The sequence below is a fragment of the Synchiropus splendidus genome, chromosome 4 (genome assembly GCF_027744825.2).
Source record: "Synchiropus splendidus isolate RoL2022-P1 chromosome 4, RoL_Sspl_1.0, whole genome shotgun sequence".
NCBI classification, from domain to species: Eukaryota; Metazoa; Chordata; class Actinopteri; order Syngnathiformes; family Callionymidae; genus Synchiropus; species Synchiropus splendidus.
In genome coordinates, this window is record NC_071337.1 from 20,821,776 (window position 1) to 20,965,954 (window position 144,179).

At 43.2% G+C, this 144,179-nt stretch overlaps 3 protein-coding genes across 6 annotated transcripts; 2 read left to right on the forward strand and 1 right to left on the reverse strand.

Annotated features, from left to right (window-relative positions):
• The first annotated feature begins 16,520 nt into the window (after window positions 1-16,520).
• LOC128757639 (microsomal glutathione S-transferase 1-like) lies at window positions 16,521-18,550 on the forward strand. The gene is made up of 4 exons (XM_053863094.1): window positions 16,521-16,561; window positions 17,664-17,796; window positions 18,002-18,099; window positions 18,178-18,550. The coding sequence occupies exons 2-4, from the start codon at window positions 17,680-17,682 to the stop codon at window positions 18,422-18,424; spliced, it is 462 nt and encodes a 153-aa protein (XP_053719069.1). The 5' UTR covers window positions 16,521-16,561; window positions 17,664-17,679; the 3' UTR covers window positions 18,425-18,550.
• A 676-nt stretch (window positions 18,551-19,226) lies between these two features.
• On the forward strand, window positions 19,227-21,697 carry mgst1.1 (microsomal glutathione S-transferase 1.1). Its single transcript, XM_053863286.1, has 4 exons — window positions 19,227-19,282; window positions 19,807-19,951; window positions 20,052-20,143; window positions 21,171-21,697. The coding sequence occupies exons 2-4, from the start codon at window positions 19,844-19,846 to the stop codon at window positions 21,415-21,417; spliced, it is 447 nt and encodes a 148-aa protein (XP_053719261.1). The 5' UTR covers window positions 19,227-19,282; window positions 19,807-19,843; the 3' UTR covers window positions 21,418-21,697.
• Window positions 21,698-49,623: 27,926 nt separating this feature from the next.
• lmo3 (LIM domain only 3) lies at window positions 49,624-97,454 on the reverse strand. 4 transcript variants are annotated; one of them, XM_053863404.1, is made up of 5 exons: window positions 93,523-93,752; window positions 93,114-93,215; window positions 89,210-89,423; window positions 61,860-61,985; window positions 49,624-51,061 (listed from the first exon to the last, which is right to left on the reverse strand). In XM_053863404.1, exons 2-5 carry the CDS (start codon window positions 93,169-93,171, stop codon window positions 50,956-50,958), a joined length of 504 nt encoding a protein of 167 aa, XP_053719379.1. In that variant the 5' UTR covers window positions 93,172-93,215; window positions 93,523-93,752; the 3' UTR covers window positions 49,624-50,955. The 4 variants fall into 4 exon arrangements, with proteins under 4 accessions (XP_053719379.1, XP_053719380.1, XP_053719381.1 ...); XM_053863405.1 differs by lacking the exons at window positions 93,114-93,215; window positions 93,523-93,752 and adding an exon at window positions 96,996-97,454; XM_053863406.1 differs by lacking the exon at window positions 93,114-93,215 and having other exon boundaries at window positions 93,523-93,751.
• Window positions 97,455-144,179: the final 46,725 nt, after the last annotated feature.

A 144,179-nucleotide genomic window follows, 5' to 3' on the forward strand; every position in this document is an offset into this window, starting at 1 on the left:
TTGGGAAGGTGAAGAAGAGAGTGCAGGCGAGGTGGATCAGCGTGAGAACCAAACCCTATCAATGGACATGTGGAACTGCACCATTATCATCTGAGGGACGTTGAATCTCTTCATTCACTTTCTTCGTTCCTTCTTCTTGATGAGACTGAAGTTCTTCCCTCCCCTTCAAGTCCAACGTGAAGAAGGTTCCCAACTGACAGTTACACCCCCCAATGTCCTGCGTGGAGTGTTGAGATGCAGGTTGTTTTGGCTGCACCAGCTCACCAGTCTGGTCGCAATCTTCAAATGCTTGATGGAGTAATGTTTTTACTGCAGCTGTCTTTTAAGGCCCATTTATGGTCCCGTTACGTACAAACCGCACCTGTCTGTCTCAAACAATGATACCAACACTGGTCACATGCTTCCATGTGCTATTTGCATTGCTATAGCTGTTCACCAATATATCCAGCCGAGGATCAAAAGTTTATGACAACAACAAACTCCAAAACAAACATGGTGACTGTGGAAGAAGTAGTGATAATGTAGAGTACAAAAGAGGCAGCATTGTAGGAGGCTATGGACGGTGAGGCCATCAAATGGAATTTCTGCCATTGTTATTTCGTCTTTGTGTCTCATTGGATCTAAATATCAGGGAAGTAACATCAACACTGCCCCCATGGTTTCCAGTGGTACTGCTCCGTTTAGTCTGTATCCATAAGCTTTTTGGAAACATGCAGAAATATGGACAAAATGACTGTCGGGCACAGACAATAGGCTCTGTCTGTGTCTGGATCTGTACATGACGTTGAGAATAAATGGGTCTTAATAAGATCTTGAAAGGCGTTTGTTTCATCCATTCAAGGACACAGAGTCTGTGTGTGACATTAGAGGACCAGTCTGGAGACCCTTGGTGTGAGGGGACAAGAGCAATGGTGAGAGAGCACTGCCTTGAGGGGCGCCGGTGCTGATGGTCTTGGAGTCTGACTGCTGTGTCCCCATCTTGCCATGCTGCTGCGTTACAATGTCTTATGGAAATAAAAGAGTAGTGAGCCATTACAAGATGTGGTGTTGCACACCACATGGCAGAGATGAGGCTTTGGGTTTAACAGACCTGGTATCAAAGTTTAAATGAAGTTTAGTTGTCAGTTCATGATTGTTGTTTTTTATCCCCAGTCTGTTAAAATAAAGGTGAATCGTATATTGATGCCTGGACTTGAATGACTTTGATGTGGAGGTGCACACTAGTTGTTGGACCGTAACATTTTCAGACTATAATTGATCAGGTGTCGTCTTGTTTTGGTCCAGTCATGACAATGGACAATGATCCGTACACTGTTTCCAAACTTGGCCATTCTAATCTATGGCCCTGCACAGACAGTGTTACGTCTCTCGAGAAAACAAACCCAGAGTGAAGTTGGATGATGCAACTTCTGCTGGAGAGTTCACCTGTGCCCATGTTGTTCTAAAATGCAGAATCCACTTCATTATTCAGCCGCGTCTCCGCAGATTGCCCTCTTCCTCCAGGTCATAGCTCCGGCCCGTCTCTTCAGTGTGGGTGGTTACCTAAGGGGGGGGGCGTCAAAGCCTCTTCTTCCAGCTCTTGTTCTGGCCGCGATGTGGTCTTTGCTGGGGAGACTTCACAATACTTCCCCGTGGCAAGACTGCGGCCTTCTTATCTATTTTGGATGATGTTGCCGCACACTGTGAAAGAAATCCCCTCGCAGCCCAGGTGGATGTGGCAGGTGGAAAGGCCGAGAGGAGGAGGGGAAAGGTGGGAGGAGTGTGGTAAAGTTGCACAGCAGTTGCAGACCCAGGCGTCGAACTGCCAAATCGTTTGAACAACAAGTTTCACTCTCAAAACTGAGTTTGTCTTGACATTTAATGATAGGCGCTGCTGAATTGTGGCTGCCCACGATGCCACCAGAGGGCGTCCATGAAGTGATGACGGCCTTGGTGATTCCTTAGGAAGTTGGAGCGGACATCATACGATGTCCACCATAATTTATTGGGAATGGAAATTCTAAAAAAGGAAGTCCAATGTACTTTATTAGATCAGCACAGCTGAAGCCATGCAGGCCTCAACACGGACCGAATATATCAGCGCTTGCACGGGCTCCTTTGGTTTCAAGGATTTTGAAAATATGATTCTGGCAAGTGGATGAAGAAGAAAAAGTGTGGTCCGTATCCCGGTTTTCCGGTGGCCGAGGACACAGGGCCTCACCTGGGCTGGTGCACGAGGGGAGACATTTTGACGCAAACTTGGCCGTGTGAAAAAAAGTATCTCCCCCATTTGAACTCTGCTTTTAAGTAAATCTGCTCTTCAAATCGCTCCTCTGACTGTTTTGACTGAAATCAGCTCTGCGGAGGATAATCAACATTCAGCTCAAGTTTGGGTCAATCGCACAACGGCTGTGAAGCACGAGGCACCGCTGAGACACAGAGGAATCAGATTCACGGCCGGGTAATATAAATCTCCAGAAATCTCTGTCAAAGCGGTGCGGACGGAATAATTGTTTGCAATGGGAAGTCTCAATGGAGTCCTCAGAGCTCATTCGGAGGCTTTTGAAGTGAACACTGACATTGGGAGAACTCAAGGGCGGGCAGGGAATGAGGGGCTCTTTCAAAGATGGAGCCGCCGTTCACCTCAGAAATTATAAGCAGCGGATTCACGTCAAGTTTGCGGCGGCGAGAGGAGAAAAAAAATAAGAGTGAGGAGCTGTGAAGGGGGAGGGAGTCCTGGAGCAAAGGAAGACCTGAATCTTTGCACTTGAGGAGATCATTAAAAATGAAACAAGATGTGTTTGCAAAGCAGGCGAGCGCTGGGCTGAAGTGCACAGATTCAACAGAGGACCCTGTCATTCTCCTCAACCTACGAGTGCAAACACAACTTTTGTCCACTTACATTTGAGGAGTTAAGATACACTTGTTCTTTGGGTAAACTAAGAACATCTTTTGTGACTGTGTTGAAAAACAACCAAACTTTCATGTTAAAAAAAGAAAAAAAACATTTCTCAAATGGTCTCCCCTCGACGCAAGACGTTTCCACCGGTAAAGGTTCCTAAGGGCTTGTTACTGCTTTCATTTATGTGTGTGACAGGTTTCATATGTGTATTTGAGGTTTTAAATACTGTGTGTGTTAGGTTTCATTTAAGTTTTTTTTTTTTTTTATGTGTGTACCAAAGGTTTCATTTGTGTGTGCAAGAGATTTGATGTCTGTGTTTTAGGTTTTGTGTGTGTTTACAAGTTATTTCATGTGTGTCCAAGAGGTTTGGTGAGTGCGTGAGGTTTCAAACACGTGAGAGAAGATTCATTAATAAAGGTTTAATAGGTGCGTTCAAGAGGTTTGACATGTACTGTATATGTGAGAGGTATAAAGTGTGTCAGAGGTTTAATATATGTGACGTCACATGTACAAGAGGTTTGGTTATGTGAGCTTTTGTAAGTCATTTGAGTGTGAGCAAGAAATTTCTCTGCGAGTATGAGACTTAAGGATTTGAGTTTCATATTTCATTTTCGATGAGTATATGCAACACTACAAAAATACAGTACGCAAGAAAAATCGGACTGTGCAGCGATATGAAATACACAGCACTATTTTTTTTTGTAAAAAAGCATCTGAAAAAACAAACAATCCCCCCAAAACAAACAAATTCTCAAATACACAAATATGAATCCATCCTCACATTCCATCACATAAAACAACTTCTACATAGATCTACACAAATTCCTGTTTATTTAGCATGACAGTTCATTTTAAAGAGTTTTTGTTTTCATGGGGCGATATAAGCGAGTGGATAAAAACGCCGCTCCACTTTGCCTCCGCTGGTAAATGGTGCTGATCAAAAGAACATAAGCTTTGATGAATCAATCAATACTTGGTGGTCTGCGTCCTCGGCATCGACCCGTCGGCTGCATGAGGGTCAGCGATGATCCCGACAGCATGTGAAACGCTCGCCGGTGCTCTTCTCCCGTGAAAATCCTCCTCATTGATTCTTTGGAGACGTTTTGGAACATCAGCGTCGTGTTTAGTTTTTCAGTACTCTTTTGCCTGGAGTCGGGAATTTTTAAGCTGCACTGAAAATCTGTGGAAACACCGAGGAAATGGGTTAATATACTGTAAATAATCATCTGGTGTGTGATGCATGAGTTGCAGAGCAAGTCTTACGGAAGCAGCAGCCATTAATCATCAGTCAAAACCATCCAATAACCTCCTTTCGATTCAGGGTTTGGGTGACGTCTTCCTAAAGTTTGCTCTCCCTGAACTTTTCACACTGGAGTCAAACTCTACATGTTGGATTTTTACAAGAAAGGCAAATAGTTAGAGAAGTTCTCCAAGCAGATCTGACTCACCGGTGGCCCCGGGCTAGAACTCTCTCTTGCGGGAGTAACTTCACGAATCCTGTGACGTCTCAGAAGAGGAATCACGGAAGGTGGCACGGAAGACGACAACCGAGCGAAACGCTCACGTTTCAAGTGGCGTAGCTGTGGTGTAGCATTGATGAGGAGAAGAGTGAATCAGACGGCATTTTCCTCAGGTGAAGTACGGCATGAAATGAATTAAAATAGATCAATAAAATGCACTACAAAACATTAACTAATAAAAGTCATTCGAAGAAGATCTAATGCTAGCTACCATGTGTCAATTGTTATGATATTTATGATATTTCACTCCCACAGATTGAAGATTGAAAATGCAGTGCATGTTTCAAACAGTGCTTCATTCTTGCAAAAAACTTTACAATGCTACATGATGTACAACGCTGAATTTGGCCTCCAGTACTTGCCGATTGTTATCGCTCAATGTTTTTGTTAAAGTCGTACTAGTGATACTTAATTTGGAATAACTGTCAATTTTGTTTGCTTTTTTTTCATGTTTTTTTGTGATTTCACAGCCCAGGTGAAGTGATCAACCAGATATACAAAGAAAAAGAAAAAAGGCAAAATTAATAAAAGTTGACTTCATGGTTGAAAAACAAACACTAAAATGTAACTTCATAATATGGGAAAGAAATGATCCTATAGATTAAAAACAAAAAATAAATAAAATAAATACATGAACAGAAATATATGGAATTCAATTTAAATTTGTTCATAATAATAACAACAACAACAACAACAGTAATATAATAATAACAACAACAATAATAATGATAGTAATAATAATTATTATTATTATAAACAGACACCAGGTTCAGATATACAGCACTGGACGAGGTAAATAATTTTTTATGCGAGCAGAAATTCTTAATTTGATTAAAAAATTTGTAATAATATATGACAGTGACACAGTAAAGGGATTAAATATTAATAAAATGAATTAAATACAAATAAAATGTCAACATTGTTAAGTATGATGAGGAGAAGCTTTAAGTTTGAAAATGCGACTCAGATAATGACCTTTATCGCAAAAAAGATGGGAGTCAAAACACCGGACTCGAATGTACAAAACAAACATGATGTCATCCTTTGAGACACAAACAAGAACATGAATCATTTTACTGTAGAAATAGATTTATCTAGATGTCTTGTCCTTTTAAATTGCGACCAGATGACGGTGAGCTATGAAAGAGGGCTGGACAAATATTTGGTGACCTTGAGTCAAGGGTCAAAGGTCGACCCAGAGACGAAGTTCTTCTGTAAATTCAGTTAAATGGCGAATTAAAGGACCACATATTTTAAAAGCCAGTTTTAAGCTCCTCCATCTTCTGCCGCCTCTTCCATCCCTGCAGGGGTGATCACCAGACAGCTCGTCCCACTGATCTTCTCCAAAGTTCCATTTCAAAGAGGCGCCGCCGCTCCCCTCGCCCCTCTCGCTGGCACTGTTGTTTCTCACACGGCCCTGTTCTGCTGCGAAAATGCAAATGAGCCTAATTTCAAATGACAACCAAAGTAAACTTCTTCTCTGAGTGGTGTGCGGCAGGTTCCCTGTGGGGGACAGGAAGCCGAGAGAAACCCTGCTCTAATTCTGTCATTGTCAAACTTTGACATAACTGATTGTTCATTTGCCTTTGTTGAGTGATACCACGAATAACGGGGTCCCAGCTCCTCGCCGTTAATTTTTTAAAAGAAAGCACACGACATGTATTCCTTGAAGAAATGTTTGCCACTGCTTATGCTAAATATTATAACATCCAGGCAGTGATGTCTTTTGTTTTCCAGCTTTCATCTCCTCTTATCCGCAGGAGGCCTTTACCTTTGCCACCCAGCCTCCAAACAGCGGCTCAGAAATAATTTAAGTGGCCCCCTTTATAAAAAACACCAAAAACCCGGCGACAAGTCTGAAGAATTTGGGATTCCAGATCAAAGTGCCATGTTTCGTCGCTGCGAGGACCGAGTTCTGCTTTCCTTCCGCGCCGACACGATGATCAAGTGCACTGTTTTGTTAAAAGGCCTGTCCTGGATTTCCAAGATTTGCCCGCAACACAAATGTCTGCATATTGAGCAGCGCGAGTGTGAGCGCCAAATTAAGTGTCAAGTTGAATGATGTCCTAAGATGACAGCCGCCGCCGTGCAACCCGCCACATTACGTTCCCTAAAAAAAAAGCTGCCGGTTTGTCATGGTGAGTAATGCGAACGCGGCAGCAACAGTGACCATCTGTTAGCTGCAGTCCACGGTAGCTTGACTCGGGACCCGCCGGCCTGCATGTCTTTCGCCTGATCAATATTCAGATCAGGAAAATGCCACTCAAACGAAAATTTGACCCGATTACTTCATTCTTTGAATTGAAACGAATGACAAAAAAAAAAAAAAGTTTCGACAACAACAAAGCAATTGATCCAGTTCACTGCATTTTACTCTACTGGAAGAGTTGAGAATCAAAGCATGTGTGCTGCTGGTTCATAAGCAATGCCATGAGCTCAGCTCTCTTTATGCGTCCATCAAATGATGTGCTACGCTGCTTCCCAAGTGTCACGAGTTGTGCTAAAAATGTGATCGCTGTCGAAAAGTTTCTTTACGCTTATACACACCAGTAAGTATTCAAACAAATAGCAATAATATTTGTGAACTGGAATGAGACGAAATGAATATCAGAGAGAAACCAGTCTGTGTTCTTGACTTACTCCCTGTCGCTAGCTATTTTCTTTATCTGCTTTCTTTTTCGGGTCGAAGAAGATGAGCCCAATTTCTGGAATGTGGATTTCGAAAACGTGTTGTCGTCCATGTTTCCTACTCAAACTTGCGATGATCATTAGCAGTGGCGGAGTTTACCATGTGACAGTGGAAAAGCGGAGCAGTTTCACGTCCCTTACCAGCCAATGTATTTCAAGATGCCGTGTGACTGCCCGGTTTATGCATATTAGTCTGATAAACATTTAGTTGGTGACCTATATCTGTCCACATTTTGGTTTCTTAAATGTATGGATACTGGCATTTAGATGACTATATTGAATATTTCAAATTAATTGAAACATTTTCTACTCCACAAACATCAAACTTGAATATGCTGACTAGACCTTTGAGCCAAATAAATACATAAATAAATCACTTACTCAGATTAATATTTTTATTAGCTGAAGACGAGAAAAAAAAAGTTAGTTAGTTTTAAACCAAAAATCAACGTATCATTCATCTTCTAAAAATTTTCTCTTGATATCTCGCGCTGCATAGTGGCATCTTAACTGATATGAAAGTGCGGAATGTTTGTTACTGAGATTTTCTTTAGGTAACCAATCGGCACCACCTGGAATTTATTTCATATTTTCACATGAATAATCTTTCGTTTAGATTTTTGTGGTGACATTTGACAATAGGATCTTATAATAGTATAAAATATAAGATATATAAATGCAACTTGAGTTTTACAGAAGCACAGCTGATGTTTATGCAACTGTTCTGAGACGAATCTCCACCAGTCCATCGCCAAATGGTCACCGCAAGGAGCTGTTTTGTCAAGAATTGGACTATACAAGGCAGGATAAACACTATTCACACACTCATAAAAACTGGCGCTTTCACACACACACACACACATACACGCACACACGCACAGTTGTACAGCATGTTTGTTGTACATTTCACTGACTTTCATTCTTTCCCCTAACTTAAACTTAACCCGCTCAAACAAATGGCTTAACTTAACCAGGACTCTGAACCAAGCTTAAACCTAAGTATAATGACCTTGTTGTTTTGAAGCCCTTATCCTCAAATTGAGGCTTAACCTTGTGGGTGTCGGCCCAAGAAAACACAATGGCCCCACAAGGCCCAAAATTGGTCCACTAGGACAGACAAGCTTAAACACACCTCCATGCCCGCACACACACACACACACACCAGCAGATAATTTAGAGTCATAAATCAACCTCTATATGCATTCGGTGAGTGGGAGGAAACCAGAGTGCAGAGAGAAAACAACTTTCTGTTTAAGTTCTTTGGTGAAAAGGTGTCTATTATGTTCCTGCTGAAAACATGTAGTGAACACATTTCGATCTGCCTTAAAAAATCCAATTCCACTCCCATGATGCACTATCATGATGCATGTCACTCATAAGCAGCTGCATCATATAATAAGAGCTCGGACTTGTGGCTGTGTTAAACTGTGATGTGAAAAAGATGAATATTTTAAACCAGTGTTTAAGACAAAGACAGCTTTTGCTTCCCAGGTGAATATTAAAAGAACAAGCGAAGCACAAACTCCGGAGACCTGCTGAGAAATGCCACTGTGGCTCCCACAGAAGGATTTATGAAGTCTGCTTGAGACAGAAAAAAAAGTTTCTCTGACTTTTCCTCTGTCGCCGATAAATCTGGGGTGAAAATCTCACAAAGCAGAAGTTCTTTAATTTCAACAGCTCCCCTTGACTGACAAGTATCATTACGGATAAAATTATCCTGGTAATTATCCTGCCTGACGAGATTTATACTCCTTTGTCAGGGCCGAGAGTCTGGGAGTCGCACTCGCAGGACGGGAGAGAGAAGGAGCTTTGTTCAAAACCGGATCACCCAGCGTGCTGCGCTTTTGTTCAGCCTGTTTCTGATGAGAGGAAGAAAACAATCCTGGACCGCAGAGTGCGACGTGACAGCCACACAACATTAGCTACTGTATGTTAACACATCACGCCTCCGGAGAGCTTCATTAGTTCATGAATGCAATATTATCTGTCTGCTAACTTGTGTAAGGCTTCAAAATACGGTGTCATTATTTATTCTTTTCCCCCTGTCCTCGTCCTAGTGTGCGTGAGTGGCGTGAATGAAACCTTGTGGAGCAAAACACTTTGAGGTTGAGGTGCTTTTCTCCTTTGGAATTAACATCTCACCTGTCCTCTGCTAAGCCTTAGGAATGAAACTTTCCATCTCCAAGACTTTCATCAGTTTGCACCAGGGATGGGCAATATGAACCAAAAAAATGATCACAATAACTGTTGTAATTTCGGTGATAACTTTTTCATGCCATGTGTTGGACACATTACAGTCTCTCTTGAAACTGTTTCATGATGAAACTTGTTAGTGGAGTTTGTCTCCAACATCATTATTTGTTTATGTATAAATATAATAGTTAACTAAGTGTAGAGATGAGAAATTCAATATGTCACGTCTCTGGTAGAAGCCGCTTGTGCCTTACAGACTGCTCTGCCAGCTTTATTTAGGGGTTAAATTGAGCCATCTGGACACATTCACTCGATGTTATTGAAGAAATATTAAAAATAATGTGAATAAATGATCATTTAGTCATATTCTATTCTCATTATACAAACTGTCAGTCCTTTGTCTTGTGTGATGAAAAACCTTTTCACAATTCTCTCTCCTGAAATAGTTGTTTTCCATTGCCTTATTGAAGATTTCACTGATACTTTGACCACTTTACAATTTGTTGATGGTCCCTAACTGATGCGGGTTTGTAGCATTAGCGCTGCCTGTGAGAGTGTGAGAAGAGGACGCCGCCGCCAATACCGGAGTGGAGCTCCGTCCAATATCCAACTATTTTCGACACGGTGTTTCGCCGAGGTGCCAGTGCAGCAGGAGACCTGCTTGTGTTGATGTGAACCAAGGCAGACGACCGCGTATAGAAAACCTATGACGGCCACTCCATCTGATAAAATACTCGACCAGTCGAGTCGACCAATGTAATTATCAAAGGTTCCCTGTATAGAAAATAAGTTAAAAACTACAATCGTGAACCAACTGTCATGCACCGGTGACGGCTGTCAAACACCGCAGAGCTGGAGAGGGTGGCGCGTGACATGTCATCAGTGGTGCACCCAAGGGTCTCAAGGAGTTTTTATCACAAGGCACCGAGGCTGAGAGACTGATCAGACTTGGGTGCGTGTCGCACTCGTGGCTCCATGAGAAGCCTTTGCAGTACAGCAAATGTCAGCTCCCTTCTGCGGTAGTTACAAGCTCCTTGACAGCTTTTCAGCTGATCCTTACCTCTCATTCCAACGTTATTCAGTAAAAGTTACGAGGCCTCTGCAGCCCACCTCTAGTTGAACATTGAAACACTTTCCTGCCCCTTTACTTTGCTTCAGCTACCAGGCCTGTCACCTCCCTGAAGTCAACGCATGGGCAGGAGTTGGACCAGGTGCTGCAGTATGAGGTGGATAGATTCCTCTCCTGCTCCTGGCCTGCATTTAGTGGACTTGAGTCTGGAGGTGCTTCTCTATCCTTCTATGCTTCTATGCAGCACGTTGTTGTTGATTATTCTTTTCGTCTAAGCCTCAACAGCTCCTTTCAGCACCTGGTTTTGCCAAGTCAAAGATCTTTTAACTCACTAGCATCTAAAGCTAGACTTGTTTCTACTGTTTACTGTTACAGGGATCATAGAACTATATGCATGTAAGTGCGTCTATGGACTGCTCCCTCTTGGGTTTGCACATGGAACAGTTCAGGAACAAATACAAACAATGTGCAAGCCTTTGGCTGTGTTTAATGGCATATGTTTTATGGATGCAAGCGAGTTATGGATGAGCATGTAGTGCCAGGGACCTCGCCCAACGGTTCACGCCGTTCATGCGGTCAAACATTTCTTACAATTTTTTCCTCATGTTTTCGTAATGGAGCGGATATTTTTGTGTTTATCGGTTCAGATCAGGCTGCGATCTCCTCCCTCATCCATCAGCTCTCCGGCGAGAGACTGGCCGCTCTCACGTCGTCATTAATGCTGAGTGAGGCGCCGCTATTAATGCTGAACTGACTTGACCGACCAGATGGAGACCCGGAGTGAACCACAGATAAGCAAGACTTGATGACACGAGCAGGATTCCTCAAGATGAAAGTCAGGATGAAGCACTGCCTGCATCCGACAGTATCGATACGGCAACCGCTTTCGTGATCAGTTATTTAGACGTCATTCGTAGGCAGGTAGGTGCGGAAAAAATGCTTTTAAATGGAGACCAACTAGCTCCTAGTGTCGTCTCTCACCTGTTGGACTGGGAGGACACCAATGTGCCCGGAGCAAGACCCAGTCAAAAGCAGGTAGAATGCACTCAGAAAAGACCGAGGCTCACTCCAAACCCTCATGCTGGAGTCTAACCAGGGAGCAGTGAGGCTTCAGCACTAATGGCTGCCCACCTTGCAGATTTTGACAGTCCTGAAGTTTCAATCCAAGTTGGTCGTGGTTCCACTCAAATGAAGTATTCCCTCATAAAACGCCACTCGCCCACTCCAACACTCCATCCTCAGCCTGAGGTCCATCTGCTAATGTGTTTGGCAAATGGGCTTCGTCATCATCAACCTCATCAGTGAAAACACGGACATAGCAAAGGTGCTGGACCATGATCAGTCCTGAGTAGGAAGATGAAGCCTGAAGGCCTGACGGGCGGCTGTGCGCCTCATTAAGTATGTACAGCAGCTGCTAGTCCTTAATGAGCTTCTTCATTAGGAAGCGTTTGGACAGGAAAGGTCTGCACACGGTCCCGGTCGGGGGGCGCCGACCCCAGCCCACACAAAACATCAGGAAGTATAATGTTGTGTCTCAAAGATGTAAAGGGGCTTCTCATCAAAAGAGTTCTGGCTGATCGTACCAAGGTCGGACTGCTGGGTTTATTTCTCAAAGACAAGACCTTTCGCTCGGTGGTACCCAAAATGGCAGTCCTTTCCGAAGCGAATTCATGGAAAGTGGAGTTCTGATCCAACACATTAAGTTCTGCTGCTTAAACTGCTCAGCTGAGGGAAATGTGTTCGGAGCCAATGTGTTGAGTATGAACCTGTGCATTCACTTTATTTAAAAGCTCTCCTCTTGTTTTTGCAGGCTACTCATAACAGAGGTCTCTGTGTAGCTGGGTCGAAACCTTGCAAACGTCCAGACTGGACTGCTGTGACCCACTGGTCAGGGCCAGTTTCTCTTTCTATCCTCTGCCAGCCGTGATCCTATTACTGTTATGAGAAAAATGGAGTTTGGATGTTTTGCTCTGTCATCTACTGGAGACTCTTTTCTTGTAAGGACTTAACCCCCAACCACACATAGCTGACTGTAGACCCCAAAAACAGATCAAGGAAGAAGTGAGTTCAGCAGCATCTCTCGTTCAGAGCGGCCATGTTCCAACAAAGCTTCCAAAGAAGACTTCCCAAATGCTGCTTGTGGACCAGTGATTCACTTCCAGTGAGCCAGTGCTAACAACTGACATTGTCACAGTTGGTGCTAATGTGTACTCTAGGTTAGTAGAGCAAGAGGCAGGGGACACCCTGGAAAGTCATCCGACTATAGAGCACATATAGACAAATAATCATTCACACCGGTTGGCTATTTAGTCAGCTTTCAACCTTTGTTTTGCGGCTGTGGGAGGAAACCAGAGTGACTGAGGAATATTCAATCCAATACACAAAATCTCCAACTTAAGAATAGATGAGGTTGATCACACTAGAAGTGATTCAAAGCCCACCATTTTAAATGCCTTTTTATTTTTTTCCAAAGATCCTTGGCCATTATATAATGGACTGACTGGACTTTTAGGACTTTCATTTTCATGTTCCAGGCAAGTAAACTTTGCCCAGTTACTGATATGATTCTGCTCCTTTTGAGGTTATGAGGGAGACATGCATCATCAATAGCGTCTTATCTGGATTCTCCCTGTCGGGTGCTTGTGCCGTTCCTTATTCCCCCTCTGCCCTCGGTCCACACGTCTGATCGAGGTCAAATGGAACCCAATTGGACAAGTTAATCACATAGCCGGTCGCGGTGGGAAACAGTTATCAATTCTTTTGGGCCGGGGTCACCTTTCCAATCCTGATCATGTGCCTCTGGATTTATCGCGACCCCAGCGTAGCTATGCAATCGCACGCGCTCAGCATTCTGCTGTCATTGATTGGCGGCGGCGGGTGACAGTTGTGAAAGTAACGTGGACACTGCGGCCGATCAATAAAAAAATGTATGTGCCTAGAACCTAGGAGGCATTCAGTAATGAAATCAATACCCGTGCTTGGCTTCTGGCATTAAGATCACGGGCCGTGCTGTTATTTAGTCATTGTAGTGCTACACCGATGGCATAACCTGGCTACCCTGAGGAATCAATGGCAGTGTAGCGCGGCCCGCATCCCAATTACTGGCAGGGCCGGCCAGGGATCAATGCAGCTTTGAGCCATTCCACTCCTTGTGGGAAATCACAAGACATTATTTTTCTTGGGAGATCAGCGCCACAAAGGATGACGCCCGTCTGCTGATATTTGAGATACACGCGAGGCGCTGCCAGTCCTTCAGCAGACTGCACACAAAACAAAGAAAAACTAATATTTTGCTGCCAGCAGTCGTTTTGATATGTGATACACCGATCGCTAGCTGAGCCTGATGAGATGGAGGCTAGAAAAACAACAACACTAATACTGTATGTACAAGCAGCGAAATGACACGCGTGTCACTTGTTTGGAGTTTGCTGGAAAGCGTTTCATTTGTTGCCCATATATATCTGGTGGATGCAGGTAAATGCCAGGGCCGTGGTCAGCTGAAGCCTTTCCGGGCTACATTAGGTCAAAGTGCGGAGACTCCTTGCACAGGTCTTTATCACTGAGGGGGGACAAATATGAAGGTAAAGTGGGTGCGAAATTGGATTTGTAGTCACAGAGGAGGTGCCGATAAATTTGACTATGCGTAACCTATAAATTATAAGTCACAAAGAAAAGTATTCTATGAGTTGAGCACATGAAGAATTTAATTTCACATTGTTGACGTTTTTTTGGCTAACATTGCACATACAGCGAGCAGTACGTATATTTACTCCAAAGTAATTTGGTTTTGTAACACCTGGCACTGGGGCGAAGAGGCTGGTTTTGTCAGATTTGTTGCCAGCTCCGGTGCATTCCGAGGCGGTGTAAACGCGAGAACTCTGATTGGCCAGAGTAACCGTCATTTCCGAAGAGACCCCGCCTCACAGACCTGCAAGTGCTCAAGTTGCAGTCAAGTCAAGTAGTTTTGCACCCAATATCTCAGTTCAGGAGGAGCGAAAGTGATGGCGCACAGACACTGTGATTTGTGCACTCGCACCAGTGGATTTGTACACTTGCAAAAAATATATCTGAAAAAATATATCTGAGGACCTGTAGATTTTTTTCAAATTGCAGGAAAAAACTTCAACAATGTGAAATTAAATTCTTCATGTGCTCAGCTCATAGAATGCTTTTCTTTGTGACTTCACCTCTGTGACTACAAATCTATTTTGCACCCATTTTTCCTTCATAGACAAAGGGTTTGCCGAGAGAGGTTTGTCAAACTTTTCACTCCTATCTGTCCTTAACGTCAACTGGATGTACCAGCAAAACCAGACCAAGGTGTCTTTTCGCAAAAGATGTTCAACGTCATGAGAATATTTGCAACTGGTCTCTGGATCGATCCACGCCAGCTGCAGCAGCAGGAAGGACATGAGTAGGTCAAGACTTTTTAGCTTTAAGTCTTGGTAGATTGGTTGGATTGATCGCAAGATGAGAAACCTTGTGGAGAAGTAGATTGGCGTCAGCATGGCTTCACAGATCGATGACCTTAACTATCCATAACCCTGAATTATGGATTGGCTAATGTGGAATAACCAGCATGCGTCTGCAGGTGAAGTTCCATGGCTGGGTTTGGATCATCTACTGTAGTTCAAAAGGAGGCTCACATTTGGTTCCGACAAATGGCTGAAGAAAACTTCTTCGATGTTGTGGAAGACAGTGAATAGTGCACTGTTTTTTTTCATTTTTCCATTGGTAATCCTGTTCGGATCACACCTTTTTATTTTCCAATTATAATGATAATACTTCGGGATTACATTTTTTTTCTTCATGGCCTTATTTTAGTTATTTGAATTATTTTACAAGCAATTTTTTTGTGATTGCTGTGATCTCCCTAGATATTTTGTTGTTGGGACTTTTTATTTTCTTTTTTGTTAAAACCTTTTTTTAAAAATCATATCTTTCTTATTTATGTTATATATATTTTGTTTCTTTGAGATTATGCTTTTTTGTCATCGACTCAATCTCCCCTTCTACTTATATATATATATATATATATATATATATATATATATATATATATATATATATATATATATATATATAATTAGCATAAATAAGTAAGTTGCTAAGAGCAAAATAATTATCTCCAGCAGAAAGAGTGAGAGGAGGAAAAGCATATCCATAAAAGTGTTACGAACCAAAAGATATGTCAAAACCAAGTTCAGTCACGGGTGGAGCCGTCACCGTGAAACAGTGGAAACAGACAGATTTGGGAAAACCACCATCATCTGTGCTCGCGTCACCTGTCGTTAGCGTCACGCTCTCACATGTATCAAACCACAGAAAACATGCCGAGGGCCAAATAGGAACATTATCAGCGCCGCTGCCTTCCTCCGACAGCTGCGTCTCACTCACGACGCCCGGTAACAAGCCTCGACTCCCGTCCCAAACTGGTAAACACCTTCCTAAAGATCACGGCAGCGCTCGGCTCACCAGCGTGTGACAGGTAGAGAGTCTGAGGAACTGGGGGGAATAACAAGTTGGTTCTTTTTATCAGGTGTTCCGCACACTTGGCTCTTTGTTCTGGCGCTTGAAGCACCTGGCTCACCCCCCGAAAAGATCCGCGACAACTTTGATTAAAGAGAAATGACAAGAGACGGAGACAAGAGTGGTTTTGACGATGTACACCTCACGTCCTGTCGCAGTCTGAAGTGTTGACAGAGGCATGATGAGAGAAGAGCAGAGAGCGGCACCACCAAGAGCTGCTTTTGTTTTCAGGAGTACACGTACGTTTACAGCCATATATTCAGCAGGAAGTAGCAACAACTGCCTCACTGACTTTAAAACCACCCTGCAACAGAAAGACCGAACAAAAGATCTGCTCTTATCTGTGACCGATCAACTCCTGTGACAGAGACGTAGATCGAACTGCAAATAGAGAGCTGCGCCTTTTGGCTCAGCTCTTTCTTCACCACCGTCTTTCAGTCTCACACTCCATCCTCACCTTGCTCTTCGTATACTAAAAACATCAATCCTAGTCCTCACATTTCTCTCAACGGTAGCGTTTGTGTTGGCTCATAGGTTCACATCTTAGCAGTGCAACATGTGGGTCAAACTAGGCCAGGTTCCTCCCACCGATTACATAACAGCTGGTTACATTCCAAATGTTCAAGCGAAACAGTTCTTGATCAGCCTGCTTCCAGTCGCTGCTGTGACACACACACGGAGGTAGGTCGCCTCACACTCCTGAATTAAAACAGTACAGATTCTCTGTCCTCATTGATTCGTGTAAATGTAACACTTCTGAGGCCACTTTTCTTGTTCTTGCACTCACTTGCTCTTTAAACTTTGCTCTGTTTTTCCTGCGTTTGGGTGTGTGGTTGTTCAGAGAGGGCTGGGGAAGGTGCGGGAATACAAAATCTGTGAGTGTGGAAAAGTGTTCTCCAGAAACAAAGGCCCGACAGCGATACAGTTTGCACTCGGATAATTTTAGTTGTGGTTAAAAGTCGATCTGCTTCCTCACATAATCATGGTGTTTGAGTTCAGTTTCTCAGCAAAGTATAAACTGTCTGTATTAGTCTCCAATAATAGACTAACTCAACAAGGGTGAAAGGTGACAAAATGTGCTTTTAAAAGGGTTTTTCAAGCGTCTCTGTCATGAAACGTTGATCTTTTTGTCTCGCTTGATCTCTGCCCTACATCACGACCGTTTTTTTTCACAACCTGTATATTAGCAAGCACCTGAAATGGCACGCAAGCGACTCCAAGCCATGACAGATAGTTATGTCAATAGACGGTTTGGAGACTGATGAGTCTAATAAAAAACAGGATTCGTTTGAACAAGCATCCTGTATTTTTGTTTTTTTCTGGGTGCGAGATTGAAAGATAAGTCAGGCTTATGACAACCGTTGACGGCGAACATTTCAAGTCACGTCCTGAAGTCCTGGAGTTGGTTGCGTCATTCTTTGGAGTTATTTATTCGAAAGAATCATAGACATCAACGAGACTCCACAAATTATTGGTGAATGCTCGGCCGTTCTGCAGCTCTTTCATATAAATAAAACTGTTTTCTACTTTACCTATTTCTCCCCAATAGTTAAAGAAAGTCTTGCGTTACTTAATAATTCCACATTTAACCTAAATTATTTATTTATAAATGATTCTTTGATATTTTACTTGTGCAATTGTTTTAAATTTCATTTTTGGGGGGTTGTAATTACAATTATCTTCTTTTTCATGTTGCGTAATTATACCATTTCATTTCATATTGTGTGCATCAACTTCCCCAACCAAACATTATTATAACATATTTACCTTTTTATCTTTGCAGACACAGACCAACAAAGATGGCCGGCCTCTTGGAAGATCAGGTGTTCATGGCGTACACTACCTACGCCGCCATTGTTGTCGTGAAGATGATGCTGATGTCACCACTGACTGCATACTTCCGCATGACCCGAAAGGCGAGTCGTCCCCAAAAATATCAATGCATCTGAGATGCTTAGGATTTTAAGATGTCTCACCAATGATGGGAATGACAGACACAAGGCCAGTACTGAACTGCCTCACGTGTGTGTGGCACTGTGACCTCACAGGTTCTGAGCAGGAGAATGCAAAGACTTGTTTATTGAAAGTTGTGCTAAAGAGCAATCTTTCTCTCTCCTGAAGGCTTTTGCAAATGAGGAAGACGTGGCAATACGTGGCAAGTCTGAGGAGGAGAAGAAGAGGATGTTGAAGCCCAATGCTGATGTCGAGCGTGTGCGAAGGTGAGATAGCGACCTGTGTTGGAAAGCAGTCAAAGCTATCGTCTTGATGGCTGAGCGTCTTCTTCTTTTGTTCTTCAGATGTCACCTGAACGACATGGAGAACATCATTCCCTTCGTGTTAATCGGCTTCTCCTATGCTCTGACCGGGCCGGAACTCTCCACCGCTCTGCTGCACTTCCGTATCTTCGCCGGATCTCGCATCTTCCACACCATCTCGTACGTCGGTGCCTTCCCTCAACCCTGCCGAGGTCTGTCCTTCATTGTGGGGCTGCTGGCCACCTTCTCCATGGCCTACAGAGTCCTGAGCACCATCCTGGTTCTCTAAGACCAATGGTGATCTTGACGCTTCACGCATTCCGGCCAGAGTTCTTTTTGCACTGTCACACCCGATTGTTTAATTTTTACTTTCGTTGACTAGAAACTGGCTTTTCAATAAACCTTTCGACAGAAATGTGTACCTTTTTCTTCTTACTGTTGCAGAGAGCAACCGAACTGATGTTTTCTTCACATTCAATGACTGTTTCTAGAGAAAACTAACACCCTGATCATTGATAGGAATGCACAAGTCCAGGGCTCCCTCACGATAATAACCACCTTCCCAGTACTGGCAGCTCATGTTGGGGGTGTGTCCTTGCAGTACATGGTGCCAGCTAAAAACGGTTCAAGGAAGTGGGTGTTCATTTGACACAGCGTGTCAGAAAGGGAGGGCGAGGTTTTGCAAGAATCGCACAGTATTGACTATTGCACTTGAAAAAACATTTTGAAATCTGAAAAACTTTAACTGAGAACCCAAGTATGGGTTGAAATAGAAAGGTCGGACTCCAAATTTCTACTGCATCCATGATAAGATAGCGTCATGTGAGACAATGAGGTTTTCTTTGCATTAAGTTTCAATTCATTTTGAAGACGGCAACAACTTGTTTTTTTGTTTGTTGAGGTTCAAAAGACGTTTCCTCATTTCCTCTCAGCTCAGCCTGAATGAACCTTCAACCTCTTTGTTAATGAGTTACCAGTGAATCCTGTTATTAAATAAAAAAAAACGTCTCACTATGTAGGTGACAGTTGAAGGATCTAAGTGAGGCCAGTTCCCTCCCTTTAGTTACATAACTGCAGGGACAATTCCAGACAGTGAAGCGGCTGGTTATCAAGGGCTGCAGAAGTGGGAGAAAGGGCAAAGACAAAGGTGAGTGCTGTTTCCTGCTGCTCTTCTGAAACACATTCTCTGACACAAACGTTTGTCTATAACTTTGTGCTGCAGCTTAATCTCTGATACGATTTTGCTTTGTTTTGTAAGTTGCCACTCGCTCTAAGTATCTCTTGCATAAGTGAATGATTCATCTAGTTGGACAGACTTTACTCTTCTAACTCAGTGCTTTATCAGCCCATGTATTTGGGATTAATCTTGTTGCATTTTTGTGGAAAAAGCATGAAAACATTTAAAGTAAACAGCTTTTCTTGAACTTGATTTCTTATGGATCTATGGGGAGCTGCTGGGGGAAGGGATGTGGAGCGACTCAATGACTCCACCGTACAGTTGAGAGCTCGCTATCCTGAAAAATTGAATGAACAAGGCAAACATTAAAAAAGACGTCTTGCCAGTTAAAAAAAAAAAAAAAAAACGTGGTGACCTCACTTCCTTTTGAAGGAGGTGATGTGATGTTTGGCTGACATCTTAAGTGCATCACATGTGTCTCTGTGGTTCTCCAGCGACTCCTCAGCAGCAAGCGTGTCAACACTCAGCGCCATGATGGACAGCGAAATCCTCCGAGCCTTCACCACGTACGCCATCATTGTCATCTTGAAGATGATGCTGATGTCACCCTTGACCTCCTACTTTCGTTTGACAAGGAAGGTGCTGCTTTCACTCACAAATGCCACGACGCCCTGGAATTTTTTTTTAATATACTGACGCCTGGCGTGCAGCTGATCTCCTGTCTCATGTGTCCTCATAGGTCTTCGCAAACTTAGAAGACAGCAAGTTAGTTTCCCCCATCCTCGACAAAGCGCTGGTGCGTGTGGATCCTGCTGTAGAACGTGTGCGCAGGTAAACGTTTTACACCTTCATTTTATTTGGCTCACAAATATTAGATTTATCCACTTATTTCTATTACAGCGTGCACAGTGTAGTGCAGTGAAGTTTATTTCTGAGCTCGTATTTTGTTATTTGAGTGTTAATAACCTTATTGATATCTGTTTGTGGAGTCATTACGGATCATACTTTTGTGTACTTTAGAAGCTGTTTTTCCTGTTGGCTGTTCAAAACAGAATTAGCAAAATTGTAGGAAATAATTAAACACAAACAAGATTAAAAACAGGGCACAATATATATCTAAAAAAATAATGTTATCATAACATTATTTAAGTATATTTAAGTAAAATGTACTACTACTACTACTGCTTGATAGTGATTTGACAAAACTTTAAAAGAACGTATATATATCCAGAAATTGATATATGATGAAAGAAAATTGAAATTCATGAAAATAAATGCATAAAAAGAAATACAAGCATCAATTTTTTTTTTTCAAAATTAGCTCAGAAATACAGTTGATTAATAGCAAAATGATTTTAAAAATACGGATAATAAGAGAGGTTAAGAAAACAGAAGAATGGAAGCCAAGAAATAAATTCCAAGGAAAATGATGAACAACACTAATCTCTCAAATTTAATTTAGATTTTTTAAAAACAGTTTGAAGTGAATAAGATTGAAGCGAACACTCGACCTTCCCTGGTCTTCCACTGCTTGTGTTGAAAAAGTTTTCATGAATTGCGGCAGTTTAGCGGCGCTTTTCTGTGAAACATTCTTCAATTAATTTCAAGAGCAGGTAGGCAAAAAAAAAAAAGAAATCTCTCCTGAGATTCAATAACTCGCTCATACCTGCAGTTTTCTCAACGATTACATCTTCAAGGCCTCTGATATTTCTCAAATTAAATATTTTACAAGGTAAATATCACTCTTCGCTCTGGGCTCTCCCGGCTCATAAAAATTGCACTCAATGATCGGCTGTGTTCTGCCTGCTAAAATGCTCGGCTTTGGATTTGGGCTGTCATGGTACCTTCTTCTGTCCAGGTGTCACCTGAATGACCTGGAGAACGTCATCCCCTTCCTGGCAGTGGGCTTCCTCTATGCTCTGACCGGACCTGAGCTCTCCACCGCTCTGCTTCACTACCGGATCTTTGCTGGCGCTCGCATCTTTCACACCTTCGCCTACATCCTCGCTTTCCCGCAGCCGTGCCGGGCTTTGGGCTTCATGGTTGGCCTGTTGGTCACTGTCCACATGGCCTTCAGGGTCCTGGGCTCTGTGCTCCTCCTCTGAAACCAACTCAGGAGCTTTTGACTGAATATCGTGTGGAACACACAAAATCAAAGTTGCCTTTATTTGAGGAAGACCAGTATGAAAGATATTAGTTCTGTTCCGGCATCAAGTCACTTCCCATAAACACTTGTGAAATTTGTTTCAACCACCAGTTGAGGAATGAAAACAATCCTACCTCTCTTCCCCCCCAAAAAAACTGAAAAAAAGACAATATCATTTTTTTTTTCTTGTATGATGGTGAATTTCTACTCAGAGGACAAATAGCGCAAATAAATGCAATAAATACTAAACAATCACTATTGTTATTATCTAAGATTGTACTAAGACTGTAAGACTGTATATTTAAAAATTAATTCAGGGTATAATAAGATGAAATGAACTCCACACAAAACTTGACCTTATAATCTGGATGGTTTTTTTTTCTCTTTTTTTTCTAGAAGCATCTCTCTTTGCAGAATTGCTGCTTCGAAATAAAATGACAAACAAAAGAACACAAAAAACAAACAGAGAAAGAAAAAGGGAAAAGTTCAAGGCACGTTGAGAGATAACAGAATCAAAAGTTGGTGTTAAATGCTACAATATGAAACGCAAACATTCATATGTCAGGGGTCTCATGCTGATCTGCTGACCAAAAGGTTGTCAGCTGAAACAAACAGCACCAGGCTGATCGACTGACCACAGCCTTCAGATTGGTTAACACCCACTGCTGCCCTTTGGTGGCCAGGTTGACATTCCTGGTGTAAGTCATGACATGCCTCCAAATATATCCACTTTATTTTTACCGGTTTTAGGGTCATCAAATGCATCAGAAATATTTTTGAATAGTTTTTTTTTACCATCTGCTCTTGTAGATGGGGGGTGAAAGTAGTGTCCATTCTACAATAAAGCTCTGCTTGTGACACAGCATGGAATTAGGTTCTAAACAATCACTGTACTGCGAATTTTGAACTGACTATTCACAACAATTGATGATTTTCCCCCCCTCAATTGTAACACACACACACACAACCAGTGAGACTTTGAAACATGAGGGATGAGCAGAAAAAGAACTGAACCTGCCATAAATAAACGCCACCCCTTCGAATGAACTCATAAAACTCCGAAGCGACTCTTTGGTTCTCAGTGATAAAGTCTCGCATTTACGGCACGAATATGTAATTAAGAGTGAATGACAGCAGAACGCTCAGACTTCACATTACTTTCATTTTATCAGCTTTTTTTTCATATCCTTCCACCGATAGAAGCGTAATAAAATATTAGATTAGCGCGACTAATTTGCAATAATGTGCTGCAGAGTGATAAACAGGCGAAAACGGTGCGCGGCTTCATCGCTGAGATACCGGACTCGTCCACTAGAGGGAGACCTTTTCAACCGCAACAGCTCCTGCGCACTCGGCCCCATTTATGGACCAGGTGCAGCTCATAAAAGCGCCGCAGCTCCAGCAATTAACTTCATTAGCTTTGCTGAGAAACATTCCACCGCATGTCCCACTATGCTCCTTTCCTTTCAGTCCCAGGCAAGAGCTGCGCGGTTCAATTCAATCCACACAACGTACGCCGCTTGGATGTGATTGAAGCAATTTGCTTTCCGCTGCAGCGACGTGTGACTCCCACTTGTTCTCTGGAGCAAACTTCCACCGACTTGTTTTGGGTTTGTCAGAGGCTTGATGAATGCCTCTCGCTGCACTATGAAGGTGACTGGCAGAGATCCGCCGCAGTGAAACCCATGGGTGGCCTCTGTAAATGGTGGGGGGGATAACCATGAAGCTGCTTTGGCCGGCTGCTTGTCTGCATTGTGTTGTGTCCCTGTAGGAGTTTTTATGGGAGCTCATTTGTTGGAGGCGCTCGGCCCTCCAGGGTCCTGGTACGGGCCCCGTAATTTCCTCCTGGGTGGAGATGGGAGCATCCCGGTGACGTTAACTAACAACCCTGGACACGCCCAGGAGCGCTCACGAATATCCTGGACCAAACAGCGGGTGAGGATCACGTCGCTGCCTCGATTATAACTGTGTTCCATCACAAAAGACTCAAAGATGTCACCCAAAATTGTTTTCATGAGAATGAAATACAAGCTGAGACATTACAACCCCCTGCTTCAGGAGGCCTCGTGCTTTGCAAAGGATTCTGCTGTAGCTACGTGGAGCTCATTTTCCAAAACTCTTTGTTTCTAAAAACTACTTTGTTGCATGGGCAACAACTTAAATAGGCTTTTGTAGGAGTGAATGTAGAGTGTCTGCTGCAGGTGCGCTGTTCCTCTATGTGTGTGGCCGCTGCATGTGGGAGGGGTTGCCGAGTGAGTGACGTCTCTCCAGAAGTGAAGAGGTGCCCGGTGCGTGTCCAGCTCTGAATGTGCGCTTCTGTGCAGTTTGGCTGTGACAAAGTCATAAACCAAGTAACTTAGCTCTGTCCCAGACTCGCCTCATCCCTGTCCCAGCTCCAGCCCACAACAGGACATCAAACCCTGGAGTGGAGCCTCGGAGGTGTGGAGAGCGAGCACCTCCCCTGTGACACTCTACCACGGTCCAGTGTGGAGACAGGAAAGGTTTCACACCTCAATATGAAGAAGAAACAGTCAGTAAATGTAGCTAACGGGACACGTCTGCATACAGAGGCTGCGTTATACACAATAACAAAGCATGTCGTGGGTCAGCTGATTGGTCCGCGCATGTTATGTTTTTTTCTGGCTTTTTTGGGGGGCGTACGGGTTCTGGATTTTCGTTTGAGATCCAAAGCAAAAAAATCTTGAAATTTTTGTTCAAACTCCAGGACGGTGCCGAAAACCAAGGTGCCACTGTATATGTTTTTTTTACAGGTGGACAAAATGAACCATGCATGAACATCACCTTGTTCAAAGAACAAAACCAACAGTGTGACAGTGTGACTTCTGCTTTGAGAGACCACTTCTGATATGAGTGTCTCCGCCGAAACCCTGAGCCGACTCATCGAACCCCTAGGGTCCGACCAAACACAGGATAAGAACCACTGATTTCAAACTTTGCCAGTAAGTATATAAGTGAAAGTGTTTTTTTCTAGCCCATCCTCACTCCCATGGCGTAATATCTTGTCGATGGTTGCGTCTATGCTGACGACAAAGACAGCGTTGCACGTTGACGCATGAGTTTTTTGGTTCTGCCTTGTGCTGCACAACCATGCTGTGTGCAGTGTGCCATGTAAAAGGTTGCGGTTCGGGAAGCCCTGGGATGGCACTCCTTTCACCATACATGCAACAACCCCCCGTGCGCGATCCACAGCCTCCGTGCATTGAAATGCCTCTGTGTCAACAAAACAACGCTGAAGGCTGCCTTTGTCGTCAATATAGTACTCAAAAGTCCACTTTCCCAATATCAATGTATGATGCCATGGGAGTGAGGATGGGCCAGAAAAAAGGTGTGACAAACACATTTACTCAAGAGGCCTCAAGAGGGCTTTTTAAAGAGTCTAAGTTATGAGTGGCACACAATTCATATTTATTGTACCACCTACGAGTAGTACACTTTTAAGAGGAAATATGAGTCTAGGTGGAAAGTGGTACGAGCCTATTATTTGTACGATTGGAGCTGTCTAAAACAATTTGTTCCCAGGCCACTGTGGTGTTGAAGTTCTCTGCTTCTCATTCACAGTGTTGACACCAGATTGGTTTCTTGTTCCACTATGGAGCTTTTTTTATTTATTTAAAATGAACTAAAGTTTAAACTCATACCCTCAAGTAAACAGATAAACATCGACAACAAAAGAAGCACGATTGACGAAAGAGATCAGATCTACTTGGGCTTCTGCTGGGGTTAGTTAGTTGTTGGGAGCGACGTCCTGTCGATACTGAATCGATGGTGACCCAACTATGGGCCTCTGAGAAACCCCTATTTTAAGATGGGTCTTTATGCCCAACTACAACACTATACTCGCAATCTTGTCAATGCCAACTGAAGCAAAAGCACCAGAAAGTTCTGCCTACCTGTGTAATCTGTCAGTCATATTGAGGTGACGAACTGTGCCTAATGCAGCAGAGAGGTTCGTTGATGCAGCATTGTTTTGGACCTGTTGGTGGGTTAGTTCATCTGCTTACAAGCAGATTTACTCAGAATGGATGAAACTTTACGAACGGTCGTCTGTTCTGTAGTGTCACTTTGGATTCATCACTCACTTGTCTGGCTTGGCAGTAGCGCAACCCAACCGGCTGTATATGGTGTGGACACATCGTAATACTACTGCCACCTTCTGTTTGATTGAGCACATTACGGTCAATCAAATTTAAAATGCTAAAATAGGTCAATATTTGCAGATTTAACAACAAAAAAAAGAGTTTCTTGGTGGAGGTGCATCAATGTTCATGTGTGTCCTACACATATAGATATTTACGATAAGTCCAGGCTTGTCTGAGTGGGTGTTGGCAAAACTGAAGCAAAAGCAACTTCTTGATTCTATCATTGCTTGAGTCACGGTTGCCTGTGTATCTGCTTTGTCAAGAGGAAAACTGAGGCTTTACTAGCCACCATCAATAGACTGTTCCCTCTGGGATGAAGCCACTTCCGGATGAGTGTTATTAATTCCAATATACTTCAGGAACACACACACACACACAGCTCTCAGAGCAGTGTCTGTCCTCGATCCTGATGAGAGTCGCTCCCGTCTCCAGTTGAAGATCTTACCCCTGTGCGTTTGTTCTCTCTGCTTTGTGGCTGTGTTTCATTAGCTGTCATCTCAGGATCGGCCCGCCGCCTCATTGTTCGCCTCTTTAACTGTACAGACGCTTAATTAGGTACAACTTCAAAGTCACACGGCACGCCGGCGCCCAGGTGAATCTGATATTTATATCTTACAACAGCCACTCAAAGCTTTGGGAGAATTTAATGAACAGGTAGAGGAGATGAGATTCATGGCTGCTGGGGAGAAGCCAGAATCAAACGGATGCCACCGGGTGGACATTTTGGGGCCACAGATTCTTTACTTTTTACTTATTTCCTTTCGAAACTCGGCGGGGGGGTTCATTGAAATTACAGTCAAGACAAAAATTTAACTTAAACGTTGTAGGTCCTCATCACCCCACATTTGTTTCCTGGGGAACACGGGATGCTTGGACAGTGAGATCAGCTTCAGATCTCCCACACTTTCTGTCAGTTCTGGTGCAGAACCAGCTGATCTGATCTGTATTTCCACTCTCAACTATGGTCACAGACTTTGTAGGTGAGCAGAATCTCCTTGACCATTTGGTTCCAAAGTCTGGGTTGCATTAACGTTGAAGTTGTGGCTACACTCAGCCGACACTCTGTCCCACCAAGGGTGTTTCAGAGCCGTTCACTGTGGGGCTTTATAGCAACGATCAGGAAAAGGTTATTCGGCCAGTCTCACCCATGTGTCACATGCTTGCCCTCTTTTAATCACCTTTTCAGCACTTTCAGCCCTCGGCTTGTCCTTCCTCGTGTTAGTGCCTTTGTAAGCGGGAATGTTTTGCGTCATACAAAAGGCTGCAACTTTGAACCTCCACGATAAATGTCTTTATGTTTATGGTATCAAAGCAAGTTTGTCTTTCCTTGGACAACATCTACAAATGGCATTTTATTTTTTAAATACTACCAAATCCACTTTGCCTATCAGGGACCGACTGAACAATCTGCTTTACATTGACACTTCTTTTCTCAGTGGCAAGTGTCAAAAATGGAATGACTGTGTGTTTCAGGGGAAGTGGAACTTATTCTCACTCCGAAGGCGTTAAATACCAATATTTTAAGTCACGTCAGCCATCCGCACTGCATGTAGACGCATAGGTTTTCAATGGCCTATATACGCACATGATGCTTCCAGGAAGGAAATATGGCGACCTACTTTCACCCAGCAGGTGGCGATCACGTCCCATCAGGCAGTTGCGATTGGATAAAATAAATTAAAAAATGAGGAGGAAATGTAACATCAAATGAAGAATTCGGTGGCACTTTGTCTATAGCAATGGTGTGAAACTGGTCCTCTCAGGGCCACGGTGGGTGCAGGTTTTTGTTTCAACCAATCCAGTGTCTGATGCCTGTGATCAGTTGATGTCAGTGTGGTGCTGTTTGTTTCCCCTGACACCTGGTTGGTTCACCTATGTGTGCTTGGAGGGTTGGAACAAAAACCCACGCCCACCGCAGCCCATCTGTGGATCAGTTTGAGACTCCGAGTCTGTAGCACCTTATAAGGCACTGTGCTTTAGTCATGGTGCCATCTAGGAGGTGAAAACGCAGCATGATAATTTGAGGTGCCATGCAGACCATGTGACATGGGTGAGGACAGAGAGCAAAGGGAGTGGCTTCCCATGGCTTAACCCTAACCCCTGACACGCTTATGGGACAGGTCTTATTCACCAGTGTTGATGTGATCAGCTGTGGGAAAGATGAACTGTGACGCATTGCAATGCAAGTGGAACCAAGATGGGAGCTCAGCCACGTGAGAAACTAGTAGTACACTCGTTGCTACTCTGCGTCATGGGAAGTCAGTCGAGGTGATCCAACCTAGATGCCGTGTTCTGGACAGGTGAGACGATGAGAATGGACACTAGACTCCAGAAAAGGATTAGCCTCAAAATTGGTAGACAGTCATATCCTTAAAAGGTTTATAGCGATTGTATACTTAAGGACCTTTTAGGAGCCCAACTATCATGTTAATGTTCTTTCCGCTAAAGGGACCTAGAGCTGGCCATTAGCTTCCGGTTGTCAAGAATGACTCCTGGTGCGTTCACACCTCTTGGAGCAACATAAATAAACAACAAAGCCCCAGCCAACAAAAATGTTGTTTTCCAGTCGGGTGAATATGAACAAAAATCCATGTTCATGTGTTTCAATCCGAGCATGACTGGGTCAGCACATTGCTGATCCTGGTGATTGGAACGCCGGCGATTACCATAAGCAATTTAAATGATATTGATTTATCCTCTTGCACCCTGTAATTGAACACGGTGGCGTTTTAGATCCCTTCCCAAAGATTTCCTGGCGCTCCTTTATTGCATTTTCTCGCTTACTCATGACGTTTTGGGTCATTCGGACGCCTGTTCCGCCATTATGTTTTTGTTGTTGCCAAATATAGGCAGGGATCTAGACCGCAGCCGGGCCGGCCGGCTCGCGGTCCTCGGGCAACGGGAAGCGCCGATAGCCCATCAATCGACAGTCTGTCGCGGCAACAATGGAACTGTTCAATTAACAACCAGCAGTGGATAATTTACAGTCTCAGCATCATTACTTTTCCAATGTGTGTGCGCGTGTGTGTGGGGGAGGACGCACACAAAACAGTATGTTTTTTGTATTCATGAGAACAATTTTCTGATAATTCCGCCGCTCAATAGACCGCCATTACTAATCACGGCGCTAAACACAAAAGCCCCATTTCTCACTTAATTACACTTTTGCTGTTTTAGATAACAAGGGCAGTGTGATTGTAAATTACCAAATGAAATTGCCAAAAAAAGAATGATACAGGCGTTCTTTCATTAGAATATTCCCAAATCTGTCTCATATCTTCTTCATTATGCCGAGCCATAATGGCGGAGTAGATTTTGCCCTCAGATCAATTAATAAATGTTGAGAACTCCACCTGCGAGACTCTCTGGTGCTTTCTCCATTTTTCATCACGCGCCGCCATCCCTCACAAGGGATCACGATTCCTTGTTTTAATATTTTAGTGCTCTAACTTAAGCTTCAGAATTCTCTCCAGGTAGCGCACTAGATCATCTTGACATTTCAAAGTACCGAAACCTTTGGAATAAAGTGTTTTTTATTAAAATCTATTAACATAATTTATGCTTGTCAGGCACTCCACACTGGTGGCAGCTGAGTGGGAGCTGTGGAGAAGTTCAGCCGCCAATTTTTCATCCCCTGGTTCCTTTCAGATAAAAAAAAAAAAAAAAAGGCGGGCTACATGTGATGATGATTTTCGCCAGAGACTTATTGTCTAATGTCCAGCCTCATCAGTCACCAGCTATTTCTGAGTTAGAGAGGGATTAATGTGAAGCTCTTAAATTAGCCGCCGCTTCAACAAAGACTGTGTGTCTGACGTGTTCCGTCAGAATATCTGCTGCCGTTGTCGTCGCGCCCCTGGTACCAGATCTATCCTCGGCACCGTGTGCTTCAGGACTATCATTTCCTGAGTCATTTGAGGAGATGGCTGGGACACTGACGCATCAGGGTTGCCACTACGAGTTTGGCATCCTTCACCTCAACCTGTCTTACGCTGGTAGTCTTCCTCTCTTCTTCCTGGTGTCTCCATTTCTCACATTCTTAATCCAACATGGATACCATCTCTCCTCCCCTTGCATCCAAACTCAAACTTGCTGCTACTAATCTTGTCCTTTCCAGCCATGAGTATCTTCTTCTTTGCCACCTCTGTGTCTTGATACTCTGATATTGCAGTCTTGAGCTGTTCCACCCGGCCTGCACTCTCTTCTTCACCTTTAACCAGTGACTACAAAAGTCACTGGATGAAAGACGCTCAAACCTTCCATGTGGCAAGAGGCCACAGAGATAATGTGTATAATACTGCGTATACTGAAGACTTTGTTCATTCACGTGTAACTGATTGTTGCAGTAACTCCTGGCTCCTGGTGGCGTCTCCTTTATTTATATAGGACACATCATCGGCCAACCAGTCAGAGGCTAAGAGCCACATTGTTTTACTGTGTTGCTGAAAAGAGCCACATGCTACAAATATGTAAGGCAGTAAGACGCTCCTGAGCAGCTGGTCACGTGACTTCGTGGCGGTATGGTGGTTAAAGCACATCCCTGTGTGTCACAAGGTTGCTGGTTCGCGTCCGGTCTACGTCTCTGGTGAATGTATTTTTTTAAATCATACATTTTACCTTGATCCTCCTCAAAAATCAAGCGGCGTAAATAGAAATGTGTGCGCCATTTATTTTACTTATATGTTTTTTTTACGTGCCTCGTCGCCCCGGTCTGTGTGTGTGTGTGTGTGTGTGTGTGTGTGTGTGTGTGTGTGTGTGTGTGAGTGACGCTGCAGACTGGACAGTCTCATCTTCACTCCATTGAATTAGAGTTCACCACGATCAACAATGAATAATAGGTGAAACACATGCCATATGTTTAGCTCAGGGAATGACAAAGTGAAACGTGGAACTAAGTCATGTAAATCATGTTGATCATGGATCTGACGACGGTCCAAGTCTTAGGACCGTGACTCACATTGAACGTGCTCCAAACACCCCCCGGTTTATTGTTTATGATTCAAAGTTAACCACAAGTCAACGTTTTTGAACAATATCCAGGCATTTCACTGGAAAAGCTCTTACTTTTTCATCTTATTTCCTGTGTAAACAATCATCTATATAGCAACTTGTCCAAAACCGCAGCCAGTTCAGTGGCTCACTTGGTGAAGAGCCGCGGCTTGGCTAGACCTGTTCTAGAATTACCTAGATTTTGGGGATGATTTCGACACGTTCATAAGTCCATTGAAACAAACCTTCACAGACCTACTGATGAGTCACTGCCTGAGTGATGAGGAAGCTTCACCTTGGTCAATGCCGACGTGCTTAAAGACTATCACTGCCTTCGTGACCAAAGCTCCGGTAGTGATGCTGTCATAGTAATCTTTCAGAGGTAGTGCACAAAACAAAACCACAGCCTTTGACTTTTTAGTTGTCGAGAGCTGTGAAGGACAAACACGGGAGCAAACCTGAAGGATAGACACGGCGGCGACTGGATGGTCTGCTGCTTTACGAAGGCCCTCCAGGCAGCCTCCTCGGACTAAATGAGTTCTGTGGGAGAAAGATCAATATCCTGCAGGGCGGCTAATTAAATTCTAATCAATTAGCCCCATTTTGGTAAGATGTGAACGCTTTCATTATGAGGAACCAAATTAATAATAGATGGATGGGGGAGTTTCTGTCAAGGAAATGGAAGCTTGCTTATCAGCTCTAAGGTCAGAAGTCAGCGGCGAGAATAAGCAGCCTTCAAAATGACATGAATATTACATTAGAATCGCACTTGAACACTTTTATTTTCCCCTGAATTCACAGATGATAATAGATGACGACGTGTGTTGTTGTCAGCAGGAAACTAATTAGGTGTAGAAAGTCTGAAGTTTAAAAGGAGCTATTTTTAGCACGCGGTCTGACTGTGAATCTGGGTAATTATCGAGGCGATCTGAACGCTTCTTCATCAGGTTGTTGGCGACGCACTTCAATTCCCCGTCTGCAGACAAGAAATGAAATCCTCACCGAGCATCATTCAATGCGACTGTATGCAGCGAAGCCTCGCTGATCATGGCACGGTGACACTCTTCAAGTTGTCCCCTCACTGTCCTCATTAACCCCCTCTCTTTCTGGCTGTCTCTCATCTGGCATGTTTATGATCTTGACACTGAGTTGTCTCCTGGCTGCTCTCTGTGGTTACCTGCTCTGCTGAGCAAAAGAAATTTCACGAGATAAATCAGAACACCTGAAGATACCTCATCACATTAATGGGTGCCAGGTGTGGTGTCAAGCGTAGGACTCGCCCAAGCCGCCCTCCGAGTTCTCTGTTTCCATAAAGAATCTCTCTGGCCTCGTATGCAAACTAACCTCTCCAGGGGCCTGTTTCCTTGGTCAGTGATCTTATCGTGCCAGGGGTAGAATAGTTATTCACTTGGATGTCAGCTGTTGTTTAGCACTTCTGGCTCAAGGTTGGTTCATATTTTGTGCAAGGTTTTAGTGCAAAGATTGGAACTAGTTTGTGCTGCCCATCTCCTAAACATGGCTAGCATCTGAAGCTATAGCAGGACACTATGTTGCCACAACCATCCTACATTCAATGTTAATCCTTGTCACCGCCTGATCTGGTCCACCTGCCTCATGTGGTCCTACGGAAATTGCTCATGCTTTACCAAGTGACGTTTACTGGAAAGCACATGCGTACATGGTTATAAAGGTGATAAAGGTGATAAAGTTTTTTTTTTTACTTAAAATAGTGTAGATTTAGAAATTGTATGTTAGTGTCCGATATTCTTTTTTTTTTTTTTAATCCAGCAGGATTGAATCATAAACATTTCAAGCTCCTCCAATACATTTGACCTGCGCAATGTATTGCCTATTGCTATACGTACATACTTTGTTTCACATAGATTTAACAGGAGCAGGAGTGAGCACTTCTGCCCCTGAACGAGGTTTATGTCTACCGTGGTGTGGTGCTTGAGTTTGTTTATGTTGTTGGATTAAAAAAAAAACAACAAAAAAAAAAAGTACAATTTCTAAATCTAGACTATTTTGAGTAAAAGCAAATATTTTAAGAAGTAAAAAAAACGTATGTAACCATGTGCGCATGTGCTCACCAGTAAACGTCAGTTGGTAAAACGTGCACAGTTTCCTGTTCCAACACCAGAATTTCTGGACCAGATCAGGCAGTGACAGCCCTGTCATCCCAGCGCATACATCTACAGTATGTGAGGGGCCTATCGCCCCCTCAGTTTGTGTCTTTACCTCCTCCTAAATGACTCCTGAGATGAATTCCACTTCACCTCCATTTCTTCTGGACCTCGTGGAATTAACCATGACTAACAGCACACTCCGCTTCTTGACAGTCCAGGGAGCTACATGCAGGTTTGAACCCAAGTAGCTCTGGATACAGGAAGGGGCGTCGACCGCCTCTGTGGAAGGGACTAGTTTTCCACTGCTGTGTCTGTCTTTTTGTGCCTGCCCCCCAATGTTTTTCTTTCCTGCTGTTCCCCATCCTGTTTTCCGTGTGATGCATTGTGGTCCTGAAACCAAATTCTGCAAAACAACAGGCAATAGTAATTAGTCACTGAAGAAAAGGTTAACAATGAAAAAAAAATAGTCAGAGACATGGGTTGTAAGTTAGAAATACTTAAAGTGATGCACCGTAGTTCCTTGAGTCAAAATAAAGTTCTCAATGCTCAACTGACGTTGACCTTAACCATTCCAAGAGAGTTATGGGGCCAGGTGTGACGAGCGTGGAGACGCCATGTCGGCGCCTGCACGACAGAAACGCCACAATACGAATTAAATCACTCCAATGAGCACCTGTTGTCTTGTGGGTTAAAAATATATTGTTGTTTTCCTTCCTTTTTCCCCAGTTAATTTATCACCAGCAGACACTTCTCTCCTCAGGACAGCAAACTTTGGTTCGACATAACTGATAGATGATGTCATGACAGCAGGTGTTACGCTGATGCAACTGATTATTATTGCAGCTTTAACGTGTGATCTTTGCCGCATTTCTCCCAGCAGAGGAGGCGTAGACAAATCCTCTCCAGGACTGAGTAGGGAATGATGTCAGTGTGTTAGTTGTGTTGCCAGCCGTCTTGACAGATCAGATTGTGAGAATGGAGTGGGGGGATCTGTCAAGACAACATTGCTCATGCAGCTGTGGGCATGTCAGGGATGCCATAAGGGAGGGACTACCACGCCGCTGCAGGGGGAAACCTCAGCCTGCCATAGGTTTTGACCTGCCGGCGAATTTGGCTAACAAGGGGAAGACAGAAAAACAAATATATGAAGAAGAAAAAAAACTGAATTTGGCTACGGCTGACTTTCCTTGTTCAGCTGAAGCACTTTCTGAAGGAGTTCATCTCTGAAATGTGCGATGGGTTTTGATAGCTAGTTTTTGTAGTTAAATGCAGCCACACCGGATTCATTGTGTGTTTGTCGTGCTTATCCCTCCGTCTGTTGCTTATGAGTTACTGCAGACATGCGAAAATTATGCTATAAACACTGTTGACACCTACATACAAAACCTGCAAAAAACAGGTTTTGCAAACTTGACACAGTTTTCAAGTTTGGAAAAAAAAAAAAAAAAAAAACTCCGTCGCCATCGTGTTTTTTGTTTAGCATGATCGACAAGCAAAAGCAGCCGCACTATTGCAAGTTGCTATCCTGAAGCAAGCTGCAGAAATAATGACAAAAGCGCAGATCCACAATAATAAATAAATAAATGCTTCCTGTCCTGCTTCTGGTCGCAAAATCTCATGTTGGAGATTATATTTAAAAAAAAAAAAAAGGTAACATCCCAGATAGAGGTTTGCTTCTGTCTGGTCATCATTACCCCATGATCGTGTGGAATAATGAGGCCATAATCCTCTCCTCTGGAGATTTAAACAGATTCCAGAGTGCTCGTGTGGATAAAGTTGGAAACATGAAAAGAAATGCTGAGCTGTTAAAGGATGACGGAAAACAGAAAGTGCTGCTTACAGGGATTTATGTGCAGGCCCAAAGCAACGAGCAGGTATTAAGCTAAGGGTTGTCAGATGGGCAGCACTTTTGTTCAAACAGATCTATAAATAGTCTCAATGATGTCAACTCGTACCTGAATCTTTGTGAATGACATGCTAGCAAAAAGGACAAGTGTACGCAAAAGTGCTTTTCTGCCAAATGCAACACAATATTGTGCATGGGAGCTCGCAGCCGCTTCGCAATGTTGATTCAAATATTGACCTCTGTTTGATGTAAATAGGGAGAAATAAAACATGAAAAAAATGTAACAGTGACATCTGGAATTTGTGTTTTGGGCTGGAAGGATGGAAGTGGTTGTCCTTGTTTACAGTGTGTACCTTTTTTACTTGGTTTTCTGATGTCATTCCCTTGTACAACTGAAGAACATGTTATTCACTCTTACTCTCCTACCTTGGTTTTGCTCTGAAATGGAATGCTCCAATCTTCGTATTTGAACCTAGTCAGGTATCAAAAAAGTGGCAATGTTTATGGTCAGCGTATCAGAGGTTGACATTATTTATTCTGCTATGTACTTGTCATGTCCTGAATTCCCACCTCCATGAGCCTCATCTTTTCCTTCACGTTGTCCTGGTCTCAGGCCTCCTAAACTATCTGTCTAAACTTGAGCTCTGATCCTTTTTAACCATCTTTTTTTTCTGCTTAACACCCAAACAAGCCCAGAATCAAACGCTGTGTTTGCACCCAGTGGGCCGGGTCATGTCCGCTTTGCCCCTAGGCCGTTTTATGTCCCCATGGAGTTCGGTTCTCTTTTGAGGGGGCAGGGAGTTTGGTGGTGACCTCACAACATTGAGCTGTTCTTCCACAGCAGTGTTGTGGACAATTGTTACAACCAATAACAAACATCCTCCAGAACCGGAGAAAAGTCTCTTTTGTGCTCTGCTCATGTGAATGTGCATAAGTGAATGTACGACAAGAGGGGTGGCCAATCCCGGCCGGGATGGTTTTTGTTCCAAACCATCAAATACACACAGTTTAACCAATGAGGTTTCAGCTGATGCACGCAACACCAGGCTGACAATCGACTTATCACACCCTTAAGACGCCTGATCGGTGAAAATATGTCCTAGCTATGGACTGGGACGGACACCTGCGCCCACTGTGTGTTCAATTGCTTATCATTCTTTGGTTTCAACATCATATATTTCAATGATTTAATTAGATTTGATGGCTTTTATTAGTCCCACAGTGGGGAAGTGCAACCATCCTGTTGAGTAATAATGATACGTTTAAGGAGCTAAAACTTGCCACTGTGATGTCTGCCTTACTCGTCTTCCTCTCTACCGACTGTGATGCCACCTCACTGTTCGCTCTTAAGTCATGTATTTTTGGTTCTAACTGACACACACGACGCTGGTTGCATGTATCAACAGATTAACCTCCAGGTTTTCATTTTACCTACAGGTGATTTTACTCGCTAACAACAATGACTGCCATCCAAACTGGAGTGAGATTTTGCATTTTGTGTAGTGGGCGTGACATGGACGGCAAGATCTGTTTTGATCCCCTTCGACACCCCACGCAAGGGATAGCAAAAATTACATGTTTTGTATTGGTTATTCCTACTGTGAAAAAAGGGTAGAGAGTTTCATTCTTCCCACAATACTCCACTTCATTCTAATGTCAGTGACAACTCATGTTATACGGTTGATACTGCAGACGTCTGTACTGAGGATGAGAGACACACATACATACATTCTTTTGAGGTATCCAACATATAACGTAGGATTAAAGTATTGGAGCTGTGGCAACCCTTGCTGTGGCAGCGTGCTATACCCAGTAACATTATGCCATGTTCTAAATCTTGTCATTCTGTAGAATAATTTCTAATTCATGTGAAACAATGCTGACATCTCTATTTTGGTAGGTGTTTGACCTGGCTGTGTTCTCCTCGACTGATCACAAACGTTACAAATAAAAACTTGACCTCAGTGACTGAGCAGGAAACCAGAACCATAATTTGCATCATGGTTCTCAGGTATGGTGATTCACATTTGAACACCACCGTCCTGCAGCCACATGCTCACCGTGAGTCGTCTGATGGGAAGCCTCCCGTTGTTTCACCCTACCGCTAAACTTAAACATCTGTAGGCAAAAACACAAGCCTAGCGTGACTTTCCGCGACTTTGAAATGTTCTATCTCGCAAATCTAGAAAGAGCTATTGTCACTCTTCCTTTCACAGCAGTTACAGAGTCTGCCCTCATTGTTTCAGTATTTAACATTCAGACTATGTCCAATTAGGTTTCACAAGTCTTTCTGTGGGAAACAAATAGTCCCTGCAGAGTAACAACACAGTGTTTAGCACAAAGACAAGATTTTAACTCAACTGAGGCTCGGAGAGCAGCACAAATGAGAATCTTCCAGGAAGCTTTGATTTCTCTCCTGTGCAGCAGCTCTGGCAGGAGCGGCAATGATCCACATTCATTTTCCACAGTGTGATCAATAGCGATGCTCCCAATCCCTTCCTCCTGACACGGACACATCTAATTTGTTGTTTACTTTAAACTCACCCACTTTTAAACATTGTTAAATCACCTTTTAGCGCTTTAATTTCACCTTGCACCAAACCCCGGCTCCCCAGAGTCTTCTGCCTTTTGACTCGGTATCTGCTCTGAGCACAGAGGAGGGATGAAGAGAATGAAGAGAGCGCAAGGTGTGTGTGTGTTTGTGTGTGTGAGAGAGAAAGAGAGGAGGCAGGAGGGCAGGGTGGGAAAGAGAAAGGCAAAAGAGAGGGAGATGAAGCCACCCACAGGGTGCTAAAAAGTCTTTCCTCTCCATTATTTTGGTCTCCCCTCCCTCCTCCAAAGCCTAGGTGCGCCTGCATGAAATGCTGATGCGGTTCCCTCCTCCCTCCCCCAGGTCTTTCTTCTCCATCTCTTCCCCGTGGCAATAGATCAGATTTCCTCCAGGGAAATCATTACTTGGCATCATTACCATTCCCAACACTTTTATCTACTACCCCTTGTTTCCTCACTCCATCGCTTGATTAACTTTAGGGAGGGTAGGAAAGAAGGAACACCTTTTAGCGCCAGCCCCAATAAAAAAAAATAAAAAAAAAGGTCTTGAAGGAGCTGCTTTGATGGGGGCACTTTGAGGGCCCCGGCGTGGATGGCGTCTTGTGGGACGAGTCCTTTTCAGTCCAAATTTGATCTAGAACCCTCCGGTGTTTCCAATGAGAGGACGACTGGTGAAGAACAAGTGCGGCAGATGTTCCGGTTCACCCTTTATTAGCAATGGTAATGAATTATGCAGAATGCTGACAAAGCAGAAGTTTGTCGAAAATAAGTAATGAGCAGAGACCGGGCAAAGAACGAGACTGCTCTTAGTGTGTTAGTGCACCTGTTCGCATGGAGGGGAGAAGACGCTCAGTCTCCGTCGATGCTCTGTAACAATGGCGTGTTGGACAGTACCGACTTTTTTACACCCCAGACTCAACCGTCCTCATACATACATGAATTCATGTTGGTGGTAGTCCGAGGAAATGAGCTTAGACATGACTAGAAACAATTTAAAGTAGTGTAGGGGGCGGTCAATATGAGATAATTCATTTTTCGCACGTAAAAAAAGGAAACAAAGTGAGCTAAAAGTTGGCATCTTTCATGTGGGCTAAATAGTACTTACAAGTTCTTACTTTTAGTGCTTTCGTGACAATTTGGGGTGTAGACATCTAATTTCTGAGAGTGCTGTTGGTAGCAAAAAATGCAGTCCCTGTTAAAAAAAAAAAAAAAAAGTCAAAAAAAGTCGGCTGATCTCTAGTTATAAATGCAGGTGATTCCAAAACCGAGGCAACTGTCCTGAACATGCCTGGTGTAAAAATTGAAAAGGATCATGCAGCAGCTGAAGGCTCCTTTATGACTACATTTTATGTATAATTTCGGCTATTTTTTTATGACTCAACCGCCGTTCCTTAATACTGTTTTACAGCTCTCCTAAGTCCTGGAGTTGTAATGGCTGGCTTCATGTGCGTGTGTCTCTCCAAAGTAGCCAAGCCACAAACCAGGGAACCCAGAGTCGAAGACTTGTCTCACACTTTGCTCCGGTTTTAAATTGTATGTGCAAGCTCATCTCCACCTTTAGCACATGGTTATGGATTGCATGCTATTTAGTACACATTGAATGAACCCTTGGTGCATTGAGCGCTTCAGAAAGATGTACATTTATGTAGTTTCAAATCTGAATGGAACTCACTCATGCCTCATTCACAGACTCTACAGTGCAACTGTGTTCGATCCTACCTCAGCCTCATGTTAATGACAGTATAACTAGCGTCTGTTCTCAATTCCATAATTCATGTGTGCTGTTTTCACTTTCTCTGTTGCCCCTGCAGGCGGTCTCAGGTAAGTCCTGGCGCCTCAGTTGTGGTGCGAGGGGCTGAGAGACCCCGGGGTTGAGCCTCCGGCGATGACTTTGGCATAGCTGCTCTCCCGAGACGATCCTGCTCAACTGGCCTCGCTGGCTCTTCAAAGACAAACACATCATCAACAGCTCCTTTTCTCTCCCTATAGCTCATGTTTTTGTTTCACTCCACGCAGAATCAACAGGCCTGTATGTGGGCGTGATCTTCCAAATTTGTGCGAGAGGGGTGAAGGAGTCAACGTTGGAGGCGATCAAAAAGAACCTTTCAAGGTTTTATCTTCGCACACATGGCACCATATGAAGCCTTGTGGAGACTCAAAAGCAAAAGTGCTGATTGGCTTACTTGGGCAACACTCATTTTTAAAGTTGCACGGCACACATTTTGTTCGAACAACTACTGGGCTTAAATCGAAACCTTGCATGTTTATTGTTTGCTTTTGAGGACTTGAGATTTGTCTGTAGTCTGTGGCTTATTGCTGCAGTTAGACCAGGTGACACTGGAAATGTAAACCCATCACATACACAATTTAGATTCTTCTATCAACCTCGGCAGGTTTTTGGAGGTTCCAAGAGGAAACCCACCCAAACACAAGAAACTCGCCACAAAGTGGACGTGAACCTGGATGTCTCAAACTGTAGTATACTAGTAGTATACTAACCACAGAACTGGTTGCCTTTTCCATCAGCACATGATGTATTTGGACCCCAGTGTCTGTGAATGACATGCACTACAGGTTGCTGGGATACATTTTTATACAGAAAAAGACGTGTTTATTATGATTTGCTTGCTTTATTTTGCATGTCGACTATGATTAGAAACTTCCCCTTCAGCCCTCAAGTGGCCCCTGAAGACATTGAAAACTCCACCTCACACGTGACACACTTTGAACCCATCAGGATGTTGACCAGGTAGATTAGAGTGAAATGGTATCAGTGATACAATACAAGCTTAAACGCCACAACTTTTTCTTCCTCAAAGTGAATCACTGTTTCTGGGCGGATTGTGTCTCCAGATTGAACTTCTGTCTGCACCACAACTCCATCTGCCTTCCCCTCGAAACATTAACATTATGTTTGAAAGCCTGTGGCACCGCGGTAGAGAGGCAGATGAGATGCATGTGAGTTGAAGGCTGCAGACCTCTGAGGGCAGTTTACATGAAACGGGCTCATATTTGCAACATTCTTTGGTATAAAAACTACCTCCTCTACCACCACTGAGATGGCCGGTCTAGTCCCAGCCCACGACTTCATGTGGGATTTCAAAAGGAGACACACCAGAAAGTCTGTATCTTCTCACAATCCTCAGACTTTAAATTGTTCCTCCATCCTTTTTTGAAAGATCAGAAGTGAAGCCTCTGCGCGCCACCTTGGCCTTTCAGGTTGGGGTTTGTCGGGGTATTAGGGGTGTCAGCTTCCGTGACTGGACGGTGTGCAGTAATTACAGCGAGGCCTCGGCACCCGTCAAGATCCCTAGTGTCAGTCAGGAGCCGCCGGATTGGCAGGAGGAGCTTCGGCGCGCCGGGTCTCCAGAGGACCCATTAGGACGGAGGCCCAGAGTCCTGATCAAGCCGAACCCTGTGCTCTTCCACTGCACAATTACAGCTTAGGCCGCTCATTTGTGGAGCTCACTGTTGTTGTTAGCGTCACCTCAGTCCACAGCCTCCTTAATAACGCGCTCAGTAGTGTGAGCTCGCAGACCCTCAGTCAGCAGGGGAAGACGTGCGCGGCGAGTCAATGATGGAGGTTTTGGCTTCTGTGATGTTACATGGGACCTGATTGGATGAGTGATTTTGACCTTGCACTGGAACTATGAGCCATTAAAAAAAGGCTGCAGGCTTCTCAGACACTTAATTTCCCCATTATTATATAGTCTTCATTTTATCTACTTCGATGAGACTTTTGACTATCTACATCTACTCCCAGAGCAAGACTCATGGTCAACATATGCAACTTGGAGAAACAAAGACTTTGACTGTGTTATTTTGAAAATGAAAACTTTATTTTCCGTTGGTGCAAATAATACATGCACCATACTGCTTCCACTTTTGATCCCAGAAGACGAGTGAAAACCAATTTCCTCCCGTGATGTTTATTTTTTATTTATTTTTTATTTGAGCACAGCCACCTGCAGATTCAAAATCTCAGTCTTAGACAGTGGCAGAACGAAGGTCGGCGCAAATGGCCGAGCCCTTGACACCGAGAATTTGCCGGTGGACATGGGGTCTGTGATCCACTTTGTAAATTACAACATAATAAAGTTAGCTGAGTGGAAGAAGTCACTCAAGTGGCACAACATATTTTTAACACATCCTCTTGAGTCATGACATGAAGTAGTCTCAGCAAGTAGTGACGCACTATGACTCAGACTGACTGAACCAGGACTATCTATACAATGTATATAATGAGTACATTATATTTATCAGTGAAGAAATAATATAAGCCACCAGTGCACAGTTATTTTGTTGCATTTTTCTACATTGGAAACGAAAAGAAAACCATTTTAGGACCATCCTGCCACGATCCTCCCGATGACGCTGGACTTAAGGCGACAGTTGGCCCAACCCTCTTTCAAGTGCTGCCACCGGTCTTAATGCTGGTGTGTATCATGTTGTTCAACCTGGTCGGCTATGGTGGTGACTCGGGTTGATTGACCTCTGGATAATTCTCATGAAGTACCAGGACTTGTGCGGTAGTAGTAATTGTGGTTGTGACTCACTTCTTGGGAGAAACCTGTTTAATTTACTCTTCAAATTTTCATTTTTGAATTTAGGACTGGTCTGAGAATGATTCTCCACGTTGACCTGTCACCCTGGTAATGTCTGTCCTCTTCATGTTCTCAGTTACTGCATCCATTAAACTCATTTGCTGTCTTCCCATTCTTCTTCCATGCGGTATCTCCATAGCCAACATACCAAACCGTCTGCAGGTACAGTACCTACCTTGACCTCCAAACGTCACCAGAGGCTGTTCCTCTAGTTTGTATCTTGTTCTTTCTGGTGACTTCTACAACATAACCTCATCTCTGAATTCTACGTTGAAACACATACAACAGTAAACGTCTCCTGCCACCTGAGATTCAGATGAATATTCATTCTGTTGAAGACACGTTGAGCGTTATAGTTAAAACATATTCTATACATACGGATTGTGGAAAGTGAGGCAGAATGAGGTATTGGACCATGAGAAGCAGTACTATGATCACTTGTGGCAACACTCCTGTCCAGGTGGTATGTCATATTTCTCAATAGCTCTGGGTTTTGCTCCTCCCGCACAAAGTCAAGATCTGTGTCAGGTTATTCGAAGGATCTTGTTTTTGTCTTCCAGTAAAGAGTACGATTCATAATGCCAGAGGCCCAGTAGTTTTTGACAGGAGTGAAAAAAGGTAACTTCCAGAGAAAAAAAACAATGATTGTGAAAAAAAAAACTGAATCAGAAAAGTCCACTAACCAGCTGAAGTAATGGAGAGGAAGTTGAAAGTATGACACTCGTGTCTCGACACAATTGGAGCGATGACAAGGAGTCGGTGTTGTGGAATTTGAATGCAAAATCAGGATGAAGTGTGCGTGTTGTGTGCAGGCAGGTGGTCGATTGCTGTGTGTTTTTCTAAAACTGCTCCGCGTTTATCGCTGATACACAGTTTTCCTCAGATCTCCCATCTGTCCTGTTTGATTACACTCATCCTCCAGTGAGGGAGAGAGAGAAATGCCTTTGAATACTTTTTCGCGCACAAATAATACATTTTATTGCGCCCCCCCCACACACAGACCAAACTCTCTGGATGATTTGAAGCTGAGAGAAAATTGCCTTTTCAATAATCTCCTTCTTGATTTCCTTTTTTTCTCCTATTCCTGAAAGGTTTTCTGAAGGTTATTGTTGGGGATAATGCAACTTCTGGCCCCCTGCAGATGACAATCATCTTTCCAATTTGTTTGAGATTAGGTCATATGGAAACGGTGCATCGTAAACACGCGGGGTCGCCGGGATTGCCGACGGAGGATCGCGGAGGGGATCGGTGTGGCTCCTCCTGTTCCCGGTGAATCCAGCCCAGATTGCCATGACACTGACAACAGGGGACACCAAAGCAAACAACAAACAGAAATCGGCGGATCGTCGCGAGTAACGGGGAGGAAGAGGGAAGTAGACCTCCCTCTTACTCTTTTCTGAATCAGCATGACCTGACTGCATGTTTGATTTTCAACTGGATCAGTAAACACACCGCCGCTCTGATTCTTTTTGATTCCGCACAGATCATATCGGAGAAAACAAATTACTTTTCCTGGAATACAGAATTGACATCTGTGGTGCAATAGATGTCACCAGCACACGCAAATTCTTAAAGAGCAACGTTGTTACCCTACACACCCCGACCCAAAACTAATAGCTCTACCCCTGTAAAATTGTTTATTAACGTTGAGCATTAACGTAACGTTTATCATGGCTGGCCACGCTCAGGCTACATGATCGCGAGAGGACGGAGAATTTGACAGACGTGAAAGTCAAAAGCCATTTGAAGAGTGAGCCCAGAATTGCTGCCATTTTCACTGCCAGGTTGAGCTTCTAACTCTGGGCATCTGGTTGAAGTTACTCCTGCACACATCAAAAGTGGAATGCCAGACATCCAAGTGGCAACATTCCGACTGGATCCAGCTCCTTCGCAACTATTTGCTCCTCGTTACGCGCCCATGAACGCTAATGGCAGCGGATTCCGCACCTCATGCGTCGTGTGAATAGAACATCAGTTGACGGGGTCACAGTAGCTAGAGAATGCGGCGACACAATCAATGGGCTGCTAATTGTGTGTCTCTGGCATCCCCTGCGAGGTAGAATGCCAATGCTCCACAGCGGATGCTGTTTAACCTCCATGAAGGACTTTCTAATAACGTGAATCTTTTGACAGGAAGTTAAGTGAGCCAGATTTAAAATATATTGGTGGAGAGATTAACAAATGAAAATGATTTTCCCCCCATATAGGTGGGGAATGGCGGTGACATTTTTGGTAGTAGTTTTAATTCACAATGTTCTCACACATTTCCTTCTAGTGAAAAATACATACCACTTCTAAGGCTTTGGACAAGATTCGGGCCTATTACACACACACACCTACAGATATATGTGGGGCACGCAATGAACCTCTGCATGTTTTTGGACTGTGGGAGGAAACCAGAGTGCCCTGAGTAAGCCCAACCAAGCACAACATACAAACACCACACACAACGGACTGAGGTCGCCTCTACCTTCTTGCAGTGAGCAAGAACTAGCAATTCCACCGTGTGCCCTAGCAGAAAATACGCCTTGTAACTAAGCTCCAAGTGACTTGCAACAGCCTTCACTTTCCTCCCAGATGCAGCAGCTGAAGCTAAGAGGACATGATTTCCTTCTCACCAAAAATCTCTTCCTATTCACCACCTCACTAGGGACACCTTCCTGCATCGACATCCAAGGAGACATCCTGAGAGCCACCTCAGCGGATTTCTCTTGATAAAGAGGAGCAGTGCTTCTGCTGTTAGTCTCTCCTGGAAGAATCGGTTTCTCACTCTGAGAGTCCATACGTACTGCAGGAAAAAAAAAAGTTTCCTCAATCACGCCCCAAAGCTCCGGACCAATGGTGAGAGTAGGACCCAGATCTCGAGTGCCTTTCTGTCTCATCTCGATCATCATGACTCAAGACACCGGACTGATCAATCTGTTACCCTCCCCCTACGAAAACGGTAAAATCAAACTTGTGGTGATTCTTGAAAAAACTCTTGATAAGGATGTGATGGACTTTACAACGGGAGTTTTCCCAGACACGACCGCTGATCAGTCCCGCTCCCATCAAAGAACTGACATGGCATTCAGAAGTCTTCCTCTCAAATCAGTCCAAAAATATAACAGTCCCTTATCACAGCAATAAAGAGCTAATGATCCAACAACGCGAGAATATATTTGCCACAGCGCCCATCTCCTTGAAAAGGGCCAAAGGATAAGGAGTCATTAAAGCAGTGTTATCTGGTCCAGATAGCATTGGCATGTCTGTAAAGATCATTATTTTTGCCCCTGGAGCCGTTTGGCAACGGAGAGTAGTACTAACTACACAGCCAGCACTAACTCCGGGGTCAGCTGGAACACAGGGACGAAGACGCTAACGATACGCAGCCTGGCAGCTAATGCTTTTTCTAAATGGTCCTAATGACTGCAGATTTCGATGCAAGAGTTGAGGCGCCCTGATCCTCTTGGTGCACGGTCAGCTCACTCGTAGTCGCCGATGAAACAATTGAGTTGAGCGTTCCTTGTTTGAATTTTCTTCACTCTCAAACAGGAGTTGCCACGACTTCTGAATCTCGTCCTACTTTGAAAGACACGACTGGAGACCTCATTTCTCAGGATGACTGAATTGTCTTCTTCGCACATTGTTTTTACGTCCGCCAAAGAGGTCATGTTTCAGCGGATTTGGTTCGTCTCTCTGTTTGTCTGTCTGAGTTTGAGATGACTTGGATGGATTTAGATGGAATTTCCAGGAAATGTGTGAAATGGGAGAAGGAACAAATTCACTTTCTCTTTTTGGCTCCAGGAATTGTTATATCTCAGTTGGGAGAGTGCTGGACAGAAGGGCTAGGGATGGATCCATCACAGGTTTTGGCAGTCACATGGTATCACTTTCAATTAGTTTCATTTCAGGTGGAAGCCGAATAATAAACCACTTAGCAATTTTTTTTCGCAGTATCTGTTCCTTTCTTTTGACTGTATTCTATTTCTATTCGCTGAATCTTTGGATGTCTCAGAAAAGACTCACTTTGGGGCGAACTGATGGACAGAGATGATGACTAATGGGGTGACAGGAAGCTTAGCCTGAGGAGAAAGTGTCATGATTCTGCTTTTATTTTGGTCACTTGAGTCCCGTTTTGCTTTCTCCCTCCTTTCTTCCTGTTCCTGTGGCACACGGCTGGAGCCAACAGACCCCTAATCTTTCATGCTTAAGAACACCTGGACTCCAGCAACATGTGCCAGATCGTCTCATTTGTTCCGACTGGTAATCTGCTCTGTTCGTTCTTCTCTGCCTGTCGTACATTTATCCGTCGTTTAAATGATCTTCTGTTCAGCTATTTCTAAACCCAGTGCTCTGAGTTTTTGTATTTTGACTCCCGTTGTTCACCTGCTCTGCGAGGGTTCTTGGTTTTCTCTTTGTATCTATTAATCCCTACTTGTGCGTTTGTTTTGATGACCTCAATAGTTCACTTTGTGTTTTATTGCTCATTGTGTGTTTGTTCTCTTGTTACAGACCCTTCTCCTGGTTCGGTGACGCTTTTGTTTGGATTCATTGTGGACTCGTCTGGGTTTCGGTGACCGCACATAACATTGTTTTTATTGTTCCAACCATACATTACAGGAAGTAAAGCAAGTTTACAGGAAGTTGTATAAGCCACTTATTCCAAAGAGGAACTCATCTTAGGCACTCACTGAGATGAGTGGGACGAAAGTGTGAGTCAAGAGGTCAGACTTACCTAGGTCACTACCCTATTCTATTGGGGTAGCTTACCTAAGACTTCTGGGCTGAGGCTGGGGCATCAGATTCAGAGTGCTGTGGAGTGTATTCTAGGTTGGTTCAGTGGTTGTGTCGTCAATTTTGGTCTCTCGCCATTCATGTGTGGTGGTCCCTTTCCATTTTCCTCACTTCCCTTTTATGATTTGTGTATTATTTGTGAGTTTTTAAACATATTGCTTTTAGCTTGAGAACACTGAACTATTCAACAATTGTAACTACGAGTTTGCTTTTTGTTGTACTAGTTATTGCTGAGCATCTGGAATTACAGACTCGAGTATATCAGCTGTTAAAAACTCAGCTTTTTTCACTCTGAGTGACTAAATTCAGTCCTTCCTTCTGAGCGATTATAATTAGAAATAATGTCCGGTTAGGGAAGCTGCGGCTGGTCGTCATCGCGGACTGGTTAAACTCGACAAATGGCCGTCATATTTGTGCGAGATCGCTGTTTCACTGCACATTAACGTCAGGGAAAAACACACAGATCCGTCTGAAATAATGAGATTTCCCTAGCAGTCCCTTCACACGAGTTACCGCGATGATCCTAAATGGGTGTGTGAAGAGAAGCTCCGTGGTAATAATCTGGTAGACGTCTTTGGCTGGCAGGAAACCTGAAGAGCGCTCCTTTGTTGCGCGCGAAGCCCGTCAGAATCCTCCTTTGTTCATCTGCATTTGTTGTAATGGCGAGAATAGCCATCGCGTTGTGTTGCGTCACCCCAGTCCCAGCAGAAAACACAGCACTAATGATGCCACATTATCAGAGGCGGGAATTCAGGGGTTAACTCGTGACTGGGGAACAGCTGGGCGGTAATAATACATGACACATGTCCGCCATTAGTGAGGATTCTCTCCCTGGTCGCCGCACTTTCTTTTAATTTGACGCGGCTGTAATCTCCATCTTCTCGCAGTGTTTTCATCTACTAAAGGACTTTCAACAGCTTGAGCCTCATCAAAGAGTTTCCCCTCTTTTTTCTGTGTCGCTGGATAAGGAAATTCAATTAGCTTAATTGGTCTGGATATTGCTCCGCGTAATGTGATGTAAGCATCGCTTTCGACAAACTTCACAGGGCACTTTGGAAGCACCTCTCTAATTAGCGCCATAACTTTAATCCAAATGTTTTACCTCGACATTCCAGATGATTCCAAATTGAAATCCAGGTAATTAGTTGAAACAACCCGCGAGCGGGTCGCTAGCGCCCGTCTTGAAGGCTGCTGGCGGCGGAGTATAAATGAAGCCGCGGCTTTCTTTTTCTCCTCTTCTTCCATCTTTGACATATACGAAAATAGAAAATCCACACCTACAACCGACATAAAAGTCTGTGGTGTTTTCGAAAAAAGAGAAAAGTGAGGACAACGTGTGCAATCTCCTTTGAAAGAGGAGTTTTTCAACATTGTATCTACTGATTTTGGTGAGGCCTCCTTCAAACGGCTAAAGTCTGGAGTTGTTCAGAAAATACAGACGCGGGGTTTGAGTGTACAGCAACCCATTTCGGGAGGTGTGATGTTTCCCAGACAAATATAGACAATGAGTGAAAGTAAATGCGAGGGAAATATAGAAGCCACAGAAATGAGTGTCACTTTGAAGATCGATGTAGCACTTTGAGTTCAGCTCTTTATCATCTGAGTTGTTTTGGCATATCAAACATATGGTCTTTTCCACTTTCAGGACACTCACCAGTGCTTTATTCCACTGTAATTCTGAAAAACTTGGTTTCTCTTGTGTTCTATGGGCATTGTTTTAATAAGGACTTTAAAATGTCTTTATTTGGCTTTTGCTAATGTACGTTCTCTGCCCAGCCAATCACTGGCACCCTTTAACCTCTTTCCATTTGGTGCATAATGTCCCTGACTTTCTTCCCTTTCCCCCCCCATCTCATCCACATATGTTTCTAAACTGGTCACTTCCCAAACCTCCCTGCCGAGCAACAGAAGAATACTGATTCATCTGAATTTTAGAGCTACAGACCAGTCTCCCTGTCTCTTCTCACCAAAGCACTGGTGAGTTCCGGCTTATCTTCACTGCGACGACCTTCTTGAGCCACACCAGTTCAAGCTTCAAGGCAGGCCATCCCATAGGAACTGGCCAACTTGCATTACAGAAGAGCCTCAGACGACCAGAAAATCTGTCCCTCTTGCCTCTGTTTATAACGGTAAACCACCAAAATCCTGATCTTAACCCTTCAACATGTGGGTATATCAGACCAGTCTCTGAATCATGGTGCCACAAGAGTCAACACTTGGCCCTCTACTCTTTTCACTCTTGGCTAATTCATACACACATTCTTTTTTCCTTCACATTTACGCTGATGATACTCAACAAAATTGTCCCCAGTCCAAACTGTCGTGGCAGAACAGGTCTTTCTATTTCCATCCTCTCAGTTTTGTCCTGTCCTGTTTGTTTTCGGTTTGTCAGAACCAAAACAATGTCACTTCAGAGTTCTTGAAAAGTTGTGATAAAGGTTTAATTTAAACACGTCCAACTTTTCCCTTGGACGTGGTGGCATCAGACTCGTGGTCATTCTGTCGTGGCTTCTGATCTCATCTGTTCATCCTGAATGGTCTGTTCTAGCTCCTACATGCAGGTTGTTTATTTTAAATCTGTGATTTAAATAGGCGTCTCTCCAACACTGTTTATATTTGCCACAGTCTTGGTTATTGCCTCTCGTGCAAATTTATATGTAACATGTGACATGTAACATGCGATACAAAGAATGTTTGAATGACTGAAAGAGGGTGCAATCACAAGTATTTAAATTCATATCTACAGTTTATGCACTCGCATGAAGGCAAGGCCGGAAGACAAAAGTGTGTATCTTGGAGCAGCAGAGACAAGAAAGTAAGAAAATGATTGCGCTCCAGATCAATCATATATCATGGGCTGCAGCATGCTCGGCTGGCCGGGGTAATAGACACGGAGCCAGCTCTTTCGGGTGGCTGGTTTGCATCTAATACTGTGCCCTTGAGCTAGATACTTAACCTTAGTTGCTTCAGCAAACACGGCACAACATAAATGAGTGTGAACGTGTAAACTTTCTTCGGATATAAATCTCCTCTGACATTTGGTAGAAACAACTTGGGAAAAAAGTCTGCGGGGGCGGGTGATGGGTGAAGACAAGACGCCAGTCGTAACACAATAAAACTGTATTACATTTGTGCTTAAAATTATTACAATTCCATTATTTACAGGCGTTGTCCTAAAAATAAACATCTCATGCTGGATGACACGTAAAAAGAAACCATATACAATAGCAAGCAACGAAAAAGAATATTCCATTTTTATGTACACCCTCATTTACAAATGTTTTTATTTACTTATTCAGTACTTTTTGAAAGTGATGCAGAAAATACAGACAGCAAAAAATGTCTAAGTCACACCCTGGGACATCGTTGATTGGAATTCAAGTACCAGAATTGAAAGGAAAGCCAGATTTAGGACAATAGACAGTTAAAATAAATAGTGTACAAAAATGTATACACTTCTCAAACACATCTCCATAAGCTAGCTTTAATAAATAGTGCCGAGTCACACAACGCCTGCCACACTGCTGGAAAGACTCGCCGAAGGAATGCATTTAAGTTCAATGACGGTCTAGAAAGTTACTTGTTAGTTAGTGGGTGATCCAGTTATTTTAGTGGCTGAGTCGAACATTTTTATTTGACACATTGTGGCTGTGAACTAAGCCTCTGAATAACGGTTTTGTCTTACGTGATTAAACTTCACAATAAACTGCTTCTCCAAGTTTCTCATGGTTCCGGCCTCTGGGAAACGCGTCCATTCTTTTCCACATTTTGGTGAAGTCAGCACTCCATCCCAGGATACTAACATCAAACCATAACTTGGATTAATTGATTCTCGTGGGAGGAAACCGGAGCACGTGGAGAAACACCATGAAAGTACAGGTTAAACATGGAAATTCCTCTCAAGTAAGAGTCTGTCCGTTCCGCCGAGATGTCTGTGCTTTAACATTGATTTAACGAAACAAATAAATAACATTGAATTGATTGTTTCAAATCAAACCTCATTCCCATGGACTGTTTCTACACTACTGGATGAGCGATCGAAGAAAACCCTTCTTTGACTTTGTGGCTCTTATTCTGATGTACGCTGATGACCTCCTGCGCAAGAGTCGCGGTGATTGACGAGGACTTTATATTCAAGTAGAAGTTGTCGATCAGCTGGATTCCGACGTTGGTAAAAAAAGTGTTTCTTCAGAAGGACCCGTCATTCACACACAAACAAGTGGACCCTTTTTTTTTTCTTTTTTATCGTCTGTTGTGAGGAGGGTCCCGGCCACGCTGCAGTCTCTATGGCTATTCTGTACAGTAGAGTCTCTTTCCTCCCCAGCTTTTCCTCCTTATTTACACATGGGGGGCGAGAGCTGCTCCAGGAGGCCGTTTGTGATTGTGAGCCCTCCGTTCAGTCCCTCTCTTCCTCCCACTCCTCCGCCGCTGCCTGTTTGCCCACGAGGGTCAGCGGACCTGGGGAGCGTAGCCCTCCTTCATCAGCCCCTCTTCGTAGTCTGTCTGGCACAGGATCATGTTGTTCTTCAGGAAAAACTTGTCGCCCACACAAAACCTGCAAAGAGACAGAGGGAGGAGCACTTTAGATGAGCATCAAAGCCCGAGTCATTAATACGGAGCTGTAGGCTAGCAGGTTGCGCCGGCGCCGCGCTAACTTTCTACCTTGATTACCCCAGTTAGTGCCGCCTTCTGCAGCAAAGTAACTTCTACCACTTCTATTGTTTTTGAGGCGGTGAAACGCAGTGTCCTCGGTGGAACCCTCAATTCACAGTGCTCTCTTTCAAGCGCGCCATTCAAGGATACAAAGTCAACAACACCATTTTTTATTGATATGTAAACAATCAAGTGAGACTCCAAGTCCATTTTTATCCTTTAAACACAGTTGAACAACCATCTACTTGGTTGGTAAGTTAAACTCCAGGTATCTTTTCAGTTTGTGTTTATATTAAGCATTGTTCCGAAGGACCTCACAACTATCTCCACTTGTATCTGTAACCTTCCTAGTGCCGACCAGGAGAGGACACGGTTCGAAATGACCTTTCAAGCGCGACGCCACTAGAGATTGCGTCTGTTGCATCAGAACAGCGACCACGTTTGCTCCTGAGGGTCGGAGCTTATCTCACTCAGCGTTAAGGTTGAACAAGGTTGTTGAGCAACAGCGGCGGTGTCTACAAGGCGGAGCGTTCCAGTCGCGGCGGTGACGCCGCCAGTGTTGCCAGGAGCACCTGACCAGTTGGGGACGTTTGTAGCCTCCATTTAAAGCTAGAGCAACATTTCTTTGCATTCAAGTGGGTGAAACATGCAGGATTTAAATACAGTATTGGTTTGCAATATAAATGTGCTCTGAACATCCTTTGGTAGCTCATCGTCAGATTTGGAAGTGAAAGAAAGCAAGATAGGTTGATGAGCAGGTGAGCAGTTTTGATGCTTGAGGACAATTGGTCACATTGATAGTTGGACAGTTGACTGACAGGAAAACAAGTTTAGATGTGGAGAGTAGTTGAGTAGGTCGATGGGTGGATGCTTGGATCTGAAGTGCCAGAGATAGGCCAGTGACCTTTGGGGGGCCATGGGCAAGGCCCCACATACTTGAATGCTTCTGGTTGAATAAAAGTCTTGGATTTAAATCACCACACTGCCAGAGACAACATGGTCAGCTTAAACTGTTGGACTCTCGATAAAGCCTCATGAAGCGAGCAGACTGTGAATTGACACTTTGGGAAAATGGCTTTTTAATACAGACTTCCGGCCAGACTTCCATTCCACATGTCGACTGTTTGATTCAGTGATTAAAGAGACACAAATGTGCGTTTGCGGTAATAGTGTCATCCACTTTAGTGAAAATGTCCTGCTTCAATGGCGCATTATCTCCTTGAATCCATTACTGTCTGCATTTAGTGACACCGTGTCCACTCCCAGCTCGGCTTCTCCTCTCCCTCTCTCCCAATGGCCTCCTCCCCCTCCCAGCATTTTTCCCCGACGTGCACTTACTCCGCGCAGCCAAATTGTTTCCGCTCTGTGAAATGTCAACAGCATATGTGACATCTGTGTACCAATTATGATGAGGATATTACTCCGGGGCCCATCACAGCCGTGTCTAATGACAGAGCTTGTGAAACACACTATTTCCCCTTTCTTCACCAAAACAATTCAGTTCAGGGGGGTCACTCCGTTTTCACAAGAGCTCACCTGATGTTTTACCTGGTTCTATTGAAGTCATTTCACAAAAAAACAAGAGGTGATTCGGCATGCAGAGAGGAAATGACTGACAAGATATGTTGAGCAGAATATCATCGGATGAGAAATGCAAGATAAATATTATTTCCTCATTTATTTTATTTTATTTATTTATGTATTATGAGTGTGACTGGTGTATTTAAATAAATATTTAAACATACATAATAAAATATGTACTTAGTACGTAAGAGTACTTTAAAAAGTTACAAATAATATTAAAAAAGAAATTATTATTATCACCGTTATTATTATTAATAGTAATATAATAATAATAATAATAATAATAAAGTATCAAGAGATAGACAACACGCAACATAAACATTTTTCAAAGTTGCATAACTAGTTTGAAAAGGTTTAATATGAAAATATATTTTTAGAAATGGACATATGTCAACTACAGACAACTAAATATACAGTATTTTTAGTCAATGTCGAGAATGTTACATTTTAAGATAATCCTTAGTAAAAACATTGTTTTGTGCAGAATCATCAGCACGAAACAACAAAAAAACAAGATATTTGACAAATAAAAAAGAAAACAAAAACAAACACCCCCCCCCAAAAAAAAGCAAGGTAAAAAATAAAGTAACACTAAACGAGGGAGAACAAAGAACAAAGTGAATCCAGAAGTACCTCACAAGGCAAGAAGCATGTTTGCTGAAAACATAAAAAACCCATAGAAATATAGAAAAACACAACATTCTAAATTAGCGTTTTATTTTTAAAAAAAAGAGATAAAATACAACTTCAAATGAGATATTCTTTGATGAAAATAAATCATTAATAATCGGTGGTAGCTCAGTTGTGCTCTGTATCATTGCTAAATCAATGTATTATCAGTTTTCAACAGACCAAGCAATGACTATCAGTGTGGGTCAGACACCTCGATTTTCTCGAGTCAATTTTGAACCCAAACATTAGCTCGATGAAATGACCGGAATATTGACATCTTGGTCAGAAAGCAATCACAATGCAAATATCAATAACAACCTGCTGCGGTGAAATAGATCGTCTCTCCACCCAGCGTCCAGCAATAATTTATCAGTGACCGGCACTTGGACGCCTCGTGTACTTGTGTTTGAGGCCGAAGTTTGACCCAAAATATGTTTTTTATCACTTTTCTTAGAGAGAAAAGTGAAAATATGAGAGGCCGGAAGTGTATATGGAACGTAGCTAGCTGAATTCCCCCACCCCACCCGCCTCATGTTGTTGCAGAAATATGACTGTTGAGAGTATGAGGTTCGACCTCTCGGAGCAAATGATATACGAGAGTGTTCTTGTGGATGTGCTGTTTTAGTTTGGGGGAAAAAAAAAGGCAAATTACAGTCTCATTAGTTATCCTTCTCACAAAAAGAGCTATTTATTCCCTCTTAACTGGAGGAGGCCTTGCTAATGAGCACAACACCCACTCTATTAAAATTGTCTAAACGATCCAAGATGTGGGCAAAGACTGGGAGATGTTGAGCAAGCGCGGCTAAATTTAATTCTAATTGCTGCGGATTTATGAGGACGAGAACGACATGCGCTGGACGCAGGGAGACTGGACGAGGACGATGTTTATGTCTTCAGGCAAACAAGCTATCTTTACTGGAAAACAACAACAACAGGCCTCAAAGCTATTACCATTTGGAGGAGGATCTACATTTCAGTTTGCATTCATCATCTGCTGCTTTTCTTGCCTGGACAGGTCACAGGGTACCGAGCTTTACAGGGCTAAAAGCAAGGGATGTGCTTTGTCCAGTGAGCCCCGGGTCTGCCCCGCGCATCCTCCCACTTGGACAGAACACCTTACTAAGGAGGCATCCAGGAAGCATCCTGACTACACCCCTGCGCCACCTCACCATGGTGTCTCCCAGTGTGGAGCAGCCACAGTTGTGCTTTGAGCATCTCCAGGATGACTGGGCTTCTATCTAAAAACTTCCATCGACGTAAATGACATTTCACGCCTAAACTTACTTGTGAGAATTCATTCTTCATTCGCACCCCGCACGACTGTTTTTGGTGTTGCTCACCGAGGCCACAGGAGGATAAGACATCATTAACAATTTGGCTCGTTTCATGGGTTTTGATATGCACGTGTCATTTTAATGATTCCTGCTCAGTCCTCCTTGACTCCCTCTCCTGCCGTGGCTTTCTTCCCTCCATCTTCCTTCCTTTACTTAGAGGTGACTGTGACTAATGAGTCTTCAGAGACCTCTTGTTGTAGGAGGAAGAGAAAGAATGGCTTCCACCGGCGCGCGCACTTGAAAGATGTATTGCGACGCCAGCTATTTGCCTCGGAGGCCCGTGTTAACTAGAGTAGTCACTTTCTCCTCAAATGAAGAAACAGTGCGATTGTCAAAGAGGGAAAATAGTCGAAAGCGCACCAAATCTAATTACTGTTAGGATGCGCTCAGGTTCACAAACACTTGGCCCTATGAAAAGGATGCTTAGCGCTAACTGCGTATTGTAAATCTTCTCTGGCAGATTGCTTCTGGGCAATCACGCGGCAGTCGTACAAGGACGTGCAGCAGATGAGTTTTTCTTGAGGGAACGTGTTGAGAAAATGGTAGCACTTTGTGGTAAAGGGCGATTATTCTGCATCATTATTAATCACTTTCTCCCTTTCAGGAGCCACAGTCTCCTTTAACTGAGCTCACATTTCCAGATTCAACTTGAACTGAACTAGGAGAGTGGGTTTTATTGTTTTGGTTGGTGCGTGTTGTACAGTTTTAGCGTGGGTCCCTTCTTTGGCCTGTTATTGGTGGACTAGACCAATGACACCTGCTGGTGTAACAGATTCAATGTTGGACCAATAGTCATCTGAATTGGGTGTCTGTTGAGGATTCTTATTTTAATTTGAAAGGCTATTCCGGAAGTATTTTCAGTGATGCGCACTTCGAGCTTATGGCAACAGTTATCATAGTTATGAGTTACTTGGCGTTTGACTGAATAAGGCTAAGGTTTGTATATGATTTCCTTTGTAATGTGACATATTTTATTTCAACTTCATAGTGACAGAGAGCCCCAGTGGAACATTTTGTTTTGGTACGTTTGGGTTCGGTTTGATTTCTTAACAAACATTGCTAACTTTGCTTACGAGACAGGACACCATTATATGTGTGTTAAATGTTTCGATACGTTGTTTCAGCTCTTACGGTGAGTCACCTTCCATCTATTGTGTTAAACGATAAGGCTGCAATAAAGGGCAACGGTGACCATCAGTTGGAGAGGCGGCTCGTCGTTTTATTTCAGTCATCGACGCCACAGCTGGGTCATCATTCAGTGGGTCAGCGGGGGAAAAAGAAATAATAATAATAATAATATGACTCCTTTTATTGTATTGAACTATAATTACATTGGTGTACAGTTTATTAAATTCAAGTCGCTTATTAAACAAGTTCTGTGTAAATATTGATTTGGCTCTTTTATCATTGATGGTGGGCTCCAGTCAGTTGAGACCCACTAGACTAAGTATGGCAATGGAAACCCAACTACAGTGTTGTGTGGGATCCAGTCGTCGCTGACAAGCCCATGTTGCACAACTCATTACGCTCACCCAACTCAGACTGGGCACCTGCACAAAGCTTGTGAGCGAAAGAGAAGCTGGGAAAGAACCACATCCTCTCTCAAATTTCCACCATCAAACCCACTCACAGCATCGACAGTGAGCACCCTTATTTATCTTCCACTGACTGTGTAACTTTCGGTTTTGTCTGTCCACAAATGTCATCTTTTCCTTGAAAGAACAACCGGAACCAACGTCGTCTTCAGGTGGCTTTCTCTGTTTAACCTTCTCTTCGACGGTAATCCTTCTCCTGGAAAACTAATTATACGTCGATAGTCTCAGTGCTGGTTTTGCAATTTGGCCTCACAGTTGTGTGCAACTGTGCTCGCCCTCCGGCGTGTACTCTATTTTTGTCACAATACATTGTTTGACTAACAAGAACACAACACATCAACCCTCCTCGACATTCCTAAAAACCCTGACGGATGAGGTCCCCGATGAATTTAAGGGCTTGCGATTGTTTACACTGGACAGAAAACACAAGATGAAGCAAAGTTGTCAATTATTTGTTTGTAATTTGTCATCTTTTTACATTAAACTGCGATGCTGGCGACGGCTCTGGATTAGAGATTGTGTAGTCGGGTAGGTCGGATGCACAGGCTGTGCAGTTCTCGTCACCAATCATACACAAAGTGACAACTGTGTCCCTTATTGCCTATTAGGCTGCTGTCTAACAAGCCCAACTCGTGACATACAAGGCACCCGTGGCTAAGCTTAGCTCTGCTGAACCCAATTGGCGTCAATCTCTCCTTGTGAGGGTCTAGCATGGAGTCTCCCCCCTTATCAGCGCTGACCTTCCCTTGCACTGTCACCCGTCCTGCTCCTCGGCGCTCCCCTCGACTCCAGCCTCCAAAGACTGTGGCCTCCAGCTCATCAGGGGGAAATTGGGCCAGGCCCGGCCAGATGATGAGGCTGGACGACAGCGCCATCGATTAGCTGTCCCCCAGGGCTGATCTGTGGCTAACTGCTTGCTGGATCCAGGCTCATATCTCCTTCCTTATTCCCAGCACCTCTACACTAACCAACAACACCACTACTCCCCCAGAACAGTAGTGATGCTTCCCCTTTCCAGCTCAGGTAAGAGGAAAATAACAAGTCCAGCCAGTGGGAAGGTCACGTAAGTAGATTTATGTCCAGTTTAACAGAGAAAGGCCACGTTGGGCGCAGACATGAGCAATCTAAGCCGATGATGGCTCCTATATTTTTCACTGATAGGCCAGAGACAGGAGCTATTCATTCTTCTCAGCTTGATACCGTTTCAAAGTCATGCACGGAGAGGAAAAACTAGGGGGAAAATAGAAAAGGCTTTCACTCTGGCAGATACAAAAGTAAGATAACTGGTGAGGTTTTTCCATTTATCTTATTACTGGAGCCGCTACGGCTCTCGATGGCTTTTCCGTGGCAAGAGAGAGACCGCTGCCAATTTGATGGTGATGGCGACTAAGAACAAAGAAGCGGTCGCAGGTCATGATGGCAGAGGAGACGTGTCTAAGTTCACTGGCCGGCCCAGCACTTGGCTGTGCTCTGCTAATTGGCCTACCACTTACCAACTGGCCCTTAGCATGACCACGACCATTAGAGTCGTAAAGAAAAGTGCATGATGGAATCAGAATAATCACTGGCCTCCAGTTGCCTGTGCTTTGTAGGCCTGAGTGCAGCAACTGATGAACTTTGGATTGTGCAGTGTTTCACGGAAAATATCTTTGATCAGTTTTATTCGATTGTGACTTGGTTGCTTTGTGTCCGATTCGAGTGAACAAAAACGGCGACGCTGCCAAACTCTGTGTACTGAAGCACAATAGCGACTCAGTGTGAACTCTACTTTGTTTAATTTAATTGGAGATTTGGGGGATCTGTTGGACTCAGAGACTATGTGCATAATAAAAAATTATTTCCTCAAAATATAGAGTCTTCAGAGTCAGAGACATCAAGTTTTAACAATACTGACAAGACCTTCTATTGGGGGTGAAAAAAATATGAAGGTATATGAATATATCAAAGTCTGTTTTTATGCTCTGTTTGTTGTATTAAAGCACTTAAACAACACCTTAAACTTTTATTCATAGGAGATTTGGCTCTTGTAGGTGATAAATCAAACTCTAGAAACTGTAGAAAAACTTGAAGCCCGATCTCCCAATCGGTTCCTGTCAGTCTTTTTATGTGGCGATAAGAACTGGTAATGAATACGGTTGTAACTCAAAACTAATTTCAAGTGCATCAGTGCATGTTGCTTAATGCAGTGCTTCTTAACCATAGGGCCGAGGACCATGGTCGGGCCGAGGGCGCCTCCTAGAGGGCCGCTAAAAGCTTTTTTGTTTTACACCTTTGGGCAGTGAGGGCCATGAGACGCTCAGTTTTAATACATTAGCCACGTTTGGTGGCAGCAGTGTGTCACTGAATTGACTTGACAAATCTGTCATCATTTTTTCTGTTCACTTGACTTTTGGAGTTAAGCATTTGCTTTCTGCTCGATGCGAAAGTAAGATAAGCGTTGCGCCTTTCCCAATTGTTCTGTCTAACAACAGGCGGTGGAGTGATGGTGATGATAAGGTACAGAGAAGAAGTCGCTGGTCATGATCAGGGTTACATGTCGACTCTGAGCTACCTGGCTCACATTTCGACGCTTGACTAATGTGCCAACCACTTAAGAAACGGCCGTCCGCAAAGCCATGGTCAGTACAGTCGGAGAAGTCTGTGATGAAAAGTTGTCAGTCCTCATTTGGATTTACCTTTACCTCCATCATGTGAGCTGCTAAGTTGCATTACTTTAAAAACCTGTACAATGGGAATTATATGAGAATTTCAAATCCTTTCATTGGACAAGGTCCTGGCCTCCTCCGAGAAGGTGCAGCAAAGACCCTTGCCATTTGGTAGAGGGCCCCTCCGAGCAGCTCACGATGTGGATGGCTATGTGGTGAGCCGGAGTAAGTGTTTATGTGTGCCAGTGGTGGGACTCCGCTCACACGCCAGTGTAGCAATTCAACCTTCAAACGGCAATGTGCGCCGCCGCTGACCCGAAGGAGCGAGGGATAATTACACCGCCTGACCCCGACTGACCCTGCAATCGCCTGCTCTGTTTATCAGATTTCACATTTTCCGACGATGTTCCACAGAGAAATCTCTGGGCCATTTGCGAGATGGATTAGATTGCTTTATTGAAGGGTCTGTGGGGAGTTTGGGGGTCGATGGGGGCTTTCATGTTTGCTTGAGAGCGGGAAATGAGAGGGGACAGAGATGCCGTGGATGAACAGGCCGGCGGATCGGTATGCTAGACAAAGGACAGCAGCCCATTTTCCACCACCCTGAGAAACTATTCAGGGAATCCTAAGTCAGATCTCCTGATGGATCTGGGACTTAAAACTGCGGAAAGGTCATTCTATTCATCAGGACGTGAATGTTGCGAAAACCTCATCAAGTCCAGATTTAATTATGTTTTGGCCATTGCTAAGAAATCCTCCCCAGGCATTGAAGAAGTTTTGAAAGACAGTCAGTAATTAATTTTCATAATTAATCAGAAGATTTATCACTAATGCCTCACATCCACCAAACATGACTTTGAAACAGTTAAAGTTTGGAGAAGACAAATGGGCGTGGAGACAAGCATGTCCTACACCAGGCTTCAAGAAGAGCTGTTCATTTTGAAGAAGCAATGAGTCAGTTTATATGGTCATCTATGCCTCATGGAAGAAAAGGTCGCATCATAATGTTAAGCTTGAAACTCGAAGCATGCATTCTTTTGTAATATTGGTGTTCTTTCCACAATTTTGTAGCAATAATTTATTGTTTTTTATACACTTTCAACCAACAACATTTTAGTGACCGCTACTGAAACTCAAGATTATCACAGACATGATCCTATTTAGATGCCAAACACAGACAATATTTCCCAACAGAGGTATAAAATACATTAATCCCTTAATGTATCGCTCACCCAATGGGTACGTTGTTTTATGGTTTCCACCCAGAAAGCACGCAAGTTCCGAGAATGATGGTATGAGCGTATTGTCAATATTCCTGGTCCTTCTTTAAGCGCTACTTTGAAGTAGAATGACTGAGGCTTAAAACTGAGTTCAGTTGGAAGTGGACATCATCTTTTTAACAGAAAAATCCAGAGAAAAAAAAATGTCATAATGACTTAAGTCCATTGCTAGCAGAATTCAGGAGTCACATATTCCAGCAGGACAGATAAAGAGACAGGCCACTGCTGAATGGAGAGAGATTTACTTCTCATGTAAAAAAAAAAAAGGGTGTTTTTATTGTCACCAATTCTATAAAAGTTTCAAAAAATCCTGGCGTAAACCCTGTAGGGTTGTGGTATTTTAACAGCAACTAAAAACATTTGGTTGCAAATTCTGGCATTTATGAACATGGAAAAAGGGAAATAAATAAATGCTTACAATGAAACTGATAGTGTCACTTAGCCAAAATGTGTGTTTTCATCAGAATTCCCTAAAACCCATACAGGCAAACTCCACTTGAAGAACCTACACCATAGCTTTGGGGGAAAAAATCATGATAATAATAATAACACTTCATTATATACACTGACCACAAAGTCATTTTTGTATTCATCAGGCTACAAAGTTCTTCTGCCATGTAAATCTATTCTCATAAAATGATACTTTACATTTGGCCTCCCCGTAACAGCTACAAAAGTGTGAGGCTAAAGAAAATGGAAAACAAAAGCTGAAGAGCAGCCTAAATTGAAGCCAGTGCCGCACCATAAATCTTGTCCAGGCACTGGTGAAATTGTGATGGGCATCTGAAGGCAGCCTGCGGAGCCACGGCGGACCGCGCCGAACGCACCGACGTCGATTTTATTCAACAGTTCATCAGCCGCCCTAATGTAAAAAGAAAGATTTGCCCGCGCTTAAGTGGGTTTTAATGTGTGGGAGCAGAGTTGGGCTGCCTGGGCCCGGCTGACGAAGATTAGCTGACTTCTTCCATTAGGATGTGCTGTCTAGTGCAGCTGGCTGAAATGGCAAGACAATAACCCAGTGCTAATTGTGCGTAACCAGGTCCTCCGACTGTAGCCTGCGGTGTCTGGATTCTTGATTTCTACCACCAAGTTTTAGAAGCCACGAAATTGGGTCCGTTTAAGATCAGCACCTGCACTAATTGCATTGATCCCGTAAACCCAGTTCAGCACGTGCATTTGGCCCACTCGCCATTTGTGGCAAGTTGGGCTTTGATCACCAACACAACAAGAACATGAAAATAAAAATATTAATCGCTCATGTAAAGCTGAATAAAGACGGAATGGCGTCGACTACAGTTGACAATATTAGCTTTTAATTTACACCCTTCCAATTGTAACAGATAAACTATAAAAGTTGCTTTCAAAAAATATGTTTTCAAAATTATTTAGTGTTGGTGTTTCTTTTATGGAGTATTTTCTATCTTATTCAGTAAAGTTGAATTGATCATGCTAACAAACCTATGCTAAATGCTAACTGTGTGTTCAGGATGCCGCCGTTCTTAGATTTTCCACAGGTTTTCCGTTGGTTTTCAGGGAATATTTGCGCCTTAAACTTTCCGCAAAAGTGCAGGTGTGGGTTCAGAGACTCACCTTTGATTGCAGAGTTGACACGCAAAACAGTCCAGATGGTAGACGTTCTCCTTGGCCCTCATGACCATCTCGAAGGCTGGAATAAGCTTGCTGCATGCTGCGCAGTTCCCCGTTACACCAAACAACCTGACGAAGCAAAGACAAGTCGAAGTCAAGACCAACACCTGTTTTAAAGGAGTGACTTTGTCATTTCTCAAAGGTAAGGTTGGTGGGATTCAGGAGTGTTCTGCACCTGAGATAGACACGATTACCTCATGAAGTCCAGCACATCATTACCTCACGTTGTTCCACTCTAGAAATACAAATGAACAGACCAACGCGCCTGCATCTGGTGTCTCTTGGACTGACAGCTGTCAGAGAGATTTAGAGTAAACCGGCAAACATGAGCCACTGAGCATCTGAATCACTCATGGAAAATAGGCTGTACAAGTCCTGGTCATCGTGGATTGTTAAAAAAAAGAAATAGCGGGGCCGCAGCTTGTGCCACGGAAATAGATGGGCCATAGCTTCCACCACTGCCCAGAGAGGATCCCATTATTTCCTCGCCTGCTCCGGGGACATTAATGCGAGTATTCATTAGGGATTCAGGGCTGTTACTACACAACGACCGAGACCAGGCCAGCGAGGGGGAGAAAAAAAAATATCTGATAAGGAAATCATATAACAAAATAACCTATTAGGCGGACTTCTTCAGGCACTTTTAGCCGTCGTTGTTAAAATGATAAACCGGCATGCCACTCTCAGAGTCTGTAAGAGATCACAATCTGATGAATGATCTAAGGGCCGGGGATATGCAGCCTTGTTTATTAACCTTCAGAAAGTATGTTTCCCACAGGCAACGGAAGCAGATAGATTGTGCCCTCATGAATACCTACAGAATTAAGGGCCACTGTCAACACACCTTCAGACAATGAAGGATATGACTTGTAACATGCAGGCGAGGTGAAAACAAAGAGGGGCCAACGCTGTGGATTAATGCCGGGCTTAATTAAAAGAATTATGCCAGTCACACTGAGGCCTCTAAATTTAGATACCTCTGCGGTGTTCGTCTATGTTTTGCTCCAACGCCGAAAGACAACTTCACCAGAGTAAACCAAGAGTCTGTGTGGGTTCAGTCATTGACACTGCCGGGGTATTTTCTTCAGAGATCGTTCAGTCTTATGTTAAAATGACTACGTGTGTATTTCAGGCTTTGCATCAAGGCTGAGTGAGTTTCTGACATTGGTAGTGCTCCAGTCCACCCTAATGTTTAGTGCTATTGGAGTGAAAGTGTACTTGGGTGAGTGTTGGAATGTGTTTTGGATGCAGTAATGTGACGTCTCCTCTCTGCAAGTTATCGGTTAGTGTTAGTATCACACAATGTCATGCAGAATAGAGACCCTGTTGGCTCCTCCTGTGTGTTCCTCCTGATCCAACGCATCCAACATCTATAATCCTGCCACTCCAAGTGAGTGGACATCGAGGGACATTAAAATATGACATCAGTATGATTACACAGAAAAACAGCTTTGCGGCCACAGGTGCGATCATTTTCAGTGGCAGCTGGTGAAAAAAAAATCGTATCTTATATGTACAAGTTGAGACAAACAACAGCAATGTTCCTGTTCATTTCTATTACAAAAACAGTTGAGACAGTATCATGAGTGGCAAAAAGTGGCAGGTTTTGCAAGTGCTGTTACTGAATTTATTGTGAGTTAATACATAAATGTGCTTCATATGCAGCAGATTCGAGTCTGCTATTTGGTAGAATTGGTTGAAAAGGATTGTGGTTGTGAGGATGGGTACTTTTTCACTGCCCCACAAACAGGATGTAATAAAGAGGATGCAGTTTCCTCCACAAAACTATGATTGATACTTCATTGGTGATCAAAAATGATACATGCACCTTTAAAAAATTGTTAGAAAGCTGTTAGCAGCTGAAGAAAACATGACGTCAGTCAACGTCAAATATAAAATGGTTATACGAAATGGATTTCCAACGATTCTCTGAGTCAAGGCCTTTCGCTAGTCGCACCTGCGATTCTCCTGCGATATCACACACATAAGAAGACCGACACCCACGCCAGAGACTATAAAGGAAAGAGCTGGATTCATCTCATAAAAGAAGCACAACAACAGCGATCTGTCTCCGTTTCTGTCAACAACCTCTTCCTTCACAAGGAACAGCTCTGGCCAGGATCTCAAGCTGGACAACCGAGACTCATCTTCCACTTCAGATCGACAGCTACTCTGCTGCACAACGAGGCAACAAATCTCACTTGTGTAATGAAGGTCAAGGGTTCAAATCCCGGTGAAATAACCATTGTCACACAATAGTCACCTTGAATTGTGTGGTCACTGTTAAACTTCCTGTCAACCCCAACATCAGCATAGGTGACGCCAGCCACTAGAACTGAGCTCAGCCCTAAAACATTTGGCCCATGTCATTCAGCAAAATACTTTCTACATTTAGAACACGATGATGAGTATTTGAGTGAAACCACTACTCCCCTTTGTATCTGGGCTTATGAGTTGCCTCTGACCCCACCAGCCTGAACATCCGCAACAATATCTGGATTTTTTTTATGTTCTTAAGGGTCTCGATAATAAATGATGGAAAGTTTTTGTGTAAAAAAAAAGTAAGGCTTTAAGCATTGTGCCTGTCAAGTTGAATCAAAACCCTGCTCTGTTTCTCTGCAAGCGTGTCTGTCCATGCTCTTCCCTCATCTCCGGCAAATTTCAGGTGGCCCCGACTGTTTAAAAGGACCGTCACAGCACCGAGAGAGGCTTGATGGAAGTCCTTGTGTCTGAGGCTGAACACTGTCGGTGAGTGTGCCGGTCTGCTACTTGAACCAATGAGTAAGACCACTATGTTCCTGAGAGGCTGATTACTGCTGAGGTGAAGTGAAACCACAACGCCTGAATAAGACCAACTCTGGGAACATAGGAGAGGATGTAACAACCCGAAATGCAGTTGACAATTGAAGCCCTCTTCAGTTAAACAACGTTCACCCACAACTCGCTTCTTTCTTCTTGCATTGAAATTGACTTGCTTTTAAACTTAAAACATGAGAATGACCATGTCACACTCTGTGATGTGTAATACCTTTGAGCCACTATTGTTACTTCTATGACTGATATTGTTATTATCTAGTGTTGAGCCCAGCAAATAAATAAAGGAATGAACGAATAAACTACTGCTTAGTTTTGGTTGAAACCACAGGACAGGAAAATGAATTTAGTTTGAACACCGATAAGAACGTTACTCTATAGCCTTACTAGGAGTAGTTGTCTCAAAATGTAGCTCATAGGATATGTATTCATACTCCCTTGCCATGGACTCATGAAGTGTACACGGTGTCCCCCATATGAATGTGAGTTTTCAAATTAAATAACAAAATAGCTGTAGAGCAAGACTAATGCTATTTCCTTGACTTTATTACAGTGTAAACATGTAACTTTCAACTACTTGATATGGATTATATTTGCACTTCTGGTCTACTGAATCTACTATAATAGAAATAGAAAGAGAAAGATGTATATAAAATGACTTAAATTTAAGTAACAATGACAAAACAGATGTATTCATATGTACAGATAAGATATTAATTCTCAACAAGAGGAAAAAAATAAAAGAAGATGACAAATACAACACATTTGCTGCCTTTACAGCATAAAAAAAGCCAAAAAAACGATCAGAATACCCCCTCTGCATAATTGAAATTAAATGCATTGGAGGATACCCTGATTAAAAGCAGTTATAAACGCAGTAAAGTAAGCATACTTCAAATTTGCATTTAAATGAAGCATCTATGGGGACAAACACCTAATGATTTTCAATGACTTCACACTTCATAACACTTGAAACCGTTTGGTTGCAGAAGTGACAATAATGTTAATGAAAAAAATGTGACTCTGGAGCGTAGATATCTTTATATTTCAATAAAGAAGCGCTAATCACACTCCGGATTGAAGTATCCATGCTGACGGAAAACAATCCCCCTCCCCCGGTGACCAACCGCGACTTCGCCATCAGCGGCTCTGGGCTTAGAGAAGCTGATCTAAATAGACGGAGTGGCTGATAATAGTCTGCGGAGACTGTTGGTGTCTGCACCGGCCAAGTTGAGCTCAGTTGGCCCTTGTGTGGCGAGCACTCTTCAAACCAGCAGGACGGAGGGAAGACTGCCTCACCCTGTGGGGAGGGAAGATGGATGGCGCGTACCTGCCACTCGTCTTTCGCCGCTCCGCCAGTTTGATGCCACAGACGCTAATGGCTCTCGAGGGAGGAGGCAAATTAAGCGCGGTTTGGCTTGTAATGAATTCAAAGGCACGGGCTTCAACACAATCACAGGATGACGGCTTTAGAGGCCTTGTGTGTAACTACCAGACCTTGAGTCTCCATGCTTTTAGCACAGGAATATAATTACTGATAAATATATACATTCCTCACCGGGTGACAGCGGCGAGGCTGTCTGGCGGATCTGGACGGGCCACTAACACAAAACAGAAAGCACATGTAAAGCAGTGGGCTCCACGCTCGCTTCATATCCATGGCTGACAAGATAGCATGTATATTTAAAGAGGCCGAAGGTGCAACATGAAATTAAAATTCATGCTCTTGCGTAAATCTGAATTTGAAAGAGAACAGAGGCAGCTCAACACCTAAACGCGTTCCCAGTGTATGGCAGCCTGGTACGGCTCAGTGGTACCTATTTGATGAGAGGAAAACAGACACCAATTAAATTATTCCACAAGGCTTTAGCCCAGTGGACCCCAAAAAGCAATCGGAGTCTGGAGTCAGACCCCCATGCTCTTCGCTAGTGGTGTCATGCGAGCGGATTCTTGCAGCGTTGACAGTCTAAATGATGTCAGAATCCGACGACTCCCGAGTGATTACTGGAGTGTTGAAATGATATATGTTAGTCTGGAATATATGGATGGAAGGATGGGAGATGGGTTTGAGTATATTATTCCGTATCAGACAAGTGGGAGAGCGTGAGTTAAGTCTCGCTCTCACAGTCCATCCCAAAGTTTGAACAGGACTGTCCTTGTCTAATCCTTGCAAACCAGCTTTGCGCTGTGTTTGGTACCGAAGCAAAGACTTTTTTTTTTCAGTGCTTCTCTTGCTGGCTTAGTTTAGGTCATTCATAAGAATTCTGAACGCCTCGTGAAGCGTCTGCTCCAGATGTATCTTCTCGGTAAGAGGCGGTATTTTATACGTGCTTTGGGGCAGCTCCACTCTCACTAATAAGTCGACAAGTCCGGAAATCTTCAAACTTGTCCGGGCTTCAGCTGGACCTGCAGCGCTTGTAGACTCTCATTAGTCCAACTGGGCACACGCTGTCCATTCAGTAACAGCATCAGTCTGTTGTTTCGCGACTCGCCAGGCTTCTGTTTCGATAAAAATGATGAGCAACTGCAGTCTTTAAAATGTAGTTGATCCAATCTATAGCATGACATTGTTTTTCATACCACTCGGGACAAAGAAGCTGGGTGACCCTGAATGTCACGGCCGCACTTAGGCAACACTAAAGCAGAGTTTTAAATGCTTAAGGTTAGTTACGTGTCTACATTAACGGTTTCTTAAAGCTCAGCAATAGGTTTGAACGGAAATGTGAGTGTTTCTGTCCTGCTTCCAACTCAGCCTGCGGTATAATGGGATGGCATATTGATGCTAAAAGCTCTGCGAGCTGCCAATAATTGTCACGTTGTGCTTGGTAAAGCTCGGCTGCCATTAACCCCACAATACCGCAACTCACCTTACACATCCAGCAATTACCGCGCCATCGACGTCGGACGCCCACGAATGCGCGGATCCAAATTTCCTGTAATTAAATTGGGCTTTTCACGTGTAATTTGAAAATGCTAAGGGGTCAAACTGGGCACCAGTAATCACGAGTGATTACGTCTGAAGGAGGGTTGCACATACTGGAGGGTCTGTTTCCACCCGCTGCTTAATTGTCCTGATGAGAGGGGTCACGCTTCCTGAAGGAGGGGTCAAGAGTGGGGGGCTCTGTTTTGTTTGAAAAAAGCAGGGAAGGAATGCCACTATGGGGCGAGACGGCGGGTCACTGACGGCAATGTCATTTAACCCTGGTGAGGCGCAGACTTCCATCACCGCATACACCATTGCACCTGTAGAGGCATCCAGCGTGTGTTAAGATGGATCCTGGTAAAGTGCAGTTTCAAGAAAGACTATTTAACTTAACCTCTGGATGGTGTGCGGTCAAGAATGAGCCGAAATGCTGGCAAGATATTTATTTCCACGGTAAATACAACACAATTCAATTATGACTATTAAAGCCACAGCTGTTTTGGAACTGCTGGTCACAGTAAACGTACTTTCATGAAGTGGGTCAGGTCTATATTTCATCGCCAAAGTGTCAAAAAAAAGGGCCAAAAGTGGCAAAGGCAGCAGTAAAACAAGTGGAGAGCTGCGAAACCCAACCCACAGTCAACCTACTTAAATTAGGTCAATACAGCTTGACAGATCTCTTTGGTGCGTCATAATAATAATAATATCAATGATGTTAAATGAGATATTTTGTCCAAAACAGCCAGCAAGACACACTGAGACATCACCTGTGTGACATTTCCCTTCTGTAGCCGACAGATGTAGCCGTTCGCCGTGATGACGCAGTGGTTCTTAAAGACACAATGATGTCCTTCACAGAGCAGGAGGTTATTATTGCACGTCCATTTTTGCATCAGTTGAATAACGAATGCGTCTGTATAATGATTCCACCTTCGGTCTCTTTACCTACTTTACTGTCAGCTCTTCATTGAGATCAAATCCATTGTATTCATCCATCCCATAGCCACCACTTGATTTCTGCTCCAACATCCACCCATCCATCCATTATACATACCACCGCTATCCAAATACACTTCTTCTTCACACCTGTCACCTCCATATCCATCCAACCATCAAGCCATTGTGCACATCGATGCACTGCCCAGAAGCGTTTTCTCTTTCAATGTGGAGTATTTGTAAGATTATCAATCCATTGATCCATCCATGCATCCATTCATCCATCCATCCATCCATACATCCATCCATGGCTCCACACCAACACAGCATTCCAGCGCAACCTGAAACTACACTGGCATTTTAATTTTGACTTAAAATGTATGTGTGTTCAGTCGCCGGAGCGGATTATTTTTTTTGGACCTACCCCTCCAGTTGAGATTAGTTAAATTAGCTGTGAAGAGCAATGACTCGTGGGACCGTGCGTGTTTGGTGCAGATAATAGCAGAGTGAGTGAGCCACAAGCCTGGCACCGGGCTCACTGTAGCAGGTGGGCTGGCATCGAGAAGAGCACATCCAAGCGCACATCTGGGCCCCGCGGGGGGCCAAATACTTCATAACGCACTCTTCAAAATGACCTGGTGCCAAAAACAACTGATGATGAATGTTCACTTTTTCTGGAAGAAACATTTTTTTAATTATTATGAAAACACTACTACTATTACTACATAACTACTACTGCTACTACTACTAATAACATTTTTTTCTGGATGCCTTGAAAATTGGAATCTGTTGGAAAATTTAAATCTAGTTTCTTTCTTTGTGGCCTTTCTAGATACTCCTGTTTCCTCCCACAATCCAAAACCATGCAAAGATTGATCTGGGACTCAACATTGTCCTCAGGTGAGAGTTTATGAGTTTGCTGTCAGTCTGTGTCCTGTAATGTAAGGGTGGCTCGCGGTGTCCTCTGCTTTTCGCCCCAGCCCAGTGAAGTGCATATGCAGCAGAAAATTGAATGATTACACCCAGCACAAACATTGCCATCTAATCTTCAAACAATCACAAAGGATTTGAAGTTATTTTGAAAGCGTTTCCTTCTTCATTTATGACAAAAACCCAGTTAGTTATGGCATTACATCCCTTTCAACATAGAGCCTGAGTCACTGGCTTTTTTAGAGTTGGATTTCGAAGCCTTTCTTTCTTACTGACTTTATATATAAAATGAATCCCAAAGTCCAACATACTATGTAAAATAAGAAAATCAGTTGTCTGCAGTTTTAGCCACCAAAACTGCTTAACAAAGCAGTGGCACAGCATTAAGACCGTTTGTCCTGAGAAAGGATGATGATAGTGTGAAGTCTTGACATCTAACAGACTCATTCAGGGTGTTTGCTTTGTTGTAGTAAAACAGACATGATTACAAGAAGTAGAGACAAGTTTGAGGTTTTCATAATATAAAAAGTATGAAAGAACTTCTATTCGGCTTGTTAAACCCAACCAGTTTTCTAGACAGACGTGCTTTCAACTCAAAATATTGACTTCTCCATCCATAGTGACACTTTTCCACAATTGTCAGTGGAGAACCACAACCTCATAGTTAAAATAACGCTGTACTGCAGTTGATATGACCGTCGTCTTGAACACTGCAACAGTCAAAAGGGACGGGAGTGAAAGTGTGACAGGCGCAAAATGAATGTCCAGACAGCATTCAAGGATCAGGGGGTTAAGTGCTAGCTTGCGTGACATTTAAAAGATTTGCAGATGCTCTCACTGTGCATAAAGTAACACCTAATGACAGTAATGGAGGGGACGACAGTCAAGGCTTTAGTTTATTTCCTGGCTCTGTCTGTTTCCTGGCCGCATGATGCGAAATGACTGATGTTTTTCGACCTCTTTGGAGGAGTTTCTGTACGAGCTCATTAGCCGGGGCTCCTCGGGCTGACAGTCCAGGGGAGCGATGTGGCGCGCGCTCGGCAGCCGCTCACTAAAGCAGGCCATAATTCATCATTAGGATATCAGAGTCCAGGTGCAGATGAGAACTGATAGAGCCAGCAGCCAGGCAAGTCGGGGCACTCAAGGAGGAAAATCTTATCCCAGGGACAATTCCCAGGTCGTGCCCGCGGTAATAGAAATAATTTCGCCCCTAGAGTTGTTTAATCACTGACAGTCACACACGCAGGGGGCAGTAAATTGACAAACGCTGGAGTCTGATCACATCTGCCACCTCTTGACTGTCACCCCTCCCTCCAGCCAACAGCTAAAAAACCCGGCGAATTACACTGCATTTCAATTAAAGGTAGCCATAAACAGCGAGCCTCTATTTACCATTTGCTCGCGGCTTGTTCGCGGAGTGAATTCTGCCCTTCCATATAGGTAGCAGCCAAATTCTTAGGTCTTTCATCTGCGACATGAAATTCGAAGCAGGGCCCTGCAAAGGTGGGTCGTCAAACGGACAAAGCACAATCCCATTAAAAAAGCCGCCGTTGAGACGCAACAAATCATTTGTCTGTTATTAACCCTGAGCCTGTAATTATGCAGATAACCATAGATTTTCCTGGGGAGCCTGAGAGTGAGATCCCGGGGTTGTTCTCGGTGTGGCAGGCGGACGAGGGAACGGCCGTGCATTACTGAACTTGCCACATTCATCATGTTGACTGATGGCACCGAGAGTCGGTCCCCGGGTCCCGGTGGTTAATGTAGTGGGTAATTAACTGTCATTTGCCTAGTAATAGGCTGATGATCAATGGTTTGTGAGGAAACAAATTCTAATCCGGCGTCTGATGAATGCGTGCCGAGGCCAGAGCAATTGAAGTGGTGGGAGGGATAGAAGGATTGGGGAGGGGGAGGAGGAGGAGGGCGGAATAAAACTAGTGAAAGGAATTTTTAATGCTAAGTGGAAACAATAATTCTTCCTATTCTATTAAAGAATCTCCCCAAGACTTTTCAGGAAATATAATAAAATCAACTTTTGTTATGTCTTTAACATGAAACAAATTTGGCGTCTAACCTTATCCAACTGGAACGACGACATTTTTCTCGCTACATATTGTAATAGTTAGATCATTACTTCATTGCTTTTGTTGCAAAAGAACAACAAAGACACGTTCTTGGACCAAACAGTTACTATCTCAAAACATACATCTTTTCATTTTTCATTCAGCACAATCCTGGCTAGGCAGGTGTGGTGGGTGATAATCTGTCATATTAAAAGGGAATTAAAAGGGAGTTATTTATTTGGTACGAAAAACACGGGCTGCCCTTCAGAGGTACTGAAGTACCAAGAGAACAGTTGACAGCAATGTATCGTTGCAACCAATATGCATCACCAGGCATTGGTCGACTTTCTGGGTAGAAACGATGGAGTAAAAGGTCATGGGTTTGAATCCCAAACCAGTGCTGCCCTTATATCATAGGCAATACTTACATTGTAAGTTGCTTTTGATGAAAGCATCTGCTCAATGACATAGTGTAGAAGTGTCCCAACAAAGCTACCTCATTTCCAACCAAACAGTACGGATAGATTCAAATGCACGCGTGACAGTTTAGCCCCATACAATACTTTTTCCTCCATGTTTTTAGATGGAAGAATTATCTGTCTCATCTGCAGAGATCTAACGTTGCTGACTTTAACAAACATTTACTGTTGATAATGCATTTCATATTTTTTTTGGTTTGTTTTGGTGCCAGAGGCAACCTAACTATAACAGCCTGTAAGCTTGACAGGAGTATTTCAGCTTCCTGCTACACAGCTGAGAGTCTTGTTGGTGAAACCACTTGGAGTTTTCCAGATTTATGCTTATTGTGTCACGCTGGCACTAATATTTAGGTAGTCCATCATTGTACGCGCCATAACTAACATATATCCGTGACATGTCTCTGGGTAAACATCCAAAAAGTGAAAGACGCTGGCAGCAGAAGTGTTTACGTGGCTGTCGTGAGGCTGTTTGGTGTTGTGGAGGGGTGATTTCGACTGCTCCCCCTCACCCCCCGCCCCACTCTGGGGTCTGTCCCACCCATTGATCAAGCTTCTTAATGCAGCGACGGTGGCTGAGAAATCACCGGAGTGACACATGGACGCGGCTTTGACAGCGCGGCTGCAGATCGCTCTGATTGCCTCTTTAGCATTTCACAGATTAAAAGCCGTATGGAAAACTCCTCAGAAAGTGCAATCAATGCGGCAGCAGACCCCTCTGAAGTCTCAGCAGGGTCCTAAAGGCCCCTCACCACCATGTGCTCCAATTCACAAAAACATTGATTATTTGGAAGCAGAAAGAGACGGGCATTGTTTCCTGTAGAACGGCAGAAACAGATGTTTTTTTTTTTTTTTTCGTTGTTTATTTCTGATTCAAATGCTCACTCGAACAGATAATGAAATTTAAAATACTGAGCAAAAACAAACAAATAAACAAACAAAACAAAAAACAAAACAAAAAATTATATATATATATATATATTACGTTGTGGGAAAAAGTCAAAGAGGAGAAATGTATTACTGATTGAACCTATTTTAAACAAAAAAGTAATTTACATTTACTGACAGGTACAGCAATGAATAGCAGACAATAAATTATTATTTATTTTTTCATTCTATGGTAATGGAAAATTTGTTTTACGGGAATAAGCTACATGCATTATTGGTTAATAGTTGCATTTTTTTTTTAAAGAGAACCAACAACATACATTTTTTAATTTAGTTATGAAACCGAAGTTAAGGAAACTGCTCAGAGAATAACAATTAAACACTAAAAATACATTCCTATTGACACAGTCTAGTTCCAGCCCACCTAGATGATAACATAGTGGTGAAGTCAAATGGCCCACAGTGACCCTGGCGCCCAATAATGCCCACACCTGCCCTCCCACTATTGCCTGTAGCTGAACTGCTCAACGTGTGTTTTTGATTGAAATAAACCGCACAGTCTTTGTGGTGAAATATGCTTTTCATATCCACCACATTAACAGAATGGCTGTGTGGCCGACCAACTTAATGAAGTTGTTATTTCTTTCTTCAGTGTGACTTGTTTGCCAATGCGCCCCTGGCCAAGGGCAAAGTAGCGTGTAGCATTAGCATTCGTCTCTTTCTTTTGGTTTCCTCATGAATAAATCAACCTGTTAAAATTGCCACATTTACATCTCATTTCACACAAGTGTAGCACGCCGGCTTCGACAGAGTTGGTTGAACTGGATCCTCACTGTTGTTCATTATCGAGGAGATCCAGCTCTGGTCCCAACATTTAAATGCACTGAAAGATGTCAAGTGCTTGTTAATGCTAGAAATGAAAACCGCCTTTTCAGGTTTTCGGGGGGAAAAAAGGTTTGTATCAGAGGAATATGTTGACCTGTGTATGCTCGCTTGGAGATAGATCCAGCAGCCCGAGCGGGTCCGGGAGGCGTCGGTAAGATACGGGGTAAGTGCCTGGTTGTGGGGATCACAATGGTGTCTGGCAGTTCCGCTAGGCCGCCCACTAATTGAGAAGTCGCTCAGGGGTTCAGCGCCGGCCTCACAGCTCTGCCTAAACCATTCAAATAATGCCTGTAAGTGGGGCTGACACCGACCAATCAGCATTTTTGAAATCCTGTTTTCCACTGTGCTGCTCCAACCGTGCCGCCCCCACCTCTTCCTCTCCACGCTAACAGCTGCAGCCGGCCACCATCCTGCTCGCTGTGCGCCGCCTTTCTCTCCTCTACTTCATCTCCATACAGGCCTCATTAGCCGGTGGTGCCACAGAAGGGCCAGACTCACCAGCACCACCAGGTCCACACTCACCACCGGAGTAATTGCCGCGGAGCAGGAGTGACCGGTCGCAGCCTCCATATTTCCATGATAAAGCTCGGACTACATTCACAATGTGGTGTCTCGAGGTGAAGCCAAGCATATTGTCTGACTCATGCATGACAACATCCTTCAAAAACACCCTTTTTTATTTGCATTGAATGCTCACTTTTGAGTGGATGTTAAGGCAAGACTACCCTTGATGTTCTAAGTTACTTCCCGAATTACAAGTTGACCACAATAGATTTCATTTTATCTTCATAATTTGATGCTTCTGCAGATGGTCATTTGGATCATCTGACCCTAGTACATACCCTATAATGGCGATGATAACTATGCGCAAAAGGGTTCTTTTTCTTAGGCATGGCATTCGGGTCCATAGATGTGAGGGAGAGCCCCCAGGAGAACTTTGGATCGTCTGGACCCTTCTTGGCCTTGGCTGACCAGTTGCGTACCACCCTGCAGTGATGTGTCTCCATCACCTCATAGCTGCTAGCAACTTTGTTTAAGGAGGCAGCTGCACGTTTACACAGAGAGGTTAGAGGTCACAGATGGAGGGAGATGTCTGACCCAAAGGTGCGATATCTCCGTTTTGTTTGCTGTTTCTGTCGTTTGTGCAAGGTGGGAGTGAGGCCAGCCCTTGGTCGATGTTCCAACAGGTTCTTCAGGCTTCATTCCTCCAATAACAACACATCTGCTTGACCTCATGCAGCTATTCAGCGCCACATCAGTGGTGCTACAAACGAGAGAGCCTCCCTTTGCTTCCCATAGAGGGGTTTGCATTGGGTTGGGCGCAGGTAGGGAGCGACAGATGCTTCCCAAACACACATAGCCTGAAACAAAAACAAGACTAGCGCATGCCAAGAGCGGCCGGGTGGACGAGGGAAGGGGTGCTGCGTATCACCGAGTGTCAAACAGTGGAGCTGTTATCGCACTCGCACATGCCTGCAGAGAAGAGGTGGCAGCCAAATATGTGGTGGCACTGCAGCCAACCGGCTGTGGCAGGCAGAGACGGTGACCAACTCTTTAAGCATATACACAACATTTAACACAATCAAATCATAACTCCTGCCGCAGTCCAGGAACGAAACAACAAAGCAATGGATGTTCATCACATGTGTTCCACAGATTTTAAATCTGATCCTAGTAGAGGTAGAAAAAAATTCTGCATGCAGTGGACACATAAACGTTTTGCTCCCTGCAAACACAAGTGTCATCTTGTGTGTTATGTTCTGTCAGCACAGCAAATATTAAGATAACTGTGGGCTCCAGCTAATGACCTCTACTGTTATGGAAAGTCCTGGATAGGTGTCAGGCCTCTAGGTCATCCATGGTCACACCACCACGGCAAAACACTTTCTAAAGTCTAATAGTGCTTCAGTTAACCCCAACAGTTTGGGGTTTATTTTTAAGACAACATATTATCAACTAGGTTTACTTTCACTTTCCGTCGCTGCTCTCCTGCTATCCGGTGATGAATAAACCACAATTAAATAAAGATTAAGAGCACCACTTCTGGCTACAGGAATCCATTAAAACTTTGTCTGTAACATAGATGGCGGAGGAGTTACGGAAATTTTAATACATTTGTGATAGCTGGGGCGTGATAAGACTGAGCTCTTAAGGAAATCCAGTAAAGAGAGTGAGACCCAGACAGATTCTTTTTTTTTTTCTCATTTAAATGTCACAAAACGAGAGAAGAAATCCATCTCCAACCATTTAAATACACTTTCCCCATTTCCATTTCACAGCCTTAAACATTTTTGTTGCTTCTCCATCAAAGAACTTCCCACGTAACAGATTAAAAACAGCCAATGCTCAAGACCCCCAACCTCCCCTTAATCTGCAAAGCCTTGCCTAAGAGGAAAAGGGAAATTAATATATGCATAGAAATGACCTGCGGCACTCCCCGTAAAGAGGGGCCAGCGAGGGTCAAATAGCCGCCTAACCGCTCTTGAGTTTAATTAAAAAGACAAAGAAGAGCATAATTTTGGAGTGGACAGGCACGACTGCAATTCAGTGCTGGGCCCAGTTCTCTTTAAGTGGGCCTGTGGTCCACTTCCCCATAAGCCATTGCGCCATTTTCCTCATCCCTTTGATGTGAACATAGAGCATTTATTAGGGGCAAAGAGGTTAATCTAAAAGGAGAGAGGATATCAAATAGTTGGCTTGAGCGCAGAAATCCACGAGCGGCCACTGTGGAGGAAAGTTAAATTCGGTCCACTCATCAGGTAATGAAGTTTGTGAGGAAAAATTCAATAGCAAATTAAATGCTTTGGCTGCCTGTGATCAAAGTGAAGTGCGGTGGCAGTTCTCATGTTTGAAAAGCCTGACGTGCTCCAATGACTTTAGCACAATAGGAGTCAATATCCATTACAAAAAGGCCCGGCCGGTCAGAGGGAAGGGTTCACAACGGGGACGGTCACATGGTTTACAATATTCCCCAGAAGATGATGGATGTGTTCAATTGCACAAAGTAACTGACTCGATGAATTTTTCATTACCCTGGTTGATGTGTTTGGGACAACCCGAATTAGATAAGCCCTCCAATGAAACACAGAGCTGAGACTGTGTGTCCTCGGGGCCGTACGGGAGGGAACGTGTGTCTCAGGATCTCAGAGGATACAAACAACGTGTTCGCTTTTGCATTTGCATTGATTCGGCTGGTACACGGCGGCCCAGAGTGATGTACAAATGAGGTTCAATTTGAGTTGGATCCTGAAGAGGACTCCGAGTTCCTCACCTGACCTGAAGCTGGCGGGAACATGAAAGTAGCAGTTGTGTCGAGGTTATACAGACAAGGCATTAAAAGGTTGGCTTTGGTTGGAATGGAAAATGGCTCGTGGACGCGCACTTGTGAGGAGAAGCATCACAGAAGACATCAACGGTGGTGGACACCCAATGCATTCTACTGTGTGCAAGTGGCAGGAATACAAAATATTAATTTGATGACGTGTTGGTTTGTGCATGGTTTTTGTTCAGATTTGAACACATTCTGTGTTGTGTGATTATGTTATGAGTCACATATTGAATCTGATAATCGATAAATATATTACGAATGCAAGGGGATAGTGGTCAAGGCCCCACCACACGGCAAGTAGGTCCACGTCCAGCCTTTCTGTGTGGAGTTTGGATGTTCTCCCAGTACTTGCACTCTGGTTTCCTCCCCACATTCAACACATACAGAGGTTGATTGAGTACTTTACATTGTCTGCAGGTGTTCTCTCTTTGTGCCCTCAGATGTGACACCTCTCTAAGTACCTGGAGTAGGTCCTAGCCACCAGAGATCCCCATAAGAGACCATGCAGGAACAAGTGAATGAATGTCACTAATGTAACACTCACGCATGTAACAATGAAAGGAAAACAAGTCTCAAGATATAGTGTGAATCAATTTAACCAAGACACGGGTGTATTTAAATAAATTCTGGGCTGTAGAGCGCACCAGAATATTAGCTGCACTCATTACATTTAGGAAAGAATAGTTTTTGAAAACGGTGTCCAGAAACAAACTTGGCAATGTTCTGAACTTCTGAACTGAATCATGAACTCGCCACATCTTTTATTTACATGAAATCGCTCAAAATGTGCTTCGCTCTTGTGTCCACAGTTCCGACCCCACAGCCGGTCTCAGCTGCTGCTTCTCATCTCAGGTCCTCCAGGAGATCGGCTCTGTTGACGGAGCTGTGGACATGCGAGCTAAAACGCTTTAATAAGGTAAATAAAAAGCCTGAATTTCATCGGTTTGATGTGATGAGGCTCAATAGTTAGGCAGCATGACGCTCTTTAGGACGTAAAAATCCCCATATTAGCCATGACGCTATATAAACTGCAGTGTTCAGACGGCGAACAAATGTAGCGGCTTACATCAGCCATCAGTCTGAGTCCAAAACAGAGCTTGCCCACTATATAGGGGCATCACTTTTTAATCCCTTTTCACCATGACAAGCATGATACAGTACCTCAGTTTCCTCAGTTTCACTCCTGAATGACCCTGTAGGCACCACACCGACTGAGAAGGCAACTTCTTCCAGGAAACATTTTCACATCTTATTTGGATGACCTCATCCTGAGCCTAGCAATTCTGTAAGCGTCACTTTAGATTTGCCTAGATCACAGTCAATCAGTGATGACAAACACACTGCACTTTTTACTGCGTTGCTGAAATGTTAAAGAATCCAAAACTCACTTCTTTGTCATCTGACAGAAAAGTGATGTTACAGGTCATTCAACGCCCGGTTGAGGACGGGTGGAAAGGAATCGGTATGAATGCAAAAAGTTATGACTATAGATTTGACTTTTGACTTGATGTAAGACTTGCTTGTCTTTCGTCTTAGACCTGACTCGGGCATTAGAATTTTGCACTGACTCATCTCCTGGCCCCGAATGCCTGGTGCCGCATGGAACGAACTCCAGTGCACCTGTGAATGCCAGTAACAACAATATCAACTAGCCTTCCTTCTCTTCTTCTCTGCCCTCCAGCCAACTCATTCCAATTTCCGTGTTGTCGGCGCCACACGGAGCTTTCACCTCCTTCTGAAATTGAACAGTTATTGATTTGATCCATTCACATCATCACCAGCAGGGAAAAAAAGTTGTTACAGTGAGATGGTTAGGAGAGAATAAGTGAAAGTGATGACACCTCTGGTGAAGACGTGTGATCCGAAACCTCGGAGAATTACATAAGTCCAGCAGGAATATGTGGCGGTGAGGAATCAATACAGCAGCAACAACAAGCACAAAGACGAAGGCAGCGCAAACACAAACCCACTCGGCTGCTGAAAGCATTACAGAAGACACGGCGCTCTGCTAGCATGAGCTGTCTGCTCACCTCTGAGTAATCACCTCACCTGCTCCTACACAGCAACAGGACGATCGAAACTCAATTTTGTCATAGCAACTCATATTTCTGGCCAAACAGAAGCAGAAACGCCCGAAAAAACAAGCACACAAATGATTTTATGACAGAGAACAACGATGATGTTTGTTATCAAGCAAGATTAAGTGTCACATCTTGGGATTTTCATGTCTTATTACTAAACATTAAGGTGTTTCGAGACATCTTTTGTAGCAGCGACACACTCTGGCAGAATTTATTACGAGACACAGAAAGTTATTGAAAGCTCTGTTTTATATATTTTCTGAACATCAATTGCTGATGTGGTGTGGATCATTCGAATGGCTATAACTGTGGTCATGAGTCTGTTTACAGGTGACTGAGTCCACCTGTGTTTTCGTAAGTGATCGGGTCCAACACTCGGCTACGGTTCGCACCACGCAATACATTAGCAGCAGAAAAAGTGAACTCTGAAAAAACAATTTGTTCCATGACCCACAGATTCTCAGTATTAATTAAATGAAGCGTTTGCCTCTAGAAATCTATGAGATCACCCCTCTCACCATCACAGCATGAACCTGCAGACATCCACTCAGTGTGAGAGAAATGACTGCAGCGGGCTCCTCTTCAATCCCAAACACAAACAATCGAAAAGCCATGCAGCAAATTTAAGGCCTTTACGCTGAGGCATGGAAATATGAATCTGATAGCTGTAATACACCATTCCACTCCCACGGCGCGGATCCCATCCAAACGTAACACAGACCACTCTCTGAACCTTGACCTCGCCAAATCCAATTTCATTTGAAGAGATTGGAGGGATGATTTGTGTCACGGTGTCGAGGTTGTTAAAGCAAGATTTGTGATGAATACAAACTGACTGGGAACTTTGGCGGGAAGATAGTGTGGTGGCTTCATCTCTATCAAAGGGAGAATCTGATTAAAGATGTAGATACTCACTCACTCAGCAGTTTATTAGCTAGAACTTATTCATGTAATCTAATAAGCCCCAAATGCAGGATGGTATAGTCCATAATATCATGCAGGTTTTTTGGGGGGTGACCCTTTGTTGTAATGTGGAATTTTCAACCAGTTGGTGGAGGTTTATGGATGAAACCGATGTTAAAAATTACTGTATAGAAACACACTGAATAACATGATTCTCTTTGTTGAGGCTACTGCCTCTCTGACCTGATTCATGATAAAAAAAAAGGGTAACAACAGGCTAACACGCTGCTAATACATACATTTATAAATGGCTTACGGTAACAAATTCCAATTTCTCATCCTATTTCAGTGTTCAGGTTAAACAAAAAGTATTTTAATACATGGTTCAAATGAACCATATTGTGGTACTATCACAGTTTGTTATTACATGTTGTGTTAAGAGTGGCAGAGATCAACATTTACACATCTAAAATACTGACTATAGCTTATGGATGGTTTACTGTCGCAACCCATGAGAGACAAACAATAGAACTACAATAAGCCCTTATTTGCCCAAATTTGCCCCCTAGTGAATTTCCGACGGCCATTGGAAGTTTAACACGGGTCCGTAGAGACGACAGAGAAAGTTATAGCTCCAACCTATTCTAATGCCTTCAGCTCAGTGGTAAAGGTAGCGCCAGGTGGTGACATCTTAATTTTTCACGGGCGAGAACTGTGGCTGCGCGACTCGATCGTCCTCCATGCATTATTCTTGCTTTAAGCAGCGCGTCTCCTCCGGGGGAAGGGGGTATTGTTTTACAACGCACCCAGCTGCGGCCTAGTTGCTTGGCCCGGGGTTCTTTTTCAAGGAGTTGTCTTTGGTGACCCTTCTCTCTGGCAGTTATTAATAATAACACGTGCCAGGGAATAGTTCACCTTGTAGCGCTGTGGCCACTGCGTGTATGTCTAGCCTCTCGCTGAGAAGTCTCAAGGGGGAGGATGGGAGGATGGGAGGGGGGAAGGTGTAGATGAGAAAGCGAGACACAGACACAAAAGACATCAAACAAAGTTTCCCTATTACAAGTAATTACAATCAGGTAATCATGTACTGAAGTGATGGAGAGCCTGATTAGCCGCATCAAAGAAGGCCAAGAGGGCGGCTGGGGCGGGGGCTGTTTGAGAGAGATGAAGGAATAAGAAGGTAAAGTGCCAAGGATGACGGGCTGAGTGCTGCATTCTCCACCTAGAAGGCCCATTAAAAGCTTGAGCAGAAGAGGCCTTTTGTGCATCCTGAGTGCGCCATTGTAATAACAAGCAGCAGAGATAGGATTCAATCTGAGGCCTGAATGAAGCCGTGCATTCCAGACAAATTCTCTCTCAAGTGCTCAAAGAACTCCTCAAATTGAAGGCTGCTTTTTCTACCTCAAAAGTGATTTTGTTCAGATTTCTCAACAAAGACAGTCCTGCTGGATCTTAAAGCAAACAAGTTAACTCAGATTGAGTTCTACATTCTTGCGGCTGCTTGTCGTCGACGGGCGCTGCAAGGACGCACGAAGCATTGCCGGTGGCATTCACGGTCACAGCTGGGGCCGTGACCTTTACGAGAACCACATCCTTCACATCAAGAAAGGAAAACACCACCTTCCTTTAAACTCAAGTGGATAATGCACCAGGTACAGTCATGGGAGGAAAATGCCTGGGACATGGGCAGAACAATTGACTAAACAACGGTTCAACTCCTGCAGTTATCAACTAGAACTCACTGGACTGTAGACAACGCAGCTGTACTTGAAAATAAAACTTTGGTTTCTCCACAAAGGGCCCAAACCTTTAAGCCAAAACTACGCATTCATGTACTCAAATGTCAGCACTACCTTGAACTTTGGTCTGGTTTTTAGTGGACTTCAGAACAACAACTATGCTCCTTGCTTTAAACGTTTTGGAATCCAAGAGAGTCACAGCACACTTCAAGTACGACTGGCGACAACAACCAACCAGCTAATGTAACTGCTTGGATTTCACTATAAACAATCCCATTACAATTATATATTTTATTTTGAAAATATTTATGTTTATTGCATGATAACACCAAAGAAAAGCCCTAGTCTGCTTCACCCTTCATTGACAATAAGTCTTGAAAGGAATCATACCGGCCTCATGTTTTGCCGCATTACTTTTTTGGTCACCTTACTGTTCCATGACCTAAACTGGTAAAACCTCATGTGGCACATGCAGTAACTACAAGGGTTTATTCATTTCCAAACATTCCCTTTTCGAATCATGTGTTTAACTGAAAGACTACAAAAATGTTGCTGGTCTTTTCTTTTCTTTTGCTCTCACTGCAGTCGCAGAAACAGAAACTCCCTTTGTCTACTTCACCTTACTCCACCTTGCTCAAGCCTGAACATCCTCCCTAGTCCCACCTTACCCACTTCACGTGCTCATGTACCACATCCCTGAACCTCATTGGTTATCTTCCTATGCTTCTTTCACCCAATATCTCCGTCTTCAACTTTTTTCGTCCAAACCATCCGAGTCTGTCTGTCCTATCTTTGTCTCCAAACTACTCCATGAGAGCTGTCCCAGACACTACATCGGTTTATTTGAAAGAATGTTTCTATTGTCCACAAAAACTTCCCTTATCGTTACTGTCCATGAATTAACTTTGTAACTGTATTGTGCAGCTTGGAATTTAACACTCTTGGATCAAAAGACGTTGAGATAAGCATAGTGTCAAGTAGTTGAAACTGCAGTCTGGTCTTAAATCCACTCATACAGTTATTTATCTGCTGGTAAATGGAAGTATTTGTAGGCAACTGTGGAGCAACTCAGAAGGCAGGAACATGCCACAGACTTGTTTTGATGTTATTGAGCCGCATTGGTAAAACCAGATCCAGAATGTATACATCCACATAGTACACACCCAAGTACACTCCAACTGGAATTGATCTTTAATCACAACCATCTCATAGATAGATAGATATAGCTTTGGGGAAAAAATGAACCGAAGATGTCCAGTATTGAACTATACGTCTGACAAAGACTGTCTTGGAATGTTCCCACGCTCATGTCAGTTCGCAGGATGGGAAAATGCAATGAATTATTGCTGCTGCATCATCCACTCCAGCCATGCTTTTGTCTTTTCAGCATCATTTGAATTACCGAGAACTTCTCAGCAGTTATTCTAAAGTAAAAGTACAAATTGAACGACTGACTACTCTGACTGCAGAGCTGCCGCGGAAACGCGAGCGTCCAAGTCTTTGTCCGGCGGCCTGGCCGAGGACGTCCCGGTGCCCTTCAGTGTTACCTGGGAGAACAGCCGAACATCTGCGCTAAGTCATTAAAGAAAGAGGAGCTGGCCTGAATCTTTCAGCCTGCGGAGAATCAGCCGGCAGTGAGCCGATGACAAACTACACCCAGCTTCCTGCAAATCTCCCAGGAGCGCGCCCATCGCAAGGAGAGGGGAATGTTGTTGGGCGGCTAATCACAGGCCTTCAGCTCTTTGTGGTGCTGTTTGCCATCCGGCCCTGCTTTAATAATGACCAGGCTTGCTGGGAGTCTCTTCTCTCCCCCAGACTGATTATGTGCCGTCTTTGGCCACGGAGAAATGCTTACTGGCAGTTCAGCGCAGCGCCACCACTTCCACTTTACTTCAATTAAGTTTGGTTTTTAAGAAGAAGTCGAATCAATGCTATTACCATAATTAAGGGTGTTTGAAGTTTGTGTGGGTCTGTGTTTGATCGTGATTAAGACCAATGCTGGAGGAGTGCAGAAGAAGGAGGGTTGAGAGGGGGAACATTTTCACAGAGTCCTGGGACGGAGGAAAGTCTTCAACAAGAACACAAGAAAAAGAAACATACACAGTGTTTTAGCTCTGACATGGTGACCACATTTCTGTGAGAGTATATCGGCTCTTGTTACAGTCAATAACAGTCTTTCACCAATGACCAGCTGCCGGGTTTTAGGACCAACCAGAGGTGACCGCTAACATGGAGTGGGTGAAGACGCCGACTTGTCTCCCAAGACTCAGAACAGAGTCACGAAGAAGCCAACAGAATGTCACCTTAATAGCTCTATTGTTTGCTTTGGAAGGTTTTGAGAGGCATTACTAGCCTCTCATGAGCCCCATAATACAGTATTTGTTGAAGTGGTAACACTTTAGACTGGGGAACACATATTAAATATATATAAACTCTAATAAGTAGTTTGTAAGGATTATTGACAGGCTAATAAGATGCTAATACACGTACAGATAACTTGTTTATGGTTATATACGTTCCCTAATCTGAAGTGTGACAGTTGAAGTCACTGTAATATATGTTGTACTAATAATTTAGTTTTATATGTCTATATGAGGTTCATAAGTTCACAGTGAGAACAGTGTGAACAGAGTCTCCCATCGAGTCCAGGACATCCTTTTGTCTCTCCCTGTGTGCACTGAGTGCTCATGGTGGAAGGTGCTGCAACACCTTTGGCAGAAATGTGAGGGATGCTTCGTGACTTTGGATCAAGTCACTAAAAAAGGAGGTGGCTGGGTTCATTTTAGAGGAACAATTATCATTTATTGTGGCGCGACAAAAAGACATTTCCATTATTAACTTATTAAAAACAGCCATCGCCCCACAAACTAGGCCTCCAACAGCTCGTTCAATGTGATTCAGAGCGTGGAAAGCTATATTCTTGCCACATGGCGTGTAATCACGAGCTGAGCTTCCTTAAGCAAAGGTATGACACATTCCGTGGTCGCAAAGAATATATCTAAATGAGATTTCCGAACAGAATAGATGAGTTTGAGACAGACTGAGTCTTTCTCTCTTCACTCCCTGACAGTCCCCGGAGATAAAGCTTGACTTGATGTCACAGTCATGGCTGACGATGACAAACAAACTGACAATAAACCTCGACGTGAGATGAAAAGAATAGATACATTTTCTTCCCTTCATCTGCATTTACATACATGGGAATAAAAGGGTGGTAGTGGACTATGGAGTGGAAGGGAAGCAAAAGTTATTACACAGAACCTTGCTCGACATGTTGGTTATCTCTCGCTGATAGCCAGCTTTCCAAAACGTTAATAAATCCATGTTGACTGCTCGCTGGGTTTGCTTGCATTTACAATCTTAGTAAAACCACTGTAGAGGAAAATTGAAGTTGGATTAGAAAAATGAATGAATACATAGATAAATAAATAAGTGTTCTCCTGGTGCTGTCTTTAAAATGGATGCCTGGAATTTACAGTTTTCCATTAACTGATGCCCAACAGCTTTTTCACGCCTGCACCCTGGCCTTGGAGGTGGTGTGTGTGTGTGTGTGTGTGTGTGAGTGTGTGTGTGTGTGCGTGCAGTGGTACTCTGCAGGCCGCTACGTCGCCGTCTTCATTTCCACTTTTTCACTGAGATACGTCAGTCTGTCCGCTACGGTCCCTTTCAAACACTGTCCGGGTGTGTACCGCGGAAATCGGCGTAAACAGCGGCGTCCCACCTTCTTTTAACCGCTATCATCAACCAAACTTCCAAAGAAGTCGACTTCCACATTCAGAAATCAACCACTGGGAGATAATACCCGTAATTACGCTTGCAGGTTTACGGAATGATGTCTCCCTGTGAACGCACACAAATTCATCACATTTGATCGGCTGTGAAGTTATTTTCCACCTATTATTATTTCCCCGCTGGTTTTCGAACCCCTGAAGAATTCTATTAACCCCGTTTATGCGAGGCCTCGGTGCCTGCTGGAACTGACTGGGAGGGAATAAGAGACGGCCATAATGAAGGCTCAATCACTTTAATAACATGGGGGTGTGAGAGCGCTACATTTGATATTGTCCAGCCCGACATATTTTCTGCCTTAAGCCAGCGCTGCACAGGACAAATCATACAGCAAGTATGGCGCAGTCGCTCAGTTCAGGTGACAGGGATGGAACATCACAACCAGGTGCTATGCCTTGATGCAAGACAGCACTGTCAAACATTTGAATAACACCTTTGACCAAGCAGGATAGAAGTGGAAAAACTTTTTTTGGGGCAACTAGAGCTCATGATATGATCTAGTCCACAAAAAAGAGCTGAGCTAAAAGGCAGGATAACTCAGGTGTGTGTACAATAGGAATGCACAGCTGACTTGTGTTTTATCCAAAATGATTTGTCCACATCTTTCCCAACATCAGCAGCATCTGCGCTTCTCCTGCACAGAAGCTCTAAATGTCATTAGCTGAAATGTTCACACAACACAGCGTGCACACGTTAGCAATGCCACATCGCGCAGGCTAACAGAGAGGCCAATTCCTACATGCTATTCTTTCATCTTCAAAGTTCAAGGTGACTGAATTGATTTGATGCTCACTATCGCGCCAGTGGCCCAGCTGCGAATGTGCCCTGACTTTGCTCCAGCGCCGGCTAATGAATGGCAAATGTAGCAAACCACAGCACTCCACATCTGATCCACGCAGCAACAAAGAAAAGCCAGGCGCCATCACACAGCCAATCAACAGCTGCAAAATCACCCAGACAGACACTTTAACACAAACATGCACACTTTTGAGGTTAGTGTTTGGAGTTTCAGAGGACACGGCTTACCCTTAAAACTGGGTTACAATTCGAGAGCGATCCAAGCAACCAATCCGATCCTTGTTTAACAGCCTGAAATAAGTTTGGTCAAACTGGATGCAATAGCTTCTATGAGAACTAGTCTTGCTGTTCACTGTATCCTCTAGCTGAAGGTCAACCAGTCTATATCACCGCAAGATTCATCTGGTCATCTGGTGACAAAATAAGTTGAAAAGTTACAAATGGATTCCTACGAAATCTCGATGAAATGTTAGTACTGGAACAGGGGATGGTGATACGTTTTGCAGGAACTCTATGGAGGACGTGTTAGGAGGGTAGACGAGAAAACCCATTTGCCTTGTTTTCTTTCAGGTCCCTGTGAAACATCCAAGCTTTTCTACTCATTTGACTGAGGTCAGCACTTGCTGAGTGCTTTACAACTTTCTGTGTTTGCTGTGTTTGGTCGGGAATTCAAAGGACTTCACTGATTCACTGAGAAATTCGTATCTGTGTTTTTACTGACAATTTAACATCACAAAAATGCATCTAAATGATTTTCATTCTGTCACTGATTTATTGCCTCTAATATAAAGTCATCATCTGCTGCATAAGCTCAAACAAATGAACTTCTCCAGAGGAGAAAGTGAAGTCGGACAAAACAGAACCACTAACCAAATGATCACCGAACAAGCCTCAAACGCTACCTTAGTCAGTGTTTGAATTTGCCGAAAATAAGACTTATAAAATGACCTACCGTTCCTACACCAGACGCAAACCTTGGTAATATAGTGTATATGACAGACAGCAAAATGTTTTCAATTTAAATTAAATTATTTTAGAAAAAAAATATGATGAATAAAAACTGGTTTCTGCAGGGCTCAGAAATCCATTTTTTACTTGACCACGCTTGACCATGAGGAGGTCAATGACATGAAGCACTCCTAAACATAGTGGGAAAATGGATTGAACACCAAAGTGTTCCCTTTACCTGACATGTGCAGGACCAACACTTAAACTGATAACTGTAATTTTATTGTGTTTTCACCAATTTGGGCTGAAGCTTCTCGCTGTTCGCCAGGTCTGACCCTGTCAGACTGTGGGAGATCATGACTTCTGATTACCACTCTCTGTTGGAAATGGTTTTCAGAAGACACTCACGCGCCAGAAGCAATTTAATGTTCCGTGCTTTGCTCAAGGACACCTCGACAGGGGAGCCTTTGTATCGACTTCAGGATTACAGAACGACAGCGGCACAAACAACACCGACGGTCGATCTAAAAATGAAACTGCTGCCATTGAAATGAACAATTTGCCGGATTTCGTTAATAACGAAACAAGTCTCGGAGACGAACCGAAATAACCAGCAGCGGGTTGGAGCGCTGGGTCCGGGGCACTGTGATAATCCCGCAGTCAGACTCTGAACTTTCCTGCTCTTCACTGGAACAGAAGCCTGTTAGTCGACAGTGACACTCTCATAATGTCGAAGCGTAATGAGGGGTGTCATGGCCTGCAGCAGGCACACTAACACACACACTGTCTCTCTGACATCACTGTACATGTTCAGCGAGTTTGCTGCAGGAGAAAGTTGGAGAGCTGTGAAGGAGAATTCACCTGCAGGGCTCCCCTCTTCTAAATCCACCAACCACAACCTCATGTTGCTGAAGAGGCGACATGATGTATTAAACGAAAGAAATCCACTAGAGCCAGAGCAAAAATGAAAGAAATTAAAGTTCATTTGATGACATTAAATTTGACAAACTGATACAGTTAAAACATAGTTTGGAAAACTAAACATTGTCAAGTGATTCTACTGTGCTATTTTACTTTTGTGGTTAAAATCTCTGAGCGGCACAATCCTTGGTCTGAGCCCATACAAAAATATGGTGTTTTATTCATCAGAAAAAAAGTAAAATTAATATGAAGGACTTCTGTTACATTTTTTCAATGTGAAAGGTTTGTAAATTATGTGGTTAAGATCTACATAAATTCATAATAATAATCATAATCATAAAGTACACTAATGTGGATGATGGAAAAATCACAACTCGTGAAAATTGTTTTCGTTCGGAAGACATCCAGTTTGTATATAAGAATCCCGAAACAGTAAGTAAACTGATGATTCTAAACTGTTTTTGTCAGTGGTTGTTGCTCATAACAGGTTGGTTTCACCCTCACCTCTGACCCAAAGTTGGTGGAACCACAATAAAAGAAAGGCAGAAGATAACATGCAGAATTGTTGTTTTATTTTTTATCCCACCGCATCAGATGATCACCGTTTCACAAAAACTGAAAACCGACGACGAGCCTGACCTTTAAAAATGCCCTCTGAGGAACATACAGTAAATGTTATGTGCTTAAATTGTTTTTATCTTTTTGTTTATTTGCCAAATGTCATTTTCAAAATGGCTTAAAAAAATGAGTAATTGAATGAGAAAGTGCTCCTGCAGAACTCCTGCTGCTCAGAGAGTTGCCAGATGACACGCTATCTGGATCAGCGCTTGTCTAACGTCACGCTCGGTAAAATGTCAGCTGCCTCTCTTACCGTAGGTAGTCTCTCCGGCACAGGATGAGGTTGGCTTTGGTGTAGAGCGTGGAGCCCACCTCGCCCAGCCTGCAGTCGCAGCAGGCGCACTTCAGGCAGTCTTCGTGCCAGTACTTATCGAGGGCCTTCAGCAAGTAGCGGTCCTTGATCTTCCGGTTGCAGCCGGCACAGCCTTTTGGCTTGGTGTCCGGCTGGACGGAGAGCATTTGTATACCTGAGTGGAGAAGAGAGAGACGGTGAGCCCAGTGTCCAGCTGTCGTGGGAGAGGGAGTTGCCATGGGGCAGGTGTCAGAAATGTATATTGTCAATTGACGTATCAATGGCTATGAATGTGATGATGTCACTTATTAAAATTTGCAATGAGCAAATGACCACATTTAAACGGGAAAACACATCGATGGTTCAAACATGAGCTCTTGGATCACCAGATACAGCAGGTCCTTTCCTGCGAACCTGACTGAGCAGATCATAACACACACTTTAACTTTGAACTTTTAATTGATGTTGTGGTTCATGTTAGTTAATAATTGAGCGTAAATCTGGTGACAAATAAATAAAATAAATATCTTAAAAATCACTACACGCTTAAGTGTCCAATACTGTTTGATAAAGGACTTTAAATTATTACATATTTACAACTGAGGAAATGCAGCAAAAAAATTTAAAAAATGTGTGAAGACAGAATCGATGATTAAAATGTACATACAGTATGTATTTTCTATACATTAAAAATGACTAAATGGGAGCGGAACACAGTCAGATCTACATAGAAATGTATAGTATTCAATATAAGAAAAAAGTATCATAAATGTATCATAAAAATAGTAATATAGTAAACATGTTTTGATTTGTTTTCTTTTTCTAAATAGTATGTTGAAAGAAAAATATTTATATTTATACTATGTATACTAAAAAAATAAAATGTGAGTTTTTTTAATATTGTATGTATAAAATGTCTGAATAAAAATATATTTTTTTAAATAATTAAGGAACAAGAATTCAAGTCACGACATTGAAATGAGAGAATTAAGTTGCTAAGATGTAGTAAAGAGGACATGAAGACGACATGGGTGTCAGGGGAGGATGATCGAGACGAGTGGAGGTGGAGGAAGCTGACTTGTGGTGGCAGCTCCTGATGGGAAATGTTTTCTCAAACACGCTCACAGAGGCTCGTAAGTGACCAAATCCAGCTGCAAGCCTGTGGAGGTTGTTCATGACAGCAAGCTGGTGAGCTAAAAGAGCTCCAGCAGGTGCACTGAGGACTCACGAGTCACATGGATACTTTCATTTAGCCCTAATTGTTATTCAGCGTGGAAGGTAAACTCCCTGTTGTGTGCCTTCTTTACGATTACACGAAGACAAACGTGTTTCGGCTGTTAGCATCCCTCCAGTGAAAGTCATTGTTCTGACCACATCAGCTTGTTTACGATCGCCCCAAACTGCTGCGGCCACACAGACACAAAGCCACAGTTTCGTATTTCTTCCTGGACACTTTTTCTCTTAAATGCTGACCTCCTCTGTGTTTAAAGGGGCGTGGCTGAAGGCGAGGGGTGGGGGCTCTGAGGCGGCCCGTATTGTTTGGCCCGGGCGAACTATGGAGCGCTTTTGTTGGGACACAAGCAGAGGTGGGAGGAGGGGGTGCAATGTGGCTTCACACCAGGCTGGAATTAGTATTCTCCAACCATTCCCCAAGGAGAGGACACCCCCACTCCCCCTTTTGTCACCCGTTCACACAGACAAACACCAGACACATCCACCAAAGTTGGACTTTTTGTTGATACATCTCTTTAGGAGCCATGTGGATGCTCCTGTTTATTTTACGGGTTTGGGTTTTGTCACAAAAACCCACAGTTGTTCCACGGCTGTCATCTGTATCAACAGTGGAACATTTTAGCCAGAAAGTTTTTAACAGCAACAGTTTGCTGAACAAACATCAAAACCATTAAATGTTTATGAATGAAAAATATACCTATTTTTTTAATTACACAACAAAGACTTATCAAGAAACAAATCATATAGTAAAATAAAATATAAAATTGAATAAAAGCAATATTTAAAATTATTTAACATTATTTAAAATGAAGGAAATAAAACACTAACAGGTGTACACAATTAATATATATATATATTAAATGAATATATTTTAAAATGACAAATTAGTTGATTTATGTAACAAAACTACAACAAATAAGTACATGACTAAAATGTGCCTCAAAATGTGAATACTTAAGCTTGGAAAATTGCTTGGAAGTAACACAGTCACACAATAAAATCAACATTTCAAATTTTAAAAACTCAACAGTATACTAATTTTCTATACAGCACACCTTTCTTATTGCCCACTCTGTTCTTTAATTGATGTAAATTTTGAAATGAGGGGAAATTATTTGAAACCACACATTGAATCATGGTTGGACTTTTATTAAAATGGTTTTTGTGATGTTGTCATGAGTTGGCGGTCGGAATGTTGAGCCAGTAACTCATGTTGAGGTCGAAAAAAAACTGTCATTCTCTGGGACTCTCACACAGAAGAGATCGCAGAACACTGAAGCACAGCAACTTTCTCCTGCTCCGTAACCTTCAGTCAGGTCAAGTTTGAGCTCTGCCGGATCATACATGAGAGATGTGGGTGTGCAACTTCATGAGCAGTCAGAAGTCAGAAGAAAAGCAACAGGGGCAGTCACTGCTCTTTCCCCCCCACAATATACTGACACTATATTCATTTTGTTTTCAATCACAAACCTTGAAACTGTTCCTGTGCGACCATTATTCAGATGACGAATATTTAACTGACCTGATAGGGACAGACATGATAAAAGGAAACTGCGCCACTCCAGACTAAGCATTCAAACTTTTGGTTTCAGGTCTCCTCAGTTCAAAAGGCACATGAAAGAGCTTAAGCATGACTCGATGCTACTTTTATCACAAGTATGACTATGAAAAGCTTCAACAGACTGAAGTTACTTAGTGTCCAGAGGCGAGGTTCCAGAGAGTAGTGAAACCAGTGAGCCAAGTTTACAGAATGTCAGAAGGTACTTGTTAAACTGTCTATTTTCAGTACTGTACAGGCGGTGCAGGGTGTTTTACACGAGGACCGATGCTGAATTCCTCGCACCTCCAACATCCAAAAACGCGCAGGCCGAGCGGTGACCTTCCAGATCCACAGGTGAATGTGACGTCTGAAAGCAGCGAGTGCGACGCTGCGGAGTGGAACACATGCCATTTGTTCCGGTGCGTCGGGGCTGTTCATTTTGTTAATTGGCTGGATTTGGGAGCGCGGCGGCGCACGGCTGTTCACCCGGCTGCTCGCCCCCGTTCATCGGCGCTGATCCGTCCAGCCTCGTTAACACTACAAAGTCCCCGCGACTCATTACCAAACCAAAAGGGGGAGAAAGCGCAGTTTCGACTCCCCCCCCCCTCCCCGCTCCTTTTCACTGTGCAATGAACTCGGAGTGGCGAGAAGAAGCACGGCAGGAATTTGGCTCTTCCGATCTGGGGGAAGTGCTGGACAAAAGCCTCAGTTTTACCTCCATAGAAGACGAGAGCTCTCATGATATCTCTCCGTTTCCGCGCGCCCTTCATTGTTCGCAGCGGCCACATGTATCATCATCAGCACCATGCGAGGGTGGTGGAGGAGAGGAGGGGGGGGAGAGGCTGCTCGCTATTTCAGTCCCAGCTGTTCACCACCGATGAGATGCTGACATTTCACACTATCAGTTTAATTACTGTTGCCATGGCAGCGCAGCGCCGGTAAAGGCCAATAACGGATTTAATACAGAGACTCGATTTCCCCGCGTGGCTCTCTCGCTCTCTCTCTCTCTCGCGCGCGCAGAAGCGGATCTCACGTTGACGGATTTGGTGAAGAAACACAGCAAAAAAAAGGCATCAATTAAAAGCGTCTTACCGAAACTTTTCTCCCTTTTCTGCATTTGTTGAGCCGCTTTGGCTGCGAGCACCACCATGCAACCCGGATCCGCCTGGTCCGGAGAGCAGCTGTCTGCTGGGGCTTTGTGTCGGAGCGGAGAACGATCCAGCCCGGCGACCACAGAAGGGAATGAGACGAGAAGAGTGAGAGGAGAAGACGCTAGGAGGAGGATGTGGAGCTGCTCGCACGGCGCGGGCTGGCGTTTTAGTGCGTGTTGCCGGAGCTGATCGCAGCTACATGTGTGCGCGACGAGACGCAGCCAGCGAATGACAGGAGGGACCACAAAGAGCCGCGTCTCATCCCACTGGCCACTGAATCGCAGCGGCTCTAATCGCCACTTTGACGCAGTCTCCCTCATCCCGCGCCTCAACTTCAGATCTCAACTCACCTTTTTCTACGAGTTACGCAGAATCCTGATGTGGAATCCGGCTTCCCAAAAGTTGCAGGATAAGATTAAAAAAGAAAACCCTCCACACGGACCGGTGCTCTGCTCCAGCCACAGGTGCTCATCCTCCACGACCACACACGCACAACTCAGACGTTTCACCTCCACGCGGCGCAATCGCTCATTTACGCCAGCGCGATAAGGTCATTCACTTATTAGACTGTAGTGCGCGCTCCACTTTAACTATAACGCGTGCGCGCTCCCGGAACGCCCACTTTCGCTCCTCACTCTTGGAGAGGAGGGCGCGCGCAAGACGCACGCCGCCTGTCATTGGCGTCGGAGCCGTTGGTGCTCAGCTTCACTGAGGAATAACAAGAGGAGTCTGACGCTGTGTTGAAGACGGCTGTGAACTCCATGTTGCTGAAAAGTTCCACAGTCCTCAGTAAATAAAAACGCATTTTGAACTACGTCGTCTCTCTGTACACACAGGTTTGATATTTCTGTGGAATTAATCTCCTCTTTTTTCACACTCATCTGTTCATGTTCCTCTCTCATTGTCTTCCAATAGTATATCAGGGGCTGGAGCCAACCTCAGCTACTTGGGTCAAGAAGCAAGAGACACCCTGGGTGGCTCACCAGTCCACCACAAGTCACACATAGACCTGCAGCTGTGTCACCCATTAACCTCTGTGGTGAAGTGAATTCATGACATAGAGTGGATGATGAGTTCAAGGGCTTATTTTTAGACAGTGTACTTAGAAATCACTTGTTTCTCAAGCTGGTCTGAAGCGATGTGACCCCTAACAACCCACAATTACAACCAAGAATTATTTCCTAAATAAACCTGGAATCTTTTTCACGTAGAAAACAACTGAATGGACTCTGACTTGTTGGGTTTCCTAACTGAGATTCATCAAGCGGAAGTTCCATCTGACATCAGAGGATATGGAGGAGAAGTGTAAATGACAGGGAAGCAAAGAAACAAGTGGAAAAAAAGAAAGTAAACAACCAGAATTGGTTATTATTAGCACAAAAACATGATGATCAGATTGAATAGGCAATTATTATCAATATCATATATATATTTTTTTTTTTACAAAAGATAATCTCTGCACCGAACTACTGAGATTGGGCATCAAAATGTGACAAGAAACTAACTAAAGGAGGACGAGAGGAGGCATCTCATAATCTGCGTATCCAGGTGTCTTCACTGTATGGACAGTCGGACCTGTAATGAACTTGGATGAAAGATAGGAGGGCAATTCTTTTGGGCTTTTCTCGCTAGTCCAGAACATCTTCAATATCTTCTTCCCAGTACTGAGTTCTTTGGTTTAAAAGCAATGATACGCAGTTAAACCTTCATACCTTACCTTCTCCCCAAACCTGCCCAAACCCAAATGTTTCGGACTCTCGCGGATTGTCAACTGATTTTTCGTGCATAGAATTTATCGTAATGCTGCTTGAATTGGAGATTGGAACCATTACATCTTATGAGTTTAGAACCCAAAAAGGCTAGACTTTTGATTGGAAGTGGTTGAGTTGCATTGCCACAACTATGGTAAGAAAAACGCCCTGAATATAGGGATATTAAATATCGTAGCTCCAGGAGGGAGGACTAGCGTCAGGAGTGGGTCTCTGCCTGCAACTCCGATTGAGGCGTTGAAAGCGTCCAACTTTGGCTCCAGTGAGATCACCTCTGTGTTGATTACAGCTGAGGACGTGTTTTCCAACAGGGTTGGAATAGACTTTTTATATGAGCGGATCAGGAACAAAGGATTTATTTCATATGACCCAAAGTGCACTCTTGGTTTTCTCCAAAGAAAACAATCAGTGTCAAATAATGGCTGTCCAACACCATCAAGCAGCGCTCTTGACCCCTTTCACCTACTCGGGTTTACGCCAGAATCTCGTAACTCTGTGTTCTGTAGAGTAACTTATTGATTTTACTCTTCACGTGTGCTGCAGAATTCGCTCTCGGATAAAGACTTAACAGCGGAAAGTTGCTTTAGATTAGCTGGCGCAACAAAGTGACCTCTAAAAGATTCGATTTTGGATTTCGAAATGTGTCTCAAATGTGTTTTTAACCACTACTGACTTCAACGTTTCATCGATTGATTTTGGGATTTGTTGAGTCGCTACGTGACCGTGAGACACATAATCGGACGAATGCCTCTTTAAACCGCGCAGACTTGAAGAATGACGGTCGAATTCATTGGCGGCATCCATTTCGACTGTAACTATTTTTAATTATTTCGTCCGTTTTTCTGCGACTGACAACCATATTGAGAAGCAACTACGGTTGACTTTTAATGACTTGTTATCGACGTGCGTTCAGTCACTGGGTTTTTATTTATGAATGTTATTGTCAGTCAGATTTAATAGACCCTGGTAATTGGTTTTAACCACATTGCGTTCTTTCATTCCAGTTAGAGAGAGACACGTGTGACAAAATAAGAGGAAGCGCTGCTAACAATTGAATCAATCTTTGCAGGGGGGCATTGATTCTCCCGTCTCTCATCCTCCGTGCTCCGTGCGTGCATGTGGACCGCTGTGGTCGCCCGGACCGATTAACACGTCCTCCATGATCTTTATTTAAATCATTCCTGTAATTAAAGGCCGGGATTATTCCTGTTATGCCACCCGTCTGCATCAATTAGTGGCACAGTTAGGACCCGGACAAAGGCCGCGATGAGGTGCCCATGTTAGGCCAAAGTGTCCCCCCACCCCAACACCGCAACACCACCAACCCCTTTCACCACGATGTTCCAACATGCGAGCTTGACAAGTTATTCTCTTAAATATTCTGGAGGGAGAGGGGAGAAGAAGAAGAGAAGGAGGGGAGGAGGAGGAGGTGGGGGGGAGACACAAGTCAATAGTTGGCATGCGGCTCCAGCCTAAAAATGCAGCGATAATGAGATGGGTCATAAAATGCTCGGCGCGCCATTATGAGTGATGAGATGCATTAAAGCTGACAGGGTATTACCTGCCAGTAATTAGGTTTTGTCATGGATTGAATTATTTCAAGGCGGCCTATCTTGGTAATCATGCAATTTGCTGCAGAGTGACTGTGTGTGTGTGTGTGTGTGTGTGAGGCTGCCACCTCGTTCCCAGTGCCCTTCCACCCTCCTTTCACTCACTGTGTTCCACCAATTATTCATCCTCTGTGTGAGTGGAAGACGGACGGTGAAGGTAAAGTGGAGAGCGTCTCTTCATTCCGAGGAAAACACACAAAGCATGCACAGGCGGACGGAAGAACTCTTATGAGGATGTAAAACCACAGCGGGGACCAGATGCCCCACACCACCACCACCACCACCACCACTCACACAGACGTCCAGATCAAAAAAAAAAAAAAAAATCATCGGGTAAGTGCTTCTTGAGATGTGGAAGCAAATAAACTCAAGCAAAACTGCAATATTTCACACTCAATATCGCACCGATTTTTTTTACTATCCTTCCATTTTTAAGTGACATACCTTGAAGTGCAGCCAGAGAGCTCCAAAACATACACTTGAGCGCTCCTCCCGATCTGAACTTAAAGACTCCGCAAGGAAAGTTTGGCCAAAGAGCGGTCCACGCGGCTCCACGCTGTCAGAGGCTGCGGCGGTGGAGTCTGTCGCCAAAGTTCTCCTCACCTTTCCTTCCCGCTTGTCTGTGCCTCTGGTTCTCCTACATGGAAAAGCAGCAGAGAGAGGAGCCTCCTCTCCTATTTAAGCCCCTCCACCAGGTCCCCAGTCAGCAGCACACTCCAGCTCATCCAAGAAGCTGACAAGCACCGTTAGGGAAGGCAGCGCATGTTGCTCTAATGGACCTCATTAAGCTCTACTTACAGATGTTCTCTTAACATAATTGATCTGCAGCGAGTTGAGAGGACGGCAACCTATTCCCCAGCCCCCAATTATGGCCCGGTAATTAGATCCCCAACCTCCAGTTCTCCACATTCACCCTTCTTACATTCCGAAATATCAAAGTATCTCTTTCTCTCAAAGCGACCCCCCCCCCTCCTCCCCCCGTCTCCCTCCTTCCACCTCCTACCACCACCACCACCTCACCTCCATGTCTCCTCCCTTCCTCCCCCTCCCATCCACAACACACTATTGACAGTCAGATCTGCTAACCTTTGTAGTGAAGCCAGACTTAGCAGAGCACTCACTCCAATTGACAGAGCTCACTCACTCACTCACTCACTCACCCACTCCTCCATTCCCTCTTCCTCTCCCTGCGCCGCTTCCCTCTGGGACTCCGCCGGTAAGCGGGTGAGGGGCACAGACAGAGAAAAGAGGAAGTGTAAAAGTTTCCATAAAAGGTTGTAATGATAATATCTGTCAGGGGAGGTTTTTTTTTCCCTCTCTTTCCACAAGGTCTTTTATCTTAAATAACACCTCTGATGGCAACTTTGAGAAGGCAGGAAGCTCCAACCATCCAGGAGTGATAGTGCAGCTTTTATAATGCCAATCAGTGCCACTCCTATCAACCGTCTAATTAGCCGGCGCGCTAAAATAGAAAGCACTCAGGGAGACGGCGATGTCACGCTTCTTTCACGTTAAAAAGGAGGGTAATTTTCAAGCCGACACACACAATAAACTATTTGTGATTAGGTCTAATGAAGCACTTCAAACGGAATATTCTGGATGTTACCTAGCTGTGTACAGTTTTGTGTTCTAAAGCCGAAGCTTTCACACGAAAAGATCTCTGGAGTCGTAACCCATTTCTCCACGAAACACATGGATGATCCAGGCATTATGAGAGGGTGCAGCGAAACCTGAGAGACGACAACAGTTGAGCAAGAAAATCTGACAGATGAGGAGGTGACGAGGTTTGGTGTGACCCTGGAGCAACGATGAGAGGCTCAACCGATACAGTGCAGCACAGTGCCTTCACAGCCAGAGGTTGAGTCCTTTACATGGCATTAACATCCAAAGCGACGAACAACGGATCAACATGTACAGTAGCGGCAGCGTCCTTACCTTATTGGGATTTGAAATGATGACCTCGTACTCTGAGGTTATTTTACTCCCATGTGAGTAGTTCCTGGTCTTTGCCTCTATAACAAACATGCCGAGGGTTATGGACTCTAAACCCAGGTTTCCACTGACTGTGTAAGCGCCACGCAGCCCAAGTGCCAAGATGTCAGTGTGAGTGCTCTACTTCTCCCAAGGATTACAACATTGCATGACACTTCAAAGGCAACAACAATCCATCTTCGGACCTTACTCTATACGGGTTGTTTTTGTGAGTGTCTGCAAGTGTCACCGTCTTCTCATGTCACTGCATGAGCTGGAATAATGATGACTGAACAGGAACAGTTCAACATCAGCAAAAGATTATTTGGACTGTCCGACCCTGGTCTCACATGTTTGCTCTTCATTCAAACACGTTCCTCTTAGTCTGTGGTGTCGAGATTCAAAGGAGATTGTGTTCGAGCCGACTGCTTGGTGCCTGTGCCTCATGGTTTAAAGTCTGCATACAGTGTTATGCTTTGTACTTTGAGGGAAAAATTGAAGTATTGACTAGAATATAAGCAGACTAACTTCAGTTTTGTGACACCAGTGGTTCTGATGAAAAGGGGCAGAGAGAATTGAGATGGTGTGAGTAGTTGGCCATGAACATGAAGAGTTTGTACCGTGGCTGGTAGGTCTGTTCACCAGCAAGACCCCTCTTCCTCTCAGCTGGGATGGAGTTTGAAGTGTGGATGAAGTGGGATGTGTTTAAAGATGACCTGTCTCAAATGTGAAAGGCATGTGGCGCTCCAAAACTTCTGTGTGGTTTTCTGTACTGACATGATCCTTACACCTGCCAATGTTGTAAGAGAAGATGTAAGCCAATAGGATCTGAGACACAACTCTCTTAACTTATTGTTGATAGGAATCTCTTAGATATATTATCTTCTCCTTCTGAAGTCAACATGACATATTTTGAAGATCAAAGTTGAATCATTTCTGGCCCCTGCTCACCTACAGTATGGTTTCTTCCTTTCCATATCCATCTTTGGGTTGGGGGGTGAGGTGGGTCACCCTGAGCTCAGCCAGAAGTGCAGACAAAAATCCATCAGCACATAACAGGACAGAATTCCTGCAACAAGCAGTTTAATGTTGGGTGTGCAGAGAGTCCCTGAACATACATCGCTGGCTAAACCCCCAAACACGGTGTACTCAGCTAACGTCAACGCAGTTGTCCGAGATGGGCGGGAGTTCATGTTTCCCTCTCCACCGGCATCTCCTTCGGGAGAACCGACTTGTCTGTGAGCAGGTGTCCACACAGAGCGATCAGCTGAACATGTGTGTTAATGAATGTGTTAATGCTCATCTTGCTCACACTGGTCTTTGCATAGTCGCAAGTGATGGCACTTTGTAATACTTGAACACAATTAAAACAAAATTGCAGCTTTAAAAAAAAACACAATTTTGACAGGAACAGATAAAAACACATGTGGCTTTAGAGCTCCTGCTACATGCTGCCACTCAGAGAACTCTATCCCTACACCTACACTCAGTGATCAAGACTCATTCATATGTGAATATCGAGAACTTGCCTCCTCTCTTGGAACGCCTATGGTCACATGACTTTAACATGTGCTGATGGTACTGTGTGTACTGGCCCATGTGAAAGGCTAATATAAACTATGAAAACTGCCCATCCTTTGGACTGAACATCTCTCAGGCTAAAAACAAAGGTGGAGAATGACCTGGAGACTGAGGATCACAATCGATCGAACAGCTCGAGCTGAAGAAAAATAGGTGAATGTGAAGTTTTGGTACAGTTGTGACACACGAGAGCTTAAGCGTTCCACGTCGGTGCACTCTACTAGTCTAAGAGAAGTTGTTGAGAAGCTTTCTCACAGATGTAATGAGTGTTTGACTCCAAATCTATCTACCCACATTGTTTTCCTTATTTGTAGCTTGGTAGACGGTCAGCAGAGAGAAGCTGGAAACATTATGACTTGGTCACAATGGGACTGAGTGTGTTTTTGCTTAATGAAAAGGTGAAATAAAAACTCAAGGAACTGTATTTATATCTGAGTTAACCCAAGGATAAGCAATATACTGTATCCATGCTAGGACAGGAACGAATGAATGTGTTGACAAAAATGAATGTGCTTATATAACATACATATATAATACATATAAACATTATATAAACATATATAATATTATATAAGACACTTGCTTATGACTTAAATGGCAAATATGAGTGGTTTATTTCCAACAAAAAGGATCTTGTGTTAGCTACAGCATACAATGTATAAGTTACACCTTACACATTTTGGTATTTGTGAATGAAAGCAAAAAGTAAAAAAGATCAATGACAATTGCGTGTGTTGGTGCAAGTTCCACCAACAAGTAGTGCAGTTACTGCACAGTGTTTGTTCAATTAAAAGTTGTCTGTACAAAGTAAATTGGGATTTTTCTTCATTTATTTCATTTGTGATTTAACGTTTTCACAACGCAGTTGCAGCATATTGTTAGAGATGACAAAAATGACTAATTACAAGTGTTGCGCCACATTACTCAAATTCAGTTCTTTTGTTAAGTTTTGTATTTCTTTGTACAAAACATTAGAATTCTAATGAAGAGATACAGAATCTTTGTTCAGTCAAACAAATTATTCGTAAACAAGACACACTTGGTCATTAAGATGACGAATTAAGACTGACTAAACCAAAGAAATTTAGTTTTTGTTTTCACAAAAATCGTCCGAATCCGGCTTTAAACGCCTATATTATTCTTCTGCGCAAGTGTTGTTCTGTACTTTAAAAATGGCATTAATTATTGATTATTTTTCTGAATAAAAAAAGGACTTATAGAAGAAAACAGAACTGAACAGCGGAATGAAAAAAATACTGCCCATTAAAGTGGCAATGTTTTGTAAAGAATAGATTTTGCGTTCTACGATTCCTCCATGATCCTCACAGGCCGTCGACTGCAGGAGCCTGAGAACTGGATCGGGACCCTGGAGCCCTCTGCACACCCACACCTCCTCCAGTCTCCCTCAGGGCGAACACTCGCGGGACCGTCGACGCTAACCACCGGCAGAACCTCTCCTTAAAGACACCCTCAATAATTGCTGCCAGTAGATGACCTTCAAGAGGGGTCAAGGGATATTTTAATGACAACTTTTCTTCTCCCCTGCAGGCCATTTTTTTTGTCTTGCAGCAGAGCCAAGTTCCACACACACGAAAAAGTCCATAGAATCAACTTCTGTAATGTGTCTCCAGGGAATCCTCCAAATCTGAAGAGGAGCTGGGCCAAAGAGTATTGACCCTTCTCATTACTCCTCAGAGACTTAATGGAGATTGCTTAATTCAAGCACCCGCTCATTTGGTCGGAATATAAAAGCAGATCAGTAGCTGAGAAAGAGTCGGCTGACAGTAATAGACTGTCTTCCTCTTCCCGACGCTGAACGACAAATAAGAGACAGTGGCCGGTGGCAAGTGGGAAATTGAAACAGCGATCAAATAGAAGACGGCGGTGTTTCCATTTAACTTGCGCAGAGTTCTTTATCATATCAATGAAACTCATCAGTACAAATCTAATGCAATGTGTCTCGGAGGGAACGTGACATCGTCGACAAGATGGAAGAAGGCTGAGTGTATTTATGAGGAACAAGCACGGCTCCTGAACTCTCGACATCAAGGACAAGCTCACAGATGGGAGCATGTGCATTGATTGTGATCTGTTAGCATGTCATGCGCTTCCTGCTTCTCAATACACATTTGGCTGGAATAAACAGCCACTTGAACCGATGAAGTGGTCGTCCATGGGAAATCTTTCTCTGATGTTTTAGATAGATCTTCTCTCCTTGATGTTGACGACAAAATCTCAAGTGCAAATTCTATTCTATTCATCCATCTATCAATCCATCGACGTCCACCTAGCCAGGGTTGAGGGGGCAACTGCTGAAGCCCAGAATTCCCTGCCACCAGAAACGTCACAGAGAAATACTCCAGTCAACTGTGATAAATAATCTCTATCCTCACCAAAATACCGGTCAAATAGATTAGTATACAGAATACATTCACTCAATTTTGCGGACATTCAGAGCTCACTCAAGAGAATGCAATATATTTTGAAGAGACACATTTTCTAGTCCTTGCCATCCTCAGATTCAGAACACAGTGACCACTGGTGGCCAGTGAAATGATGCGTTCCATGCCTTAAAATAGGCTTTTGTAGGAGTGAATGTAGAGTGTCTGCTGCAGGTGCGCTGTTCCTCTATGTGTGTGGCCGCTGCATGTGGGAGGGGTTGCCGAGTGAGTGACGTCTCTCCAGAAGTGAAGAGGTGCCCGGTGCGTGTCCAGCTCTGAATGTGCGCTTCTGCGCAGTTTGGCTGTGACAAAGTCATAAACCAAGTCACGCTCTGTCCCAGACTCGCCTCATCCCTGTCCCAGCTCCAGCCCACAACAGGACATCAAACCCTGGAGTGAGCGCTCCAGCCTCGGAGGTGTGGAGAGCAAGCACCTGTGACACTCTACCACGGTCCAGTGCAGAGACAGGAAAGGTTTTACACCTCAATATGAAGAAGAAACAGTCAGTAAATGTGGCTGGGACACGTCTGCATACAGAGGCTGCGTTATACATAATAACAAAGCGCGTTGTGGGTCAGCTGATCGGTCCGCGTGCATTAAGTTTTTTCCAGCTTTTTTTGGTGGTTGTTCGAGTTCTGGATTTTCGTTCGAAATCAGAAGCAAAAAAATCTCGAAATTTTTGTTCAAACACCGATTTGTTCGAATTGTGGGACGTTCCAAAACCGAGGGACCACTGTACCTGTCGTTTCCATGTTTAATAGAGAAACAGGACGACAATCGCGATCAATCAAAAATTTACCTTGATCATTTATTGTGATCATATGATGATGCTCCACAGTGCCCTAGTCGCTGATGAAAAGTAGCTACTCACCACATGTAGTACTATTTTTTTGTCGTATTTTCCTCTTTCGGGTCACGTTGTTGGAATTAGAGAGCTCTGTTTTGCTACAACAATCTGTCAATCAACCTCGCGCTGCATGCTTCCCTCGCTCTTAACCAAGACCACGGTTGTTTTCAACTCCGCCCCCTGGGGGAGGATCTCGTCTCCAACTTTCAAGGACATGCCAACCTTGTTTGACTCAAATCGAGCCTGAAAGATCAAGCAACACTGCAATCAACACCAATTAACAGCACTGATAAAATGTTCTCTACGTGAACTCAACTGATGCTGCCGTCTCCTGCCTCTTTAGAGTAACGCCCTGGAACCATTTAGACGCAGAATTATACGTAAAAATCCATCTCTGTGAGTGTATCATGAATAATGCCACCCATTGTCGCCTTTCCTGCCTCATTTCATGGCGCGTTCATCCATAAACATGCAAGTGCTCCTGAAGATTAGAAATGCAAACATATATGTTGCACACGTGTTTTTGAAGCCGACAAACGTGGCCAGATCTGAAGGAAAGCTGACTCTCGACGACGTTATCTCGCGGCAACATGCAAACTCATTCACTACCTTAAGATAGGCCTTTGAATAATATTTCTGGGAGTCTTTAATGATGATAACCTTGAACAGCACAGTGCTGGTAACTGCTACATAATATCTATCGATTCCATCCGGCGCGATTTCCTTGAGTAGCTCGGGCTGAAATTACTTGTGTGCGTGTGTGTGTGTGTTCAGAAGTGAACATTTCAAACAGACTGCTGTATACCTCAGCAGCAATCAATCAGCCTTAATCCAAAACCAATTTACTCCGCCTGAAGAGGAAAATATCTTTTAATCTCTTGCCGACAATCCCTGATTGCGGTGCCGAGCATCAGTTGACAGTCAAACTGCGCCGCTCAGAATGGGACATTTATATTGGATTTGCCGCCGCCATCTTTACATAGACATGAATGAATTGTCAATTTGGGCGTAATGGGGAGAGTCCTCTGGTCGCCATGCAGGCTCTGAAGACAAAAGGTCACCCTAAAGGCTTGAAGAGACTCACAGGTGCTGCGGCGTGGAGCTGTAAAAACCAAAAACAAAAAACACCTTTTTATTTTACTGACATTAAGCTGTGACTTGTGTACGAGGCTTCTTGTTCTGGACCTCATCCCACAAAGCGGCGAGGATTAGCTCTGTCAGAGCAGAACGCGAACCCGTGATGATCTGTCAGCGAAGTTTGATGGGAGATCCGAGAGAACCGGAATCTATCAGGAAATCTCAAATGAGGTTTTGCTCCGAACGCTGGACAACAAATGTGATTCCTGCTCTTGACAAGAGCGACAAAGACCGGAACTCTGACTTTCATTTTCCATTTTCGCCTTCAAGATGATTTGCTTCCTCCACCAAGAAGGTCATGCTTGCTGGTGTTATTGTAAATGAGTATAGATGAGCAGCTTGGTGAGGGACTGCGCTCTCTAGCTAGATAATCAGGGACTCACACGATTGTTTATTATTCAGTCAGCAAATTCCTCATGATTTTTCTGAACTGGGTTCCAAATAACATTGACGTAACATGTACACAAGTAGCAGCGCCCATATTAACAGTAAAACACTAGCAGTTAATGCCGCCTCTGGCGTTCCTTGGCACTCGACAGTGCAGGGCGATCCTTGTCCTGCAGTCTTCTCTCCCTGCATCCCCGTGTCCTAATGAGAGCGCCACATCCTCCAGTAACAAACACGTTTGCTTCAGAACATTTTGGGGCACAGTGTCTGCGAGCCCCACAGTCAACAGTCTAATTGAGGGCCATATGTAGGCAAGTAGCTGTTTTAGAGGATGCGACATGAGCAGGGAGTCGAACAAATGAGCTCCCCTGGAGGGACGTCATCTGAGCGACGGTCAAGCAGAACCATCATCAAACAGAACCAGACGGAGAGAGAGGACGGTTTCTTTGAATGGGTTTGGGCAACACATGCTGATTAGAAGAACCATACGAGGTCAGCAGTGTGATGAAACATCATTCATGTCCTGTAGCTCACTATGGCTGTGATACCGGGAGGTCCTGCCACCCAAGCCAGCCCTTTCACCCTCCTACATGTTGCTCTTGCTATGGTTTTTATGCAATACGGTCACTTTACATTGAATGAAAATGAGACGTTTTGACAGCTTCCGTACGTCTGGTTCATGAGTGAGGGTTCAAACCCACCGACCCAATCTTCTCAGCTTTGACAATGAGGAAGGGCTGAGGAAGAAAAGGGTTGTGGGTGGCTGTTGTTTTACTTCCAATCGATCCCACAAGCTCAACTTTCCATCATGCAGAGACGGCCGGAGCCAAAGACGACAGCTAATTGAGATGGCTAATCACTTCATTTCACCACGTCGGAGGTCCTGTCACTCGTGGCGGTGACACCTGTTGTTGGGCATCTGCAACATGATAAAGGACCAATTGGTGTTTCCCACATTTATGATCTACAGAGCGATAATAACCTCATGACATTACCGTGTTCACTGCAGGGAAGTTATTGTAAGGTTATGTTTGTCTCCGGAACACGTGACTTTACTGGTCTCCCAAACTAATAAGGTGTGTTCCTTCTCATATAACTGGTGAATATATATATATATATATATGAATATATATATATTCTCGCGGTCTCAACCCTGAGGCTTATACAACAGAGCTTCTAACACATGGATTTTCACAGGCTGAAATCCGATTAAATAAGGGGCGATGAAATCGATGAAATCAGAGGTTTTTTATTTAACCTGAAAGCACTCAAAATGCACTGTTTTCGCCCACGTGTCCGCAGCTCTGTCAACGGAGTCGATCTCCTGTAGGTCTAGAATCAAGAAGCAGCCGCTGAGACGGACTGTGGTGTCGGGCGAAAACAACGCATTTTTAGAGCTTTAATGTGAATAAAAGATGTGAGACGCTGTGTCGAGAAAAAAGGGCCTTCAGCTCGAAAGTCCAACATGAACACAAGCTCCATATTAAGCAGCTTGTTTCCACTATTACCTCAGTCTCGATGCTGGCCCCAGCGTTTTTAAGCTGGATGCACCACCGATCTTTGTATGGCGTAGACAGCACCACTGGACCCGTGGCTTATAGACCAGTGTAGCCTATGTATGAACAAGATCTATATTCCTCCTTCAATTTAGTGGGTGCAGCTAATATTCTAGATATATATATATATATATATATATATATATATATATATATATATATATATATATATATATATATATATATATATATCCCTCCTACACCCATGAAAAATGTGGGAGGACACCGAGCCAAGCCCTCTTCATAAGACCAATAAATCTTCTCCACTATGACCTGGGTCCGCCCCATGGCCCCCTCGTATCAAAGAATATCTCCCTAGAGAGGCCTCGGATTATGTTTTAAAATCAAATATTTTCTATATTAACTTGGTGGCTTAAAGATTTTGCAGCTTCAACTTTCTACAGGAACCTACATATTTAAGTCAAAATATATTTTGGTGTCATTATTTTATATTCTAGGGTTATTTTCATTATTTATCAGGCTGTGTTGAGATGTAAATCCTGCCAATGAAAGAATGGAAGCTCAGTTTGGCAGCTTCTCACGTACAAACCTGCGACTTTGATGGATCCTCTGGTGTCGTCAACTGTAAATTAGGCGGGAAGCTAATGCTCCTGTGGGATTCCAAGCCCCCTCAGGATGGAAAGGGCTTCAACTCAGATGAGGGTGACACAGTTTGATGTTCAAGGAACCTCCAAATCATTACATCTTACTTCATCTTTTTGATTTACCTCATTTTCCTGGGAGCACATTCAACTCTTCAAGTTTTAATTGACTTCTCACGATATATGGAAAGCGGTAAAACTCCCTGGTGGTCGCCGCCTCTACTCCACAACTTCCTAAAACAGATCCATTACAGTTCAAGTCCTCAGATTACAAAAATACCTCATAATTGACACAACAATAGAAAGCTATAGAGAATCTATTCTTGGGGGATTTTGTATTTTTGTCACATTTTAAAATGATTCTTTCTGGCTGCACGAGGCTCCTGTTAGGACCCAGCCAGGAGCTGGCGTTTTTTTAATACCTTTTTAATGAAATAATATCGATAACCGGCCCCTCTGAGAATCAAAACCTTCCCTCCATCAGAATCTCGGCTCCTCTCTCACCATTTATTTCGCTATTTTGGCCGTTCTCAAAAGTGATTTGTGTGCTGGGACAAAGGCAGCCAAAGCTTAGCCACTAGCTTATGAAAGGAAACTGTTAACTGCGAATGATTTCCCTCCTGGATTGAACCTGGATAAGCAGTTTGAAACTGCAGCTGCTGTTACACTGTTGACTGCATTACTTTCAGCTCAGACTATTTCGCTCTGTCCTTTTATTGTCTTATGCTGCCCTGGCACACTATTCCTGTCAGCGTTTTAGCCTAATGTGCCAACTATTAGGTTTTCATAATATGAAGCAACTGAATGAAAAAGTGTTTGACTTAAAACCAGACAATGTACTTGTGTTTCCCTGACAACAGTGAAGAATTTGTCACAGAGTCAGGGACATGAAGTGAATGCAAGATACAATGATTCAATAAACTGTGGACTTGAACCGAATTCCACAGTTTAAGATTAAAAAAATATATATTCAATACAAGTACAACTATACGTTGAAGAAGTTATGATTGAACAATCGCATTATATGGAACATGAACTGGGGTCTTGTGATGTCATCTAAGTCAGAGGTTTGGACTTAAGCATGACATACCGCTTTCATACTGAAAATGCTGGGCTGACCAGCAAACAAAGGACGACTCAATCTGGCAAGAAATGCCAATTCTCACCTGTTCTGAGAAGCTGAGGCGCCGTGGTTAGAGACAGGACTATACCAAAACAACAACCTTTCTGCTCTCTGATCATAAACATACCAGCAGCAAGAGAGGATGACTGTGCTCACGTCCCAATGAAATTATTGTGATCATGTTGGCGAGGAGGTTCATCACATATTGTGACAGCATATATTTTATTTAAGATGCTAAAACCTCTCTCACCAATGTCACCCAGTGGACCTCAGCAACAACATGATTTGGAAACAGAGAATGGATATGACCATGGAAACATCATGGGAAAAAAATCCCAATAGAAACAGCAGAAGTATCACCACAGTATCAAAAAATTGCGGTGGAAACCGTGGAACACTTGCAAAAGTCTGCACGCAATTTAGTGCTTTCTGGGAGGAGAAAATGTTAATTTAAAAAAAAGATCAAACCTGGCAATTGCAAATGTAGGCACAAACAGTGTGTTCGCAATGTGGGGGCTGTAAGATGGTTTCATTCTTGTACAAATAATTTTGTTTATTACAAATATATTGCAGATCACAATGAATGTTTATGTGGCAAACAAACACAAATAATTGTACAAATATTGCCCCATATGCTTCATGGAAATGTTGAGATTAAATCGCTATGAATAATTGTCAGAATTGTAAAAAAAAAAAAAATTCTGAACTTTCATTTCAAAAGCGCACGTCTTCAGCTGTTTTTATCATAAAGGACAGTGTAATCTTCCTGCAGCCATGACTTACTGATTGGACAATAGACATCTGATGGGAACGCGACTCATCGAGAGCATGGGCACGACTTTGAGTATGAATTGGTTTTCAGGTACGAGATGAGGTGTAATACTGTGCACTTATTTTCTCACCGTGAATGAGGAGAGCAGATTTGATCATCCACAAATGAAGATTCGTATCAGTGAGGCTGAGAAAAAAAAGGTTTCATAAAGTCAAGTCCTCAAATCTGCACTCGGAGAAACTTGCACACCACACACATACATATCGTGTAATACAAGTGTTTCGTGTCTGCACCCAGTTTTTAAAGCATTGACTCACAACTGCAGATTCAAAAGCTGAGAAAATAGAGATGAGTTTTATTTTTTGTTACTTTTCAACCTCAAAAACATGGTTCACGGATGCAAATATAAAGTTTCACATGCCCAGATATAAATCTCACCAAATGTTACGGGTATGTGATACCACTGCACCCATTTTACCATCTTCATATGTGGTTAGATGTGTTCACATTTAAGGTTCCAGATATGCTTTTATGCTTCAAAATGATGTGGTACATTCATGGATTTAAATGTGTGCCTCGGGATGATTTGTATTGTGTTACAAATCGGTGAACAGTCTGCTGGACTGAGGTATTTTTCAGATACAGAGGATCTGTCTGAGCGCTCCAAAATCTGCTGGAGGGAGAATTTTCAATGGCCGTGATACAGTTTTTTGGTGGTGGGCCTGAACAAATAACTGTGAAAAGTTGAGTCACATCATTCCAAGTCGTACAACAACACAAACGAAGTGTGAGATTGTAGATAGAGTCACTTCACATCAGACAGGATCCACCTGGGACCTAATAGAGGGAAAGCAGGAAGAAGTATCTCTTCTCCTTCTCATCCATCCAGGGGATTGATATGCTGTAAAAAAAAAAAAAAAATCATGGGATATATTTTTGAGATCCAGGCACATCAACACATTGGCTGTCATCTTCAGTAGCCATTTTGATATGTCCCCCTCCCCTTGTAGGCTCCTTTAAGCTTGGCTGAGGGCTGTTTTTAAATATGGTGATCAGTCTAGGGGGGTTGGAAATCTGGCAGGTTTGGATATCTAAAATAGTTGACTGACAGATAAGCTTATATTTTTAATTACCAGCCAAATGTCACTTGAGTCAGAATTTATTTTAGCAGCAGTGCGGCGGAGGCATTTAAGTAGCGTTTATCTGGTGTTGTTGTGATAGCTGCGCGCCCTAATGCTAAATTGTAACTGTCTGCATGCGAGCAAAGTAATAAAGGCAGAATAATTGCACTATTATGTGTGATAATGCTGCAGGATCTGGCAAATCTAAGTAATGAGCTCCATGTCAGGTTGTATTATTACATATTTGTGGGAAATCTCTCGGCCCCACACTCATTCACACCCTGACGGTTGCACACAATGGTTAAAACGCCGCCCTTGTCCCTTGCTGAGCCGACCGGCTCTTTGCTTTACATCACACACCTTCGATCAGAACCTCAAGCCCAAGTACCTCAGTCCTAAATCGCTCCTCTGGCACGACCGCTGTTGCTAAATGCTTCTCGGCTACGCAACAACCCTACAGCCGTGATCACATTTATCATACACAAAAATGCACACGTCCTTTTCAAATGATGTTACCGTCACCGATCACATGCTTGATCACATGATCGCATGCCCGTGTTCAAAGTTTTGATAATGTACCTCATGCAGACAGGGGAAAACAGAGGCAGCATTGTAGCGTTTTGGTCGGTGAGGCCGTTAAACACATGGCGACCGGAGGACAGATTATTACCGCCATTGTTATGACTTCTTTGTGTCTCATTAGAGCTACCTATGTGGTAGTGACCGCAACACTGCCCCCACGGCTTTCCGGTGGTACTGCTCCGTTTAGCCCGTTCCCTTAACCTTATGGAAACATGCAGAAATATAAGACGAAATGAACCCAGTGCACGGACAGAAGGCAAGACTTGACCTGGATCTGTACATTTGTCTGTCAGAATCTCTGAGCTGCTGTCAGTGAAGTGAATACAGTGTTATTACCACATAAAACAACACCAATAAACATTCTCAACGGTGACTTTCATGCTGTCGATAACAACATTACGATAACTCTAACTATGAATTGAAATGAACTTCTTGCCACATGTGAGTCAGTTTAGTGTTTGTTATTAAGTGAGTGTGTTGACGCTGCTGTAAGTGATTGATATTTTTGTCTTTGTCTTTGATAAAAGGAATGTTTTAACCAAGTTGGCCATTTTGTAGACTTTGACTAGCTATCAATGTTAAACATTTAAAATGTTATTTTTATGAGAAGCTACTCAGCATGTGAGATTTGATTAGTGAAGCAAAAAAAAAACCATAGAATAAAAATTCGCATTAGAGCATCTTTACTTTAGTCTTTGAACATAGCCAGCTGATGTTGTACCACTCTATGTAGCCTGAACAAGCTGGCGAACAGGCTGCTTAGTTATTGGAAGGAAACAGGCCCTGAACTGTAACCCTGGACTCACGCCGTATCATGCAGACAAAGTCTGCTGCAATCATCTCTCATAACTTGAAGCTCTGTTGATGAATCGACTGTATATGACTACAGACATGTCTTTGTTGCTTCAGCATGATTTTACATTTTAGAAACTACTTAAACCTTAATGCCCTGGTTTGGGCTTTTAGTTGCTGGGTTTTGTATTCAAATGTGTCTTAGAAATTCATCACACGGGAAAACATGCGGCTGCCTTCAGGAAAAGACACATAAAGCAGCCGGATTATCTGACCAATCAGCGTGCTGAGTTTGATGTCAGACTCTCCTAAAAGCACCACGGTCATCCTCAATTACGACTCAGCAGCCGTCAGAATCATGCGTGATTGTGTTGCTGCTGTTTTTTTTTTCTTTTTTCCAATCTCCATTTTGATGCGAGCGCTTAGGACACCAGAAGTAAAATCTCCTGCTGACTCAGGCTCCTGCTCTTTCATTTTTGAGATTGTTTTTTCCACGTGGGATGCTGATTGGTTGAACTCTGCATACACACAATGTCAGCACATGGCACTTGCTAGTCTTTTGCTTTTTCACTTTAGTTTAGTGGGAGCTACAATGAAGTGGAATGTCTTCAGATGCCCTTCAGTCATTCTCCGAGGCAGGGTGCAAATAATCTGTGCTTTGTGATGTGAGGGGAAACTTTACAGGATGAGAAAAAAGAGCCTTGGAATAATTTCTTCAAACAAATGAGCTCTTGCAGGTCCATTAGGCAGGAGGAGTTCCCATCAAACACCGTTTGAGGCTGAAGGTTGCTTTGAGGGTGGGTTGAACAGATGGGCCTTAACTGTCCACATTTAAAAGGAGAAACCAAATTGCTGGCCTCCGCGACTGTCTCAGCTCACATTTAGATTCATTAGACCATGTCACCGCTTAGAGCGAAACATGGAGCAATATACACAAAAAAAAGTACAAGGCAGCGTCACAAATGCCAAGGTAATGACACTAAAAACGCTAGTCCGCCATCCCAAAATATATGTCGCAATCTTCAGAGGTTCCAACCCTACCTGCACTCTCTGCTTCCTCTCTGTGAAGACTGACCCCAACTACTACGACTAGGTAGAAATCGATTCTCAAATATGCCGCATTTTTTTCGGGATATATTAAATATCGATATTTCTGCCCAGAATCGTTTTGTTCCTGCACGATAAGGGCAGAAAGATGTCTGGTTTCCTGGCAAACAGTTGGGAAGCCGAGCTGAAGCGCTTCTCCTGCGCAACAGAGCAGCTGATCAAACACATAAGTTTAATACTCATGACAGACTTTTATTTTCAAACACCGTCTAATGTGCATGAGACAGCGTCACTCCTTTGGTACTACTTCACGACTGCATTCATAATATGTATACATATTAAGCCACTTGTCAAATGGAGAGGACGGCCTGACAAAAGCCTCTTTTGCAAGAGTTTTATGCCCGTTACAAGAGCATTGGCAGCCCTTGCTATCATGTTAGCCCTCTCTGCTAACCACTGCTCAGTATAGCTCTGGAGAATTGTAGATACTGGAAAAACACCATCTCTGCGATCGATGGTCATCCTGGTCTGAAAAACTGCAGGTAAAGTAGTTGGATATTGGTTATTTAATCCAGCTCCTATGGTGTCTCTCTCCTGCTGCATCTTCTCTCTGGTCTTTAGCCCCCAAAATATTACTGTCAGAACCTGTAAATCAGCTCAAGAAAGGCAATATAAAGCAGAATTGCTGGGAAAATATCAAACCGGGCCAAATGCACATCATCCCCGCCCTGCAAGGTACTTTTTTCACAACCTCTACTCTCTGCATCTTCATGGTCCGCCATGATCCTGTCTTGCTTCTATCACTGTGAACAACATTTAGCTCAGTGTTTTATTTTACTTTCTTTGTGCTAGCGTTGTTAACCTGAGGTAACATGTCATTCTCATGATCAGTAGTCACAACAGAAACACCACCACCATGGTTGCTATGGTGCAAGATATGGCATATCTGAGCATCTTCTCATGCTGAGAATTTTCCAATGTAAGAAACCTCTGCACACACACACACACACACGCCGTCGTGCTTTGATTATGTATCCTCTTTTATTCCATCATGGCATTGCTCTGTAGCTGACATTTGGTCAATACTGCAATTTTCTAGTGATCACGATACGCCAGACAGTCTGCAGCACAGAATTTCATTAGTTTTGCCTTCAGATTAATGCACTAAAACAATGCATTGGGTGAGAAATAACAACTGACGACTTTCTTTTGTTCCTTTAAACTCTGATGAAAGTGGAATGAACTACTTCAGCCTCCCCTTCTGACTGGATCAGATGTACCTTTTCACTGTACACGGTGTAATTTTATTCATATCTTCTAAATGTAAAAGGCTAAAGCCATTACAGATGGAACAATGTGGCTTGCATATGTCGTTTTTCATTTATTTAATTATTATTTTATTTTAATAGGCATGATTGTTTTTGCACTGAAAAAGGGGGATTGAGGTTTTGTGGATCAACAAGAAATTTTGGACATTGCCAATATGGGAACAAATGGTCTTAAGTCCCCCTTCCATGTGCAGATTGCATTGTCTTTCACTGCCATGGAAAGTTGTTTTGGCCACATTTAAGGACACTGCCCGCACCATGTTGGAGTGATGGAGCAACATTAGAGCCATTTCAGTGAGGAAAAAAGAAGGAAGGAACGCAAGCTCATGCAAGGACACAAGACTTGTGAGACAACAACTCCTGACTGGAAACACAGCAGGATAGAACATTCTGTTCTAGTTTTCAGAATGAATCTAGTGTACATGCAATATGTCAAATAAAGTCTCCAGCTTCATATGACATGACAGATATTAGTTATATATAGAATCATTATTCATAATAGCATTGTGAAAAATAACTTTGCAAACACAACTTTCCTCAAGTTCAGTTATTACTCCTTCTAAGTAAATCCTGAAAGCTTAAGATCTAAGTCTTAAGATCTTAGTGATTCATTAATATTAACAACAGATTACAGAATTTAAATTTGATTTTAAATAATGCTCATCTTCATTTGTATTTTCCTTTAATGAGATACATAATTTCACTCATTCAAAAATCATTTCAACTTTCTGGGCAGAGAAAACAATTCAGAATGTTTTTGGGAAAAAGTCAAATAGCAGACATCGGAAAAACAACAAAATAAACTTAAATATTGCTGTTATTGTTGAATTTACCATGATTGATTATCACAATAAAATAATAATTATTTATTTGATAGAATAAAAAGTTCACAAAAAGCCTCAATACAGTTCATAAAGGATGATGTTGATCTATTATTTAAAAAAAGTTTTGCAAATCACTTATTCATCCAATATAATATATACTGTATATGTTTTTAAATGATTTTATTGGCTTTTATTCAGCGCTTAAGTGCGTACGAAGCTCTGTATGAACAAAGTCGATTGATCCTGCTGGTATTTGATAGCCATCTGAGCCATATATTGTAGGACATGTTAGAGATTTTATTTATGATCTGCCCTCCAAGCAGATGCTCGGACTCCTCAGAGGTCGAACACACATTGCTGGTTATTTTTGACTCATTAAATAATTAACCGATGCGGTCCGTCTCCCCTCAGCTGTGTGTCGCCTCATCTATTGCTCTGGAGATAAAACACATGTCTCCGTGGATTACCACAATGTGAATATTTAAAGGAAACAACATGAATAAATCAATGCCCCACTACTGGATGTACTTATCAGCAGCCAGAGCTTGTGACAGACAACTGGATCAAACCCAAACAGCCTCCGGTTCAGATAAATCACACTTGACTGGGATTCAAATTCCTGCAGAAGTTCTGGCAAAGGACGGGCTGAGAACAGTAAAAGTCATTGGTACGTGTGGGAGGCACTTTTGCAAGTATTCATTCGCGAGTGCTACTTGACAGTGTGTGCTGAGCGAAGATATTCGGGTGAAAGAATCGCAGAAATGCAACATTAGCAGCAGCTCAAGCCTCTGCCTTAATATTTTCTAAGGTGTTGACTGATGTGTACTTTTTCGCTCTTGATCTGCTCACCTCAAATTCAACTCCACCAATTAGACTTTTACAAACAGGCCAACACAGCGGGTAATACTGCGCGAATCTCTAAAATAAAGTAGGTCTTGGATTTACACTGGTGCCAACAACAATTCTGCAGAGAGAACACAGAGTACAAGAGGCTCGAGTGACAAGTGCTAATGAGCAAACAGTGAGTAATGGCATGACACAAAAATAAATCAAACGACAGCTCTAATACAAAACATCTGCTGCAGAGTTTCTTTTATTCACTCTTTTTACAACTTGGGCGCTTGCTTTACCTGTTATACCTCTTGTTATTGCACATCATATGGCAGCAGCTTGAGGTAGATATCTTTATACTGGACATGAGAATATAGAAGAGCTGTGCTCGAGATGTGCATGAACAGTCGCTCGGATTTTCACTCACAACCACCTCTGGAGTGGATGGAGAGGTGTCCGTTGAAGGAGCCTCCACCTCAAAAAAGTTACCATCCAAATTGAAGTGAGTCACCAGGTTATTCCATCGCGCTGGCACAGGCATATTCCAAGATGATGATCCCTGGATTCACCAAATGCAAATTGTGAAAAGGTGTTCTCACATGGTTCGGAATTCCACCAGAATTCAGAATTTTGGAGGGTTGGTGCTCAGGCCAGAAAAAAGGTATGTTGTCACCCATTGAGGCGTAGTTGTTAGAGCACACGTAAGTCTGCTGGATGGCATCTAGCAGAGGTGTTTTAAATGTAATGCATTTTACCATGCACAGTTTGAAATATCAAACTGAATCACAAGGCCATTTGGTGTGTTTTTAACATCCAAAAATGTCCTAATAAAACGTATTGAAACTGTGAAGGGGATGGATCAAACAGTGTTCACCTGTCTGATGCTGCCAGTTGGGGGAGCTGCTCTGCACGACACGAGGAGATGTGGGTGGGTGCAACTCAAACAAATGATATGTCACATATCAAAATACATTTGGGCGGATCTGCTGATACAGTACGTATTTTTCCTCAAACAATGAAGGAAAAAAAAGGGCCCATTCAGGGAAAAAGGTCTGGTCCACGTGCACCATAAGGCGATATGTATTGGTTGGAATTTCCTATCATCAAAACAATATCCTGAGGCCTTGCAGAAACCCTCCGAAACAATGCCACAGCAAATGTATGTCCTAATCCAAGATAAAGGTGGTCCAATGATAAATGAATGTGGTATGTGACCTTGCGGCAAGGGGGACTGTCGAATCTCCATTCCGGTTTTGACTTTTTTCGCCTCTACTTCTAACTTAGAACTTTAGAACATCAGACTTCAAGATGTCACCACTCTATGGGCAACCGCTTTCAATCTTGCAAAGAAATGTGTTGAGGCACGAACTTCACTGAAGACATACTTAACCTGCTGCCATTGCCTTGCAGGGAAGAGATCCAGCATACATCCAGGACCTAGAACAAACCTCCAGTCTGTATGAACCTACTTTGAAGATCATTGTCCTCACCTCACCATGCAAACCAGAGTCCCAAATGCTGCAATGTGTTCCCCTTCAACACCCACGCTGCACGTCAAATCCTATGCGAGAAGCACAAATAAATCATTGGTTTCTTCTGGATTTGACCCCTTGGTGGTGTCATGCACTCACTGTGGACTGATTTCCCTGTAACAAAGATGAAGAAGAAGAAGATGTATACTCTTCTCAGCTGGGACCTACTATATCTTCTGCAAGAACAGTCGATTCAAAATGAGTCCTAGTCGTAAAAACCCTATTGGATGTGACAATGCTGTACTTGTATCTCTCTGTTGTGAATGTGGATCCGCCTCCCGAATTGCCTCCTGCACAATCCCACAGTATCAATTGAGCCAATCAGAGCTTATTCCACTGGCAAGCATCGGACACCGGGACCTTATTTCCACATAGAGGTTCAGCATTATCATTCATATTAAACAATAACCCAATGGCACTAGGACTGGCGGAACAATATCAGCGGTCAATCAATAATGCATCCTAGGTTCAATGTGAAATTGATATTTTGCTGGCAGTTAATATGGTGCGGCCGCTGAGCCGCGTCTGTGTGTGTGTTTGAGGGAATTACCTGGCTAAAAAATCAAACGCCATCGCCAGAGCGGCTGCTACACTGCAGATATTTATCTCCTGGGAGGACAGCTTAATATTGCGGGAAACATTCATATAAAAGGCAGATAAGCAAATACTTGTGGAGATAAGATGACGGTTATCAAGCAGCTAAACGATTCTCGACCACCACGTGTCGATAATGGGCCGGCTCATGCATTTGTAAAAGTTTGTCTTTATTGGCCATTTACATAGAAATTGCCTTATTTTAGAGGGAATGAGGACTTTTTTACTTATCGCTGCCGTTTATCTGAGGTCAGGAAGAGGATGCGGCGTCGATTCAAGGTTTGTCTGGTGAGTTCTCGAATTTGAAAATGACCCTTAACTGAAGGTGAGAGTGCCTACTTCACAGTCAGAGTCAAGTATCGATTTGAAATTTCATATTGACAATGATGTGACTCTTGCATCACATTGATGGTTATATAGTAGATGATGACACCGAAACCAGACACGTCGGCTAGGGTTACATGGGTACTTGTCCACAATGTGAATCCATGTGTTCTGATAGGTGGTGAAATATTTTCCGTCAACAACAACCACTCTGTTGTGCGCAGCACTGTAAAACCAAGCTCAAATCGTCTGAAGCGGAGAGGAAGACATCGACTGCTAGACTACTACTTCTCTCCATTTGTAAATATTCCTCCGTCTGAATCCTGACAACATCTCCTAGCAAAGAATATTGCACTATTGGTACCTGAATTTGTTTCATTTGTTGCACATAACTGGAAATTAGCGCTCACCTGGTGGGGTGAGTGGTGGTCTCGCTGTCAAAGCGCCAGAGGACTCATGATGAGAACGCATTTACTGGTCATGTCACGTGTGTTGTGCCATAAAAGTCAACCCAGACAGGGAGAGACGATCGAATGGGGTTTGTTCAAGGACGCTGACCCGATCAACGATCGGCATCAACTCCTCATTCGAGGTGTTTACATGAAGCATTTTCATTTTGCGCCGATTAAACTGGTCCATTTCACCATTCAGACAGTTGTTCACATTCAGTGATGTTTATTGAAGTAACCATGAGGAGCACATAGGAATGATGATTATTAATTTGAGGTTTGCCGAACTTTGAACCTCTTGTATGTGTTTATCTTAATTCCTCTCTTTTAGCTTACATTTGTTATCGTACATTCATAGTCTGTGGTTGCCACCCTAATACTGACACTGTTGAGGCATTTCATGAACCATTTCATGAGAACAGTGGGTGTTTTTATTGCTAGATATTTATCAAAATATGAGCAAGATTACCCAACACCCACGCTTGCATTCTCTCCACGGTGACTTGTTTGAAATTAGATGACCTGGAGTTCATTCAAGATTTTGGCTATCCAAAACCGGCCTCTGAAATCAAGCGAGAATGTAAAAAAGAAAAAACATACTGGATGCTCAGAGAGCTTTCATGCATGTGAAGTCTTTAGTCGACTGGTGCCACAAGATCTTTGCTTTGTGCACCTGAGTGACCATGAGAATGAAAACTATGGCACCACCGTTGTTCTAGTGGGGGTCATATGGTGATGCCAGTGAGTCATGAAACTTAATGTCCGTTGTATCAAATGAGGAAATCAGATTAGCCTTGACCGGAAACATAGTTTAGTAAACATTCCTGACTGAAGTCTATTTTTTTTAAAACAAAGGCGACATAATATAAAGTGTATATATATATATATATATAGCCTTAAGTTAAGTAGATGTAAAGGGCTGTCCATTCCCAGAGTGGCCCATGACACTCTCTATTGTCATCTGTTCTTGTGATGTCGAGGACTTGTTTAATCTTAACATGAACATTTGCAACCAACAATAACTCTAATTACAACATCCAGTGCTTCCAAATGTTAAGACGAAGCCAAGAGAAAGAAAAACACGGTCACGTCAATAAAGTGCTGTAATGTGGTCAGTCATAAAGCCACAAGGTAAATGAGCTGAGCATTATGTGGCAGGAAATAGGTTTCTGGTGTAAACAGAGAGGTGCGGTGACACGCATGAAATACAGCTGCCTCCGCAGACCTCCACAAACGGTTATTGATGAAAACATAATGTCGGATTTGCTCTCCCTCTGTGGCTCAGCGTTAGCACACAAAGACCATAAGAATAATTATTATTTCAGGAGAACAAATATTACCCCTTGGGCTCCAATTATTTTCATGCATTGGCTCCTTCTGTGTCTAACTAGATTCTTTTTTAGAGTTAAAAAAAAAAAAAAAGTGTTTTGCTCCAACCATGTGAGCAAATATCAGGCTGCCACGTGATGCATAATGGAGTCCTGGAGATGGAAAAATGAAGTCGGACTGGAGGTGCTGCCGGGATGTTATTTAGAACGACGCCAATAGGCAGAGCTGATGGATAATCAAAACCATATTAAGGGGTATATGATTAATAAGAGGGGGGTTATTTATTGTGCGGTATGTTTGGTTAGCAGCGTGTCAAGGTAGTTACAGCTGGGTGCTACTTCACATGTTCCGCTTAAGTAGCACATGGTTTATTTTAAAGTGTATATTTTCTTCCGTGGCCATGTTTTGTTAGTTCAGGACTTGTGGTGTCTGAACATAAGGGGTTAACGCTGGTCACTATATTGCGGGACACACTTGACATTCATGACATTTTTGTTTACATTAGAGCTGTCCAACAACAGTGTTCTACGGTTTGTGGTTGATGTGTTTCAAGAGGCACTATTATGCTTTTCCATGTTTTATGAGTTAGCCGCAGTGTTAGCAAGACAAAAGGTCATGACAAAGAATGATGTTCATCCATTTCATAGCAATATAGTTCTAAAATATGCATACACAAAACGGAACTTTGTACCCTTAGTGACGGAAGCACGTTGATGTAGTCTTGGGGTCCAAGGGTCTTGGGGTTGATGAAGCACCACACACTATGAACAATGACTTACTGACTCCACTGGGTGACTGTTTCAAGGCAGCAAACTGTTGTCAATGAAGATGAAGAAGTGAGTTTTTCATCGACGACCTGTTGCACGGAAACTCCATCAAGGAACCTTTTTAAACACCCGTCCTGGATCAGGGTTTTTATGTGCGTCTGAGTCTGTGAATCCAACTTAATACATATTTGGATTAATAAAATTGGCGAATACGTCCATACGCCAACAGTGTCAGTGCTCCTTATTATTGGTTTGTGGAATTTGATTGTGGAAGGTTGGACAATAGTCCCCTTATAAGGAAACTATATTGCTGTCATTTATACATTTACTCAATCTCCAACGGCGCTCAATTGATGACCCTTTCAAGCATTTTTGAAATGTTAAATATGTTATTACCTATCACAGAAGGGGAAACACTTAATCGTAACATGCATGGCTGTCATAAAGATTCAAAATATTCTTTGACCAATGTCGATTGGAATCATTCATATCAAACAGCCACCATCATTCTTCAAAAAAAAAAACCAAAAAAAAAACAACAATCAACTATTTTCCAGCACAGATTCTCACAGATTCTGTCCAGGACGTACACAAAGAGATTAATCTGCGGAAAAGCGCCTTTGTTGAGCGTGAGTTCTTTTCTGCAAAACCTGCAATGGAGGTCAAGTTAGTTGTGTCGGTTTGTGACAATAATAGCTCGAGAGTCGTGCTGCAATTTATGACTATTGACCATGGCCTCAGTCCGACAAAATTTGCGATAGAAACAAGTTCAGAGCGCAGCTGTTCTCTAAATTTTACATGCATTGCTCCGCTGCACCCTCATTCAGCCACCTCCCCTGTGGACACCTCCAGAACCCCTCACAAGGGAGGCGTCTATGAGGCATTCTGACAAGACGCCAGTGCCACTTCAACTGGCTAGCGATACGAATATGTAGCAGAATGAGATTCTTCTACATGCGTCTCACCTTTGTTTTTTCAGACGCCAGCACCCATGATCTTGTTCTCTTAGTCATTATCCAAGTTCTATGGACACACAGGAGAGAATCGATGCTGAATGGTAAGTCGAAAGCTTCAACGTTGTCACGACTGAAGACAAGTGAACAAGTACGGAGCCCCTAAGGGGACATAACAACAACAACAAAAAAAGAGAAGTTTTGCGAGATCTCATCTAATATCTCATCTCTAATACTGTGACGTTTTGGGTTTATGCCATTGTTCCTTTTAGAGTTCAGTGGTGACAAGTGAGTGAGGCTGGAGCGAGATGCTGCGCAGGGGGTGAGAGAGAGTTCTATTTTTTGGGAGTTGTTGAGGAGAGCGAAGAGCTCCAATTGTTTCTGTTTTCTGGAGACCACTACACTCTGTAGAGAAGATACTAAACTACGGAACAGCTGTTTTTGTCTACGACCAGCAGACGCTGCAATACTTTTGCAAGATCTCACGCTGGTCAAATGTATTGATTCTGCTGCAAGAAGTAGAGGAGTCATGGAGGATGACCTGAGACTTATTTCAAAACCATGCTTGCTATAGTCCAATTTTGAAATAAAATTCGATGAAACCACAGATGCTGACTCGCCATCGTTATGGTTGTTTGATCCGGAAGTAGTTACAAAGACACTTCAAAATAGTATTGCGAAATCTCGCAATACTATTTTTGCGATATGTCGCAATACTTTTGCGATATCTTGCAATGCTTTTGCGACTTCTCTTTTTTTTTTTTTTTTTTTTTGGGCATGTCCCCGTAGGGGCTCCGTAAACAAGAGATGCTTCCCGAGTGAAAAAAAAATCCGTCCACTTTTCACTGTGGCATATAGTGCCAACCGGCTCATTGCAGCAGCTGCTTTGCTTTACATGCTTTACATATTGCTTCACACAATACAAAAAAGTCAATGGAGAACAGGATACCAACATAAAATATACACATTGAAAGCTCATTAACTACTAGTGAGACAAGGCGGAAGATACTGACAAAAAGGGAGCGGTTGTTGAAGTGAGATACTCCTTACGAGGGACGGTGTTGGTGGGTTAATAAGTTGGTTCTATTCAGGGATGCCTGTTCTGTTTAAGTGAACAGGACTTCACTTTTTCTTTGCTATCAAACCCATAAACAAACAACCCATTGAGACATCAAACGCGGCTATATCTTAAACGCGTACAGATGCGTGTTTGCCTCCAAGTGGCGCACACACGCTGGCTCCTTCCTCACTGTTGCCAGCTAACCGGAGGGACTGCTCGGACAGTGCATGTTTGTACTATGCAAACGCTTCAGTCGGAGACAAACTAAAGTTTATTCCAACTAATTGGCAGCAACATAAAAGGGAGCCTGAGCAGCAATAGAAGATAAAGGGGGAGGAAAAAAAAAAGCTCCTTATGATGTGTTTCTTTCTTTTCCTTTCTCCTGCTTTTTTTTCTCTAACTGTTTTCTTTTATACGACAAAAACAAAGCATTTGCTCGTTAATGATGAAAGAGCTCTCTAACTCCCATGTTGATTGACGATCACTGAGATGTATGACACCTCTCAACTTGTCATAGAGGAGTTATTTGTACTCTGCTGCGATCCATTCTGTGAGGAAAGACCAGATGTCCCGTCTTAATTAGGCCGGCAGTGATGTTTTTAATGACTTCTAGCCCATTACAGGCGACGGAAGAGTTTTCAGATCCTCCTCCTGTCAGTCCTGTGGGCCTGCTGCTCTTTGTCTCCGCCACCAATGTGATTTCTGACACATTTAAATCCTCCACAGACACTCGCACAGTTTGCGCGCGGGATAATGTGAGCCAAAGACAAAGAGCTTTCTCATCAGTTGTTGGAGCAACTTCCCCTAATGTGTTTTATAATGCAGGCTAGGTTAAAAGAGATGAGGGCACGTATTGTGAAATATATTTAATTCATGGTATATAAAGTTGAAAAACTAGGCCATCACAGTTGATGCAGGATCTGCTGTGTGTGCTTTAAATAATAGTGCAAAGGAAGTGAGGAGGGGAAAAAAAAAAAACACGTTCTCTAAGGAATCCGTGTGGTTCTCTCTCTAAGGTTTTGAGTCAGACAACACCTTCTTTTCCTCCCTCCCTCTAATGCTTAAGCTTGCTTTCTTCTCTTACAATATTCTGTACTCCTGCTCCCTTACATTTTTTTGAAAGGCGAGACACCATAATATTGTCAGGGAATGTCTTTCCTTTCATTCATTTTAACTGGATCACGGCTCGAGAAAAAAAAAAAAAAAAAAAAAAAAAAGTGCACATTGAAGAAAAGCATCAGAAACGGCTGCTCGTGTTGGAGCCGCAGATCAAATATGAATATAGTCTATTTGCAATGAAATCCCATCCTCTGATGTGTCGATGAGCAACATCTTCAGACGCTTCGGCGGAGAGTGAGGTGAACAGACAAACCACCTTCCCAACCCCGACCGCCTTCACATGAACCACCTCAAGGTAAAGAAGTTTCTGAACAAATGTTATTGCTTGCTGTAATGAGGGTATAAAATGTTATTAATATTTTAGAACAAGCCCTATTTTTCATTTCTGAAACCCACTGTGGGGCTTCTTTTCAAAGGGTTTCAGTCAAAACCCAATGGGAGATTCAATTGACTTTAATCTTGCATTCGTTTGAAAATTTGAGCCCATTAGTTAACTTTGCCTTCTCTGTGCAGTTTTCATTGCATTTCAATGAAGCCGCTTTCCTGTGGTGTTAAAATACTAATAGTTGCTTCAAATAGCAAATGAGAGCAATGGAATAAGAGCATAGGAAGGGGAAGAAGAGAGCAAGCGAGGGGAAGAGAAGAAGATGGCTAAGACAAGGCCAAGAGAAACCTTACCGAACATCTATATTCTGGAACAGCTTTTTGCGTATGGATGCGTCTATGCATGGCATGTGACCTTAAAGCAGCAATGTATAATATTTACACATAAATAGATTATTTTCAGATTTCCTTACATGACAGGTTTCATTTTGAACAGTCCAAAGTCCTGGGGTCAGACTCTCCTGCTCTCTGTAACTTTCTCCTGGCGGGTCGCCTGAGGCGTGTTCTGAGAGTGGCGTCACAGCCCCAACTCCACACCCAACGCAACACTTTACGGCAAAAGGGCAGGGCTACCTCGGCAGCGAGCTCAGTTCAATTTACACCATGGCAGAAGTAAGAGTAGTGAGGAGTCAAAGAAGAGAAAGCGTGAAACCGACAGAACAAGATCTCGGACAAGAGTCAATATAGGAGATGCATTTACAGCCTGGCGAGAACTGAGAGCTACCAAAGGATTTTCTTCTGATTCTGAAGTGGTGATGTTTCTACTTGACTTGGAAGTCAATTTTGTTTTGACTGCTGTCTCTGTTGTGTTGGCAAATAATGAAACAAAAAGTGACAACTTGTTGTTTGTATATAAGTGTAGTGTATATGTTTGCAGCGAAACAGATGAACTGCGATGTTAAAACGGGATAGATATACTTTGTGTATGTATGTGTGTATGGTGTATGGTGTCATTTTGCTGGCAGTTAATTCATTGAAAAACTATTTTCAATGAATTAACTGCCAGCAAAATGACTTGCTCACGTTCTAACGCAGTTATGGATGTTTGTCTGCTGTTTGTCGTATTGCACTGTCAAAGCGTACAGTGAGCATATACTATTAAGCATATAGCTTAAAATATCTCTTTGATATCTGCTTAAATGATGAGTTAATTGTAAGTCAGTGTGATGATGCATTACATGTTAAAAAACTTCTGACAGTCAAGCAGTCAGTTAACCGGAATAAAGGCAGGAATGCACCATGGACAGGTGTATTCTCATAACAGTATGTCTTTGGGCCGTGGGAGGAAACCGGGGTACCTGGAAAACCCAAGTGCTCACAGGGAGCATATGCAAACAAAATAGCGATCAAACCCACAACCGTCTTGTGTGCAAGGTGAGAGTGCTAAACTCAATCTTGAAAAACAATCGATCATTTCAACTCACATTCGCCATGACTGTATCGATACTTGCAGAGCCCTCGACAACATACAGACATGACAACACTGCAATTACACAGGCAGAGCTGGAACACACATTGTGGTTCCCATTTTCTTTGCTGATGTTTCCCAGATAAAAACCAGCTGGACCACCAACATCCGGCTCTGAAACACCAGGAGTGAAACTGTTCCATTCAAGGCCATTCTATTTTTGACGCTGGACAGACAGCCAGGTCAGTTTAAAGTAGAGCGGATAGTTCCAGCCTGAAGTTAGTCTATGAAATATAATGTGAATTTTCCATTCATCCTGCTCACGATGTGGCCTCTGTCCCTGTCTCCTGGCGTGGCACACAGGGGGCGGTTGCCCAGTTCGGCCCTGTCTTAGACAATGTACAAGGAGAAACAGCAAAGCAAAGTGATCAATGCATTTAGCACCTAACCACATGTGTCAAACTCATGTTCTGAATGAGTTTAAACTAACTAAATAACTAGATAAACTTACCTTAATGGACGATGTGTGTTTGTATTCCGGTATGTCTCTAAACCACCTCTTCCCTATCACTACATATGAATTTTCTTCAATGAACCACTCGGTCTCTATTTAAAAATTTGGGCCTTGTGTAAGTGAGATTGACACCCCGTGCCTGGAGCCAGATAATGTTCATTTCATTTCTTGACATGGTCGAGAGAGGAGCTTCGTCACCTTGGTCGCTTCCACATTTCACTTAAACTGAATACTAGCAGCTCAGTGTTTTTATTTTAGTGTAATGTATTTATTTCTAGACGCCTACTGGAAGCTTCCCAGGGGAGCTATTTTTGTTCATGGCCAACATGGAGGAGGACCTGGGGCAGGGCAGGGATATGACAAAGAAATCACATATCTATATACAGTATAACGTGGAAGAATCCCTGTAGGGAGAAGCACGTCGCTCAGACTGAGGTAGAACGTTATGAATCGAGTGATTATTATGAGTCTCGTACACCTTACAACCGCATCGTAAGATGGTGTGTGAAAAATAGTGGCAGATTTTGTCTAAAAATTATAACCTACTGTACAGCCAACTGCAAGTCAAACTCGCAGGATCTCCGCTAGGCTCAATATCTGTAGGGGTATTAGTCACACACCCACGTTGAGAGCCCCCAGCATCCATCACTCATCCACGTGCTCAAACGCCTTGCAAGCGTAAGCAAGAGTCACCACCAAAACTCAACTGAAACAACATCAAAGCTGCCGACATGCTAAAAGATTATCCATTCCCATTCACTTATATCCCTAAAACCAGCGACCTGAAGCGTTGGTGTTGAAGCTGTGAGTAGAATGAGACGTTCACTGTGTGGACATGATGAGAGCCTCATAATCCGCGGAACAAATGGCTCTTGAATACGACCATCACCTTCAAAGGGAGAGATCGTTTTCGCTCGATCAGGTAGTGTTTTCACACCCCGGATGTAACAAAGCCTCCTCGATTCAACACCAGCAAAACAAAATATACTTTCCCGTGCGTGGCCCACTTAAAGTTTGGTGATGAAAATCCGACACATTCCCGTGGGGAGCAGGTCATAACATATTTATGTGCTGAGAGGATCATTTGCAGACTGAGCCACATGATTAGGAATGCTGGGCCACCTTTCATGCTTTGACAACACATCGTCTGCATCTACATCACACCAGCTAATTGGTGAAACTATTGTGGCTGAAGCAACGAGAGGTCAAGACGGCCCCAATCAAATAAAAGAATAGGGATAAACCTGAATTATTCTCTTTGATGCCAGGTGGACCTGAGAGGTTAGACTCTAATTGCTGAAGCTTTCTCCTCCTCCTCCTCCTCCTCCTCCTCTCTCTGGACGGAGAGTCTCCCTCACCTGCTGTCACTGTACTTAGCTGGAGTCAAACTTTGGAGATCTCTCCACCTAAGGCCAGCTCATCTCCACTCAGTATGATGGATGTGAATACTCTTCATACAATATATCCCCTTTAGACTTTAGGTTTCCGAGCATCGCTGAAATTGCCTTTTTGTGGATTCATGAGCGAGAGCATTGAAAGCCTCCCAGCAGTGCTTTCACCAAACATTTTTCAAAAGGTGTTTGTGTCACTAAGCTCATCTGGCTCTGCGCTCAGCCCGGCCGGACCGGCTCACCCATTCACAAAAGGCGAAACACCCGTGGGGTCAGCCGATTGGACCTCATTCACTTTGCCCATCGCCTTTAACCAAATGTCATTATGCTTTTCATCACAGACTAAACAGTGCTCTTTTCTCACCGAGCGTCCCATTAATGAAAAGTAGGTCAAGAGCAGAGCTCCAAAGGGAATGCCAAAAACTCCCACTTCTGCGCTCACCCCGACTGCCAGGTCCAACCCCATGGATAAAGGTGTAGAGAGGAAGCTCTCTCTGGTGATTCGTCATGCTTCTTACCCAGCGCTGGCTCACACTAAATGTATGTACACATCAAAGGAAATGATGAGAATGGCTATTTTACAAGCGCTCCCCGCATTGTTGGATTACCTAAATGCTTCTCCTGCTGCTGTGTGCACGGCTGGGGTCACGGCGAAGTGACTCAACAGATCCTTTCTCCGCTGCCGATGAACTTTGATGTAGAATGGCTCACCATGTATAATTCAGCTGATGAGCTACTTCAGCAACAACCTTTCTCTTTCGATGTTGCAGGAATAACTGTTGTGTTGGGAACCAGTCTGGTTGTATGGTTCTGGACCAGCACTGTCACACTACGCACACATACAGATGCACACAGAACTGGCTTCCAGCGACTTTACTGTCAACACCCCTTGCTTCAGGACACATACCACTGCTCCACAATGTCACCCTCAAAGCAGCTTGCTGGACATCTTGTCTCAACCTGTGAATAATCCTAATGTCTACTACATCCTGATCATCTCGCTCTCTGTCAGACAAGCATCTTATCAGATGATCCGCTCCATCTCCAACAAGGGCCTCTTTCCTTCTGAGGAGCCTCCTGTCTGTCATGTGTTCTTTGAAGAATCCCAAAGTTAAATTCCCGAGTCAGACCAATGATATTGGATGGATATTCAGTAGGTGAACTGTTGCCTACCAAAGCCCCTTTTAGCCCCCCCTGCTGGCAGTGCACCAAACATCAAACCATTCTTACTCCGTTCACACCTCAAAGACTTCATATATACATATATAACCTGCCAAAAGACCATTAATACCGAAATTAAAATTTATAATCTACAGCAACATTCTGTCAGAATTGCCAATGAATTCTATCCGGCACCTTTCTTGTTTTTAATCCATCCTACAGGAAGGCTACTTTTTAGGGATGACAGGTCTTAACACAACGATAGCATACCTCGTGTGCTTGGTTAGTCCTGGAAAATTGCCCTATCTGGATGTCACACCAACACTCTAAACTTTGAGCAATTATTAAGCTTCTTTATTTGCTTGCAAGCACAGCACAGTGGAACATTGGTATGCGAGCATAATTTATTATGAACAGACGCCACCAATGCAGGATGCTCATAACCCAAAGCAATGTTTTCCATAATAAATAATTCTGACTGTAAAATATACAGTCGCACCTCATTTATTGCTGGGACAAGGTGCCAGATCCCCCAACCAACGAAGACCACCAGTATAGGTCTTGAAGAGGCCTGGGGGAGTGCACCAGTGGGAGACACTCACCTGTGCATGAAGACAGTGGGAGGTGAATGAGTGAAGGGGAACCCCAATGGCTTATAAGACAATGAAGGAGACACTTGGTGAGTGGTACAGTAGGTGACCTGAGGAGGTGTCTTGAGTGCAAGTGAGCTGCATCACAACAGAGCGGCAAGGAGTGGCAAAGTGGGCGCTGGGTCTCCTGTACTCTTAAGTTGACTAATGAGATGGATAATGTATTCATGAAATTCTAAAAATTCAAACTGTGTGTGTGTTAGTGTTGACAATTTTTCTGTTGACAAGGGCATTGTCATGAGGTTTTAAACACAAATCAAACTGGCAGGGAACTGTTTGCTCTATTTCCCTAATGCAGTGATTCTTAACCATAGGGCCGGGGCCCATAGTTGGGCCGCGAGCGCTTCCGAGAGGGCCACAAAAAGTTTTTCGTATTAGACCTCTGGGCTGTGAGGGTCACGAGATGCTCAGTTTTACGACATGAGCCACATATGGTGGCAGTAATGTGTCTCTGAATTGATGTGACGTGACAGCTGCAAATCTGTGATTGCTAACAACTATGCAGAAGTTCTTGAAAAGAAAAACTGATAAAGAAAGTGATGCTGCCCCCCGCAACAGTACAAAAATGTTCATGAAAGCACCTGTTGAAGTATCAGTTATTGTGATAGTTTACACTTACATCTTCCTTGGAGTTTAAATAAAGTATATTATTTTCATTTTATGATATTTAGTCATGGTTTTATTATATGTATTTTATTCAGGATTTTATTTTGTTTTCCTCAAAAGTTTCTTTTTTTTTTTCAAATTTGAGGAATATGACTTGCACCTGCTTCTGCTGCTGGTTGGGCTTCTCGATGACAAATAAAAACCTTACGATTTTCACATGGTTTCATGTCATTTCACAAGACTTTGGTTTGTTTACGTGTAAGTGGATTAAATACGGTTATTGATCACAAATGAATGGGCCCCGGCCATTTGTTCTTGGAAAGGTGGAACCCCAAGATAAAAAAAAAAAACCCTGCGCCTTACCCAAGACACTGACCTCAGCCAGGAACACTTGCAACCTAAGGTAACCTTGCATAGGTGTAACACCACCTAACCCCTGTATGAGTGTGTGAAAGCATCATCAAATGAAAAACAACAACAATACTCAACTGGAACAACAGGAAAAAAAATGAAATCGCTACATTTCCTACTTGTGATATCCTTTCTGAACGTAGAAGTCAATATCTCCAAACAAGAAACTTCAAGCATCCCACAGATTTGGTGGTGCACTCGTGGGATCTACCCGCGCTCCTCAAAATGAAAGCCTATGTTGTTTCTGTCGGCTCTTGTTTAATCAAGCTACCCCATCCCCCTCCTCAGCATCATCACAAGCTACTGACACAATGCCTGACTAATCCTTTGCCCAGCTTTGGGATATGGCACCCACACAGTCAAATGAGCAAACAAAGAGGCTTAAGTCTTCTATACTGGATTAAGGAGGTATAGGAATAATGGCAAGCCATAGATACCCAGGCTGGGGGCACGGTTGCTTGTTGGCTCAAACCGAGCAGCACCCAGTCGCACCAAGCCAAGTGTCTCAGACTGTCTGAGCCAGGTCTAGGTGAGCCATCTGTCAGAACCATGCCCTGGATCTCCATCAACCCACAGTTGACCATTACGCCATGCACTGTGCATGGAAATGTGCGGTACAACTAGTTGAACACGGGAGCAGTCTAGTCAAGAATTTGAAGCCAAATGAATGAGAGAAGAGAAAAGAGGTCCAGCTATACATCCGACTTGCCATTGTCTCACACCTTTCTTAACTCGCAAGAACATTTCCATCGTTGTATTTGCACAGACGTGGACATGAGAAAAACATATTCACAAAAGCAATTGTTGTCTCTCCCATTCACCTGAGTCTATAGACCTGTGGACAAAGGGAGACTTTGTGTTTGGAGTCAAGGACATATTGTGAGTGCTGACCTCTGACAGGGGAAAAAAAAAGTCCCTTTACAGCAAATGTCTTCCAGCTCTACCTGTAATCACTCCAGTATATTCTTGATCTATCCCAGGGACTCCACTGTCCAGCTCCATGGAGCTCAAATGCAATCCTTCCATCTCTGGTGCAAAAGAAACCCCTCACTTTTTTTTGGCATTTCAGTCGAAGCTGGTAGTGGTTGAGGGGGTGCTGAACCTGACTTTGTCATCTGACCATGAGTCAAGTGACACAATTCTGCCATGAGGTATCACAACCTATGTTTAATTGTGTAGTTATATGTGAATAAAAAATGCAATTGTGGGCCACACAGCTGTCTTATTTCACCTGCTACAGATATATAACCGATAAAACAAAAAACTTTTTATTAGAATTAATTTAATCATAATCAATAGTTGTCTCTCAGCAAAGTATTTCTAGGAATCCATCACAAAAGGGGGAGGGTTTATCTCCAGTTTTTATCTGATGACATTAACCTCCTGCCTGTGACTCAATTCCTGCCCCAACGCTGGTTTGTTAAAGTTGTGTAGCTGCCTTGTGTGTGGGCAAAATGTAGCACTGCAGTGAGCACAACAAAGTCTGGACCTTCCGATTCAGATTATGAAGCAGGTGGGATTTAATACTCGTGTGGATTGTTCAAAGACTTCTCTTTTTGGATGGATGTGTGCATATTTATGTGCTGATGTGTGTGAGTTTAGAAGGCTTCTGTTTGTATCGGTGTGAGTAATGTGTGTATCTGTGTGTCAGTAAGTGTTTAAAGCCTCAGTCGCCAGACCCAAGGGAAAGGAAAATGAAGGCAGGAGGAACAGGGCAAAGTTGCAGTGTGGGGGTCTGTATCGAACCCGGGCCATCTACCCACGATCCCTGCTGCCTCCAATTTCAGCACCAACGCTGCCTGTTAAACCCCATCAAACAGACACACGGCGGCACAAAGGAAAACCTCATCTCCACGGGAAACTAATCCGCCGGTGTGTGCTGTAAGCCTGTCAGGTTTTTTTTTTTTTTATTTATTATTGAAAGAAGTCATCACTCATTTTCAGCAAAGATTAAAAGTATGGCTAAATTGAGAAAATCCGCTTAGGAATTCAGAATTTAAATACAGAGTTGGAGGGACGGCGAGGAGAGATGCCAAGGCTTGTGGGGAGCAAAGACAGGTATGGGAGGTGAGATAAATTGAAAATATACATATTTGTTTTTGTAGTTCCCTGACTGTTTTTTTTTACTAGAGCAGAAGGGAACTGGAGGGAGGAGGCCGCCACCTTCACATATGGCAGATGTGGGTAATAAGAGCGCCTCACCTCACAGGCAGCCTCCTGATTGGAGATTTAGGCTCAAGAGACACGCATGTGAAATGACTTCCTGAGACTTTAATTGCCTTGCTGTTGGCAACAAGGTGTTTCAGCAGGGGAATGCCAATTTCCTACCAGCTTGGCCATGTAGCCCGGGTCAATACTATGATCTGCAGCAGCGAGGTTTAACTAACTTCAGCAGGATCAGAACAGCAGGGCGCCCTTCTTTCTTGGAATTGTTCGTCCATGAAAAACAAAAGCCTCAAATCTTTGGTTCAAATGCGTTCACAACAAAGCCACTGCACTTTTAATGGGGGGCATTGGAGGGAGGGCTACAGGATGGACGTATGGCCAAATATTGTCTGGTCCTTATCTTACAACATCCTGGACTGGATGTTATTATTTCAGGTTCAGGTTTTCATTCATCATCCGTCACAGCAAAAATAGCATTCCAAATAGGATTTACAAAATTCTAGTTTCCGAATAAAGATTCACTCTTCACTCGCTGGTAATGTTATTTTAATTTTAATTTTAATTTTAATTTTAATTTTAATTTTAATTTTAATTTTAATTTTTACTATCATGCAATAGATGTGACACAACAATCGTGGTCTGCTTTTCTTCAGCTTATCGACTGGCTCAGCAAAGTTGCATTATGTTTTGTAAATCCCCATCTTCATCATATCATCATCATCAACCACATTTTCGATGGGTTGTTTACCTCAGCGCCCCTTGTAAATTTCCACTGCCTTGAATATGTAAAAATAATGCAATATATAAGATATCATTACCACTTTGAGGATTTTCCCCTTTGGCACCAATGTTACCATATGCAGATGTTAAACTCGACATATTTTTCTGCAGATGTTAAACAAGACATAACTCCTCAAGGGTTATGACTCCGCTATGAATGAAGGAAGCTACTGAAGCGTTAATTGTATTTGACAAGGCCACACTGCACACATGCATGTGTGATGACCAACTTTAAGCAAGCTGTAAATAATGTTTAATAGGCATGATACATTTGTGGACTCGCAAGTACTTCCACAGTCTCTCATAAGATGAATTCCCTTCTTTTTCCAGGTCAAATCTTGCCTGGTAGTCCAAACAGACTGATGTCTATGAGACAGATTTGGAGCGCTGGTCAGATCGCCTGCGTCTTAGGTGATAATTATGTCAGCTCCCAGACCAAATGATGTATTATTTATTTTCCAGTAACTCGCCGCTCCCTCCCGCTCTAACTGCTGGCTGAGATGTGTGCCCCTGGAGTGGTCATTAATCTGATATCTGGTCGGCCCGGGCGCAGCCCCTATGATCCCGGCCCAATCTCAGATCCTAATCCAAGGAGGAAGAGGGCTGCAGGCCAGGATTTGGGGGCCCGGGCTATCTCTCTCTCTATAATTGATAGGTTTTAGGCGATTATACCCTTCACGTGATTACGATCTATAACCATGTATCGATTGGACTGTAGCAGCTTTTCTCGCCAGAGACACCTACACCTCTCTCGCCCAGGATCTGGCTGCTGTTCGTGTTGCTTTCCAGCTATTTTCCAAATGAAGAAAGTCGACAAGCTGCACATGGAACTCAGTCCACACACCTACAGTGTGCGCTTCATCTCGGTATTCAGATGTCTGCGTGGTGGGAGCCAGTGCTGACATAATATCAGGCAAAACTCGCTATCTGGTGGTCATTTTATCCCGCTCCAACTTCACTTCAAGTAATACGTCCGCCATCAGGGCCATATTATTTCGCTGAAAATCCTGCTTAGTTCAGTCACAGTATCCTGCATCCGCACCAATATGTTACATGCCTTGTCATGCAGGTGAGGCGTCTATCCAGTGTTGTACTTGAGACATGCAGCACAGAGAACCCGTCGCCTGGAACCAAAACCGTCTGTTCAGAAGTTAGTGGTAACCCATTGAGCACGTCCAGATGTCGCACGTCGCATTCAGCGCAGCAGATAAATCAGCTACTCTGAGTTAGCAGGAGTCCACGACGTGTTCGAAACAGCACCATCAGAAGAACATTGATGGAAGAGTTTTTGGGAGCAACAGACCTTGACGCAAAAAATGAACGGCTGAAAACTCCATTGTTAACACAGCATTTATACACAGCGCTGCTTGTATTGTCACTATTCATGACAAGAGACATGTTTTGGTCGGTTAGTTTGGATTTGATCTCCAGATCTTCACACCCAATAAGTTGCAATGGAGAACTACAACCAGATAACTTCAACAGTCACTCCTACCTTTTTCTCTAACCACTGGGGAATTATGAAGTAACAAAACAAAAATATCTATAGGACTTAAAAATATAAATGAAGGAAATCATCATCATGTAGAACTGTGGGGGACATAAAAATGTTAAATGTCTATTTTTACCATTATTTATTACAAATATAATTGTAGCAATAAAATATTTGGTCCCAAAATAGGAGAATTTGACTTCACTTGATTTAATCCATTAAAAAGGGTTCGTGATGATTGTAATTTGTTGTTACTAACTCATTTTTACCACTGGCATCACTCCCAAAACAGGACAGTTAATTATTATTAAGTTAAATTCAATTTAACCGCTAAACTACAAGTATTCATTAAATTAATAACCGCCAATGCAACACATTGTTCAGGACATTAAACTCGGCCACAGTTTGAGCAATGACTCTCCAGGACTGGCTTCATACACGGCGAGAAGTCATTCATACATGGATCTATTTGACTGACATCTGTGGCTGGTCTCTACACCTGGAGCGTATAATACAAAGTACAATATTACGGCTTTAAGATAGGACTGAGGGCACTTAATCGTCAGTGTCAGTGAAAAAGCAGATTTGTGACTCCAGGTTAATGTATGTACATGTATTGAGTGAGTCAATACTTGTTCAGCTCTGCTTGACACCTTTAAATTGTCCCATCCTGCATCCCAAGGGAAACTGTCCTCTCAGGTTTCTCTACATTTCCCTCCACATTCTCACTTCTCTTTCTCACCTGACGCAGAAATATCAGCTACATTGGTGCTGAGCGATCAAAATGCTATGAGAAAAAACTGTTGCTGGTCAACATGTAGGAAGGTTCTGAGACACAATCGGGCTAACCCAAAGTTTTGAAGATGTGTGGTGGAACACTCTCACCGTCAAACCGTATGAGTTTAATACAAATTAATTCTGTGAAAACATGACTTCACATGCAACCAAGTTTGAATTAAGCACAAACAAAGTACAAGTGGTACCTCGGTTCCTCGGAGTTCAAAGCAAAAATTTGAGATTTTTTTGCTTTGGATTTCGAACAAAAATCCAGAACTCGAACACCCCTGAAAAATGCCGGAAAAAACATAACGTGTGCGGCCCTATCAGCTGACCCACGACGTGCTTTGTTATTGTGTATAACGCAGCCTCTGTATGCAGACGTGTCCCATTATCTACATTGTTTTTTCTTCATATTGAGGTGTAAAACCTTTCCTGTCTCCACACTGGACCGTGGTAGAGTGTCACAGGGGAGGTGCTCGCTCTCCACACCTCCACTCCAGGGTTTGATGTCCTGTTGTGGGGTGGAGCTGGGACAGGGATGAGGAGAGTCTGGGACAGAGCGTGACTTGGTTTATGACTTTGTCACAGCCAAACTGCACAGAAGCGCACATTCAGAGCTGGACACGCACCGGGCACCTCTTCCCTTCTGGAGAGACGTCACTCACTCGGCAACCCCTCCCACATGCAGCGGCCACACACATAGAGGAACAGCGCACCTGCAGCAGACACTCTACATTCACTGCTACAAAAGACTATTTTAAGGCATTGTTTCTTTTTCCATTCATTGTAATGGGAAAAATCGATTCAGATTTTGAACAAATCGCTTCTCGAACGGCCATCTGGAACGGCCATCTGGAACGGATTGTGGTGGAGAACCGATGTACTACTGTATCTTTTCTGCATGTGAAGATCATTTGTGCTGAGGAAAAAAAGAAACTTAAACATGATCAATATGAAACACTCTTGTCAAGACATTTGTCGACAAAGTTCAGGAGCCCAGATTATTTGGGACATGTGGGGAGAGTGGACCAGAGCCAAGGAGAAGAGGCAGACAACCAATGGGCTTCACAGTTGTGGTAAATGAGGACATGGAGAGGAGGATTTATTGAGGCAACCCATGTATAGATCGACGCCAATAATCTTATTTAGTATTTGGAAATAAAACTATATATTTTTTGTAAATGTTGTCCTGTATCGAAATGGTGTGGACTACAAAAGGTGTGTTGCTGTTTTCTATGTTGTTGACATGTGTGTGTGATGCTGTTAACAGTCCAACTGCTGACTTCTCCTGAATCCATCTCTTTCTGCCAGCGAGCGGAGGAATTACAGAAGAGCAGACAGAAGCACTTCTAGTTCATTCCAGCACGATGGCACATTTCCATTTTTCGCCTGGGTCTTAATCTCCATTGAGTGACTGTCATCACCCCGCGGCAGTAATTAGGCATGGACTCCGGACAACAACAGACGAGGCGCTCTCGCTCTTCTTGAGAAGCGAATTACCTTTAGCTTATGGTAAGCAATATTCCGTGCCAGGCAACTTTTACTGCTGATTAGCAATTAGCCCAAACTAGCAGCAGCCCCAGCGCTAATGTTTCATTTGCTCCTCTAATGATATACGGCGATGGGGTGCGAGCGGCCGGGGACGGGAGAAGCCTTGGAAACGTATGGATTTCTACTTAATTCCTTTTCATTTACGACCTGACAGGCCTGCAGGTAGGAAAAGGGAGGAAATTTCTTAGCGATTAGTAATGGCTGCTCCTCGAAGGGCAGGCAGCCGCTGCATGCTAAAGAGGCGCGCGTCTCATTCCTGGGCCCTTCCCTGCACATTGACTCGCTCAATTATTCACGGTGAAGTTTGAATAATAACTGTGTTTTCGCAGAGAAAACAGAGTGATTATGGTTCGCGTCGCCTCCTCCTGTTCGCTTGGAAGCTGCAGCTATTACAAAAATGAGTTAAACACACCTGGAGAGCGATTACAGAGACCCTAATGGATTGAGGCACGTTGTCACTGCGATAATGTTGTTTCAGCTATGAAGCTAAATCTGAAATGTGCTGTATGAAACATTTTGTTATCACCAGATCAGCCATTAGCCGGAGATAGTGTGTGTGTGTGAGTGCACAGCGAAAACATTTGAACCAAGTAATTCCTGTAATATCTCAACTGCGTGTGGCATTGCCTGGCTGGCTGTACGGCCTAAGGAGCGATATGTATGTCAGCATCAGTCATGAGCACTCATCAGCTCTGTCATAGAAGAGGAAGAGAGGAAGACAGGGGGCACCAGAGGAGCAAAGTCTGCAACACAGATAGGACAAGAGGACGGAAGAGCCGTCTTCCTTTGGCCCTTAGGCGAGGAGCGGTGCACTGAATCTGGCTGTGATGACTATGGTGAGCTGTCATCTTGACTAGAAGGTTGAGGTCATATAACAAGTCTTTATTTGGCAAAAGTTTTGAAGGATGGAGATGGCTCAGGCATTATCACTTCCAAAGGCACCATGTTGACGATTGTCAAGTGTTCTAGTCTAGTCTTTTCTTCCATTTTTCCCTTTCAACTCAATCCCACTGAATTCTTCTCCTGTGGTATTCCCAGATGTTGTAGGCAGCACATTGCTACAACTGTGGTTGGGGTTTATGTTAAGCCATAGCATGGTGCTCCTTTCTCCCATGAAAAATAATTTAATGTCACTTGGTACCTATATTTCGTCATGAGCAGACTTGGGCAAAGTGTAGCTCGGGGGCCACATACGGTTCCTTGCATCTATTTTCGTGGCCCTCATGAGATCAGACTAAAACTATAACTGATCTGTAGTAATGTTTCTCACAATCCTTTTGTCCTGTTATGTTTTCAGGCATGACTGGTTCGACTGTAAATATAAGACAGAAGATATCCCTTTTTTCTTCTTTTCATTTCAGTATTTCTTGGTCCTGAAAATATATTAAAAGAAAGTTGAAAATATATTTCTTAGATATATGGTTCATTGCTCTATTATGATTTCAATTGAAATAAAATGCATCTAAAATGAAGCATTTTTATAGGTTTCGTGGCACATTTACACTTAATTATTACATACATTTAACCTTCTTAGGTCTATTTTGTCCTTGTTATTTAAGTATATATTTTGCATTTTCCTCTTCATGTTTCGTGGTCATTTTCTTCTTTCTTTTGGCACGATGGCCCCTCTCAACAGTCACAGTCCATAGTGTGGTCATAAGCTTGACTTCAGCACCCTGAGACAAGCACATGTCCATATACCATACTATACATACCATCATGGAAATGTTGACAAGCATAAGAACACCAAGAAATGCCACAAGTTAATGCATCCATTCTTCATTTATGCTGACTTTTGTTTCAACATTGGACACTAAAATCCACTTCAGGATCATCAGTATTATACGCCTGACAGGTGACCATGTGCTGGCTTGGCAAAGTTTAGTGGGACAGTGTTAGTGGTCCATGACCAACACCCACGGATCAGGCATCTCACAGCTGTAGACTTCCTCCTCCCAGGACTCCTGTCGAGCTCTTCTAGAGGCACACCAGTGTGTTATGGCCTAATTGTGAGATTGATTCTCTCAATTGGGTCACTTGCCTGCCCCTGGGCTTCCTCCGACTTTGAGGTGCAGGCTTTTGTTCCAACCAATCGAGAGGACACCCCTCTCACCAATCGGGTGCCTGAAGGCTGTCACCAGTTGTTTGTCAGTCAGGTGCTGTTTGTTTCAGCAGACATCTGATTGGTTGTGCTTGCAGGGTTGGAACGAAAACCCGAACTCACTGCACCCCTTTTGTGGTTCGGTTTGACACCCCGGAATTCTATACTGAACAAAATTATAACCTCAACATCACAATCAGTTGTTTACAGAAGAGTTCCGGTGAGTTGCGGAGCACATAGGTCACATGTTACCACCAGGGCACAAGATCGACACATCCTGTACCTGGACGATCATCTGTGGCCAGCCATGCAAACAGCTCATGAAGTTGTGCATCATGGGTATTTCTGCATACACAGTTAGAAACCGATACCATTTTCGATTCATTTCTATTACCAAAAACATTTAAGAATTGCACGCTTATGAGTCTGTTTAATGCAGATGCCTCTTATGAGGTGTGTTTGTCTTTACCTCTATCAATTCTGTAAATTGATGGATTATATTTCACGGTAGTTTTGGACTTTCGCTTTGCTCGTATCAGTTCCCATATTGGAGTCGTCGGCCACAGTTAAACCATGTGGCTCATACGCAGTGGCGAACACCTTGTTTACCAACACTCTTGTTTGCAAAGCCAAGCAGTCGGTGTCAGAGGAGGCTGCTCCACCTCCCGCAGGAGCCTGGTAATCTGGGGCGGGCGCCTGTTTAGACTAAGACGTGATAGTGGGCTGGACTCAACAAATCAGGTGGACTGGACAAATCTCTGGTGGGCTCTGTCTGGAACAGGGGCTTGTTAAAAAGTGCAATGGGTGTTGTGGGAATAGACCCTCTCCCCTCGGGGTTAGGGACTCCTCCTCTCTAATGAAGCTGGAGGATGAGGCTCGTTATGTGCTGCTGCCTGTTATTCGCTAGGCCGCCACTTTCCTCTCCTCTCACCCCCGTTTCCTTCCTCGCGCAGCTGTAGTGCAGTGGCTCGCTCCGCTGAAGCAATCAAGCGAGCCATTTCGGTCACTTTCTCTCTCTTGGTTTCAAACTGCTCCAGTGTTATAGATGTTTCAGAGGGGAGTGATTTAGAGGAGAGGTGGCCGTACAGAAGTTGAGACAAATGGAGGCAGTCACAGCGGCTGGTGAACATCCCCAGTTTGGACAGATGCCGGGCTTAGATGGTGACGATAACAATGAGACTGGCCTAGTGGGTCATTAGAGCGCTAACAGTGACAATTGCTCACTCTTGGCCACAGACCTGTTGGTGGGGACTCCAAATAAGAGCGTTTTACTTAAGCAATGCGTCACCAGCGGTGGTTGTGGAATCGCTTTTTAACACTGCAAAATAGCAGTCTCAATGTTATTTTGATGCGTAACATCAAAGAGGACATGTAGCTAAGCGCTTCATTGTTATTATATAAAGCGGCCCAGTCCTGTTTGGTTCAAAGTGGCACTGAAACTTAAACCAATGCACTCACACAATGACTTCAGAGAACTTATTCATGAGTTCACATTCTGGGCGACAGAACTCTCTTCTGGCTGCACTGGTTCCCGGTCCGCATTAGGATTAAAGATTTCATTGATAACTTTTAAAGCCCATCTTGGCCAGGCCCCGGACTACAGTGTTGAGTTGCTGGCCCCCTACAAGCCAGCCAGGACCCTCAGATCTTCAGGTGGGTCTCTAGTAGTTGTCGAGTCTTAAATCTAGGGGTGGCAGAGCCTTTTTTTCAGAGTCTTCCAACTTTGGAACAGTCTGCCAGAGGAGATCTGAGACAATGTACATTCGCCTTGAACGTGATTATACGTGTCTATGATTTGCATGTTATTCTTTAAATTCTGCTTAGTGTGTAGAGGACTTTGAGAACAGTGGTTCTTTACTGTTAGCTAGAGTGATTCAGGTCTAATACCTTATTGTTAATCAAAAGGGAGTGTAAATACACTTTATGAGAGTCTAGTTACAGATTAATAAGCTAACTAGCAAAAGTGGCTACCATTTTGGCTGATAATAAAAAAAATTCCAAAAGGGTGTTCGATTCTACTTTAGTATCCCTTTTTACCTTGAATCCGTTGAAATCCAAACATGGTAGTGTTTTCTGGTGAATGGGAAACAAGGAGCTTTGACTGTTTCCTCCCCTGCTACTACAGACAGTAGTTCATTCCTCCTGTACCATAGAAAAAACATGGGCGCGCTGGAGTGCCAGCACTATAGACTTGATGACACAAAAAGAAGTTCATATGTAAATATTTTGATTGTTATTATTATGATCAGTTCAGCAAAGTAAAAGCCATAAAGCTTATCTACAGTGTGTTTTCTGAACGTAAGTCACAAGTTCAAATACATCTCAACCTCCTTCTGGATACAGTTGGACACAGTTTGATGACTTTATCCGCAGCCATGTATCACCCAATCATTGGTATCCTTTTGTTTTTCATTCAATTTCCCGTAATTGTTTCTGTTTGTGGAGTGCATGCGGACTATGTCTGACTTCAGGAGGGACGGAGAAGCGTCTTCAACTATGAAGGAGCACTGCGCAGTCAAGGGATTTTAAATAATGCTGAGCAGGGAGATCCATGGTGGCAGTAAACTCTCCGACACAAAATGTAAAACACATAATGTACAGTGTATTTACTGGGTGAGAGTTGAGAACTATGAGGATTAAAGATAACGCCTTTCATTAAATAGATGCTCATGTGTGCATAAAACGTCTCTGTGGTTAGTTTCAAATTGTCCTCCTTCAACATTGACTCTGCCTCGCAACAGAGGAAAGAGAATCTCCTCCTCTAAACAGAAACACCCGCACACCTTCATCAAATTCACTCGTACCTTTTCAATTTCTGAAGTTTCCAGACACAGCGACAGTTCTAATAAATGTTTTCTTGGCAACTGCGTGTCGTATGACAAAGCTTGTCCATTGTCATGTTTGTGGGACATTTACTGTACATTTGAAGGTGATCTGGTTGTTGGCGGATTTGACATCAGTATTATATTCAGTTTCTGCTGGGAAAGATTGTCCTGCTTGAAAGCTGAACAGAGAAATCAAAATGAAGTTGGTGATCGTTTTTTTTTCCTCATAATAAAAGGGGGTATGAAGGACAGGTCCATCATATTGGCAACATCTTACACCTGCTGTGTCATCAACAAACCTCTATTTGTTGTCTGTCCTGTACAAGGACAGAATAAGAAATCAAACAAAGACAATGCAAGTTCAAAATACAGAGTTGCTACAAGCTGACTTAGAACACAGTCCTCTTCCTGTGAGGTTGCGGCACCAAGCACTAACCATTGTGGGGCCAGTGTATTCCTGGGGACTGTGAAAGACAACCCATGTTTTAAGAGTTAAGTGTAAGCAAGATGAATATCTTGATCCATAAACAGTGACGGTGTCTCAGTTTGTATGGGGGCATGCTTTGTACTTCTTTATATTTTGAGAGAGGAAGCCAAACTTGAACTTATGAGCATTTAAAAATTTCTTATTTTTATTTTTATTTTTATTTTTATTCTTATTCTTATTCTTATTCTTATTCTTATTCTATTTGTGACTTGTGGGATTTGATCACTGAAGAGGATTTATAAATTGTTTCATCTAGTTTGTTAAAGTAAAATAACTTTAAATGCTTCATCAAATGTTACCATTATGATATATATGATGCATAAAAAATATATCTTAAAAACAAAATAAATAAATAAATAAATAAAGTTTCCATACTGCCAACCAACTTCTTCTAAAACTTGCGTCATTGAAGCTTCTTCCATGCATGGATCATCCCTCGAAGACTGTTTTGTAGCTGAAACTTTGCTGCTTCAGTCTTTGTGGTTTTGCGGCGTCAAAAAAAAAAAAGCAAAGATAAATAATTTGCTGGCAACTGCTGCTGAAAAAGTAGAAATACAAACTAGATTTGAGCAGAAGAAGGCTCCCTGACCGAGTGTTCCACTCCCAGGTTATTTGACTTTTTACTTTTTATTCCCATGCACACTCTGCTCAGGTAAGAGTGTTGTGTATGTAGCTGTTGTGGAAGTTCAAAAGCGACCAAGTTTTTTTTTTCCCCGACTCCTCTTTCCTCTCCCACTCTTTCAAAGTCTACAAACTTTTCTCCAACCTGTGCAGCGGCTTTGCCCACACTCAGGGGAGAGGTAACATGGAGCAGGAACAGGGAACTCATGCATCTTCTCGCTCAGAAGAAGACTGACAGCCAACTGGTTCAAAGCTCCACTCTCTCTCTCTCTCTCTCTCCTCTGGTGAGGAATTTCAATGTTTCATTTTTGTTTTCCTCCCTCAATGTTTTTTTTTTTTTCTTCACTGATGCTCTTTCTCACAGGCCTTCAAAGCTTCCAGGGTTCATTGATGAAATAGGATAAATAATAATATTCTCCGTAACAACATGCCCCAAGTATTATACTGCAAACAAGTGTTTTTCTTTGCTGGGTCCTTAGAAAACATGCAAAACTAGCATTTCCCCGCTCTCCAGGGAAAACTGCTTATTGCAAAACATGACAGGATTTGCAATTCCAGGTAACACGGTGTCACCAGATGAATGCAGCACTGGAAAACAATGCTCGCATAAGAATACATGGTAGCGCAATGACATTTTAGACAGGTTGTTTATTAGAAACAAACACAGAAAAGTAACACAGTGACAAAGTAAAGAAAATAGCTGCAAATAAATTCAATAAAACAAAGCGCTTTACACTACAGTCTCCAGAAAAAGAACAAATATCAGTCCCTCCCGTCTTCAACTCATCTTTGTGGAAACAAGATCGCTGTGTGTCGTATGCAATTTCAGACCACAGTGTTGGAGTGTTGGGTGTGGAAACTTGGTAGTGGAAATGTATTAGTACAGAAGAATGTACAATTTTGTGTTTATTACTGTCTATTATTGGACATTTTCTTTTCATAAGAAGTTGCCTTGCATACCGCGGGAGTTTTGTCCTGACTGTTTTGTTGTACGTCACAGTTTGAAAAGTGACCACAAAGACACTCTACATTCTAGTTTTATTTGTGACTTGACACAACATAACTGAACCCTTTTGGTGAGTTTTTCAATATTCAACTTCAATGTTACTACTTCAAAAGGTTGATCAGTCAGCAGGATTGCTGTGTATGGTGTACAGTCAAACAGTCTCAAACGGCTCCTCGCTACCTGTCATCTTTGTCAGCTGCAGTCAGTTGAGAACAATTGTTCTCC

Excerpts from the sequence above, each read along its gene's own strand:
- mgst1.1 (XM_053863286.1), top strand. The coding sequence starts at position 19,844 with ATGATGGACAGCGAAATCCTCCGAGCCTTCACCACGTACGCCATCATT. Across the intron at positions 19,952-20,051 it reads ACTTTCGTTTGACAAGGAAG|GTCTTCGCAAACTTAGAAGA; the intron begins GTGCTGCTTTCA and ends GTGTCCTCATAG. Across the intron at positions 20,144-21,170 it reads GCTGTAGAACGTGTGCGCAG|GTGTCACCTGAATGACCTGG; the intron begins GTAAACGTTTTA and ends TCTTCTGTCCAG.
- lmo3 (XM_053863404.1), bottom strand. The coding sequence starts at position 93,171 with ATGGTGGTGCTCGCAGCCAAAGCGGCTCAACAAATGCAGAAAAGGGAG. Across the intron at positions 89,424-93,113 it reads GAAAAGGGAGAAAAGTTTCG|GTATACAAATGCTCTCCGTC; the intron begins GTAAGACGCTTT and ends TTCTCCACTCAG. Across the intron at positions 61,986-89,209 it reads TGCCGGAGAGACTACCTACG|GTTGTTTGGTGTAACGGGGA; the intron begins GTAAGAGAGGCA and ends TTGCTTCGTCAG.
- LOC128757639 (XM_053863094.1), top strand. The coding sequence starts at position 17,680 with ATGGCCGGCCTCTTGGAAGATCAGGTGTTCATGGCGTACACTACCTAC. Across the intron at positions 17,797-18,001 it reads ACTTCCGCATGACCCGAAAG|GCTTTTGCAAATGAGGAAGA; the intron begins GCGAGTCGTCCC and ends TCTCTCCTGAAG. Across the intron at positions 18,100-18,177 it reads GATGTCGAGCGTGTGCGAAG|ATGTCACCTGAACGACATGG; the intron begins GTGAGATAGCGA and ends TTTGTTCTTCAG.